This window comes from Anolis carolinensis, chromosome 2, assembly GCF_035594765.1.
Source record: "Anolis carolinensis isolate JA03-04 chromosome 2, rAnoCar3.1.pri, whole genome shotgun sequence".
Lineage (NCBI taxonomy): Eukaryota > Metazoa > Chordata > Lepidosauria > Squamata > Dactyloidae > Anolis > Anolis carolinensis.
In genome coordinates this window covers 146,251,928-146,396,106 of record NC_085842.1, presented here as the reverse complement: position 1 = coordinate 146,396,106, position 144,179 = coordinate 146,251,928, and the positions used below count along the sequence as shown (strand labels likewise).

The 144,179-nt window shown below is 41.0% G+C and overlaps 6 protein-coding genes across 8 annotated transcripts; 3 read left to right on the top strand and 3 right to left on the bottom strand.

Moving 5' to 3' along the window:
• The first annotated feature begins 11,405 nt into the window (after window positions 1-11,405).
• tecr (trans-2,3-enoyl-CoA reductase) lies at window positions 11,406-54,231 on the top strand. Of its 3 annotated transcripts, none has more exons than XM_003217138.4 (13): window positions 11,406-11,536; window positions 31,021-31,071; window positions 44,343-44,394; window positions 46,111-46,155; window positions 46,558-46,661; window positions 46,755-46,870; window positions 47,652-47,757; window positions 47,973-48,045; window positions 48,359-48,402; window positions 49,976-50,033; window positions 51,275-51,363; window positions 51,667-51,712; window positions 52,474-54,231. In XM_003217138.4, the coding sequence occupies exons 1-13, from the start codon at window positions 11,522-11,524 to the stop codon at window positions 52,599-52,601; spliced, it is 927 nt and encodes a 308-aa protein (XP_003217186.2). In that variant the 5' UTR covers window positions 11,406-11,521; the 3' UTR covers window positions 52,602-54,231. The 3 variants fall into 3 exon arrangements, with proteins under 3 accessions (XP_003217186.2, XP_062826820.1, XP_062826819.1); XM_062970750.1 differs by lacking the exon at window positions 11,406-11,536 and adding an exon at window positions 19,566-19,649; XM_062970749.1 differs by lacking the exon at window positions 11,406-11,536 and having other exon boundaries at window positions 30,709-31,071.
• Window positions 54,232-56,339: 2,108 nt separating this feature from the next.
• Window positions 56,340-61,574, bottom strand: ndufb7 (NADH:ubiquinone oxidoreductase subunit B7). Its single transcript, XM_003217139.4, has 3 exons — window positions 61,361-61,574; window positions 57,302-57,470; window positions 56,340-56,513 (listed from the first exon to the last, which is right to left on the bottom strand). Exons 1-3 carry the CDS (start codon window positions 61,470-61,472, stop codon window positions 56,414-56,416), a joined length of 381 nt encoding a protein of 126 aa, XP_003217187.1. The 5' UTR covers window positions 61,473-61,574; the 3' UTR covers window positions 56,340-56,413.
• Window positions 61,575-71,199: 9,625 nt separating this feature from the next.
• LOC103277800 (uncharacterized) lies at window positions 71,200-79,993 on the bottom strand. The gene is made up of 4 exons (XM_016991276.2): window positions 79,783-79,993; window positions 73,589-73,705; window positions 73,010-73,126; window positions 71,200-71,432 (listed from the first exon to the last, which is right to left on the bottom strand). Exons 1-4 carry the CDS (start codon window positions 79,883-79,885, stop codon window positions 71,200-71,202), a joined length of 570 nt encoding a protein of 189 aa, XP_016846765.2. The 5' UTR covers window positions 79,886-79,993.
• Window positions 73,122-107,607, top strand: LOC103277799 (low affinity immunoglobulin epsilon Fc receptor). Its single transcript, XM_008104217.3, has 10 exons — window positions 73,122-73,727; window positions 86,331-86,471; window positions 92,033-92,155; window positions 95,191-95,253; window positions 100,386-100,439; window positions 101,916-101,978; window positions 102,146-102,235; window positions 103,442-103,593; window positions 105,182-105,288; window positions 106,498-107,607. The coding sequence occupies exons 1-10, from the start codon at window positions 73,658-73,660 to the stop codon at window positions 106,634-106,636; spliced, it is 1,002 nt and encodes a 333-aa protein (XP_008102424.2). The 5' UTR covers window positions 73,122-73,657; the 3' UTR covers window positions 106,637-107,607.
• A 2,835-nt stretch (window positions 107,608-110,442) lies between these two features.
• LOC107983887 (CD209 antigen-like protein C) lies at window positions 110,443-120,420 on the top strand. Its single transcript, XM_062969379.1, has 5 exons — window positions 110,443-111,544; window positions 112,671-112,796; window positions 114,341-114,486; window positions 118,789-118,892; window positions 120,255-120,420. The coding sequence occupies exons 1-5, from the start codon at window positions 111,499-111,501 to the stop codon at window positions 120,418-120,420; spliced, it is 588 nt and encodes a 195-aa protein (XP_062825449.1). The 5' UTR covers window positions 110,443-111,498.
• Window positions 120,421-139,334: 18,914 nt separating this feature from the next.
• Window positions 139,335-142,300, bottom strand: LOC107982404 (uncharacterized). Its single transcript, XM_062970748.1, has 3 exons — window positions 141,932-142,300; window positions 140,434-140,550; window positions 139,335-139,700 (listed from the first exon to the last, which is right to left on the bottom strand). Exons 1-3 carry the CDS (start codon window positions 142,092-142,094, stop codon window positions 139,567-139,569), a joined length of 414 nt encoding a protein of 137 aa, XP_062826818.1. The 5' UTR covers window positions 142,095-142,300; the 3' UTR covers window positions 139,335-139,566.
• Between the last annotated feature and the right edge of the window lie 1,879 nt (window positions 142,301-144,179).

The following is a 144,179-nucleotide window of genomic DNA, read 5'->3' as shown; positions in this document are numbered from 1 at the left end:
TCCCCAGACATCTCCGGTGGCTGTGCCCATTCAGTGCCCGCTTCCCCAGCCACCACCTGTTCCTCAGCATCCATCTCCCCATCTGAATCTTCCTCAGAAGATCCCCCATATAGCTCTCTAAGTCGCTTCCTGCGCAACTCCTCCAGTGAACCCTCATCACGAGGGTTTTTTCTTCCTCTTCGAATTCCATCACCATCAACCATAATCCCCGAAGGCGCAGTCACAACAGATACAGCCCACCCAGGCCATTTATCCAGTCCTCGCTGCCATTCCCGTGCCATCACTATCCGCTTTGCACCCCCTTTGTTCCACCCCATCCTTGCTTCCGTTTCACATATTGTTATTTTTATGTTCCATTTGTTTAAATTGGGGTCAAGGAATGATTGACTACACAAGCATGCACAATAAAAATGAGAAAAAAAATGATTTTTGTTGTTTGTTTGAAGGGAAGAACAGAAAGGAAAGGAGTATTTTTGGAGCTGTATAGCCAGCTTCAGCTGACAGTTCCTTTTGGATCAGAGAAATACAGGGGGAACTGTGTTGTCAAACTGTCATTGTTTTCTCCAGTCATATCCTCATCTCAGATGCTTACTAGGTCAGGAATTAGCGTAGGAGTAACATAAAAGTGCCACTGGCTGATTTCCAGCTTTGGGTATGCATGAATCCCTAGTAATCCCCAGCAGAGTTTCTGTGCCTGTTCTTTCTTGCCCCTGACACTATGGGTTTCCCTCCCCAAATCTATCGCTGTGTGACTTAAGGATGTTACACGCAATCCTAGGAGAGGTCAAGCTATGAATTCAGATAAAAAATACTTTGTGTCTTTAGGTCAAAAAGATTGAAGAATAACTTATGCAAGGTTCCACTTTCTCTGTAATCTTGCCTATTTTTCTGCTATCTTTTGAAGACCCTTTCCATGCCAGTTATTTGGCCTAATTAGATTGTTTTTTGTGGAAAGGGCTCATCTACATTTTCATATAATGCAATTTGAAGCTGAATTATATGGTCAGTATAGATTTATATGGAGCCTCCGCTGGCTCAGTGTGTTAAAGCGCTGAGCTGCTGAACTTGCAGACTGAAAGGTCCCAGGTTCAAATCCGGGGAGCGGAGTGAGCGCCCGCTGTTAGCTCCAGCTTCTGCCAACCTAGCAGTTCGAAAACATGTAAATGTGAGTAGATCAATAGGTACCGCTTCAGCAGGAAGATAACGGCGTTCCACGCAGTCATGCTGGCCACATGACCTTGGAGGTGTCTACGGACAACGCCGGCTCTTCGACTTAGAAATGGAGATGAGCACCAACCCCCAGAGTCAGACACGACTGGACTTAACGTCAGGGGAAAACCTTTACCTATAGATTTATATAATGCAGTTCAGTGCAGTTAAACTGCATTATATGAGTCTACACTGGTAAAATGTATTGTAAATGGGGCCTAAGTTTTATCTGTTGCACCCATTTTTTGGTATTTATTATTTTGAATTAGGTGTTCTGTTTTGATGATTAATGATTTTATCAGTACAGATAACCTCTCCCCAAATTTAGGTCACAATTATTTCACATCATCATTGCTGTTATGGCCGATATGTTCCCACTGGTGGCTAGCATCTCTATATTTATCTAGATTGGTCTACAGACAGCAGGCATGCCATCCATCTGTGAAACTACTGTATATTCCGTTTTGAATATGGATTCATATTGGAAAGATATCATGCTGAACTTTGATGCCATCCACATTAGATATACATCAGCTTTGTCCTCCTCTTCCTCCTCAGCACCTTGTTTTCAGTGTTATCCTTCTAATGTCTGGTTGTTGTTATTCAGCGTCAAGTCAGGTCTGGCAAACTCGGGCCTATGGTTTCCTTGATTGTCAAGGACAGAACGCCACAAGATTCAAAGTAACAGAGTTTATTAGATTACAGAACTCAAAAATGCCCGTAAAACACAAGGGCCAGGCAATTTTTGCCTTTAGGAGCAAAAAGGGGCAAAAGTAAATGTTCAAAAGATAAACCGGATTAAACCGGAGTTTAATCCGGGTAAAAACAAACTGCTTTCTTCAGCCTGGGTATAAACAAAACGAAAGCCAAGGAACAAAAGATACAAAGAATGCAACTAATTGGCAGCAGATTCCTCTCTGCTGCCAACACTGTGTTTAGAGTAACTTGCGTCGCTCCCACACACACAGCAGACAGGATTCCAACACGAACAAATCAGCCAGGGATTTTAGCAGTAGAGTAGACCAGTTCCGTTCCGTAGATCAAAGCCAGAAGCAGACGTTTGTAGTTTTTCCAAGTCCAAGAAGGGGGGAAGACAAGCCGTGGTCAGTTCAGTCCGAGTTCTCAAAGCAGGAGATGGCGTCCGTCAAGAAGACGACGGAAGGTCAAGCTAATAAGAGTAAGCACAGGTTTGCACAAACAAATGCCCACACAATCCCTCCCGCCGTCTGACCCTGGATTCCAATCAACTTACGTCTCAGCACAGGAAAGCACACAAGTCTTCAGGGAAGCGTCCCACACACACACACGAATCCCAAGCGTTTGCCCAGATTACCTTGCCCGACGCAATTTGCAATTGCTCCCAAGCCCCATTTTATGCCAGTTACAAATCCTCATCACTGTCAGCTGTCCTCCTTAACCCGGGCGTTTCCTCATCACTTTCCTCGTCAGAGCTGGAACACCTCTGACTACGCCCAACAGCATCTCCAGCTGTGGATCCCGTCCCATCCCTCCAGCTAAGCCATGGGTCTAATCCTGAAGGTCCCCATTCATCTTCTGTCCCATCATGGCCAGTGGCACCCAATTCCTCCCTTACCCGAGTCCAATCCATCTCATCCTCCTCTGAGCTAACCAGCCCCTCCTCCATTCTTTCCGTAAACCCTTCGAAAGATTCTTCGTCAGATGGTGCTGCAAATATGTCTCGCAGTCTTTTTCTCTCTCGCTCCTCGAGAGTATCTGACTCTCGAGGAGTCTTACGCCCACGTCTGTCAGAAACAGAGCCATGAGGCTCAATCATAACACTATCCCCTCTCACAAAGGCCTCCTCCCCCGATGGCGGAGAAGTGGCAGTGATACCCTCCGCTATAGCACCACGACGACTAGAGGTATCAAGTTTCAACAGCGAACGATGAAAGACTGGATGGACCTTTAAACTAGACGGTAAACGCAAACGAAACGCAACAGAAGAAATCTTTTTAACGATAGGAAAGGGACCCAAATACCGAGGCGCAAACTTTCCCCCAGCCTGTTTAATATGTTTGGAAGATAACCACACCAAATCCCCTTCTTCCAACTCCTCCCCTGCCTGCCTGTGGCGGTCAGCCTGAGTCTTCTGCGTTGCCTTAGCTTCCAACAGTAAGCGACGGGCAACATCATGCAATGCAGCCATTTCCGTAGAGCGATACACAGGGTCCGAAGAGACCACATTGGTCGACGGCGCCACACCTCCCCGTGGGTGAAAGCCATAAGTTAGCTCAAACGGCGTATGCTGACTAGACGTGTGCACCGCATTGTTGTAAGCAAACTCCGCCACCGGTAGCCACTTCACCCAAGCCGTGGGTTGATCTAAACAAAAACAACGCAGATACTGCTCTAAGAGCCCATTAACCCGTTCCGACTGTCCATCCGTTTGCGGATGAAAGGCTGAAGAAACGTTTAACTTAGTCCCCAAGCACTCATGGAAATGTTTCCAAAAGCGTGACACAAATTGCGGAGCCCTATCTGAAATAATCACCTCGGGTGCTCCGTGCAAACGATAGATGTGCTTAGTAAATAGTAAGGCCAACGTAGGGGCCGCCGGAATGGTTGAACAAGGAATAAAATGAGCCAGTTTACTAAATAAATCCACCACCACCCAAATACAAGTATAACCCCCAGACTTAGGCAAATCTGAAATAAAATCCATGGAAATGATTTGCCATGGCCTCTCCGGAACAGGTAGAGACGACAACAACCCTCTAGGGCGCCCAACAGGCGTCTTACTCTGCTGGCAAACGGCGCAGCTGTCACAAAAGCGCAGAATGTCTTGCCGCATCTTTGGCCACCAGTAGCTCCTGGTGATAAGCTGTACGGTCTTGAACCTGCCAAAGTGCCCAGCCATGGGTTCGTCATGGTGGGCTCTAATCACCTCCAACCTGAGGGCCCCCACTGGTACGTAAACCTGCCCCCTACGCACCAATACCCCGTCTTGATCTTGGAGATGCGGCAGTATGGTACGGTTACCTGCTGAGAGCAGCATCAGTTGCTCCTGTGTCCACACATCATCTTTCTGAGCCTCAAGGATCTGGTCATGTAACCCGAGCTCATTATCTACAACACACAGCGAGGCAGTAGGCAAGATGGTCTGACATACTACCTGCTCATTGGTCTTAAATTCTGGCTTGCGGGATAAAGCATCGGCCCGCAAGTTTGCCTTCCCCTCCACGAACTGCACCTTGAAGTTAAACCTGGAGAAAAACAAAGCCCAGCGGATTTGACGCTGGTTTAACTTCTTTGCTGTTTGCAAATGCTCTAAGTTCTTATGATCAGACCTGACCACGATCTGGTGCCGTGCCCCTTCAAGCCAGTGCCGCCACACCTCAAACGCCACCTTAATCGCCAACAACTCCTTCTCCCATATGGTATAGTTCTGCTCGAAGGGTGTTAGTTGCCGCGAGTAAAATCCACAGGGACGCAAGGTCCCTGAGGAATCCTTCTGAGACAATACAGCCCCCAACGCGTAGCTAGAAGCGTCCGCTTCTACCACAAACGGTTTGTCAACATCAGGATGGGTTAGTATGTTGTCCGATTGAAAACTAGACTTAAGTTGTAGAAACGCCTCGTGAGCTTCCCGCCCCCACACAAATGGCTGTTTCTTGCGCAGAAGCTGCGTCAAAGGTACCGTGAGCTTTGCAAAATTCGGAATAAACTCCCGGTAGTAATTAGCGAAACCTAAGAACCTTTGTACATCCTTCTTAGTCCTCAGCTCCTGCCATGAGTTAACGGCGTCAACCTTATGTGGGTCCATTTTAAGTTCCCTACCTGACACTACATGACCTAGGAACTCCACTTCAGGCACATGAAAGACGCACTTGGAAGCCTTGGCGAAAAGCCCATTAGCCCGCAGTCGGTGCAGAACCTGCTTGACATGTTGACGATGTTCTTTCTCGTCCTTAGAAAAAATCAAGATATCATCCAAATAAATCACTAAAAATTGGTCAATTAGGTCCCTGAACACATCGTTCATGAACCTCTGGAAGACCGCAGGAGCATTACAAAGCCCAAAAGGCATGACTCGGAACTCGTGGCATCCGAAACACGTGTTAAATGCCGTCTTCCATTCATCCCCTTCCCGTATACGGATTAAGTTATAGGCCCCCCGCAGGTCAAGCTTGGTAAAGACCTTAGCCCCTTGCACCCTTGATAACAGTTCCGAGATTAAAGGGAGCGGGTACCTATCCCGAATGGTGTATTTGTTTAGGATCCGATAGTCGCAGACCAGCCTAAGTTCCCCAGTCTTTTTGGCTACAAAGAATACTGGTGCCGCAGTTGGAGAACTAGAGGGGCGAATAAACCCCTTGGCTAAATTTTCATCTAGAAACTCCCGCAAAGCTTGCCTTTCCGGTACAGTCAAGGCATACAACCTCCCTGCTGGCAGTTTCGCACCTTCTGCCAACTTGATGGCGCAATCATATGGCCTGTGCGGTGGTAATTTGTCCGCTTCTCTTTTACAAAATACATCAGAGAACTCCCCATACTCAGCAGGCACTCCCTCCATATCAGAATGAGTAACATTTAAAGTGCAACAATCCTGCCTCTTTAAGATCACTTTACGTGTTGCCCAATCTACTTGTGGGTTTACTACAGCTAGCCAATCCATCCCCAGGATCACATCATATCTAGGCAAGCTCGTAATATCCCACACAAACGTTCCCGTTACTCCCTGCACCTCCCACGTTACTGCTGAGGTTTCCTGGTTAACCACCCCAGTCTCCAGCAGTCTCCCATCTGCTCCTTCCACCCACACGTCGCATGCCTTGCGCACTCTAGGAATGCCATGCTTCTTAGCAAACTCAATATCTATATAGGAGACCGTGGCTCCTGAGTCCAGCAGTGCCAAAGTAGAAACAAGTTCCTTTCCCCCAACAGATAATGTAATGGGTACGAAAACATGCTTCCTCCCCTCAGTTGACTGCTTGAGGAGCCCTAGTGCGTTGGACTCACGTCGCACTAGGGCTGGCCTTTTCCCGAAAGCTGGGAAGGTTTCACATTACAATTTTTAGCAAAATGCCCAGCATTCCCACAGTACAAACACAAGCCCAGCTGCCTCCTACGGCTCTTTTCCTCTGTAGACAGCTTTTTAAAGACCCCAAGCTCCATGGGCTCTTCCCCCATCACCACAGGTGCCCTGGTTACATGCATGGGTGGCGCACACATTGCTTTTGAATGTTTACGAGCCTCGAACCTTGCGTCTAAACGCAGCACCTTAGCTACTAAGGCGTCCCAGCTTTCAGCCGGCTCCAAGCGTGCTAATTCATCCTGGAGCATATCACTTAACCCGGCAGTAAATAAAAGCATGAATGCATTTTCCCCCCAATCCAGCTGGTGGCGATACAGGTTAAACTTATTTAAGTAATCCAAAACAGTCCCCTTTCCCTGTTTCAACCGATACAGAGCCCACCCAGCGTTCTCCGTGCGGAGAGGATCCCCAAAAGTATCAGTTAACAACTTTTTGAAATTATTCAAATTGTCCTTGACTGGGTCATTTCCCAAAATTAAATTAGTGGCCCATTGTCCTGCGGGACCGGTCAACAAACTCAAAATAAAGGCCACCTTGCTAGTGTCTGTAGGATAAGCATGAGCACTGAGCTGAGAAAAATAAAGCTCCACTTGTGCCAAAAAGGTTGGCAACTTGCACCTGGTTCCGTCAAAGCGTTCAGGAGTCAAAACATGTCCTTTCACGGCATGAGCTGTTTGGCTAACGGTCACAGCCGTTTGCAATTGGTCTAATTTGGCCCTTAACTCATCCATCGTCTTCCTGACGGGTTTATTGCTGCAATAAACCTTTTATGGGCGTCGGGCAATCTGTCAAGGACAGAACGCCACAAGATTCAAAGTAACAGAGTTTATTAGATTACAGAACTCAAAAATGCCCGTAAAACACAAGGGCCAGGCAATTTTTGCCTTTAGGAGCAAAAAGGGGCAAAAGTAAATGTTCAAAAGATAAACCGGATTAAACCGGAGTTTAATCCGGGTAAAAACAAACTGCTTTCTTCAGCCTGGGTATAAACAAAACGAAAGCCAAGGAACAAAAGATACAAAGAATGCAACTAATTGGCAGCAGATTCCTCTCTGCTGCCAACACTGTGTTTAGAGTAACTTGCGTCGCTCCCACACACACAGCAGACAGGATTCCAACACGAACAAATCAGCCAGGGATTTTAGCAGTAGAGTAGACCAGTTCCGTTCCGTAGATCAAAGCCAGAAGCAGACGTTTGTAGTTTTTCCAAGTCCAAGAAGGGGGGAAGACAAGCCGTGGTCAGTTCAGTCCGAGTTCTCAAAGCAGGAGATGGCGTCCGTCAAGAAGACGACGGAAGGTCAAGCTAATAAGAGTAAGCACAGGTTTGCACAAACAAATGCCCACACAATCCCTCCCGCCGTCTGACCCTGGATTCCAATCAACTTACGTCTCAGCACAGGAAAGCACACAAGTCTTCAGGGAAGCGTCCCACACACACACACGAATCCCAAGCGTTTGCCCAGATTACCTTGCCCGACGCAATTTGCAATTGCTCCCAAGCCCCATTTTATGCCAGTTACAAATCCTCATCACTGTCAGCTGTCCTCCTTAACCCGGGCGTTTCCTCATCACTTTCCTCGTCAGAGCTGGAACACCTCTGACTACGCCCAACAGCATCTCCAGCTGTGGATCCCGTCCCATCCCTCCAGCTAAGCCATGGGTCTAATCCTGAAGGTCCCCATTCATCTTCTGTCCCATCATGGCCAGTGGCACCCAATTCCTCCCTTACCCGAGTCCAATCCATCTCATCCTCCTCTGAGCTAACCAGCCCCTCCTCCATTCTTTCCGTAAACCCTTCGAAAGATTCTTCGTCAGATGGTGCTGCAAATATGTCTCGCAGTCTTTTTCTCTCTCGCTCCTCGAGAGTATCTGACTCTCGAGGAGTCTTACGCCCACGTCTGTCAGAAACAGAGCCATGAGGCTCAATCATAACATTGATTGAGTCTATTAACCTGTAATGTGATCTTTTTTTCCTACAGCCTTCCACTTTCCCCAGCATTATTTTCCCACGTGTTTCTTACATCATGCCCAAAGTATTACCTCACCTTAGTCTTGTTCTCTAATATGAAGTTTGGACTTGATTTCTAATAGAGCCCATTTATTTGTCCTTTTGGCAATCTACTGTACTTAATCCCTTCCTCTTCTTGCATCAATTATTACATTTTTAAACAGAGGGCAAGTTTTTTCTGATTGGATTATTATGATAATTCTATTCTAATGAGTCATGTAGCCTCATTGATATGGCCAGATTATTTTGATTTCTGTTCCATTTGGCCCTGCTTTTTAGGAAGGGGTTGGACTGGATGGCCCACGAGATCTCTTCTATGATTCTATGTACAGACGAAAGAAACTGTTAAAGAGAACTGATAGCACCTGGTTAAAATAAATTTTAATAGTTCTTGCTCCCAAACAAAGATGTATCTTTTGCTTGACTGAGTTGCTTAATGTGATTGCATAGAACTGAGCCATGGATGTTATACTGGTATCAAACTGCTTTAATTCTAGTGCAGATGTACCCTGATTTGAGTCTGTAGTTGAAGTTCAAAACCCTGGGAACACTTGAGTTTGAAAATTATTGTCTTAGAATAAAATTATTGTGATTCATCCAGATCTTGAGGGTGCATCTACACTGTCGAATTAATGTGGTCGGATACCACTTTAACTGTCATAATGCTATAGAATCATGGGAGTTTAGGTTCTACAGGAACTTAAACCTTCTTCTCGCCTCTCCAAACTAGACCTCTCAAGGTTCCACAACATTGAGCCATGGCAATTAAACTTCTAAATGGTCTAAGACTCAAAAAAGACATGCACAAGAAGTGGAAAAAGGGAGAAATCACCAAAAAAGAATTCAAATGAATAGCCATTTCCTGTAGAGAAAAGGTTCACAAGGCTAAAGCTCAAAATGAGCTCAAGCTTGCCAGACATTAAAAACAATAAAAAGGGCTGGGTTTTTGTATGTCTTTCGGGCTGTGTGGCCATGTTCCAGAAGTATTCTCTCCTGATGTTTCGCCCACATCTATGGCAGACATCCTCAGAGGTTGTGAGGTATGGGCTTCTTTGCGTACGTCAATAGGAAAAGGAAGAACAAGGAGGTGACAGGGCCTCTGCGAGGAGAAGATGGGGAAATTCAGACAGGGGATAGGGAAAAGGCAGAACTACTTTAGGCCTTCTTTGCCTCAGTCTTCTCACAAAAAGAAAGCCAGCCTCAACCTCACCAGCATGGAGTGGATCAAGGATTGGGGGAAATCCAACCCCAAATAGGAAAACAAGTTGTCGGGGAACACTTGGCTGCTCTAAATGAATTCAGATCCCCAGGGCTGGATCAACTACACGCAAGAGTATAGAAGGAACTAGCGGAAGTTATTTCATAACCACTAGCAATAATTCTTGGAGAATGGGAGAAATCCCAGCAGATTGGAAGAGGGTGAATGCGGTCCCTATCTTTAAGAAGGGAAAAAAGGACAACCCAAACAATTACTGTCCGGTTAGCCTCACGTTGATACCAGGCAAGATTCTGGAAAAGATCGTTAAGGAAGTGGTCTGCAAACACTTAGAAACAAATGTGGTAATTGCTAATAGTCAAGACGGATTTACCAAAAACAAGTCATGTCAGACTAATTTGATCTCTTTTTTTGATAGAGTTACGGCTTGGGTCGATACAGGGAACGCCATGGATGTAGCGTATCTGGATTTCAGTAAGGCCTTCGACAAAGTCCCCCAAGGCCTTCTGGCAAACAAACGAGTAAAATGTGGGTTAGACAATACTACAGTTAGGTGGATCTGTAATTGGCTAAGCAAACGAACCCAAAGGGTGCTCACCAATGCATCATCTTCATCTTGGAAAGAAGTGACGAGTGGAGTGCCACAGGGTTCTGTCCTGGGCCCGGTTCTGTTCAACATCTTTATTAACGACTTAGACGAAGGTTAGAAGGCAAGATCATCAAGTTTGCAGATGACACCAAACTGGGAGGGATAGCTAACACTCCAGAAGACAGGAGCAGAATTCAAAACGATCTTGACAGATTAGAGAGCTGGGCCGAAACTAACAATATGAAGTTCAACAGAGACAAATGCAAGATACTCCACTTCGTCAGAAAAAATGAAATGCAAAGATACAGAATGGGGGACGATGCCTGGCTCGACAGCAATATGTGTGAAAAAGACCTTGGAGTCCTTGTGGACAACAAGTTAAACATGAGCTAACAATGCGATGCGGCGGCAAAAAAAGCCAATGGGATTTTGGGCTGCATAAATAGGAGTATAGTGTCTAGATCCAGGGAAGTCATGCTACCCCTCTATTCTGTCTTGGTCAGACCACACCTGGAATCACACTGGGTCCAATTCTGGGCACCACAGTTGAAGGGAGATGTTGACAAGCTGGAAAGCGTCCAGAGGAGGGCGACTGAAATGTTTAAGGCTCTGGAGAACAAACCGTATGTGGAGCGGCTTAGAGCTGGGCATGTTTAGCCGGCAGAAGAGAAGGCTGAGAGGAGACATGATAGCCATGTATAAATATGTGAGGGGAAGTAATAGGGAGGAGGGAGCAAGCTTGTTTTCTGCTGCCCTGCAGACTAGGACATGGAACGACGGCTTCAAACTACAGGAAAGGAGATTCCACCTGAACATCAGGAAGAACTTCCTCACTGTGAGGGCTGTTCGGCTGTGGAACTCTCTCCCCCCGGGCTGTGGTGGAGGCTCCTTCTTTGGAGGTCTTTTAAGCAAAGGCTGGATGGCCATCTGTCGGGGGTGCTTTGAATGTGATTTTCCTGCTTCTTGCAGGGGATAGGACTGGATGGCCCGTGAGGTCTCTTCCAGCTTTACGATTCTATGAAAGTGGTATCAAACTGTATTGATTCGACAGTGTATACGCACCCGGAGTTCAACTGCGTTTAATCCGGAGAAATTAGCACGCACAAAAGCTCTTTCACACTCTTCACGGTTATGTAAAAATATAGTGTTTGGCTCTCCCCTCAGACGTTATGATTCGTTCACCAGCCTGCTACTCCAAGGCCTTTGCCTGTTGATTGGATCGGGTGCTGTCAGGCGGCGGAGGTTTCCATAGGGACGCTTGGGGCGGGCATGTAGGGTCACGGGGCGGTCCTACTCCTCTGATTGGCTATCCCTTAAGAACTGCCTCATTGCGATTGGCCGTCGTGTCCCAAGGGCCGCGCCCACTTTCAAAGAGGTTGGGTGTCACGTGAGGAGGAAAAGTGCTTGGCTGTGCAAGTGGTAGGCGGCGAGGAGTGCGGAGCCATGAAGTACTATGAGGTGAGGAAGCGGGAAGGGGCGGGGATGCCCGGATTCCTGGAACAGCGGGAGGCTAACGGGGGTCGCGCGGACACCTGTGCTTTCTTGTGGCGCGAGCCGCCCCATTCTTCGAGCCCTCACAGGAGTTACTGGAGGTGGAGGGGCAGCGCATGCGTGGGAGTGTGGCTCGTGTGGGGGGCGCATGCGCGCGAGGGTTGTGCTCGGGACAGAATGGGGCGTGTGTGTGTGTTTGTGAGCATGCGCCGGGGGCCTGAAGTGGGAGGCGAAGGTTTCTAGGATGAGGTCCCTTCAAGTTGCCTTTTGACCTATGGCAACTTCAAGTAACACTCAAGAGATGGTTTTGCTAGTTCCTTCCTCTGAAATACAGCTTACAGCACTTGGTATTCCTTGATAGTCTCCCATCCAAGTACTATCCAAGCCAACATCAGATGTGAGATAGTTCCTTCACTATACTTAGGCCTCAACCAAGAATTACAGTCCAGTAATCCCAGGAATGTTCTAAGCCTTTTCTCAACCTGTGGGTCCCCAGATGTTTTGGCCTTCAACTCTCAGAAATCCTAACAGCAGGTAAACTGCCTGAGATTTCTGGGAGTTGTAGACCAAAACACCTGGGGACCCACAGGTTGAGAACCACTGCTTTAGGTAGTGCTGGTTTGGGTAACTGGTTAAATCTGCATTTTAGGATGATTGCAGTTTGGCATCACTTTAACTGTCATGGCTGATTGCTAACGAATCCTGGGAGTAGTAGTTTGGTGAGGCATCAGCAGAAAGAGTAAAGGCCTTGTCAAACCATAAAGGGCAGGATTCCATGGAATTGAGCCATGGCAGTTAAAGTGGTCTCATACTGTACTGATTCTTCAGTGTAGGTGTACTCTGTTGTCTGACAATTGTTCTGTAGTTAAATTCTGATATTTCTCAAGTACCATGCAATAAGAAGCAGAAGAAGAGTTTTAACATTCAGTAGCCCTTTTTATAAATCGTATCCATTATTGAAATTATAGTACTGCATGCTTTTTGTTGACATGAGCATCCAAGAATTTGTGTACATGGATATATTTTCAAATAAAAATGCTTTCTGTCTCTCTCTCTCTCCCCGCCCCCCCCCCCCCCCCCCGGTTTCTCTTGCTATTGCCAGAACATGTGTTATTGCTGTTCTTTTGTTCATGTACCTTTGATTGCTTAATAGAGCTGGTGTCACTTCAGATCTTATCACTCTCATTGAGCAATCTTTTTTCTTGTGTTAATTTTCTGGTTTGCATGTCAGTTAAAAGATCCAAAATGGTGCAACACACATTCACCTCTGTACAGACTTTCTCAGATGAGGCAGATTGAAATGAACATAGGATTATGCATACAGAGTAGCAAGTGCTGAAAGTATGAGCATGGGACAGGTGGCTGGGTTTCCTAAGTGAAAAATGAATGTGGAAGAGTTCATTCTTACTAGTAACACAAATGGGATGGCTATGGCCATGAGGTTGTCAAGAATAGGAGACTTGCTATTTACTCGTGTTCTTAAAAGATTGATATTTTGTAGGCTCTGCAACAGACCTCTCTGTTTTCTGTTACAACCATCTAATAACCATTGATAGAAAAGAAGCATGGAATGTGTATGGTGTGCAGCTTTGATTTCCCTTTTGTTGTGTGGCCACACTTACAACTTTCTCAAAAGCTGCAGCTAATAAAAATGCAGCAGCCTTAATTCCTAAATAGGCTACCTTAGGGTGTATCTACACTATATAATCAATGCAGTATGATATAGCCTGTCGAATTAGCTCCCTGGTTTAATTATACAGAATCAGGGGATTTGTGGTGAGGCATCATCACGCTTTGGCAGAGAAGGCTAAATACATTGTAAAACTACAACTCCCGGGATTCCATAGCATTAAGTTAAAGTGTGCTAAAACTTCATTTATTCCACAGTGTAGAAGATGTACCCTTAATACCCTGTTTCCTCGAAAATAAGACAGTTTCTTATATTAATTTTTGCTCCCAAAGATGTGTTAGGTCTTATTTTCAGGGGATTTTTGAACTATAACTTTCACCATTAAGCAATAGCAAGAGTTTACAGAGATATAGTGCAAAAAATCTGAAATTTGTTTGCCTGTATTAAAATATTTATATTCCACCATATATAGTATTATGCAATCTTGACAGGTTAAAAAATCAGAATGTAAGACAACTAAATAATAGAGTAGAAACATACAATTCAACACATTGAAGCCCCTTAAAAGATTAAAAATCTTAACTGTAGCCAAACCTTTAGCATGAGCTGATGACATGGATCCCTTTAAACCAGGCATGGGCAAACTTCAGTCCTCCAGGTGTTTTGGACTTCAACTCCCACAATTGCTAACAACCTACCAGGTTGTTAGGAATTGTGGGAGATTCAGATTTTGTCGCAATAAGTTCAAAGTATAGCATTTCTATTTTTTTTATCCCACTATCTTATTATTCTGAGATCACAATCATCATAGTGATTCCTACACTATGAGCATTAAAAAAACCCAAAATGTTACATTAATAAATGGCAATTATTTTCTTTGTTATCTTAAAGGCAAAATGCCACTGAGTGAAATTTGCCAGGCGAGTATCCCCTTCTTCTGCTGCGTACTGGAGACCTGAGGAGCTAAGTCTGTCCCTTCAGCCATGAGGTCAGAGGGGCCTTTGCACCTGTTCTGTAAATAGATATATGGCCAGCAGTGCAATACGACTAAGATTGGCTGTATGTTCTGCCTGCCCAACCAGCTCAGCAGGTTTTCAGATATTCTGTGCAGTGAAATTACCTTATCTGAATACTGAGCAGCAGAGGTTTAATATCAGTCTGCAGCATCATGATGTGAAATGCTACACATTCCCTAGAAAAATTGCAATTTTGGAAGATGACTAACAAATGGACTGCATCTTCTATTTCTATAGAGCAGTACAAATACCTTTAGTAACATCAGGCAGGCAGATGAGTTAAAACACTTTCTGATGTATTCGCTTATTGTTCCTGATGCAAATGCAAGTTCAGCCTTTAATAAACTAGTCTCTTTTTGCCTATTCAATTTGCATCTCTTTATCCATATTGAAAATTTGTCTAGATCAGCCTTCCCTATCATGGTGCTTGCCAGTTGTTTCAAACTACAACTAACATTTGCTGCCAGTATATCTGTATTCCAAAATCTAAAATACTCCAAAATTGTCTAAATGGGCAATTGAGATAGTGGTACCTTTGCTTTCTTATGGTTCAAAGTATTCAACGTTTGTTTCATGCACAAAACATATTAAAATTTCCTTTATGCCACATAAATGAATTTTTTATTTAGACTTGGGTTCCATCTCCATTACATATATCCAAATACAGACCTTTCAGAATCCAAAATCCCAAACAACTCTGGTCCCAAGCATTTTGGATTAGGGATATGCAAGGTATATTTATTTTTTATAAAAATACTTTTAAAATGGAATTCAGAGAATGAAAAAGGATTTTATATGCAGGGAAGTCTCCAACAATTGCAGTGAACTTGGCTATGTTCTCAGTAGCTCTGGCGATAAGCAAATGTAGCTCACATACCATTAGCTGTTTCAACGTGTTCTCTTTATTTTTACGTCAGTGTAAGTGAATTGTAGCAGTTCATATCTGCAGAGGAAGCAAAGTTACTGTTGTAATGATACTTTTAGTAATAACCTTGTAATGAGGGGAAAAAACTCATTATCTGTGTCAATAAAGGTCATAGATATAGATAGATATGGGGTCAGGTGGCTTATAGAACAGGTATGTGTAGGCTGCTGTTTGCATCATTGACTTCAAATCCCAGCAGCCTTATGAATAAAAGACATCAAAGGAGAAAGAAATGTTGCTGGAAGCATGCCACCTTATTAAAGGGAATATGCAGCAGTTATCTGTCATGTTGATTACATTTTTCTGATACTCATTACGTATAGTACTATGGACATATTGTACACTCCTACCCAGATTTATTCAGGTCTTCCTAAATCAGGTTTGTCATTTTCTAGTCTAGAATAAACCAGTCCATCTGTAATGCAGTCTTCCTGTTTTTCTGTTGCCTTCCACTTTGCTGGCCGTTGTTGTCTTTTCTAGTAAGTCTGAAGTCTGGCAGTCTGATTTAGCCATTTTGGCTTCTAGAGAGAGTTCAAACTTTTATTTGCTCTTGACCCATTTATTTATCTTTTTTGGCACTCAAAGATATGTTGATTATCTTTCTGTAAGATTTCTTCACTTTGAAATTTTCACAACCATACATACCTGTTTAAAATTCTTGGAATTAGTTGGTTGATTTACCCTTCCCTTCCCAATATACAATAGAGAGGAAATGGTTGGGAGAGGGTCTCCAAAATATATAAAACACAACAGGTGGATAGATACAAAGAGTCAGTGTGGTTTTACTGGTTTAAGTGTTGGATTAGGACTCTGGAGACCAGGATTTGAATTCTTTCTCAGCCATGGAAATGTACTTGGTGAGCACATCACTTTTTCTTAGCCTCTGATGAAGACAATGCCAAACATCTTCTCAACAAATCTTGCCAAGGAAGCCCCATGATGAGTATGCCTATGGCTGCCATAAGTCAGAAATGATTTGAAGGCACCCAGCAAACAAACAACAAAAGCATAGGTGCATCATGAACTCCAAAGGTTATCTGGTTTAAGAAATAAAATGCAGTTTAGAAATGGAGAAGAGGGATCTAATTTGGAATATTATCTCAGACCTGCTGAACAGAAGAAAAGCATGATCTGGCCTTTGTGTCTCTGTCCACTGTGGGACCTACAGATACTGGGAGACTGCGCCTTCTGTCAGCCGTGAAAAACATCAGAGTGAGTGAAAGATCAGCCTGGACCTATCCATTGGCTGGACAATGGCCAATTGCTAGGAAAATGGCACCATCGTAAAGGGAATTGATTTGTCATATTGATTGCATTACTCTAATACACATTGCATATAGCACTGTGGATCTATTGCACAATTCCAACCCAGATTTATCCTCACAAAGACTTAGGATGAATGCAAGAAGTTTTTTCAGATTAGTTTGACTTTGATATCTACAGATCTTCCAAACATGATGATAAACAAGTTTGTCAAGGTCTGACATATGAAGACAAGTTGTTTACCTACATATAATGTAACTGCTTTTGAGTCAAACAGTAGAGTTAATATGCTGGTAAGAATGAGATGAAGACAGTTCTGAACCTCCCATTAAAAATTCCTTATTTTTTTGTAGAACACTACAGGTTCTTCCATCTCCAAGGAAAAGTGGCTCTGGCATGTGTTTTGAGTGTGAATGATATGGAAAAGAGTTGTAATGTATCATACTCCTTAGAGACAATGATCCATCTGGGTCAGGATAGAAAACTTCAGAAAATCTGAGGGATTTATCCTCAATTGCCTGCTAATTGAACCTAAATGATGCATCAGCCTCCTCTATGCCATCAGCATTCCTTTATGAGAAAGCATCAAGGAGTGCCTGTTTCTACCAGTGTTATGGCAGAGAGGGGGTAGGCGCTTCTTTTAGGTCCTCCCGAATGGACTCTCTGTCCTTTTGCCACTTAGAGAAGAGAGTATTTTTTTAAATAAAAAAGTTGAAATAGAGTATTTACATTGACCCATAAATAAGTTGACTCAAGGTTTTTGGGTTGATTTTATTACTAAAATTTCTAGACATATACACAAGTTTATAAGTGCATAAGGTCTTTCAAAAGTCCCTTTATTGTGTGATAAAAATAAATTCTCCCACATTTCTAATTATTTCTAGATTACTTTTATGTGAGTAAGTGCCATAGCATCTCATATGTTTTCATTTTGTTCTTTTTGATTTCATTTTTAAAATATTAGCTTTTAACTAAATAGAAGACATCAAAAACAGCAAACACACACAATTGCATAAAGAGCACAAATATGATTTTCAACTTTTTTTTCAGTAGCAATAACATTTGTATTTAATTGTCTTTCCCTTAGTACACTTCTTCTACAGTTCAAATTGTACTAACAATAACACATATAATTATTATCAAATCATATTCCTTGATTTAATTTCTTTCTTAATTTGTTTTGCAAAGATTTAACGGTTAAAAATTGTATTTTAAGAAGATGAACATTTTGTCTGGGATCCTTTGTATACTTGGAAGAACACAGTGGGACTTGTGTCTGCATTCAGTATGCTGTTATTAAGCCTTGCAGTCCCAAATGTTACCTTGGGAATACTGCACTTTGTATACATTTTCAATTTTTTTAGAGGGGATATAATGATGTTATAGAACTGTTTTTAAAAATCCAAGTTTAACATCTCTGACGCAACAGGTATATCAAGGATATTTTATTTGTCAGATCAGGACTGCCTGTTATTGTAAGCTTACTAGGAACAAGGAATGCATTTTCATGACAGTTGTTGTGATAGTTAACTAGAAAGCCCATGTGCATTCTGCTCTTCCAATTCCTTTACCATTCTTCACCCCTTGTACTCTGTTTTATTCTGTCTGAATAATTGAAGCAGAAATTAGGTCTTTTTTTATGAAATGCTCTTTCTAATCAAAATATACCCTTCATTTATATGGTAATAATGTAAACCCAACACAAGGCTGCTTTGTAAACCAGCAAGGAATTCCTTCCTCATCCCTTTTCAGTTGTTGAGGTGTGTTTGTACGCCAGAGGGTGCTGTCAGCTCAACCTCTGAATGTGTGCACTCTAATTTGTATCTATTTCTAGACTTCTCCTTTTTCTTCAATGGTTTAGTATGGCATTTAGCAGAAAGAATAATCTCATTAGAGACGGGGACAGCCTTTAAGTAAACTCAAGAGGGTAGAGTTGTTACACTGAAGTCATTGTGTATTTCAACAGTTAACTTCGCTTTTGCACTCTGTAGTTTGGACCTTCACATCCCCTGAGCACCAGCCCAGATTTCTTCTTGTTTGTCAGTGAAGTGGTGCAATTTCTTTGGGCAGACTTTTCTTGTTTATTTGCTGATTGGTATGAGTACAGATGTGCTTTTTGTGTTATCAGAAGTAAAATTGTGTCCTTTGCAATGAGTACATTTGACTATATCTAGGTATTAAAGAAATACAGATTTTTTACTTGCTCCTTGGTTAGTAAAATATCTGCAGCCAGCTGTAAATTATAAAGAGGCTATGTACATTCGGTTCTACTACCTCCTTGTACCATAATTTTTAAGCAGAATAAGGCATATCATTGGCAAATTGGACTACTTCTCTGTCAATGTCTTCAGCTCAAATGGCGTGGGTATGTCTGGCTGCTTCAGCACGATGTTGTAGTTCAAGATACTCAGGTTAAGACACTGCATTTGGGAGTAGGCGGGGTTAGCCACACTTCACTTTTATGGAAATACGTAAATAAAATTGAAGTGTACTTAACTTTCTCTGGATCTATTCCATGGGATAAATTGCACTTCCATTCAGATGTTGAATTCAGAAGGTATATTCTGTCCAACCTTGCCTAAAGTGAAGCAAAGCCCCCTAGCCTCAGATCCACAATTTTCTATCTGATTACTGGTTCAGCCTGATTTTGTGCATACATAGACACCAGAGAAAATCACTTGTTGCTGCTGCTGTTCAAGTCATTTTTATTTATGGCAATTCTAAAGTGACTATCACAGATTTTTATTGGCAAGATTTGTTCAGAGGGCTTTGTCTTTCCCTTCCTTAGAGGCTGAGAGAATGTGACTCATACTCTGCTCTGTTTTAGTATAAACATGTTGTTTAAATATAAGCTATGTTATTGATCCCATTAAAAATAACTTGGTTTAAATAGCTGAATCTAATATAAACGTACACTCTCGTTCGTAAATCTCACAATCTATTAAACTTATTAAGAACACAGATCTGTTGTATACAGTATAGTCATGTATCAGTCGACTTCATCTATATGTTAAGGGCAGGATTTGGAACCACAATAATAGATTTTAATATAATCCCTGATTAAGTCAAGGGTCATTCTACTGAGAGGGGAAAGCACAATGCCACCTGAGGGGGCCAGCCACCCAGTCACCGCTACCATTTCCCCACTCAAGCATTTAAAAGGCTAGACATGGCACCATGGCAGAGGAAGTGCTTCTTTTGGATTCTCACAGCATGGAAAAAGATCTCACCATCTACTCAGTGAAGGTAATGGTTTCTTTTTTCTTTTTTTGTAAAAGTTAAGGTACAATACTTAATTGACCCATGGATAAGACAGCCTAGTTTTTTTGGCTGAAAATTCTAGACAGATACATGAGGATATGTCTTGACTTCTCTGGTGTTTTATGATAATCATTAAGTATATATAGGAAAACTGTGATTTTCCTACTTTTACATAGAAAAGGGTACAGTACATATAAGTAATTTCAGGCCAAACATTTTGACATTCATGTTTGGCATAGTGAGATGCAAAGTAAATAAACCTTTTCCTCAGTTTTGAACTTAGTAGCTTTCCTGTGATGGTATGACAGAGTAGTGGCCATATTGTTCTTCTGTGGGATGTGAACTATTTCACATATCATCCAAGGAGGTGTAGGGTCGGAAGACTTACTAGGGCAGCAAGTTTAAAAAAAAAAAGAAAATGAGGGGGAAAGGAATCTTGTGGCTTTTAAAATACTAACTGTTCTGTTTTACCATGCAGTTTTTGTAGATACTATTCACATCCTTAGATTTTATTTAAATCGATTTTAATACATGCTGAAAATAATTCAGTTTTTTTTTTAAAAAAACCACACAGCTTATTCCCTCACCTTTTCATATTATAAAGACTAAAACAGATGTCTCTTAAGAAGATCTTTATACCGGTGTCTAAAGCTCATTTTTGGCTGTTTTATTGCAAACTGATCGAAAAAGAAATGGTATAGCAGAGAGATAGTTCCCCAAACTAATGTATTGTTCCAGCTGTGTAAGAGAATACCCGCTTCTAATTCCTATACAAAAGAGGTTTGGAGATTTGAATTTCATGCATAAATCATTATAAGAACATTTAGGGACACTATTCTAATACCATGCTAGAAAGCAAATGTCATGAAAGATAAAATGTGCAAAATTCTGAAGTATACAGTTACCTGCGAATTATGGCCCAAGATTTGTTATTGGTTTGGAGGAATAAGGTGACTGGCTGGAAACACTGACAATGATCCACATATTGAGTATTTAGTTTTCTGCTAGAGCCTCCAGTTGGTTTGTATCTCAAATATTGATAGCTTTGTAATTTTGTGAATTTAGTAGGAAGCTTACTAAAGAAGGAACTATCTTTTTTTTTTTTTTAGTACAGAGTATGTGAAATCTATTATACAGTCAGTATGATGAATTAAGTAGAAATACAAAGTACAATTCCAGGGTTCAGAGAATTGACTAGTGATTGACTGCCTTTAAACAAAACTATTCTATATAACATTTTATTGTGCAAATTTCATGAGGGTTAGGAGCAGAGGACCCCCATGATAGTGGGAAAAGTTCAAATTTAAAAGAGGTATATTTTAAACTGAGAGAATAGCTCTCTGGGAATCCTTAGCTCCTCCAGGCTTACTTTACCCTGCAGGACCTAAATGTCTGCCAGAAGCTAACCACAGACTAACCCGGAAGGCCCTAGAGATTCCTAGGTAGAACATGTTAATCAAATCTGCAGAAGTTAATCCAGCAATGGTGGAGGGTCAACTGAATTTTTGTAATTGCCCTGTCATAGGTAAAAGTAAAGGTTTCCCCTTGACATTAAATCTAATTGTATCCTACTCTGTGGGTTGGTGCTCATCTCCATTTCTAAGCCAAAGAGCTGGTGTTGTCTGTAGACGCATCCAAGGTCATGGCTGCATGGAGTGCCATTACCTTTCCACCAGAGTGATACCTATTGATCTAGTCACATTTTCATGTTTTCGAACTGCTAGCTTGGTAGAAGCTGGGGCTAACTCTACTCCCTGGATTCGAACCGCCGACCTTTCGGTCAGCAAGTTCAGCAGCTCACTGGTTTAACCTGCTGTGCCATCAGGGGCTCCTGTCATACGCACTTCTATTTCTTGCCATAAAATGTCATGTGTTTGGAATTTTATTATATCCTTTCACATAGATTGTTATAAGAGCATTAGTTCTGTACTTAATTTCTTTATGCTTGTAATTATAGTGTCTGAAGCGAGCAACTATGTTACAAAAGTCCTGAAGGTTCATTTTGATCCTGAAAGACCACCTTTCGACCTCCTTCAAGTTACACTGTTTCCTAAGTCTCCAGCAATGGCTTTTGAGTCTGGATCATTTTCACAGTCCCACATCCCATTCTCCCTCTGCATGTTTGACTTCGTCCTTGGTGTCACTATGGTACCTAAACAAATGGTAGCCATGTGTCACTACATCTCAGAGATATTTTGTTGCTCCAGTATCAAAAGTGTCACATATTTCTTAGGAATACCTTTGGCATCCTACTCTGCTGCTTCTCTATCTTTTAAGTCAGAAGGTCATTCTCAACATATTTTCCACAATTCCATCCCGGTGAATCTTGTATATTGAATGCTGTGTTAAGACTTTTTAGGCTTAGGCTGGCCTTCATTTTCTAACAGGTCACTGAACGGCTGTCACTGAGCCACTAAGCAGTTGGAAATGTTTTAGCCAAAAAGCTGCCAAGACTTTAAGATACTGAAATGCATGCAAAACTTGCATCTACTGAATATGGCTTGATACTTTTGTAACTTTGAGACATTGATGGAATTAGAAAATACGAATGCCATTCAGATGTGAAATATGAATTTATTACTGTTTAAAACAGAATTTTCCAAATATTTCATGTCGGTGACTCACTTTTAAGACATGCATCATTTTGTGACACATTAATTCAGTTTTACTAGCAAACCAGAGGTTAGACCAGGCATGGGCAAATTTCGGCCCTCCAGGTGTTTTGGACTTCAACTCCTACAATTCCTAACAACTGGTAAGCCTGGGTTAAACCAACCTCTTAGAAGTGATGCGTGAATTCTAATAATGAAATGTATGGGAACACGTGTCTCATGAAAACTTTCCATTTATATATTTTAAAATATATGATCCATTGCTTATTTCACAGACTTAGAGGGGCCTCATTACAGTCATGTGACACATTTATACATTGCAGGTGACACACTAATGCATAGTGACACACAATTTGGAAGACTTTAGGGCAGATTTGCTCTAAACTCAACACTTAATTAGTGTATATTTTATGTCTTGGGGAACTGAACTAGATCACAGAGAAAAACATACAACCCAAAAATGTCCATTAAAGTACTCTTTTTAGTAGGAACATGTCTCCTTATATCCTTTGAGTGATTAATGCCTCACAGGGACAGAAACAGCAGGGAACCTGTCTGATGCAGGTTGGAGTTGTTAATATTCTCAATCAGTGGGGATTAAAGGATACGATTACCACATTCTTGCACTGTCTTCAGTTGCATCTTGAGAGTGAGAAGGGGGAGTGGGGAGTAAGGCAATGATTTCCTATTTCTCTTCTCTTCTTGCTCAACTTGAGCAGCTTCATATGTGTGTGAGAGAGAAATTCCCTTATATATAAAATTTGGATGACTGCCTGACTAAAGCCTACTATTTTCCTTGAAACATCAAAGCAAAAGGGGTCCAGTGGGACTCCAAATATGGTAAAAATGTCATCCACATACCCGAAAGATCAATTTTGGGCATTTCAAAGAAAACATTTTTGACCCTCTGAGGCCTGTACTTTTCCTATCTTTGCCGTAGACATTTTACTCACAGTAGTTTTGTAAACTAGTAACCTACCCAAGGAGATTTAAAAAGCTGTTAGGATTGGTTTAAACATGTAAGGATTATTATAATAAAATTGGTCAGAAAGGGTTTTTTTGTGCAAATTGTTTCTCAGATTTATTAAATAATTTCACCTGGCAGATACAGACCTTTTTATTTGAACAGACATTTGGTTGGCTTATTGGTTTATGTGGTGAGATATTATAATATAACTTTATTTTATTGTCAATTATTTAAATGATTTTGCATTAGTATATTTTTAAATACTGGTGTTTTTATTTGGTAGTTTACTGTTTTTTTTATTGTTTACCATTAAGGCATACCTTGTTGTTCATGATATGAGCCCCATTGGGGGTCCCTTGTTGGGAGAAAGGTGGGATACTTATTAATTTGAAATGCTCACTAAGGCACTCAGGTTTCCCGTGCTGTTGAACCTATGAAGCAACTAGTAACAACCTGAACATGTGTGTGTGGATTTTGAACTTCTTCACATTGGCTCTATCAGGGTGAAGATTGCTTGATAGACTGAATTAAATTAATGAGAAGTGCTCTGAATGGTCCCTCGAGGAAGATGGGCAAAGTACAAACTGAGCATCCCTTATCTAGAATTCTGAAACCTAAAATACTTCAGAAATCCAAAATTGTCCACATTGGTGACTGAGGTAGTGACTCCTTTGCTTTCTGATCATTCAGTGGGCACAAACTTTGTGTCATGCACAAAAATATTAAAAATAATATGTATTCATTACCTTATGGCTATGTGTGCAACTTATGTATATGAATCTTAAATAGAGTCCATGTCCAGAATTTAATTCCATCTTTAGGATATCTCATAATGTATGTATATAAGCATTCCAAAAAACCCCAAAATTCAAAATTCAGGGCACTTCTGGTTTCTAACATTTCGGATAAGGGATACTCAACCTATATCCACTGCGCCTGGCCAAAATTCTACCTCCTTGCATGCCAGTTGCCTGTGTGTACATATTTTGCTTTTCACAACAATTTTATCTGATTCAGTTATCAAGAATGTCAGAAGAAATTTCAACAAGCTGCACCCCTCCCCCTTTAAAAAATCAAAGTGCTTTGCAAAGTAGTGAGTGTGAAACAGTTTATAGTATCTACCAGCCTGGTTAGTATCTGCTGAATTCACACTGAGTTAATCCCTTGTATATAGATGATCCTCTGATACCGATCTCGTTGCTTCACCATGGGTGCAAATTCAGAAATTATTGTATGTATTTTTCTTTTTCCACTACACAATCAATAGTCAATCCATTACTTACCAGAGCTCGGTGGTTATGCCATGCCAGTGGAGCTCTCTCTTCTTGGATCATATCTGTCCTGGCAGCCTGGGCTTTTTCTCCACTTGGTGTGTCTTGTGGATATCTGCATTGCTGCTGTGCTTGGAAATTGTAGCCATTTTTTCTGAAAGTTTCTACCAGGTCACTGACATCTTGTTTTTTAAAATTAGGTAACTTCTCCCTTTAATAGCCTACTGTGATGCCTTCCAGTCTTGCTGCACAACTGTTGTTGCTCATGACAACTTAAGATTGTCTGGGTGTTTGTGCTGTTTCACCATGGAATAATTTGTTTGTTCAAGAAGCTCCAAGGCATGAGAGTGACCATTCCAGTCTGCGGCTCGGTTCTATTAATACCACTGTTTGGAACTGGCCTTTCCTATCTGTTGAAAGTGCTGAACAGGCTCCAAATTCTTGCTGACCCACTCAGGGCAGCACCTCCCTTCATACTGGCCACATACTCATGAATAAGCAGTAGGTTGGTGGCAGGGTTTCTCTGCCTCTCTCCTTGGAAAAGAGTGAGCAGCACCATTTATGGATGATCATGTTAGGGTATATTTTGGTCCTTGGTTATTCCCACTGTCTTTGGATGAGAAACAAGATGGGCAATATTGTGAAGGCCTTGGTCTTCCACATTCACAGGAATGCAAGAACCCCCCCCCCCCCCACAAAACTTTTAAAAAAGAAAATAACTCTATTATCTCACCCAGTCATATGCAACATATTCCTTTTATGCTAACAAGCCCAGATGATCACTCCCTTTCCTAGATGTATCAGTTTGAATGTAAAACTCTTCTCTCTTGTCTGCCTTTCCCCCACTGGCTTCTAATCCTCCCTATCCCTCATCATCGCCTCTTCTGACTACAAAGACATCCCGGTCTCTGTTGCCCTTCATCCCACCACAAGCCTCAATGTGAACTTAAGATAGGAGTCAAAGGAGCAGGGAAGGGGGTTTAAATTCAGGCTGGGTATTGTGGTGGGATAGTGGGCAAAGGAGTTATGGAAAGGGAGGAGAGGACGTGACCGGCCCTTACAACCCAGGGAGACGCATACGAGAGTACTTGTGACCCTGAGAAGAGACAAGCCGGATAACCTTCATGATAGCCCCCCTGGACTCAGAGTTCTGCTGTTAAACGCCAGATCCGTAAATGGCAAAACAACTGCCATCCAGGATTTAATCTTGGAGAAAAAAGCGAATCTGGCTTGCATTACCAAAACCTGGTTGGACGAGCTTGGGAGGGGGGGGGTCAGCCTTACCCAGCTGTGCCCTCCAGGTTTTGGAGTGCATCATCAGGCCAGGGCTGGGGAGCGGGGAGGTGGAGTTGTGGTGGTCTATCGAGATTCCATCTACCTGACCAGGTACCCCGTTCCAAATTGTCTGGGTTTGACTGTGTCCACCTGAGGGTAGGGTACTGGGACAGGCTGGGGATTCTGCTTGTGTACCGTCCACCCCGCGACACAGCAGTTTCGCTGCCTGAGCTTACCGAGGTGGTCTCTAGCCTAGTATTGGAGTCCCAGCACCTCTTAATGCTGGGGCACTTCAACATCCATGCAGAGTCCATGGTTTCTGGTGCAGTACAGGACTTCATGGTTGCCATGATGGCCATGGGCCTGTCTTAAATGATTTCTGAACCAACTCATCAGGCTGGATACATGTTAGACCTAGTCTTCGTTGGGGATGGAGGAAAAGTCAGTGTGGAAGAGCAAAATATTCTTCCATTGTCATGGACTCTGCAATTAACAGACCAGCTGAGTTGTTTCGGGTGGTGGGGGAGCTTCTCCACCCTTGTGATGAGGAGGCTTTCGCCAACCACCTTACAATTCGATGTGGCAAGTTCTCCTGTCATTTTGCAGATAAAGTCGCTTGGATTCGCTCTGACTTAGACACCAGCCTTGAAGCAGTACCACAGGAGGTAACTGAGGCATCTGCTTGTCCAGTTTTAATGGATTTGTTTCAGACTGTTCAGCCTAATGATGTCGAGGGGATCCTTGGAGCTGTGAGGGTGACCACATGTGCCACGGACCCTTGCCCTTCTTGGCTATTAAAACTTGCCAGTGGGGGTTGGTAAACTGGTTTGTGAGGATTGTAAACACCTCACTGGATCAGAGGCATTTTCCATCTGCCTTAAAACAGGCATTGGTTAAACCAATCCTCAAGAAGGCGTCCTTTGATCCATTGGTATTAAACAACTACCCGCCAATATCCAACCTCTTCTTTTTGGGCAAGGTTCTGGAGCGGGTGGTCGCTTTGCAGCTCCAGGGATTCCTGTTAGAAACCGATTATCTAGATCCATCACAGTCTGGTTTCATGCCTGGTCATGGTACGGAGTTGGCTTTGCTCACCTTGGTGGATGACCTCCGCAGAGAACTTGACAGGGGGAGTGTGTCCCTGTTAGTTCTCTTGGACATCTCAGCGACTTTCGATAGCATCGGCCATGGTATCCTTCTGGGTTGGCTCTCTGGAATGGGTATTGGGGGTGTTGCTCTGCAGTGGCTCTGTTCCTTCCTGGAGGGTCGTTCCCAGTTGGTGAAGCTGGGAGACTCCTGGTCAGATCCCTGGCTTGTGGGACCTGTGGGGTCCCGCAAGGTTCCATTCTGTTTCCCATTCTTTTTAACGTATATAATGTAGTGTATATTATCTTTTATTGTATTGTTTAATGTGTTATGATTTGTTGTTTTATTTATATTCTGTGATATTGTATTGTTCTGGGCATGGCCCCATGTAAGCCGCCCCGAGTCCCCGTTGGGGAGATGGTGGCGGGGTATAAATAAAGATTATTATTATTCTTATTAACATCTACATGAAACCACTGGGTGAGATCATCCAGAGTTTTGGAGTTCGGTGCCATCTCTACGCAGATGACACTCAATTCTACTATTTTCCACCAAAATCCAAGGAAGCCCCTCGGATCCTGGACCAATGTCTGGCCACTGTAATTAACTGGATGAGGGCTAACAAACTGAAGCTTGATCCTGACAAGACAGAGGTCCTCCAGGTCAGTCGTACGACTGATCAGTGTGGCAACCTATGCTCGATGGGGTTGCACTCCCCTTAAGGACACAGATCCACAGTCTGGGGGTCCTCCTGGACTCAGCGCTGACGCTTGATGCTCAGGTGTCGGCGGTGGCCGGGAGGGCTTTTGCACAGTTAAAGCTTGTGCGCCAGCTGTGACCGTACCTCGTGAAGTCTAAGTTGTTATTATTATATTATTATAAAGGCTAAGGAAGGGATTTAAAATCTGGATGAGAATTCGATGGGAAGCTGAGGAAGAGAGTCGGTGCTGTTGGAAGAACAGTGATGGAGACATGGAGGAGCAGCAGAAGGAGTAGGGCGAGTTGGTTGAGCTAGTTAAGAAGCAGTGACAAACTTGTGAATAACACTATGTAACAAAATTTGAAAAAAAATCTTTTCCTGGTTTGAAAGTGTTATTCTTGTTTAATTGTGCGGTACTTACTTTGAAAGTAGCTGTTATACTCCAGAATATTCGTTTTTGTGGCTGCCACAAACTATAGTGAATTGATTGAAACTCCATGTGATACTCATTGAAAAACTGTAGCAAAATGTGCTGCAGGATATCTTGCAAAAACAAAGTTTTTGCAGTTTAAGAAACCTTTTCCATGTTTTTTTATGATAGAACCGATTAGGAAATTACATTCATAACCCAGGAACAAATATCTTGTTTCATAGTATAATCAAATCCACAAAAGAGAATCCTCCGAATGTGGAGGGTTGACTGTATCTTTCATCCGACCCCCTCCCACCCCAAATGAATACCTTCTCTTTTGCCTGCCTTATCAGTCCTGTTGTCATAGTAGCTCTTTTGTCACAGAGACTGATTTTTCCTTGATCCAGGTACACTGGTCAAAATGCCACTATGTTCCCAAAAGTTCAAGAACATGCCACTTAAAATTTAACAGCCTTCACTTGTCTTTTGCACAATGAGCCAAAATACAGCTAATGGCTGTTGATAAACATGTTGTCCTTGTCTAAGCCGTTTTTATAGTATCCACTATCACATCCTCTGACAACGAATTCTATAAGTCAGCTGTTCGGGTTGTCAAGAGTACTTCCTTTTGTTCAATTTTATGGACAATTAATTCCATTAGTTGAGTTTGAATCTTTATATTATGGGAGGACAAAATCTTTTTGAGCAAATTTCCTTGAGTATAATTTTAGAGTTCTCAATTATGTTACTACTTAACTTTTTTTTTGTAAAATACTCCAAACAGAACCATTTTTCATTATGGGCAAGTTTGGGAGCATTGTATTGGCAAGAGAGCTGAAAAGGTTGGGCAATGTTATAAACGAGTACATTTTTGCAGAGCTCTTAGAGGTGGAGTCAGTTGGGTGCAGGTAAATGCTTGGGAGCTGAAATCCTAGCTTCTCCCCAGAATGAAGGACCTTACAATGTATACCAGGATTTCACAACCGGGATTTGCAAGAGGTTGCCAGGGGTTCTGTAAATAATTGTGATTGAAAACAGACTCTTTTTCTCTTTTATTTTTTGAACTTCTAGATATTATAATCTTTATATAAGGGTTCCCTGAGACCTGAAATCTGTTCCACCAGAATAAAAAGGTGACAAAGGCATAGTTAGATTGTGCATACTGACAGCGTTGTATAAATAATGCAATGGGTATTGTTATTTGAAGGCCTTTCTAGTTTATTTATTTACCTGAAGATTTTAGGGGGTGAAGTCTCAACAGGCTATAAAAATAATGATGGTAGCAATAAGGCTAAGGTATTTAGAAACAGCACAAGTTGAAATGAAAGAAACAAGCCATCAGAAATGAATCGGAAGTCATACAGTAATGTATTCTGGAATTTCTTTAAAATATTGTTTTGAAAGGATATAGCACAAGGATTTGACCAATTTCTATATAGATGGAGTTGCACAGTCTTGGATTGTGTGTGTGTGTGTGTGTGTGTTTGTAAACTTTCAAATCACTTGCTGATTTACAATGATCCCATGAATTTTCATCGAGTTTTCTTGGGCAAGGAATATCAGAGATGGTTTTGGCAGTTCTTTCTTCTGAAAAATGGCCTATAGCACCTGGTGTTCATTGGTGGTCTCCTGTCTAGTATATATCTAATACTATACAGGCCTGACCCTGCTTAGTTTCCAAGATCAGTGCCTTTAATATTGTCTCTGGTTTTATTATTAGCCAAGTCTGATTTTAAAGTGAGATTAGAATTCAATACAACAACATTAAAAGCAGAGTTGGATCATAGCTCAAGAATATGCAACTGTAGCGGGAACACAGGAAATTCACCACTGTTTTCTTCTGGTAGGCTACACACATCATTATACTTCAGTTGGCCATATCATCCCTCTTAGTTTGATTTTCTCAGGGGTTTTGAAGGGATTCTGGGAGTGCAGGAAACAAACCAATACACTTGAAACTAGCTTAGGTGTTTTTACCAGTTTTGGGTTAAAATTAAACTGAGAACTGGCCCCAAATGGGGACTGAGAGGACTTGGAGCGATTTTCAGTGGCTTTAGGGGCCAAAACTTTGGTCTCTGAAAGATTACACGTGGTATGTGGACTTAATATATAGTCTGTTAGTAATGAGATCATCTAAGACTTTAAAGTCCCTTATAAGTGCTAAAATTGAACCTGGAAACGAAGGTGAGGTGACTGTCCTGTTATCACCAGCAGCCATCTTTTTGCACCAATTGAAGTATCCAAAATGTCTTTAGGGGTAATCACAGAAAGAGAAAGACAGTTGGATCAGGCCCACTTGTTTTCTTTGGGAATTTTTGTTTCTGTGTTGCAAAAATGCAAGAAGCCCTTAGCCCTCTGGACACGCAAGACTGCTGAAATTCTAAGCCTCTAACATCTGACTGAAGCTGGATCAGCTCCTAAGTCAGGCTGTAGAGGAGAATCTTATAGTACAACCCCAGCCATTAAAAGATGTCTTACGAAATGTCCATAAGAACTGGATGGCTTTTGGGGGGTGGGGTCAGGAAGAGGGAGATGTCTTTAGAAGCTCCCTGGTATGACTGGCTGGGCCAGGAGGCTTCTTGCAAGTAGGTCTCTGCTGGGCTCAGTTTTATATTTAGCTGAAAATTGTAGCAGCTCAACTCCCTACGCTATCAACTTACACCTTTGGAACACAACCTGCCGAACAGACCAGAAAAGAACCCCTTCGGCATGTTGATCTGGGTTGGCTTGGAGGGCTGATCCTGGAGCTCCAGTCCCTTGGGAAGCTACTTTCTCAACGATCGATGACTTGCTCCTCTTGAGGACTATTCCGACTAAGAGTGTCCCATCCACATGTAGAACTTGCACACTGGGGAGCAAGCTGTGACCCCAGTTGTTCTTTTGTGCCTCAATTTGGGGAAAAAGTTGGCAGCTGTGTGGCAAGGCATGGATGGGAGCCTGGTGCCTGTAGAGGGGCGTGTGCCCCATCAAAGAAATGATATGGGATCCAAATCTTCTCCTAAGAAATCTAAAAGGGGTGTTCTCTTTTTCGAGGTGGAGATCCTGGATGGCAAGACGCGGGAAAAGCTGTGCTTTCTGGATAAGGTAAGAGCTCAAAGTTGGGAGGGCAGGGCATGAGGATGGGGCTGGCCTTTTGCCACCACAGTGTTTGCTGAATAACTTTTTAAAGGGGAAGCCATTTTAAAGGGGAAGCCCCTGGTATTTTCTTATGTTGTGGTAAGCTAAATGTTCATGCTTTGCTTTGTGGTCAGCATCGAGACAAAAAAAAAGTTATCAACCCTGACTTTTGGGCAAGGTGGGTAACTTCTGTCTCAGAAGCAACTATTGTTTGTTAGTTATTATAGAGGATAGTCAGTTGTAATTTATAGATCTTCCTTAATATAGTACCCAATTATTAAATTATTTGCTCCCCACATTCAATTTTTCTGATAGAGATAAAAACTTAATTTTTAAGCATAATTTCATTCACCTTCATTCTCAGTACATTAAAATTAGAAATGGTCTCTTCTGTCAGGAAAAACTATGTATGTATGTATGTATGTATGTTTCTTCATTTATGATGGCTAAATTGGAAATAAAAGTTCATAATACACTTAATTCAATGATAAGAAAGTGGGAAATCAGTTTTATATATTTATGTATATATGTTTTGTCTTCATATATATATCTTTATTATTAGGATATATAGTGTATTTTGAGAGTTAAATGTCAAATGTGTTACATTGTTTAATTTTTAATAATATTTATAAAATCTTTTTTGAAAGAAAGAGCAACCAAGAAGTCCATGTTATTAACTCTGAATTTCAACAAAAAGTCTTAATTATATCTCAAAAACCAGAAGTTTTCTTTGGTATAAGCTTTCATGGACTTCAGCTTACTGACACATGGGATAGAGTTACGAGTTGGGTCGATAAAGGGAATGCCATGGATGTAGCCTACCTGGATTTCAGTAAGGCCTTCGACAAAGTCCCTCATGCCCTTCTGGCAAACAAACTAGTAAAATGTGGGCTAGACAAAACTACGGTTAGGTGGATCTGTAATTGGCTAAGCAAACGGGCCCAAAGGGTGCTAACCAATGCGTTGTCTTCATCTTGGAAAGAAGTCACGAGTGGAGTGCCGCAGGGTTCTATCCTGGGCCCGGTTCTGTTCAACATCTTTATTAATGACTTAGACGAAGGGTTAGAAGGCACGATCATCAAGTTTGCAGATGACACCAAACTCGGAGGGATAGCCAACACTCCAGAAGAAAGGAGCAGAATTCAAAACTATCACAGACTAGAGAGCTGGGCCGAAACTAACAAAATGAAGTTCAACAGGGATAAATGCAAGGTACTTCACTTCGGCAGAAAAAATGGAATACAAAGATACAGAATGGGGGACGCCTGGCTAGACAGCAGTACATGTGAGAAAGATCTTGGAGTCCGTGTGGACAACAAGTTAAACAGGAGCCAGCAATGTGATGCGGCTGCTAAGAAAGCAAATGGGATTTTGGCCTGTATCAATAGGGGTATAGCGTCTAGATCCAGGGAAGTCATGCTACCCCTCTATTCTGCCTTGGTCAGACCACACCTGGAATACTGTGTCCAATTCTGGGCACCACAGTTGAAGGGAGATGTTGACAAGCTGGAATGTGTCCAGAGGAGGGCAACTAAAATGACCAAAGGTCTGGAGAACAAGCCCTATGAGGAGTGGCTTAAAGAACTGGGCATGTTTAGCCTGCAGAAGAGAAGGCTAAGAGGAGACATGATAGCCATGTACAAATATGTGAGGGGAAGTCATAGGGAGGAGGGAGCAAGCTTGTTTTCTGCTGCCCTGCAGACTAGGACGCGGAGCAATGGCTTCGAACTACAGGAAAGGAAGTTCCACTTGAACATCAGGAAGAACTTCCTCACTGTGAGGGCTGTCCAGCAGTGGAACTCTCTGCCCCGGACTGTGGTGGAGGCTCCTTTTTTGGAGGCTTTGAAGCAGAGGCTGGATGGCCATCTGTCGGGGGTGCTTTGAATGCGATTTCCTGCTTCTTGGCAGGGGGTTGGACTGGATGGCCCATGAGGTCTCTTCCAACTCTACTATTCTATGATTCTATGATTTGGTGTTAGGTATTATATTAAATGTGTGATATTTCTATTTGCCTTGTCATATATATGCACAGTTCTGTTTTGTTTTTCTGGATCTGCATTCTAGCTTATATGTTTCTGTAGAGCAGCCCTATTGGTAAGAGTTTGAGTTTTTTAAAACCAGCAGGTGTTACATTTCTGAGTGTAAATGCTCACACCTTTAAATCCTCACTGACAGCAGCAGGAAGATGGATTTCCATTGCAACTTGGGAGGCCAGGGTCCTTTACCTCAGGACAATTTGTTTCAAGAAATGTTGTTTCCTTTCTTACTGAGATGATTGCTCTGTCCCAGGCTTGATGGTGAATGTCACAAGAGAAAGAACTTGGCTAACTGCTTTCACTGCTGCTAAATACTCCCTTACAAGAAAGCAGAGTGAATCAGGAAGCGTCCTGCTGTTTATGAAATTACATGATCAAGAACTATTTACATAAGCAAGACCTGTTGACCTTCAGACAAATTCCAGCATCCATATTATGGCAATGTTGTGACTTTATAGGCCAACCAAAAACAAAAAAGCATATATATGAATCTACCCTAAACTGTGTCTCTAGAAGCAGCTAATTCATAGCGAGGCCCTGGCAGAGCACAGTAGGTGTTATGATGGACAACCACAATAGTGTCCAAGGACCAGAAAAATTGTGACATTATTCCTTGGGAGCACTCAGTCTCCCACACTTTATCTCCCCCGAAGGGATGCTGTACAACACGGTACTACCCAGAAATGCTTCCCAGATACTACCCAGAAATGCTTCCAAATCCAATGAAGGGGAGGATAAAAGAACCTTCATGGAAACTATGAATCTATATACCAGCCCTTTTATATTCTTGTCAGTGTTTTTTGTATTTGAAAAGTGGATATCTTAGGGAGGAAGGAAAAGTGAAGAGTAGGAAAGACAGTGATGGAGCAAATTTCTGAAGAATTCTTAGACCATGTACAGTTTACTGGTTGTTTTGTTTGGTTGAATACATTAATTATTATGTCAAGACAATTTTTGGTCACTGAAATCTTTACAACTTTGTACCAGATTCTAAAATATGTAAACAAAGAAGAAAATTCAATACAATAAAGGTTTATATATATATATAAAAGAATATATAGGTTTGATAAGGAAACATGCTGTAAGATCTATAGAGCAGGGGTTCTCAAATGGTGCTCTGTGGAGCCCTTTGGGCTCTGTGGGTGGTAGTGAGGGGCCCCATGGTAGATGGCCATCTGTTGGGGGTGCTTTGATTGTGTTTTCCCTGCATGGCAGAAGGGGATTGGATTGGATGACCCCGGGGGTCTTCCAATTAAATGCTGTTGGTTAAAATTGTTTATTTTAAATATTGTACTGTTCTTTCCTTTTTTCTTTTGTTCTTTTTTACACTGTGTGAATTAGTTCACACAAACACTCTCCATTCATCTGCCGCTGGCCCGGTCCATGCCTGATATACATGATATATGATATGATACATAATGATACATAAACATTTCTTGGGATTCCACGAAAAACTTGCTTCAAAAAGGGCTCTGCAACTAAGTTTGAGAACCCTTGCTATAGAGGATGTGTTTCTGATGAGATTTCAGTTACCCAAAACTGTGGAAACCACAGAACATCATTAAATTAGCTTACATACAATCCCAGCATATCATAGAGTTGTGTTGAAGGATCTAGAGTAGTGGTTTTCAACCTGTGGCTCCCCAGGTGTTTTGGCCAACAACTCCTAGAAATCCTAGTCACTTTACCAGCTGTTAGGATTTCTGAGAGTTGGAAGACCAAAACATCTGGGGATCCACAGGTTGAGAAGCACTGATCTAGAGATTACTGGAGAGGTATTCTCTCAGGAAATTTGCTAAGTCCTCCCAACACAATTTTGTGGTAATCTCCAGGGGAAGCATGTGATAGAATCACCCGGAGGATCTAGCAAATTCCTAGAGAGCCCATTTTCCCTCAAACATGGGGGAAGTAAAACCATGGTTCAGGGCAGCGGTTCTCAATCTCGGGTTCCCAGATGTTTTTGGCCTTCAGCTCCCAGAAATCCTAACAGCTGGTAAACTGCTGGGATTCCTGGGAGGTGGAGGCCAAAAACATTTGGGGACCCCAGGTTGAGAACCATTGGTTTAGGATGTCATTATTATTATTATTATTATTATTATTATTATTATTATTATTATTATTATTACCTGCATTTCTATACCGCTTTTCTCACCCCTGGGGGAACTCAAAGCGGTTTACAACACAATAAATGGCAAAATTCAATGCCTTACAAATATATAAAACTATATAACATATCTAAATAAAATACATACAACTGTAGATTAAATCCATTAAAACTATAAAAATGTCAAACAAAGACATATGCATAAAAACATGCTATTACAGCAATTAACATAGATCCCTTCTCTTCCCCCACCACCAATAAGTAATAATGTACTTATTTTTCCCATCTATCCCACTAAATGTGGAAATTTAGCTTTGTGCAAGAACAGGTCAGTCGTTGGCACCATGCTTACCTGTATTTCAATTGGTTTGGGCATTGTTAATCTTTTCAGACAAATGAGGATGCTGTACTGACCACAGAGGAAGGAGAAAAACTAAATATTGAGAAATGATCTTAATAACATTCAAACAACATATCTGTAAAGGAAGAATCATAGCTTCCTCCTGTTGCACTCCTAGACTGCTTAGGCACCTCAGAACCACACTGGAGCCCCAGAATATAAGCAAACAAGCTGTTTATTGAAGGTTATAATTAAGCACAAGTAAATAAAATGCAGAGTCAATAAACTGGGTTTAAATCCACAAGAGCAATGTACAGTAGAGTCTCACTTATCCAACATAAACGGGCTGGCAGAATGTTGTATAAGTGAATATGTTGGATAATAAGGAGGGATTAAGGAAAACCTTATTAAACATCAAATTAGGTTATGATTTTACAAATTAAGCACCAAAACATGTTATACAACAAATTTGACAGAAAAAGTAGTTCAATACGCAGTAATGCTATGTAGTAATTACTGTATTTACGAATTTAGCACCAAAATACCACAATGTATTGAAAGCATTGACTACAAAAATGCGTTGGATAATCCAGAACATTGGATAAGCGAGTGTTGAATAAGTGAGACTCTACTGTATTTGAAAATCTTAAAGCAAGAGTCTAAGTAAGTCACTCAAAAACCATAGTCCAAGCCAGATATCGAACTCAGTCCCACGAAAGGCATCAAGAATAGTCCAAACAAGAATCAATTCCAAGGTATAAGACAAACTGGAACCACAGGAAAATAAGACTAAATTGCAGGATCAAACTCCAAAGTAACCCAAGGTAATAGAAGTCCAAACAGCAAAGTTACTGGAACAATCAACTGGATTCAAAGGCAACACAAGGCTGGGACTTGAAGCAAAATTCACGGCTGCAAGAATATACAGGAACACGGAGCAAAGATCTTTCTCTATTGAATTACAATGTTGCCACCTCTGCTATGGCAGAGGAGAATCGGGCATTTAAGGAAAATCCAAGGTCTTTATTCCATGAGAAAACTCTTTCTCTCATGAGAAAATTATTCATTAGAACACTTCAAAAGCAGTTGTTTACTTCTCTGCAAACATTCTCGTTCCCTCATTTGATTTGTTATTGCTCCTCTCCTGTCAAACTCATTATCCTCCTCTAAACTAGAATGCCCATCTGGCACCTGGAGATCTGGCCTTGACTGCTGAGAGGAATGTGATTCACAATGCCTGCTTGCAACCATTCAGTGTCTGGTCCCAGAATCCACTGGGACAAACTCTGGCTGCATATCAGGCCCAAACCCAGAGTCCTCTGGCAAAGCAGGTGCAGGAACAATTACTGGCTGAATGGGTCCAATCCCAGGCTCAGGCTGAGCTACAACACCTCCCGTGTCTTGAATGTCATCAATTTCTTCAAAGCACATTCTGACTTTAAACCTAGTAGCAACGGAGCCTATACTCAGCATTCACCTAAGGAATGCAGCCCAAGAACATGTAGTTCTTCTTGATGACACCAACCACTTGGGCTATCCTTTGCTTACTGTACTTAATTCATAATCCTTCCATTCAGTCAGGTATAGCATTCAAGAATGGTAGTAACTCTGAAATACTAGGAGAACAACACTAATTTGTATGGCCTTTTTAGTGAGTTTCAGAACAGGACAATATTCTTTAATAATTATATACTGAGCATACATTAAAATAAATCCAACCATTGCATATAAATATAACTTCCTTTATATTCCAGTACTTTGTATCTCTTTTACACAAAGAGTTCTAGGGCCTGGAAGCAAATGCTAAGGTCTTCCATGCTCTATGACTAATTCCTAGCTGCACAGCCTCTGTCCATTAGAGTTTCCTTGTCATTCTGTAAAGTTTGGCAGGAGATCTATGCTGTGTGGCCCAGAGGCCTATAAAATGACCACCAAGGTGCTAACTGTCTGTCATGTGAGAAGGATCTTACGTGCAATTGAGTCATTTTGCTGAGTTGTAAATTTCATTAGCTTGGCTCCTCTTAATCTCACCCAAACCTTTGGGTTTTCTAGTTTGTCAACAATATTGTTGAGAACTGTCTACCCTGCTGTGCTGCAGTCTCCCCTGCACTGCCCAAACAGTGTCATGCTGTTAATCCCAGTGCTGCTTTGGCAGGTCAGTCTTTTTTCAGTTTGTTTTGGGTTGGATACCCTGCCTTGTAAGGAGAAGACAACCGTACCTCCCCCGAGGGAGCTGGCGGTCAGTTGCTTTGGAAACTCAACACCTCCATCTGCTTGAGTTGGCTGTGGTATCAGTGGTGGGCACACTCTCCTAAAATGCCAGCATCCCCTCCTTCACCTCTGTCAGTTCCTTGAATGCCAGAGGCATTCTTCACAGGGAGGGGAAGGAAACACAGTGTTTGTTGTGAGTTGATTATGAACTTCTTCCTAGAATAGGAAGGAAGAAACTACACTCATCTGGAGAATGCAGAGGACTCATTTCTGCTTTTAATAAACTTGCATTTTAATCTCCAAAGGACCCAAAATTCTGGGTTTAGAGTCATACAATAAAAGAGTTGGAAGAGGTCTCATGGGTAGTTGAATCCAACCCCCTGCTCAATGTAGGATCTCCCGCTAAAACCTGTCCAGCAGGTAGCTCTTGAGACATTTTTTTCAAGATACCAAGAGACTGAAACCTCACCATCTCTCTAGACAACTGGTTCAATTGCAAAACCTCTCTCACTGTCAAGATGTTCCTTCTAATATTCAACTAAGATTTACATGTAACTTGAAACCATTAAACTTGGTTCTACTTTCTGGGACAGTAGGGAACAGGCCTGTCCCCTCCTCTTTGTGACAGCCTTTGAGGTATTTAAAGGCTACAGCCATGACATCTCTTCACCATGCTGAAAATGGCCAACGCCATCAATGTTTTCTGATATGTGTTATTCTCCATACCTATTATCATCCTCATGGCCCCCCTCTGAATCTGTGCCAACTTGTGTATATCCTTCTTAAAGTACCAGAATTGAACATAGTGCTACAGTTGAGGCCTGATGAGTATAGAATATAGCAGGGCTATTACTTCCCTTTACCTGGAAACTATGCTTCTATTGACCAGGCTAAAATAGCATTTGCCTTCTTTGCTGCAGCATCACACTACCAACTGGCTTATGTTCGATTTATGATCAACAATAAGCTCAAGATCTTTTTCACATGTAGTATTGCTGAGTAATGTATCTTTCAACCTATACCTATATATTTGGTTTTTGTGACCTAATTGTAGAATTTTGCATTTCTGTCCAAATTTTCTTTTTTCATCCAGATGCTCCTTGTTGCCCAGTTTTGTGTCATCTGCGTATTAGATAAGGATCTCCTCCACTCCGTCATTTACATTGTTGATAAAAGTGTTAAAGAGTAAAGGCCCTAGGACAGAACCCAGAAGTACTCAACCCCTGCCAATTAGAAACAGAGGCCAATGATAAATTACTTTTTAAAGAATTGTTTTCTTTGTCGAAATCCAGCAAAATAAATGATATCCACAAGTTTCTCACTATCTTCTAAACTGGTTACCCAGTTTTAAAAAAAAGATAAGATTTATTTGGCAGGGTTTGTTTTTGATAAATCCAAGCAGGATACTCTTGAATCCTGCATTATCACCAAGATATTTGCAGAATCCATTCAAATATTTTTGGGTCATTGTGATCAGTATGGCTGGTCTTTTTTGTGCCTTTTAAAGAAAAGGACAATGTTAGCCTTTATCTAGTCCTTTGATGCCTCATCTGATCACCAAGTTTTCTCAGAAATGATGGCAAGGGGTTCAGAGAGAATATCAGCAAGTTATTTCAGTATTCTGAGATGCAGTTTGTCTGCCCCTGCAGATTTGAACTTGTTTAGGTTAGATGGGGATCCCTGCTGCAGTATGAAAGCACATATATATTACTCATGTATAAGTTGTGGACAGGTTTTTGGATTAAATTAAGGATTTTGATATGACCGTGGATAAGTCAAGAGTAATTCTGCAGAAAAGGGAAAATGGCAATGCTGTCTCAGGCTGAGTTCGCCTGGCTGTTGTAGTCATTTTTCTGCTTAGGAATTGAAAAAGGCTAGAAGTTGCCCCATGGCAGAGAGAGAAGAGGGGCTCAGTGCTTCTTTTAGGTTCTTCCAGGATGGACAAAGCTCTTGCTTTTTGTCACTCTACTCAGAAAAGGGAATGGTTCCTTTAAAAAAATTAAGAGTCAAGATGCTCACATTGACTCATAGATAAATTGATCCAGGTTATTGAGGTTGATTTTTTAATGAAACAATTAAGGAAAAAGCTGAAGCAAAACTGAGCAGTTCTGCCTTTTCATTGTGATCTGTTAGCATTGAACCATCGAACAGCAGCCCCACTGTCTCCTTGATCATTCTCTTACACAAATGTATCTGAAAACTCCTTTTTGTTTTCTCCTTTCTTGCCTAACTAATTTCAGCTCTGAGTTTAAGCTTTATGAAAGAGTACAAAACAACTGTATCTCAGAGGGAGGTATTTTCTTTCATACACTTTTTATTAGACAGGAGTGGTTCAACTTGTTGCTGATCTGTTTTTGTGAGTCAATTTTGTAACAGTACCATCTCGTACTGTTCTTCCATTTCTGATCCATTCTGACAAAGCAAACAACGGACTGTCCCAAACCTTGGTAGATAGTTTTGAGTAAATTGATGGAATTGGGCCAAAAGAGAAAGGCTTGAATGAGAGCAAATAATATCTGAGAGACCTTGGGCCATTGGAGCCGCAGACCAGCCTGCTTGTTTAGCTGTAACTCAAGACCTGAGTTGTGCTTCCCAGGTTGTGTTGCTTTTTCAGGCTATTAGAGGTGCTGATCCATGCTTGGCACTTGTCTGGGAATCTTCATACATTCCTGTTACTTTGATTTGAAGACTAAGTTGTGCTCCCTCAAGCTCATAACTCAGCTGTCTGCAGGAAAGTTCCAACAGATTCCTCTTCCAACAACTTTATTGCTGATAGGGTGGTTGTGTAGTGCAAGGATTGCCTTCTTCTGTTTCCAGAGTTGCGCTGCCTAGCATGTGAATCAAGGGCTGCTGGGACTAGAAATGACATTTTAGAAAGGAGTCGTTTAGTACCTTTGAGACTAAGTATAATAAGTTTGTAGTATAAGTTTTAGTCTCCTTCATAAGATACAGTGTGTTGATTTTGTGTAGAAGTAGACAGAGTTTACTGAGTCTACAAATACTTAGTTTGCAACCACTTTCACACAATTTGTTTCAAAGATGCTAGAAGACTAACATGGCTTCATCTTTGAATTTTACAAAATGGATATGATAATAATGTCTTAGTCTTTTAACAGAGTTTCTAGAGTTTTATAAATTGTGGTATAATGATCACATTGCTACTGCTTTTGTAAATAGTTTAGAGATGTTGTTAGGCTTGATTTTGAATATTAATGATCCAGTGCCATATATACCCCGGGGGGGGGGGGGGGGGGGGAGAAATAGCATCTTCTATTTGTCCAGAGCTGCCCGCTTTCTTACTGTTGGCTTTATATAAGCTTAATATTGTATGTTTTATGTTGATTTTAACGATTGTTTTTACTGTAATTGATGTTTTTATTGGATAACTGTTTTATTGCTGTGTTTTGATATTTGATTGTTTTATCGGGCAAGGCCCCATGTAAGCCGCCCCGAGTCCCTTCGGGGAAATGGGGCGGGGTATAAAAATAAAGTTATTATTATTATTATTATTATTATTATTATTATTATTATTATTATTAAGAGAGTCTAAATTTTGTATCATTTAAAAAAATCATGTTTCTGATCTGATAATTTTTAAAATGGAATTAGAACAAATTGTGAGAACTGGACATATAGTTATACACTTTCTTGCCCCTTTGTCACTGGAGGTTAATAATAATACTTTATTTTTCTATCCCGTCACCATCTCAGGGCGGCTAACATGGGCCAAGCCCAAAACAGAAACAAAATGTGACAAGTTAAAAACAATATAAATAACTAAAAAACAGTATCAACACAACATTCAGATATAATAAACAATTAAAACATAAAATACAATATAATACCATAGTGACCAGATAAGGAACAGGTCATAAAACAAACAACACCATCAATTGATAAAATGGGGGTGGTCAAGTCTAAAAGTTTCAAGACCCTTAATAAAGTACCTGGACAAGGGTTGGAGCGTTGCCTGAGATAGTTTGGGGTACGGTAGGTAGGAGGGAAAATAAAGTGCGAGGAAGCAGTGTATCAAAGAGAGGGGTCTATCATGTCATTGGTTGTTTGAAAGCACACTTGAAAAACCATGTTTTTAGTTGTTTAATAAAGGCAGACAGAGTTGGGGCCAGTCTAATCTCCCTAGGGATTCCAAAGCCAAGGGGCCACCACAGAGAAGGCCCTCTCCCTCGTTCCAATCCGAGCCTGTGATAGTGGTGGGAACGAGAGGAGAGCCTCCCCAGAAGATCGAAGAGATCGTGCAGGCTCATAGGGGGAAAGGCGGTCATGAAGGTAGAAGGGTGCCGAACCATTCAGGGCTTTGTAGGTGATTACCTTCACCTTGAAGTGGGACTGGAAAGTGAACGGCAGCCAATGGAGCTCCTTAAATGAGGGGGGGGGTTTTAACCGCTCCCTGTAAGTTGCTCCAGTTAGCAGTCTGGCTGCTGATCATTGAACTAGTTGTAGTCTCCGGGCTGTCTTCAAGGGCAGCCCCACGTAGAGTGCATTGCAATATTCCATCCTGGAGGTAACTAAAGCATGGACCACCGTGGCCAAGTCCGACATCATGAGGTATGGTCACAGTTGGCGCACTAGTTTTAATTGTGCAAAGGCCCTCCCAGCCACTGCCGACACCTGATCATCAAGCGTCAGCATTGAATCCAGGAGGACCCCCAAACTGCGGACCTGTGTCTTCAGGGGGAATGCGACCCCGTCGAGCACAGGTTGCCACCCAGTACCCCGATCCGAGGAGTGACTGACCTGGAGGACCTCTGTCTTGTCAGGATTGAGCTTCAGCTTGTTCGACCTCATCCAGCCCATCACAGCGGCCAGACACTGGTTCAGAATCTGAGGGGCTTCCTTGGATTTCGGTGGAAAGGAGTAGTAGAGTTGAGTGTCATCTGCGTAGAGATGGCACCAAACTCAAAAATTCTGGATGACCTCTTCCAGCGGTTTCATGTAGATGTTGAAAAGCATGGGGGACAAAATAGAATTTTGCGGGACCCCACAGGTCAATGGCCAGGGGTCCGAGTAGGAGTCCCCCAGCTTCACCAACTGGGAACGGCTCTCCAGGAAGGACTGGAGCCACTGCAAAGCAGTGCCCCCAAGGCCCATCCCAGAGAGCCGACCCAGAAGGATACCATGGTCGATGGTATTGAAAGCCACCTAGTTGTCCAAGAGAACCAGCAGGGTCACACTCCCCCAGTCTAGTTCCCTGTGGAGTTCATCCACCAAGGTGACCAAAGCCATCTTGGTACTGTGCCCAGATCTGAAACCAGACTGTGATTGGTCTAGGAAGTCAGTGTCCTCTAGGAATCCTTGAAGCTGGGAGGCTCCATGAGTCTCCCTTCTGGCTTTTTTGTGACAAGTAGTAGTACCTCTGGTGGTTTCACTAGTTTCACTGTGAATCTAGATAGGCTTCTCCAGCCTTGCAAGCTCCATCATGGATATGTGAGGGACTCCTCCCTTGCACGTGATTGTTAAGCTACTTTACTGTGCCCCCCCAACCCCTGCCACTGTGCTCTTGGAAGAAATGATTGGGATTTTAGGGACATACACTTCATGATGACTGCCACTGCTACCATGCCCAGGTGATTAGGACAAACTGTCTGGGTTTACTGTCTGGGTTCCTTTCTCAGAAACGTTTACTTTTCTTCTCAAGGCAGGGAAAAGGTCAGTGCAGCCATGTTATTCATTTCCCTTGGTGGGATATGAACTTTTGTCTCCCACTACATTCCACATGGGGTGAACCAATGGAGGAGGTGACATCACTTTGGGTCTGTCATCTTTTAGCTACTTGTAAGGACCTCTTTCCATTTCTTAGTGGGTCTTGAGTGTTTGTCCCAAAGAAAGTTGTGTGTGCTTCTTGTCCTTTTCAGTGATCTCTATGAACATTAGGTTGTGTGTTTTTGCCCCCTCCCCCATACTACTGTTTTCATATGTGTGTTGTATTCTGTTAAAAATGGTAACATAAAAAGGTCCATTACTTTATTGGAGAGATACCTAGGGAATGGATGTAAGAAGGCTGCTGCTGCTGGGGTCACTGGGGCAGAAAGAGCGTATTCATTCATGAGCAGTCCCCAGTTGATTGCCACTGGAAGCTTTCCCAAGGAGGCTAGGAGCATGTCTCTTGTGTCCCACCATTTTATCTTATCTAATTAGATGTGTTTTGCACACTGTTCTGTTCTTAATGGTCGGATCTCTCCAGTCTTAGCATAGTGTGACTATGGGATGCTTCAACTTGGGGCCACTTCAAGCATATTCATTTGAATTAGAAGCTGATTGGCTTGAGAACACTTCCCAAGTGTCTAAGACTGTGTGACTAACAACAACAACAACAACTTTATTTTTATACCCCGCCTCCGTCTCCCCGCGGGGACCCGAGGCAGCTAACATGAGGCCAAGCCCAAATTTCCACAATAAACAAATTAAAAATACATTCACAATAAAACATCATTTCCATTTACCATTATATTAAATGGTCCAGATTTCACAAGCATGTATGTATAATATGGTGTTTGGTTCTCTGATCTCATTTATGTTTGCTTTTCAGGTAGAGCCAAATGCCACTGTAGCAGAGATCAAGAACCTCTTCCATAAAAATCGTATGTATGAAATAAGTATAAACAAGTTCTTTGTGGGTTTTTGTTGGATTAGAGGTAGATTTCCAGGGTATTAGCCCCTTCTTTTGGAAATATGAAGCCTGGTTCAATTAAGAATCAAGTCTGCTTCAACAGAATATGCAAGTGAACGTGTTGAATCTTTGGTGGATTTTCTAATATTGTCTTCAGCAAAATAAAGCGGATAGGTAGCATACAAATGACCCAACTTAAAAAAATTCAGTTATTGTTTACATTTATACTGGCTACCTCGAGGAAAGTTTCAAGAGCTGGCATCCATCATTTGAGGGGAGGAAAAAGAGAAGGAGAACCAATAAAATATTGGTCCCAGACACATCTGAAAAGCTCTCTGGTTACAGCAGTGGTTCTCAACCTGTGGGTCCCCAGATGTTTTGGCCTTCATCTCTCAGAAACATTAACAGCTGGTAAATGGCTGGAATTTCTGGGAGTTGTAGGCCAAAACACCTGGGGTTGAGAACTACTAGGTTACAGGGTGTGGTTTTTCAGATATGTGGATGACCATACATTACAACTGAGGAAAGATTTAGAGACAGTACAGATAGAGTAAAGGCATGTAGGACACACTTAAAGTCTAAACTAAAGTCTCATAGCTCTCATAAAGAGAATGCTTAGTTGGGTAATATTTTCCGGCAATTTTGTTTTTTATCCTATTGTACTGTGCCTGGCCTCTGATGACAAAATAGAAGTCTGAAAGAGCAGGGAAGCTGACTTTATGAATGCAGTTCATCTTTGGAAACCTTTATCGCTGTTATTTAAAACAACATATCCTTTAAAAATATTGCCATCACAATTTTTCATTAATTGGAACAGATTTCTGAAGAGTCGTTTGCTTCTCATTCTTTTTTCTCTTTGATTTGAGAAAATGAAAAGCTTGTATGAGTTATTAGCCTTCTTTCCTCTTCCACATATTCACTTCTTTCTTAATTTGGGATATGTGTTTCCAGACCTAGATCAGTTTCTTCCCTATTTTGTAGGATATGGAGAAATCTGAAGCAGGTTATATAATCAAAGTGTTGTATGGGTCTGTACTATACAGGCATTGGTATTACCTGATGCTGTAGGAGGGGTTTTCTTGCATAGTTACTACAAAGTGTTTACCAGTAGTAAGCCTGACTGGACACATACTGATATATAGACGTATACAGGTTGAGTATTTCTTGGCACAAAAAGTGTTTTGGATTAGGGAATTTCTAATCTAAGTGATGCAAAATGAAAATTGTCTCTTGTTACTCCTTCTCTTGTCAGATCTTACTTTATAGAAATAAAACAAAGCCAATTGAGACTAGAAAAGGGTAGGTGAATAGAGGGAACACTTAAAAACTCAAGCCTGGCCATATAGCAAGTTCATACATTCCTAACCATATTATATATTGCTCCTAGTTGCATATTGTAGAAACCTGCTGGCATAGGTTTCAAGGAATGGGGGATGCTGCTGGCAACAGCTACCCTAGAATTTTATTTCATAGAATAAAGGAGTAATGTGTTCCCTAGATCCGGCCTCACTCAGGGTTTGGCCTGAGTGAGGTTTGGACCCACTGAAATTCCCAAGTACCCAAACGGTGTATTATAGGAGGACTCTTATATCGCATGGGCCTAAGAAAGTGCTGCCTTGGGTCCTAGGGAAATCTTGATGGCAGAGAGACTGGATGATACAAGACAGCTTCTTTCTTTTTGCCCCAGATCCTCAGTGGTATCCAGCACGGCAGTCTCTACGACTAGATCCCAGTAAGTTGATGTATCATAAAGTACTCTACCACCCCTTTTTCCAGGTAACGTTTTTGTTAATACATTGAAAAAGCAGGCTGGTAGTAGATCACGTGAATATGATTGTTGAGTCTTGGAATGGATGATGTAGCTGTAACCTGGAAATCTCTGCATGTGGGCATTCACATGAGAGTCCTTATGAAGGGCTTTGCAATCCTACAAGGAATAGGTATTTCTGGAAGACCAGATTGCATGGATTAGTGAAAGCTTAGTTGATTTTTCTTGATGTCTCCCACCACTATCATTCCATACCCAGTCTGAATGCTAAGTTTTTCTCCTTTGTAACCAAAGAGGTAGCTGTCCTTCCCAACCACAGTGCCTGAGATGACTGCAGCTTCATTGTGACTTCTCATTTTTTTCCAGAGGGGAAGTCTCTCAAGGATGAAGACATCCTTCAGAACTTGCCTGTGGGCACCACCGCAACCATATATTTCCGAGACTTGGGAGCACAAATCAGCTGGGTGACAGTGAGTGTACTCCTTTGTTTCCTGAGAGAATCCCCTCTCCACTTAAGTCCTTGATTTTCTCAGTTGTCCTCATCCTGCTTCTCTTCCTTTCAGGTCTTCCTCACAGAGTATGCTGGGCCACTGCTGATCTATTTGCTCTTTTACTTTCGGGTGCCCTTCATCTATGGCCGGAAATACGACTTCACTTCCAGCAAGTACTCTGTTGTGCAGTAAGTATCTACAGGCTACACTCTTTTTCTTTTCTTTTTCTTTCTTTCTTTTTTTTTTTTTTTTGCTCTTGGTCTTTTTCTTGAAGTGGAATATTGTCCACTTGCTTAGCTGGGAACTGGGGTCATATAAAGAAAAGGCAGTCGATAAAACATTTCATTTTTCTTCTTCCCTGGATGGATTGGCTTCTGCTCTTAGTATGAGAGCACTCCTTGTACCACAGTTAGGCACTTCCAAAAGCACTGTGGAAAAGGAGTGACAGTGTTGAACAGCATAACTGTAAGCAGAGAGGCAGTGTAATGCTGTGGTGAGAGCAGGCTTGGGCAAACTTTGGCCTTCCAGGTGTTTTGGACTTCAACTCCTAGAAATTCCAGTCAGCTTACTGGCTGTTAGGAATTGTGGGATTTAAAGTCCAAAACACCTGGAGGGCCAAGGTTTGCCCATGCCTGGTCTAGAGTACTGGATTTGAATTTGAGGATCACATTTTCAGTTCTCCATTGAACCATGAGGCCCACAGGATGATCTTCGGCCAATAGGTTTTGTATTTCCTGTTTAGAATCTTTAATTTAGGTTAATACCTTGGGCAATTTCATGCACTTTATTATAACAGTGCTAGTTCAGTGTCTTATAGCTGCTTAAGGAAGACTTCCACAAAGATATGAAATATCTTCTGGGTTGTAACCTTCCTTCCAAATGCTGCAGCTCAAATATGGCAGGAGGATATTTGTGTTTCTCTGGTAGGTTGTGCTGCTGTTCTGCCAACCTTCTCTATTTTCTTCCCAGCTTGGCCTGCATCTGCCATTCTTTCCACTACATCAAGCGTCTCCTGGAGACTCTCTTTGTTCATAGATTCTCTCATGGGACAATGCCCTTGCGTAATATCTTCAAGGTTAGTAGGGTTGGAGCTGAGCCCAAGAAAGGAGGGGGTGGGGAAGGGCAAGTCTAGGCGTTTAAAGGAGCGTTCTAATATCACTTGCTGTCTTCAAGTAGTAAATGGTACTGTCCTTCTTTGTAGGACTACGGGGAAGGACTGTTTGAGGCCTTCCAAGGGCTGACAGTAGTTTAATTTGAAGCTATTTTTAAAGTAATTTTTTTTTTTTGCAGAATTGCACTTACTACTGGGGGTTTGCTGCCTGGATGGCATATTATATCAACCACCCTTTGTATACTCCACCTGGTGAGTTGAGAAAAGAAGCCAAAGCCCAGGGTCTTCATGGGCAGTGCTGACTAGAGGGTCCAAGCCAGAGAAGCCAAATATGTTGTTTGCATGTTTATGCAAATTATTTACAAATCACTTTTCTTTTCACCAAGAGCCTCCAGGGCAGTGTACAATGAAATCAGAATATATAAACAACACAGAAACAAAATAGCTCTGTTCTCACTGTGGGAGCTATTGTTTGTAGAGAGATATTAATTTGTTCCTAGTGTTAATGTTTCTAAATATTTCTTTTTTCTCCCATCTCTCCTTGCCTTTCTTTTCCCCTGGACAGCATATGGACATGAACAAGTGAAACTGGCACTTATTTTATTCCTGGTATGAATTTATTACGTTTTTGAGATTTAGCATATAGGATTGAAGGGGCTGGTGGAGGCTGCAAAGGGAAATGAGGAAGGAGATTGTGAGGATATAGTAGGCTCTGGCAAGTGGCATTTGAAACTGAGGCTATGTCACGCAGCTATGAAAACATTCTTTGTTTTGAATTGCAACTGTGACAAGAGCTTGGACTGTTTGTGCCACCCTGTGCAGGTCTCTAGGAGGCGAATGCAAGATCTTGCACGAAGTACAAGGATTCCCCATAGGAAAAAAGCGTGAGGTTGCTTTGGGGGCAAGGAGGTCCAAGTTGGATTGGGATTTTATAGGGGATCATGGGCAAAAGTCGAGCTAGGTCAGAACTCAATACTGGGACTGAAAGTTGTATGGTGACTGAAAAAAACTGGGTGTGGCAACGGGTGCTCAAGTAGCTAAAGAGATAAATTACCTTTCTACCTTTCATATGTGGTGCAGCTGTGAGAGGCTGGGGTAGTGGCACTTTTGAGTGTTTACTAAGAACATGGCATATTAAAATACTATAATGAATGAGAAGAATAGCGTGAAGAGAAAAGCTGGGCAGGCCTGGCAGAGGCAGTCAAACTTAGAGGATGGTGTGAATTGGGGTTTCAGGGCAAAACATAACAAAACAAGAGGCTTGTCTCTGTGAGAGCCAGATAGAGTTTGGATTTGATGGAGATAAGGTTTTGACTTGAGGAAGAGAAAAGGAACAGGTGGCATAGAGACAGAACAATCAGAGAAATGGAAAAATTGTCTGTACATTTGGGAACTGTGAATGAGAGTTCAGGGGCTAATATATTTATTTAGAAGTGTTTCCTTGGACTTTAACTTGTTTGTTTTTATCACTGCCTCTTGTCTGTTCATATGTTTGGTAGAGGCTGGTTATTCCAACCACAGTGAAATCATCATAACAACACACCCAAGGGTCCACATGCAAGGGATCACCCTGAGGCTCACATACCAAATCTGGGAAGGTATTAAGTGGGGAACAAGGACAGAGTGAGTGACAGGATTCCAAAGGTTGGAACTGCAGGGACAGCCTGGAAAGGGGATCTGTCACAACAGGTTCCCACCACAAGGGACTTACAATTTAAACCATCACAGAAGCAACAGGGCAAAGAAAGAGGAGTGGAGGTGAAGTGAATACATAATAATTTCAGTTTTGTGCGCCTCAACTTATTTACAAGAGAATATTGGGTTCAAGAAGTGGTGGCTACTCTTAATCCCTGCTTCTTTGCTTTGAACCAAGGCTTCCCTGTTCAGAGGTGTAGAACTCTTTTCCTTGCCAAGGCCCAGCTGTGGAAGTGTTGACATGGCAGTTGTAGAAAGGACGGTCAGAATTTAGCAGTGAGAGAACTGGATTCCTCTTTGCACTGGGTTGTTCAAATCACTCTTTCTCCTTCCAGAGTAGTTCCAATGTGAAAAAGAGCTTTACATCCTTGATCAAAATCATCTACAGGTTTTGGGTAGACTCAGTTGGAAAAATCTAGTTTGGGGTGCTAGTTTGGAGATGCTTGGCCCCTGTTATGTTGGACTCACTGGCTGTTTCTTCTTGCAGTTTTGTCAGGTGGGAAATTTCTCAATCCATATTGCTTTACGAAACCTGCGACCCGCTGGTGAGTAAAGAAGAGAAGGGTTATGGGAAGTTGGCTTCTAGCCTACAGAAGAAGCCAAGTAACAGGAAAAAGCCTCCAGGTCTGTCTTATACTTAGCAATTAAAAATATACATGGTAAAAGACACAAGGCTGGACAGGTACTCCACAGCCATCAGTTTGAAAAAAAATCAGCATTTGTTCAATTCATTATTGTTGTACTATTGGGATTTGCAGTGTCTAGATTGTGTATTTTACAAAGTTTTGGAGCAAAAATATGGGAACAACAGGAGGGAGGTGTGACAAGTCAAGTAAGCATTCATGATGGGTTTGACGAACAACCAAGAGGAACGTGGGAACATATAGGCTGGAAGTAGCATTCAAATGTTCTTTTATTCATCTATCTTTATTAGAGGTACTCTTCCTGCCTGTCCCCATAACATTTGTTGAGGTTATGAAGGCTGTAGATGATACAATCACAAATGAAATACAGGCACATGCTATACAGATCTTTCTATCATGCTGATGTATTTTCAGCTTTCTAAATTTCATGTGTAAGTGCATATTGCATATATGTATGTATGTTTATGGGCACTTGAACGGCTGCTGGAAGTCGTATAGTCTAATTACATATTGGGTGGGACAGAAATTATACCCCAAACATCTAAAAGAGTCCTTTTTCTGACCATCTCTTGTGCTGTGACCAAATTACTCACAATTTAGGTATAGTAGCCCACTGTTTATGGGTCATGTTTGTTTCAAAGGAAATGTATATCTGAACTATGGGAGGTGTGTCTAAAGATAATATGTTTCTCTTGGAGTACCCTGTGAAAAAGAAATATAGCAACCTCTTTGCTGAACAGGCTAGTTGACCCAGTAGATCCCTAGTTTACTAGAAATGCTGTGCCTTCAACACTACAGAGTACATGCAAAGACTGTATGAAAGACGTGTGTGTGACTAGATTGGCAATGCTAAACTGTGAGTTAGTGCTTTGCGCTAAAGCTCTGGAATGAGATCAGGTGAAGTTTTGGCTTCCACACTCCCTCTCTTCTCATCTTGCCTGGCTGGGAGTGACATTTACAGCTGTCCCCTTTTACAGAATTGCTAATAAAACCGTGTTCAGGTTTAGAAAACAAACCCTGCATAGTTCTTGGGGGAAAAAATCAGATTTTGATTGAGCTTGATAACTAAGAAGAGTGGCTTAATGTAATTTGTAATTTGCCTGCTGTCTTCGTGAAATCTAATTTTTCCTAATGCCTTGCAGGTTCAAAGACCAGAAAGATCCCATATCCTACCAAGAACCCTTTTACATGGCTTTTCTTGTTCATCTCCTGCCCTAATTATACATATGAGGTGAGAATCAGAGCATTGTCAAAAATGGGAAAAGTTGGGATGTTGGGATGTGGTTGCCATGGTATCTGTCTCTTGTTATGTGCTCTTTTCCATATGAAGTAAGCCACTAAAGTGTAATTACAGGTGGATTTCTGAGCATGCTGGGATTCTCTTTTCCCTTTATAACTGTGAAGAAGTAGCCAAGGAGTCTTGCATAGTGGATTCTTACTGACCCACAGCTCAGAAACATACAGCTTCATTGTAGAAGTGTCTTATTTTTCTTGCCTGCTGCAATGCTTAGCTGGAGATTGCCTTCTTTTTCAGGTGGGATCCTGGATTGGCTTTGCCATCATGACCCAGTGCCTTCCAGGTGAGTCTGTATACAGGGGGCATCTTTCCTATTTTATTTTATATCATGAGCTGCTGCCTTGTGAAATTGTACATGCTAGGCAAGAGAGAACTCCCTGAAATAGGCTTTCTAAAGGTTTTGGGTGCTCACCAGATGCGTATGGGGAATCTCTTGCTTATTTCTGGTTACTGCATGATCAGAAATAAGCAGAGCCTCTGTTGGGCGGGACTAAATTCAGCAGTAGAAGCATAATCCATCTCATCCCCTTCTGTTACTTGTTTTCTCTTTCTCCTTGCCCAGCAAATTGTTAGGAAAAGATCTTACAGCTCTTGTTTGAGATCTAAACCAGAGGCTGTTGTGGGATAGCAAACTCACTATTTATATTATTGTCGCTCCTCATGTAGTTGTTCAGATTGGAGTGGCCGCAAAGGGTGTGACAGTATTGCACCACTGGTCCGACTCAAAACCAGTGCTAAAAGAGTTGTGGTAAAATGATCTGTATTCTGCTTCTGTGGCAAGAGATTTCACTAGTCATTTGCAGAGGGCTTTTGAAATGCAGCCAAGGACCCTAAGTTGCCCATTCCACTCTAATCTAAATGAATCTGCTGTCTAAAAAGTACAGAACTTGTTGGGTGGCTTGACTGAAAGACCTGCAGAATTTTATCTGGTGTTCCCTATAATCTTATATAGAGTTCATATTTCTGTAACCCCACCATTGTGGCTGGGAAAGAAAGTAGAAAGAAAGCACATCTAATGCCACATATTACTCTTTTCTTTAACAGTGGCTCTGTTCTCCCTGGTTGGATTTATCCAAATGACCATCTGGGCAAAGGGAAAACACCGAAGTTATCTGAAGGAGTTCCGGGATTATCCACCACTGCGTTCACCCATTATTCCTTTCCTGCTCTAAGCTGGAGGCTGCCACCTCTAAGTCTGGGCTGGCAGGCTTTTTAAAATCTTGTGAGCAGCTGTTTTTGGAGTCTAAAAGTAGGGTTGTCTCTTGCTATCTGCACTACGATCTGAGGGAAACTGGAGGGATTCCTTGCTTCTGTAGGTTACTTGCCCCGCTTCCCAATCCTATCCCCAGTATTTTCCTCCATATCCCATTCCAGAGCATCTCCGAGTTTGGAAACCCGTTTTTCCTACAAAATGGCATGGAGCCAAATGCTGCAGCAGAGAAGAAATAACAACCCAATTGTACCAAGAGGGGTGCCACTGAAACAGCTGCCAGGTATTATATTTGCAAGAGCAGGTGCCAAAAACAGATTCTAGGGAGTTTAGAACCCACCCAAAAGCAAAAGTTGTTCTCCTTCTCTGTTTCAGAAAACAAGGGCTAGCTCTACTGCTCAATGAAATTTTGGAAACTTTTTGCCACCTAGCCCTCCTTGGTGTGCCCTCTAATGCCAGGTACTGGTATGGCATAAACCTGATGTATCATTTCCCTTTCTGCAATGATTCCCCATAGTAAAAAAAATCTGTTAAGATACTTTCTGAAATGTGTAGGAGCTGATAAGGTCTTCTAATCTTATACAGCATGGCCTTGAGTACTCTTTGGCCCCTTCTCAACAAATAGAAACTTGTGTTTGAGGCCTACATTTTTTAAACCTATGGAATAAGCAATGCCAGTGTTCTTCCAAGGCCAACAGTGTAGTTGTGGCTACCTATTGTGGTCAGTAGTGTTTAAACTTGTGTTAAGTTTATGCATGAGTACAACACTGCTGTAGAAGTAAAGAAGATAAAACTGGCATGATGCAAGAGCAACTGGGTTCTTCTATAGGTGCCACCACATAGTCTTAAGCACAAATGCCCCCCCCCCCCCATTCCACTAGTGATTTGTGTCTTAGTTGCACTGAGCAGCCCTGATTCTGATTCCTGTGCTCAAGCGCAGCAGGAAGTTCTCCCAAGTTTTCTCTGCTATGGGAGATGGTAAAATAGGTTATCTTTATCTAGAAAGAGATGTCATTGAAAGGGGTCTTTGAAAAGCCTAGCTTTCCTGCAAAGCTTGCTGTCTATTCCACTGTCAGTCACTTCAAGCATTTAGGCCTGGCTTACTTCAGTATTTGCTGCAGTATGATAGGACTATTGTCAAAAGCTCTATCTACTGCTGCACTGAGAAACTGGAAAAAGGACTGCTTTGAAATAAGCCTTGTAGCCATTTCTTGTTCATGGAGAAGAAAAGAAAGACCTACATTCTCACAATAGGGAAAATTAAGTGTTATGGAAATGAAGCATGTGTCTGACAGTCTCCCTGTCAGGACTATCTTTTTCCTGTTTGTCTTAATGTTGTTAAGGTTATGATCTTGCACACATGTAGTTGGGAATCAGCACCATTTACCTCAGTAGGACTTATTTCTAAGCAAATATGCTTAGGATCAAGTTGAAAGTTTGCAATAGTCTTAGCGAATGCTGCATGTGAGCAGTAAGATACTGGAAACCCGCTAGGCTCCATGGCAGCTGTTTAAGATGAGCCACTTGACTAGCTATATGTTTCATGTGGAAATGTCTTCTTGAAACTATACCAATAAAAATAATCCAGCCGCTGGGCAGTGTCAAACTTTACTACTGTTTAGCATGACAGAACTACATGCAGAAGAACTTGCATGCAATGAACCACAGAACTTCTGTTAATATTGGAATTATCTCCTCTAGGAGAAAAACAAATGCTAAAAAGAAGAACCCAGAAAGAACAACTACACAGTCTTGATAACACTTCACTGCTCACAATTAATTACATAAATGGGGTGGATTTAGGGGTGGGAGAGCTATAAAGCAGGGAGATTCATGCTTTTTTTTAATAATGTGGGAAGCTTACACAAGTTCCCTGTATGAGAAATGATTAAACAAAGTATGGAGAGTGACTAGGCATTCCCTAATCACTCCCTCACATTATCTGTAAATACAAGTCTTTTAGTACAGTTCAATGGATTCAGAAAGTTGTAAAATCATGGGAACGGCTAGGCCGTGTCAGACAAACATATACTAGCAGTAGTGAATTATAATTGCCTTGCTAAGTTGCATCAACTTGAGTTGCCATAGTGGTTAACAAGAAACTGAAAGGAAACTCAAGTTATAAACAGGGATGCTTAAAGAATACCATCAATACAGGTTATCTGCTTATTTACTTCCATAGGACAGGCCTACAGAAGACATAAGTGGGTTTCAAAAAACCACCGAAGATGAAAATTTATCACATTATCATCCCAATCTATGGATTATTTATGTACTGGTGGAGAGGCCTTTATTGAAAACTGGATACTACTGAAGACTAAGATTCAAACATTAATCATTTCCACAAAATGAAAGCACATGCAAAAGCACTGGAGGCATGGGATCTTACAGTCTCAACATGTTCCAAAAGCTTTCATCTGAGAATAGCTTCATCAAAAGGCTGAATTTTGGTTGACAATTCTGTGTTCTAAAATTGTAAGATATCAAACGGTAATGGCTCTTACTACACAGGAGACTTTCACAAAGTTGTTTCACTCTTCTACCTCTCCCAGCCAGAAAAGGCAGCTCTGGTTTCAGTTAGGTGGTGGGTGGGCCTCTTATTGTTCCCAGGGCACTGATGTCAACCCACCCCTGCTTTTCTCCTTGACAAGGGAACAGCATAGCATGATGGAGGGAAGGAATAGTTTCTCTGTCCTTTCCATTCCAAAATTAATTCTGACCAGCCAGAATTAAATGATGGTTGGCAAGATAAAGGAAGCACCCAATTTTTCCTCCTCTAGAAAACTGTTCATACTGTTAGCCCATGAAACAAGAGTGAGCATGATTCTACTGGGAGGAACTCAATAGAGAAGGATTAGAAATATGGCAACCTGAGCATCTAAACAAATCACTCTGAAGTCCTGCAAAGATCAAATATGGAGCTGTCTTCTTGAAACTATTCCCACAGGTTCTGCACTTAGGAGCCATTTGACTCATGGGCAGACGTCAAAGCAAAGGATTGAACCAAGACCTGGCAGCAAAGATTTGTTCAGTACAGGTGCCACAAAGTCTGACTATTTTAGGCTGGGCCTGGGAAGCTGCCCCCACTTCACTGGTATAAAAGGCTTTACACCCTGTCCTAAGGGTACTCTCTGCCTTTGATCCCGCTTATGTAACACCAGTCTAACCACATGGGGTGGAGCAACAGTTTGTTACTTTGTAGGACAACACACAACTTCAAACTGAAAAGCAGTTGCCATCAGCAATTACAATAAGACTGAATGCTTATTCAGATAAATTGTAGAGACTACCAACAGCATTCAAGGAAAGAGCAACTAACTTAAGCAGTGCATTCACTGTTTCCTATTTTAAACTAGCCAATGCTTCCAACAACTCACAAAAAGAACAATCATTTCCCCATTACAGGAGTGGGAAATATGTGGCACTCCAGCTATTGAACTACAGCTCCTATCATTTCTGACCATTGGCTATCCTGGCTGGAATTGATGGGAATCCAATCTATAGAGTCTATTTTCCTATTAGACAGATGGTTATATGATGGCACTCTCATTTGAACACAGAATTGGACTCATTTCCTTCCAAGAGCTAGAAATAAAACTTGGGGCTTTTGAGAACACAGACGCATCTACTTAGTTCTACTGACCAAGTCCTAGCCTTGTCTCTTCATTTCCTAAACGTCAGTGATTGCTTCAAGCTCAGCCATAAGACAATGTCTTTATTATGATCAGCATAACAAACCACACAGGATTCCACAAATGGGGCCTGGAGACCCACTTAGGTGGCTGCCGCTTCTGCTCTTCTCTTCTCTTCAATTCGCTTCTTCCTAGTTAACAAACGCCTCTCGCGTTCAAATTCCTTCATGCGCATAACATAGCTGTGGGAAAGGACACAAATGTGCATCAGTTCAGAGCAACCAACCCCATTTTCTTATGACACGCCATGACCCCCAGGCCAGAAGAGTCCAGCTGATTTATATTTACCCTCATACTTTCTTTTGTCTGGAATTGACGCACAATTTTAGCACTTGTGTGGAGATCCACCTTATGCTCTTATTTTCAAGCCTTCTGCTGATTTGAGGCCCACTTATTTTTTCCCTTTTCCCATAAAAATGAGGAAAGAGAGCCATTTCAAATATGTCTGTTTAGGATTCATTTGTATGTTCAAAGATTTATTTATAGGCTATTTATGTCCTTTCTCTAATGGAACAGAGATGTTCTAAAGCCAACCCAAAGTTCACAAGGCATTGGGAATCAGAACCCACAGAACACTATATCACATTTCGTCCCTATCCATATCGTGGAGGTTGTGACAATCACCTTCACTCCACACATGCTACTTCTTCAGTTTTCTATAATGTTATTGATAGAAGATGGAATTTTGTTTGCTGACTATTACACAAATGTATGTTTCAAGAATCTATATATCAGCCTTCCAAAACAATCCACCCAAGGCATGCAGGGCCAGCTGTTGAAAAAATGAGTAATAGCCATGCTGACCAGGACTGAAATCCAAAAAATCTGGAGCTCACTCAGGTTGGGTGTACACCATTCCAGACCATCTCCAAGTCTGACGTGGGAGATTTTCTGAGCTACAGCTAACAGAGAGAGTAAAGAAAAAAAATGCAAAGATAGGACTACAGAAGGCAACCTTGCTCTAACTTACTCTTGATGTTCACAATAGTCCCAATCATGACGTTCATGTGCACATGCAAAGATATTAGGGAAGTTGTCACGTTTGCACTTCATCAGTGTAATAAGATAATGGGCACAATAATCACGCTGCTCCAGAGGAAGCTGAGCATCGTTCATCTGCTCCTGTGTTGCTATCATCACTATATGGGAAAACAGAAGGGAAGGAATGGAGAGAAGAAAGGTTAACATCAAAGTAAAGTTCTTCAAAACCAGTCAATTTGAAAACTACTATACTACTTGCTAGGAATATCTTAGTGAGTTATGACTTCTGCACTGATTTAGCTGACCTGTTCTGAAAAACAGCTGAAGTGGAAACCAAAGGTGTTGAGGATCAATCCATGCCCTTCCAAGATATGAATGCAGGTTACAAGTTACAATTATAAGTAATAGCACACCACTTGAAGTCATTTCCCTGTGAGAACAATATGTTTCAGGATATGTGTTTTTAATGTTTTTGTGTTCGTGGATCTGCTGGTTAGGATATGTATTACAGCTATGGTGTTTGATTCCATGTTCAGCTAGAAAAAAAATGGTTGAAGGGGACAGAGATCCAACAGCAAGTTCCAAGGGTGTGCTCCTTTTAACAGAAAAACAGCTGAAGTGTTTGTGTAAAGGTTTTAAAGCCTTTTATATTATAGATTGATTTAGTATATTTTGTGCCAATCTATGCTGTAAGCTGCCTTGGGGAAAAGGTAGAATTTAAATAAGAAATACTAATTCTAACAAACTATGCTGGTTTAAAAGGCAAGTATTCCAGTCACAGCGTATCAGTAATTATCAGTATTGGTCAATACTGGCTTTATTAGAAAACATTTTTAACTATAGTCCCCACTCCAGTATTCATTGACACTATGATTTTATTATACATTGTGCAGCGTACAAAAACTGGAAGAGCAGCCTTTCTTTTAATATAAAAGAATACTACAAACACTGTGCTGGGCCTTTGGGTTATGTGACATAAATCTTTTCGAAGTCATTTCAGGGAAATGTATCACTACCTTTTATCTAGACACAGTACAGTACACTCACATTTAAGAAATATTCCTAAGGTAAATCTTTAAAAGTTCTCTCCTCCCCTTGTTAGTAACACTGTGAATTTTATAAGGCATCAACACCCTGGTAGATGTGATTAATAAGCGGTGTGTGTTTTATAATTTGCGTATATCTACTACAGATCTAACATAACAAATTTTAACAATTTGGTATATTTACGTAAATTCCATTATCTGAATGTAACTTGTTATTAAGGCAAAAACATTCTAAGAACAACAATAACAGACACAATACAAACTACAGTAGAGTCTTACTTATCCAACATAAATGGGCCAGCAGAATGCTGGATAAGCAAAAGTTGGATAATAAGAGATTAAGGAATAGTCTGTGTTTTTTTCTAGTCAGTAATGCACAGCAGGACTTTTCGCATGCTAGAAGCTCCTGAGATTTGTGTTACAGAATAGATTTTTACAGTCAGTTTTCTGTATCCATTTTTTAAAAAGGAAAACCGTGATTTTGCCATTTGCTATAGGTAAAGGTAAAGGCTTCCCCTGACGTTAAGTCCAGTCGTGACCGACTCTGGGGGTTGGTGCTCATCTCAATTTCTAAGCCGAAGTGCCGGCGTTGTCCATAGATACCTCCAAGGTCATGTGGCCGGCATGACTGCATGGAGCGCCGTTACCATGGAGCGGTACCTATTGATCTACTCACATTTGCATGTTTTTGAACTTTTAGGTTGGCAGGACCTGGGGCTAACAGCGGGCACTCATTCCACTCCCAGGATTTGAACCTGGGACCTTTTGGTCCGCAAGTTCAGCAGCTCAGCGCTTTAACACACTGTGCCACCAGGCCCCCCCGCCATTTGCTATAAGGGACACCATTTTCCAATTTCACTATACAATGGGATATGAGCATCCAGAGTCATGCAGCCAAACTCCAGTGGATATCAAGGGCCCACTGTACATTGCATCCAAGACGCAGGCTTTAAAATTTTTCCTTTAGTACTTATTCCACATGTCTAAGGAGGTTAAAGATGCATAGGCCCACCACACTACCCTTATTTTGGGATAACAAGCATCTCCTCCAAGAGAAATTTACTAATCCTGTACATCCTTAGGCTTAAGGAATGGATGGAGATTTGAAACTAGTCTACCCCCATCTCTAATCCAGTGACTCCCAAACTCCATATATTTTGGACTTCCTAGCAGCCCAACTTTGGCCAATGGTCAGGGACTCTGGGAGCTGAAGTCCAAACACCTGAACAAGTAGAGTTTGAGAATCCCCACCCGTCCAAAGGATGGAAACTTGGCCCTCCAGATTTTGCAAAAGGAAAGGATGCATCTACACCAAGCACAGGCAGTTTGCCCATGCCTGAACTACACTGTAGATTAGAACAAATGCAGAGGGTTGATGTGAGTTTTCCAGGCTTTATGGCCATGTTCCAGAAGCATTCTCTCCTGATGTTTTGCCCACATCTATGGCAGGTATCCTCAGAGGTTGTGCAGTTTGTTGGAAACTAAGCAAGTGAGGTTTATATATCTGTGGAACGTCCAAGAACTCTTGTCAGAGGCAAGTGTTGCAATTAATCACCTTAAGGAGCCCCCGGTGGCCCAGTGGGTTAAACCTTTGAGCTGGCAGGACTGATGACTTGAAGGTTAGGTTGCTGACCTGAAGGTTGCTAGTTCGAATCCAACTTGGGGAGAGTGCGGATGAGCTCCTATCAGCTCCGGGAACATGACAGAAGCCTCCCACAACGATGGTAAAAACATCAAAACATCCGGGCGTCCCCTGGGCAACCTCCTTGCAAATAGCTAAATCTCTCACACCAGAAGCAACTTGCAGTTTCTCAAGTTGCTCCTGACATGAAAAAAATTAATCACCTTGATTAGCATTGAAAAGCCTTGCAGTTTCAAAGCCTGGCTGATTCCTTCCTGAAGGAATCCTTTGATGGGAGGTGTTAGCTGCCTTTGATTGTTTTATGTCGGGAATTCTGAAATCCAACAAATGCTACATTCAGCAAAGGATAAGAGGGATTCTCTCACCTCTGCAGGAGTCTACCGTATACCATGCAGCTGTGGGCAAGTCTACATAGGGATCACCAAACACACCACTCAAACATGAATCAGGGAACATGAAAGACACTGCAGACTAATTCAACCATAGAAGACAGCCATAGCAGAGCACTTGATGAACTAGCCTGGAAACAGCATATTATTTGAGAACACAGAAATGCTGGACCACTCTAACCACCACCATGTCAGGCTACACAGAGAAGCCACTGAAATCTACAAGCAAGTGGACAATTTCAACAGAAAGGAGGAAGCCAAGAAAATGAACAAAATCTTGCTACCAGTATTTAAAAACTACAATCAGGCCAGTAGATAAAGAACAACACTGAAAACTGGGGAATTCCAGACATGAAACAATCAGGGCCAGCTAACACATCCCAACAAAGGGTTCCTCCAGGCAGGAATCAACCAGGCCTTGAAGCTGCACGGCTTTTCAATGCTAATCGGGGTGATTAATTGCAACATTCACATCTCCAACAGAGAAGAGTTCTTTCCCCCATCCTGGACCTTCCACAGATATATAAACCCCACTTGCCTAGTTTCCAACAGACCTCACAACCTCTGAGAATGCCTGCCATAGATATGGGAGAAACGTTAGGAGAGAATGCTTCTGGAACATGGCCATACTGCCCGGAAAACTCACAGCAACCCAGTGATTCCGGCCATGAAAGCCTTGGACAACACATAGAACGAATGAAGTTTGGCACTTCTTCTAGGATTCCATCGCAGTGTCGTTTCAGAAGATCTCTGGCCGACTCTGCCAAACCAGACATTGAGGCAGGGCAGAGAAAACGGTGTCCAACTGAATTGGTTCTACAGAGTAGATGCACCGAAGACGGCTTTCGCCAGCCTGGGATTTCGAGGAGGGAGGCCCGAAGTGGCAGCTCGGCACCGGAGCCGAAGGAGGCCTGGCGCGGAGGCGCGGCCCAAGGGCTGAGTGACCTTCCCCTCCTCCGCTTCCTCCTCACCGCGTTCCTTGCGCTCGGGGAAGCCGAAGGTGGGCTCGAAGGTGGGCATCCGGAGCGGGTCGGGCTCCACCTCCGCATCCCACAGGTAGCGCCGGGCCAAGTGGGCCCCCATCGCCGCCGCCGCCGCCGCTTCTTCCCGCTCGGCCCCGGCCCTTGAGCACCGAGACCCACTTCCGCCCTTGGCGCCTCCCCTCCACTTCCCTCCATCCCGGAAGCGGAAGGAGCCTCTTGGAACGAGGGACCACCTTGTCCCAGCTCTATGGTAGAGATGTCATAGAGTGGTGCGTCTGGAGAGTGCTTGATGTCTGTGCAGATTGATTGCACTGCTTTCACCGCCATGGAATCATCAACACGATGGAATCATGGGAGCGATAGTTTCATGAAGCACCAGCACACTTTGTAAGAGAACTCTAAAGACTGATTTAAACTGGAACTCAAAGGACTCCATGGCATTCAGCCATAGCAGTTAAAGTGGGCCCAAACCGCATCAGTTGTGCAGTGCAGATGCACCTTTTGGCTATAGAAACCTACAGGTTGGTCTTGGATCTATTGGACTATTTGATTATGACCTGTTAAGATCATAAAGTATTTGGTAGCAGAGTTTCAGGAGTGCTCCTTTATTGAATAATGGAAGATCATTGGGTATGTAAATATCTTGTTTCTATTTGATGCTTTCAGCTGAGAAAGATTCAAGTAGGTTTATATAAAATAACATGTTTGTATTACTTGCAACTTCATGTATTTAAATATACAGGTGCATTTCTTGTCAGGTTAAGCTTTAAAACATTTCAGTTTGTATCTTTAACTTATGGTCTTTAACAGTCTCTTTAAAACTATATTGCTCTCTTTCATAACAGTCTCCTTCCAAGGAACTCAAGCCTCAACTGACTTCTAACACTGGCTTCTGCACTCAAACAGACTCAGGCCTCAACTGACTTCCAACTTCTAAATTGAACGTTCTAAACAGTTACAGAACCAGTCACGTCAGTGGTTCTCAACCTGTGGGTCCCCAGATGTTTTGGCCTTCAACTCCCAGAAATCCTAACAGCAGGTAAACTGGCTGGGATTTCTGGGAGTTGTAGGCCAAAACATCTGGGGACCCACAGGTTGAGAACCACTGAGTCACATGGTCTGCAGCCCCTCCCACTGCCTCAAGTACATAGAGCTAAGAAAACAGCGAACCAAAGAAGACATACACTTCAGGAAATAAACCGACACATTACAAACAGGCAAAACATTGGATTGAGGAGGCTTGAGAAGGTTTCTATCTCCAACAGGGTGAGTCACATTCTCAGGAAGCAGCTACACTATCGAATGAATGCAGCTTGACACCACTTTACTAATGCTGTGCTCAGTACTAGGGAGACCTGGGAGTTATAGAGGCACAAGCACACTTTGGCTGGGAATGCTAAAAGCCTTGTAAAACCACAAGTCCCAAGATTCCAAAGCATTGAGTCACAACAGTTCAAGTGGTGTCAAGCTGCATTCTTTCTTCAGTGTAGATGCAGCCTCAGAAGATGGCAAAAGCAACCCGCACCAAACAAATCTTGTAAAAAAGGTTTGCCTTGTAATGGACATGGGTTGAAAATGACTTGAATGCACACAAGACGTATAATGAGCAGAGACAGCCTGGCTTGAGTGTTGGATTAGGCCTGGATTCAAATTTCTACTCAGCCATGGAAACTCACCGGGAGACTTAGGGAAGGTTACACTCTCTTAGCCTCAGAGGAAGGCAATGACCCCCCCCCCCCCAAGTGAACCAGGCTTGTCAAGGAACCATTAAGTTGGAAATGGCTTGAAAGCTCACAATAATCCGATGTAAGAGTTAAAACTGGAAAGGACCCGTGCTTTTACAGGCTGCATAAATGAGGGGTTTGCAGCAGGTGTTGCTCATTAGTCTAACCACCAATAAAAAGCAACGACCAATGTGTGTTTCAGTCTCACTTTCTAATTCTATGACCACTATGTTTCTATGGTATAAGTAGAGAAGAGTGATGCTTGTCTCTTTTGTGTCTGTGGCAAAAGCTCTCTTTCCTTTAATTCTTTGAGTTCAGCTGCTGAAGAATGTTGGCCTTCACTGATGAGCTTTGATGATAGCATGTAGTCAGAATGACAGGGAGAAAAGGGCCAAAGGAACGTCCTTGGGCATAACATATTTCACATTGTATACATAATGCTACAAGGTATAAATTGGGTATCTGTAGTTTCTTTGAAAACTAGTTTTTAGGAACATCTCCTAAACATCAAATCTGCATCTTCTCTTATCATCAATATATTTTTTTCAAACAATGCCTACAAATTTGCTTTTCAATGGCAGGGATTTTCACAATGGTAAATGCTTAAAGTTTTCCCCACTACCAAATGCAGATCCTCTAACCGTACCAGTTTGACAGGGATGACTTGGATTAATAATTCCCTGTCATACTTTCTCAGATGCTTTTACTTCAGTCACTGCAAACTGAGTTCAAAGTGCAGACATAAGGGAGAGCAGAGGAGGGTGAAATCTTGTCCTTCCTAAACCCGATAAATTCTGGGGCTTCACTGCTTAAAATGGTAGCTTTGTGTGTTGTTCCCTATTAACTTTTCTCTTCTTGTTACATGGCCACACTATTTCTGATGCAACTCGGCTACACAGGTCACAGTTTTCTAATGTTGGAGAGTATGCAAATGTTGCAGATGTAGAAGACAAACAGCCATGGATGTGCTGCATTTGGGATAAGAAGAAAGAGTAAAATGTACCACATATGTAGTAATATGTGTGTGTGTGTGCAAGTTCGTGCTTTCAGGCGATCATGACATGGCGATCCCATGAATTTCATAGGGTTTTCTTAATCCTATATCATAGTGGGCAGTATTCACAATGACACAGACACATATATTAGCTAGTTTGATTCTTGCTTCAACATTAATATGTGAATATTTTAAAGGAGCAGTGAGATGCTCTCTAGTGCATAGAGAATACAGGTAAATAATGACAAACGTTTAAAGACAACAATATTTTGGTATTTGAAAATAACCAGATTCATAAGTACAGTGACTGCCTGTCAGTACTGTAGGCTTGTTTGAAGGTGAAGAAGTGGATCCATGGCACTGCCCTGCACATGGTTGCTATTACAGTGATATCTTGATAACTTCCTAGACGTATTGGTACACCAGGATGAAAGGGGCTTATATGTGACTAATTACATCAACCCTACAGACAAAAACTCAATCTTACACTTTAAGAGTTTTCATCATCATTCACTGAAATTTAACCTACCGTACTCCCAATTACTAAGACTCAAACGGAACAATAGCAGACAAGATGATTATCATTCAGCAGCTCACACCCTCAGCAATAAACTTAAAGCAAGAAGATACCTGGAAAATATACTTAACTTGGCTTTTCAGAAATCACAGCAAACCGACAGAAGTACTTTACTGAAATATCAACCCAATAAACAAAACAATAGAATTATTTGTCCCCTCACATTGACAACACAGACCTCCAACATATGTAAAATAATTATCAGACATTGGCATCTCATACAAGATATTCCAGGATGTCGGGAGATACCCATTATATCCCATAGAAGATCCAAAAATTTAAGAGATATTCTAATTCACTCCGATCTTAGAACACCTAACACAGATCTGAGGAGTTCCATCATAGGTAATTTTAAATGTGGACATTGTGACTGTTGCACTCAAGCTACCAATATAAAACAATTCTTACATCCAACATTAAATATTAGAGTCAACTTAAAGAATTACACTACATAACATAATATATGTGATCCAATGTCCCTGTAATCTATTATATATCGGCATGACCACCAGGTCTTTAAGAACCAGAATACAAGAACATCGTTCGAGGATTAGAAGGGGAAGTATTGATTCGACATTATATATACACTTTAATGAGAAATCTCACTCTTGTAACAGTTTAAAATTCTTCGCTTTAGAAAAATTGCATGTTACAAGCAACACTGACATCAAGAGATTGCTCCTCCGGAGGGAGGTATATTGGATTTTCAGATTAAGAACTCTTACACCGTAGGGTCAAAATGATAAACTAGATCTCACCTGTTTTCTTTAACAAGATTAAGGCATTTAAGTCCTCCCAAGACCACAAACACATGCTCGCGACACAAGATTCGAAGCAGCATATGGAAACTTACTACAGACATGTGAGTTTATATTATATTGTGTTATAAATGGCTGTTAGAATGGGATTACATGTGTTCCAGATTATATAAGAGATATGATATATCCAAAATAGTGAAAAGTTTGGGGTGTTTCGACATGTCTATTTTATGTTTGGTTTATATCATTAAGGCTCCAGGTGTAATTGCAGTACTAGAAAGTTTTCCTTTTTATTTTTATATGAAGAGAACCTGAAGCAGAGCCTTCCAACAAATATCTACAACCTTTTCCAACCAAATAAAAGGAATTAAGAAGCACATCATTGATTACCTGAGGAAGGGTAACCGAAACTGGAAAGGTATCCGGGAAACCAGTCGTAATTGACTACATAGTCTCCAGAACCTACGATGGAACCTGTTCTGCTATAGACTAAATCCATTATCTTTCTATATGCACGATATTTACACTGCATTGAATTTATCTTAGAGTTGGTGTATTTTGGACAATACCACTATAGAATTTGGGACACTATAAAAGACGTTCATAGGACTGAGTACTTCAATTAGATACCATTTAAGTTTAAATCCGATGTGGATCTTATATGAATTCAGAGACTTTTGTGTTTATTTGTATGGTGTGATATATAAAGGTTGGTGTAATATACACATTGTGTAACACAGATGTGACTTACTATTAGATTGCACCAGAGACCACACTTGCTTTGTATATTTTTGTATATTGCTTGTAATAGACATCTGTGCTTTTTGCATGTTTTCAATGGTGAGCAGTAGATAAGGATTCAACATATCAATATCATGCATCGTGGTTGTAGCAGCCCAGAGATGTTTAACACTAATCATTGTCTTTAACCACCCAAATTTGCAGCTATTTAAAAAACATCATGAGAAGACAGGAAAGCTTAGAGAAGATCATGATGCTGGGGAAAATGGAAGAAAAAAGGAAGAGAGGCCGACCAAGGGCGAGATGGATGGACGGTATCCTTGAAGTGCTCAACCTTGAAGGAACTGGGTGCGGTGACGGCTGACAGGGAGCTCTGGCGTGGAATGGTCCATGAGGTCATGAAGAGTCGAAAACGACTGAACGAGTGAGATGACGACGAAAATATATCAAACTAAACCTAGAGAAAGGAACTACATGGAACAGACATCAAATATAGAGAAACATACTGCTTAGTTTCTTAACTGAGGGCACTTTTCTCACACACAAACTGGACATTTTTATCACATGGAATGTCATTCCAGTTTTTCTCTTTGTACAGGACAGCACAGTCTTCCGCTCCATGAGCATCATTGGGTTCACCACTCTTCCAATATCTGAAAAGGAGCATAAAACAGAGCATTGAAATCCCACCATGAAGAGCCTTCCTGAATTCAGTTACGACTTTCTACATTGATGGACTGCCTGTGATCAAACCATTTTTCATAACCCAAACTATAGCATGCCCCAGAGAGACACGCATGGGACTGCATTAATCAAACAACTTGAGGAAAAGTATGAATTAAACAAGAAAAGACTCACACTGGTAACTCAAAATATAGTGATATACTATATTTTCAATAACACATTACAGAATTGTTGACATCTCCCTTGAAAAAAGTGCAAAAATGGTGGCTGTAGGGAGCCACTTAGGAAGCAGATCAGATCCTAGGTCCTTACAGGCCACAGCCACAATAAGCACCCCAAAGTAACCATTGCCGGTATCTTCATTCTCCTCACTCATAGTCATGGGATTAACCTGTAGTGGCAATGACTCCTCACTGGGTCATAAGCAAAGCAGACATCATCTCCATAAGTGTATCCAATACCCTTTGAAAGTTATCTTCAATCAGTCAATACATTGGGTTGCTGTGAGCTTTTTAGGCTGTATGGTCATATTCCAGACGCATTGTTTCCTGATATTTCACCCACATCTATGACAAGCATCCTTACAATCTCCGAGGATACCTGCCATAGATGTGGGCGAAATGTCAGGAAACAATGCTTCTGGAATATGGCCATACAGCCTGGAATGCTCACAGCAAGCCAGCGGTTCCAGCCATGAAAGCCTTTGACATAGTCACTACATTGTTTGCCATCTACTATATCCTGTTTGAAGAATTATTGTTTTGGTCTGTCGCAATCTCCCACCATTCAGCTTCAGTTGATGATTCTGGGGTCCACTATTGTAAAAGTGGAAGGAGGAAAACACTCTGTCCATCTTATCCATACTAAGCAAAGTTCATGTGTCTCTGTCATATTCTCTTTTAAATGTATTTGTTCCAAACAAAGACCCAGAGTTTGTGAAGACCCAGATCCTCCAAAGATGCCAGCCACAAAAGCAGGCAAACAGTTAGGAAAAAATGCTGCTAGAGCTCGGCCATACAGCCCGGAAACCAGACAACACCCCAGTGATTCTGGCCATGAAAGCCTTCAACAATACTTTGTGACCTTTCCTCATAGGAGAACTGACCGTATAGATGACACCTCCAGTGGTAACTGGAGCTGTACACCCAGTATAATTGCTTTTAGATTTTTTTTCCTTGGAAATACTTATTTGGTTCAGTAGAAATTTGGCCAGAGTTGTATTTGCTGCTACATGGTTTTGGAAGATATTTTTAGTAGGTTTATTTTAATCTGATTCAAGTTATTAATTGCTTATTTTAGACATTCTTTGATTTCAGGGTTGTTGCATGTCTTTCGGGCTGTGTGGCCATGTTCCAGAAGTATTCTCTCCTGACGTTTCGCCCACATCTATGGCAGGCATCCTCAGAGGATCCCGGCCATGAAAGCCTTCGACAACACATTCTTTGATTTGATAAGTACAACACTATAACTTGTATTTTTGTTTTAAGTGCTTCTGTGCTTCAAAAAGGCTGAGACTTGCGGTTAGGCAGTTCCAAGTATCCCTCTATGCCAGTGGTTCCCCAGGTGTTTTGGCCTACAACTCCCAGAAATCCCAGCGACTTTACCAGCTGCTAGGATTTTTGGGAGTTAAAGGCCAAAACATCTGGGGACCCACAGGTTGAGAACCGCTGCTCTAGGCAATGTTCTTCTAGCCACTAACCCAGGCCGGTAGGCTGTTAGGAATGGTGGGGATTGAAGTCCAAAACACCCGGAAGACCAAGGTTTGCCCATGCCTGCACTAACCCAACATTGTCATGGCCCCTCTTCTGCTTTGCCTTTGTCTTCATAAAGGACCCTAGGATGAAAACAAAGGAATGGTTCACATACCCATTTCGTTCAAGTAGTGATCCATCTACCCAGCGCCAAGTTCCTTCTACCTCTGTATCATGTAGACCAAGCCAGACTGATGTTTGCTTTATTTTTTGAACCACAAAATTCTAGGAGGAAAACAACAACATTGTGCATTCTGAGATGCTAAGCATGTGAAAACAGAAGCCCCCCTAATCTAGCATCTTACTGTATGAATTGCTTTTTATAGCTGTAGGCTATATATGATGTGGGTGCATCTATACTGTAAAATTAATGCAGTTTGACATCACTTTAGCTGCCATCGCTCAGTGCTGTGGGAGCATGGGAGTTTTTCAAGTTTTTTACCTTTCCCTGCTATAAAGTGCTTGTGACTTGCCAAACTACACATCCCAGAGTTCTGTAGCATTGAGCCAAGATAGTTAAAGCAGTGTCAAACTTCATTAATTCTACAATATAGATGCACCCTCTGACCGATTTCATGTGCAGTCCAGGCTTAGCTGCAAAAGCTGTCTGATGCCAATCAATTGTGATCTCAAGCAAGATCAATCTATCCTGTTCCTAGCAGGCTACCTGGTTGAAAGTAGAGGATGAAATATAGACAGGAGGGTAAAGATGGTGGCTAGCATGCAAACCTGGCAGATACACTTCCTCCCGTTTCCTTTAGAAGTAAAAGAAGGTAAGAATATAGGGATAAAATATTAACTGTTGGTTTTGGTAATAGGATTATCTAAGTACTGTAGTAGAAATGCCAATATGTAGGGATTGCATAGGACGTTGCCAAGACATTTCAAGTGGAATCATAGAACCATAACTGTGTGTTTTTTAAGGATGCCATTGTGTACTTTCCACTTCAGTGCTGTGCAGCTTTGGAAAAAGCGCAATTGCTAGCAGGGTCCCAGCCTTAAAATTTTAACAGAATTGTATCTCATTTTCTATTTGATAAATAGATGATAATTAGATAGATAGACAGACAGACAGACAGACACAGATAGATAGATAGGCAGGCAGGCAGGCAGAAGAGAGGTGAAAATATTGTAATGAATAAAATAAATATAAATGTAACATAACTACAATGTCAACCCATGCATGTCTACTCAGAAAGTGGGAATGCATTCCAAGGCTGGATATGATTTCAGCCGAATGGAACTAAGGTATGAACAAATTAAGTGTAATACTTGGGTGTCTTTTCTTGGGTGTCTGTGCACAGGTAGGCAGGCAAGTGGTGGAATAGGGAGCGGGAATTCTTTCAAAAACTTATAGAACTAGAAACAAAAGATGACTACATGAGACACCATTTACCTGCTCTGTATTGCTGTTAATAATGATCAGATGGGAGTTAACTGCTGCACATATTTTTTTGGCATTTTCCCACTGTTCTGTAGTATCTGAGAAATAGTAGCAACTGTCTCCAAATTCTTCCCATTGCAGAGGTTCTGGCGTGGGGCAAACAACTGAAAGAGGATAAAGTAACATAGGGAGTCTCAGTCATCTTTATCAGTGCTTCCTGGTGGCGCAGTGGGTTAAACCCTTGTGCCAACAGGACTGCTGATTTGAAGGTTGTGTTGCTGACCTGAACCTGGGGAGAGCACGGATGAGTTCCCTCTATCAGCTCCAGCTCCATGCGGGTACATGAGAGAAACCTCCCACAAGGATGATAAAAACAGCAAAACATCTGGACGATGTCCTTGCAGACAACCAATTCTCTCACCAGAAGCGACTTGCAGTTTCTCAAGTTGCTCCTGACATGAAAAAGGCTGTCTGATGATGGGGACGAGCACTGTTTGGTCTGACTGGGTACAGTTGTTTCTTTCTTCCCTGGAAACTTCAGGGAGCAGCTGCCAATGGTTCAGGGGTCACCACTTTGTATGGTTCCGATGTTATATCTTGCATTCTTTTACTTGGTCAAAGAACGGGTTCCCCACAATAGCAGAAACATTTCCCCCCCTGAAAATGGCATTTATATGTTCCACGCACTCTGTTATTATCCAGGTATGCCTCAGTTAAGGTATGCCAAGACATAATACTATAGGCAGAAACAGTATGGAAAGAATAGGTCTAATTTCCCCCAAAAGAAGACCAGTTCCAATATTTCAGCAAACTTTTAATTCAAAATGAATGATATGCGCATGTGAAATGGGGGGGGGGGGAGAAGCAAGTTAGGTTATGCCTTGAATAAGCAGGAGAAAATATTTTTAACTTTCTACAGACTATTTGAAGTTTTCTACTAAAATGCATTTAGGGACAACACTTTGAAATTCCATGAAATTCACATTTAAAAATTCAAAAACACATGTACACACAAATATGTTGGTTCTGGGGAATAATACACTTTCTTGTTTGCTTTAATCTAATCTAAAAACACTATCTTCCCCAAAAGTTGACTTTTTTTTACAAAATCTAAATAACTTGAAAGGGGAAATGATTTGTTTGTTTTTTTTAAATTGCGCTCTTAAAAATGTTGCTTTCATTTCTGTCTATGGGCAGCTTGTTCTTTCTCATACTTAACCTTGTCTGTTTTCCATTGCACTCAGTTTTTCTTCCAGCCTGGATATTTCCTTTTCCATTTTTCTATCACTTGCTTTATACTTCTCATCAACATGATTTTCCAAAGTTCTGAACTCTGCTATTAATGTGCTCTTTAATTCTTCAATATATAGAGGGGCTGTTGAAGGTTCACAGATGTCAGTTGTGGGGGTGAAATTCAGCTTCCTGAGCTCTGAAAACATGGCAGCATCTGGAAAGGAAAGGGACAGATGTTACCACCCTCTTGATCCTATTACTCCTTTGAGAACATTTTCATTACCAGAAATGCTGAGAGCTATCATTACAACACAAACTGAATTGAAACAGAGAAGCCCCAATTCAGTTTGCTCTTCATATCCATGAATTCTGTATCCTCAAAGTCAACAATCCATTGCCTGAAAATATTATTTTTAAAATTCCAAAAAGCAAACCATGATTTTGCCATTATATACAAGGATGACGATTTTACTAAGCCATTGCAAACCATTGGATTTGAGCACTCATGAATATTTGCATCCATGAGGGGGGTGGGGAGATCCTAAAACCAAGCCTCAGTGTATACCTATGCCATGGTTAAACCCTTGTGCTGACTTGACTGTTGACGTAAAGGTTGAATGGCTGACCTGAGGGTTGCCTGTTTAAATCTGTGAGATGGGGTGAGCTCCTGTCTGTCAGCTCTAGCTTGCAAGGACATAAGAGAAGCCTCCCAGCAGGATGGTATCACATCCAGGAGTCCCCTGGGCAACAACTCTGTAGACGGCCAATTCTCTCACACCAGAAGTGACTTGTAGTATGTTCTCAAGTTACTTCTGACATGATAAAAAAGTGTATACCTAGAGTCCAATTTAATAAAATATTAAAACAGTTTAAAATATGGGGTGATGTTTCCCAGTTCTCCCATTTATTCAGTCAGTTACCTGAAGCAAACACCTTTGATTGACCTGTTGTTTACCAGAAGCATTGTAGTGGAGCCAATTCACAAGATAAGATCCCCAAGATTTTTTGAACAGCAGTGAGCCCCTCAAGCTTGTTCTTCCCCTCTCACTTTAATTATAATTCTTACAATATCTGGAGAGGAAATGGATTGGCCCAGTAAGAATGTAATGTTACAAGTTATCCCAGTTGTAGTACAAAGTAGTTTGGAATGGTTTTGTTGTACATGAGAGAGACCATTAGAGAAAAATAAAAGACTGATGGAGATGAGCATTTCTAGAATTTTTTAAAGGACACTTGCATTTTTGGAATGTTGGTGTAGTTATTCGAGTGTTGGACTATGGTTTTGGAGAACAGGTTTTGAATCCTTGTGCAGCTACAGAAACCCACTGGGTCCTTGGGCAAGTCACCTTCTTTCAGCCTCAGAGGAATGCAAAGGCAAACCTCATCTGAACCAATCTTGCAAAAAAACAAAACCCACCACCAACAACAACAACAACCGTGATAGGGTCTGCCTTTGAACTGACATAAGTTGGAAATGACTCAAGGGCACACAACAAAAACACAGTGGCTAATGGAATTGTCACAAGGAGGGTTTGAACATCAAAATATACCCTTACTGTCAAAGGGATCAGACCCCTTTCTAGTATGATTTCTGACACCTAGAGATGAGCAAACTGGCAAAGGCGAGAAGACAGTTAAATACTGAGCTCATTTGTTCTTACTCATCTTATTCTGGTTTGCTTAATTGTTCTGTTGCTGTTAACTCACTCTTTCCTTTCTTAAAATTAAAATTTTCACATTATACGTATTATAAGTACCATCAGATTGCTTAACCCTGTTGCTTATACTCACATTGTGAGAGAAGAATCATGTCAATTACGAGACAGCCAACAAGGACAGGCAAGACCACAAGCATGCCATTTCTCTTCCAAAAGCCTTTCCAGAAGGCAGGAGTGAAAGCTGGCTCAGCTGCAAGGGGAAGAAAGAATATTTGAATTAGTTGTGGTCTAAACGTTAAAGGCATGCAATTCCCTCTGAGCTGGGAAACTTAGCAGGGTCAAGCCATAATAGTACTTGAATGGGAAAATGCCAACAAATACCAGGCATTGTAGGCTAATTTCAAAGGAAGGAATTGACAAAATCACCTTGATAAGAAATTCATGGGACTGACATAATGGATGGGTGACTAGTTGGATGACAACTCCATGGAAAAAGTCTGTATGGGGTTAATCTATATGTGATGGGGATGTAGGCTGTGTGACCCTCCAGATGCTGATTTGCAACTTCTATGACATCCAGACATTGGTTAAGGATGTTGGGAGTTGCCATCCAACAAGATTTGGAGGGCTATACACTGTAGCCTTTCTGTATGCAGAACAGGCAGTAGGGGGCAGCAGTGCTCAAGCAACAAAGTGTCTGATCTCTTCATACCTGTAAAAGAGTTAATACTAGGGCTTGGTTGTTTTGCTTGTGTATTTGGCTTCTTCCTTTCAGAAGGAAATGGGATCCTGCCATAGCTGCTTTCTTCACCAAAGCTTTCATATTCATCTGAATAAGGAAAAGGGAAGAGGTTAGTGTGGTCTTGGACTTTATCACATTAGGAAATACTCGTTTCTGAGACAGTTTGAGAATGATTTCTTATGGGTCCCATCATGTGATGTTTGCCCCATCTTGTCAGTATTCCAGTGGAATCCATCTGCAAAGTGTCACAGAAATGGATTATTTGCAGATGCAAATCTAATAATAACTTTATTCTTTAATCCTGCCCCATCTCCCCAAAGGGACTCAGGGCGGCTTACACGAGGACCAAGCCCAGTAATGCAACAATAAAATACAACAACATAAGATACATTCAATTACAATGAATTAATACATAAAATATAGGAAAATCATAAAAGCATTAACTCAACAACAACCAGTCATGTTTTTGAAATACCACTGAATCCCCTCAGGGAAATAGGGCGAAATAGAAATAACATTTATTATGATTTAGTAAAGTTTATTATTCTTCCGTTGTTGAAGCACTGTTTTTGTGTGCGATAAGAAAATCTGTTTGCATCCCATCAACAATGATACTTTTTAAAAGGTCACAGTGATGTAGGGGGTGTTTTGAATGGATTGGGAGGAGCCAGCCTTCCATGGTGTGATGAGTCAAAGTGCAGTATTTTCAAATAATAAGAATCATAATAATCAGATGTGATGAGGAGAGTATGCATCCCATCTCAATACAGTATGCATCCAGTCCTAAAAAATATGGGATGTATACTGATATAAACGGATGGTATCCCAATGTGATAAGGTCCCTTGACTAGTGATGTCTTCCATTGCACCCCAGTCATCCAACCGAATTGAAGGATAAACTTTCACACACCTTTCAGTTAACTTAATTTTGAAAGGACAGTCATAATCAATGTCCTACAATTCAAGCTGCTTTGAAATGTTCCTGTTTCCTCTCTCTTTCTGTCTCTGTCCTCATCTTATTTCAGTCCACATTGCCCTTTATCTCAGAATCTGATCCCAGATTAAACTAGAATATATGAGTTCCCACTGCCAGATAACCTAGGATAAACGAATAATCTGGGATCAGATCCTGGGATAAATGGGCAGTGTGGAAGGGCCCTGAGTTCAAAGAGGAAAAGTAGTTCGCACTGGATTAATTCAGGGCCCTTCCACACAGCCATATAACCCAGAATATCAAGGCAGAAAATCCCACAATATATGCTTTGAACTGGGATATCTGAGTCCATTCTGTCATATATTCCAGTTCAAAGCAGATAATCTGGGATTTTATTCAGCTGTGTGGAAGGGGTCTCAGCAAAGGGAAAGAAGAGGGAGCTGAATCTTGACCTCCTCGACAGCTAAGGCAAATGCAAATTGCTTCAGCCTCTATTAGCTTCTATATCCTTCCTTATTCATAATTTCTGTCCTCATGATCATGTTTTGATGTTGCTTAGCCACATGTGTCCAGCTTCATCTATGAACTACTACAGGGCGTGCTTTCAGCTTCCCCACACCATTGCTGCTTGAACAATATTCATGCAAAGACTCTGAGCTCACCACAGCTAGAAAGTGCTCTGTTTTCTCCTGGACATGGATCTTGGAAGGAAGACGGTGATCCTTAATCACACCACACTGAAACGCTGGGCTATACTGATCAAAAAGTACTTCAATTGTACTTGCAATGATAGCTGATTGCTGATGTGTATCGCATCCTTGTCACATTTATGCTATAATAGCATGATTTGTACTGTTTTGTTATCTGCACTAATACCAGTATCACCACTCCATTTACCCAGCCATGCACTTTGTAATTTGGTTGCTTATATACACATAACATCATAGCTTTATTATAGTATTATCTTGAAAAAATAAAAATAGTTTTAAAAGAGTAATCTTGTGGTGGCATAGGAAAACATGGCATGATTTTTTTGAAAACATTCATATGCAGTCAAGGCATCTGAATAACAACTTTGAAAGGTAACAAATCAGCATTATTGTATTACTAGCTGTGCCCGGCCACGCATTGCTGTGGCTGATGGGAATCATTTGTTGACCAGGTGGAATAGCAGTGAATAGCCTTGCAGCCTTAGAGTCTGGGTGTTTTCTCCTTAAGTGAATCCTTGGTTGGTGAGCTGGAATACAATGGAATAGGTTTGCTGCTTGGAAGGCTGGGTACTTGCATTGTAGGGAAATGGTTGTTTTAGCCAATTTGAATTGTACTGAATAGCCTCACTGTTTCAAAGACTGACTGCTTTCTACATAGGGGCATCCTTTCTTGGGCAGGCTGAATGAGACGGAGTAGCCTCATGGCTTGAAACCCTGAGGGTGTACTATGAAGGGGAAATCTTGCTTGGTTAGGTTGAACAGCACTGAATAGCCTTGCTGTTTGGAAGCCTGGTTGCTTCCTGGCTGGGGGAATCCTTTGTTGGGAGGTGTTAGCTGGCCCTGGTTGTTTCCTTTCTGTAATTCCCATTTTCAGAGTGTTGTTCTGTATTTAATGTCCTGATTTTAGAGATTATATTGTTCTGTATTATTACACCACAGTAATTGTAGATATGATATTTGTTGCCTGAGAGTACAGGCAGGTGGCCCCTCTTTCCAATCCCTGGAAGAGAGACAGAGGCCCAGGCAGCTGAGGCTGGGAAGGGAGGGCCCTCCTTTGAAGAGGGGGAAAGGGAAGGGTGGGTTTAGGACCCTTTTGGACACAGCGGGGGGGGGGGGGGCTCTTTCCGGCCTTGAGGCCACCCCTTGAGGCTTCTATGTCCAAAAGAAATAGTTAAAAGAAAAGAAACCTTGGGCCTTGCGGCCTCCCTCTGGCCTGGTGGGAGGCGGAGGTGGCTCTTCGGGGGGGAAGGTTCGGGCTCCGGCTCTCTCATGGCCGGGGCCGGCCTGAGGCCTGCGGGGCACGGAGGAGGCTGCGGTGGTCTTCTCTTGGTTGGGGGGGGCGCCTTTCTGGAAGCCCCCCCCCCGCCTTTGGCTCTGCAGGCCTCAACATCCAAAAAACAGAAAAAGAAACCTTGGGGCCTCGCGGCCTCCCTCTGGCTGGCAGGAGGCTGAGGTGGCTCTTGGGGGGGGGGGAGGTTGTTCCATGCCAGCTTGGGCCCCTGACAATTTTTACTCCGCAGCCCCACCGCGTGGAGAGCCCTCCTCCAACCACCATGGGGCCTTCCAGCCAGGCTGACGGCTGGGGTTTTAAGGCCCCGTGGAGGTTTTTGACGGGATTTTTTGTTGTATCAACCTAGAGGCGTGGATGATGGGTTGTGTGGTCGAGTTTCGAGGTTGGGGGGCCTGTAGTTTAGTTGTTTTGCTCGGTGCCGCGATTCCATCTCTCTTTTATATATATAGGTAACAGCAAACAATTTATATACTGTACAAATATTTTAAAAATGGAAAAGGATTACAAAAGCCTAGATCAGAGGAAACACAATCATTCTTTTAGGAAGTTTTGTCATCTCCAAATAGCAGAAGTAGTCTGAAGAATATTGAGTTTTGCTATTAACTGCTGTCAGATTGACTTTGATTCATGGTGATCCCATGAATGAGAGACTTCCAAGTCACCTTGTCATTAATAGACCTGCTGCTCAGGTCTTGCAGATTCAGGGTTGTGGCTTCCTTAATGGAGTCTATCCACATGTAATGCAGCGTTCCTCTTTTCCTACAGCTTTTTACCTTACCAAGCATTCTTGTCCATTCTTATTATATGGCATATTGTCATGTTGTCTCATGATATACCGTATATACTTGAGTATAAGCCGACCAAAATATAAACCAAGGCACCTAATTTTACCACAAAAAGCTGGAAAAACGTATTGACTCGAGTATAAGCCAAGGGAGGGAAATGCAGCAGCTAGTGGTAAATTTCAAAATAAAATACCAATACAATTACATTAATTGAGGCATGTTTTTAATATTATTTACTGTTTTTCAAAGAAACACAGTAAACTAGCTCTGTAAGTGGAAATGGAAGGTCAACAAAAATATGGTATCAACAAAATAATAATAATAATAATAATAATAATAATAATAATAATACTTCACTTGTATCTTGCTCTATCTCCCCATGGGGACACAAGCATGCTTCCAACATAGTAACAGGCAAACATTCAATGCCTTTATAAACAATACAGAGCTAGATATAGATCTACAAGTATATATACTAATTTTACATATGCATTTCCCCCTGAAATATTTGCAAATCATCTCTCTATATATGTGCATTTCCCTCTCGCAATATTTGGAAGCCCTATATATCTGTTTATATCTATCTAGACATCTGTCTAATATAGGGGTGTGTGCATTTCCACTGCAATATTTGCAAGTCCTGTATATCTATATTCATATCTATCTAGACATGTCTGTGTATATTTGTGTGTGCATTTCCACACTGTCATATTTGCAAACCCTATATATCTATATTCATATATATCTATCTAGACATCTCTCTCTACATATAGATAATTATATCTATATAGGATTTGCAAAATCTTGCAAACATGGGAGAGAAAATTCATATATAAAAATAATGTATACATATGGATACAGATATACAGGTACATGAAAATCTCTAGATATATATACATGTGTATAGGTTTTGCAAAGACCTGCAAACATATGAGGGAAAAAATCATATATAAAATTGATGTATTTCTGGGGGGAAATCTATATCATATTTACAAGCTTTGGGGCATGCATTTGCCCAAGGAAGAAATGCAAGCAAAGCCCCCCCTCCCAAAATGTGGGCCTCTGTTCAGCTCCCCTTTCCCACCTATTTTAATTCTCTCTTTTTCAAACTCTAAAAGTAGCCAGAAAAGGCTTTTTAAAACCTCCGTCCTCCCCTCCAAAAACCCACCCCATTTTTGTTTCCTTAGAAATAAAAAATAGCTTCTGTTGCTAACTTTTGAAAAAAGTAGGCTATATTTTCTTTTGTAAACATGTGGGAGGAGAGGAATAGATATTGCTTCTTCCCCACTAAAAAGAAAACCCACTCAAGTTGACCAGGCAGTTGAAGGAGGGAAAGGAATATCCCTAGTTTAGATTTTCTTTCCTCTGCAAGTTCAGGAAATTGTGTGGGTTTGAAAGAGAGCCATACAAACAAAGAGGAAATGAAATATATCTCCTTTCTCCCCTCCCCTCCCCTTTGACTCAAACAGTTTGTGCAGTAATAATAATAATAATAATAATAATAATAATAATAATAATAATAATAAATCCTGCAAATTTGCAAGCATCTGTCTATTTCTTCCCCTTCCACCCATGCAATCTTTTTCTTCTTCCTGGCTTGCAAGGGCTTCTCTCACCCTCCTTTCCCTTTTCAAAACATTCCCTCCCCCTCTTAAAAAATAAGATAACTCCAGCCTGGGAGGAGAGCAGAAGAGGGAGGTTTTGGAAAACACACTGTAGCCCCCAGGCTCCGCAACCCGGCTTAACCTTGACCCTATTATAAGCCGAGGGAGGCCTTTTCGACCTAAAAAAGAGATAATAAACTCCGCTTATCTTCGAGTATATACCGTAGTCAAAGTATGACAGTTTAAGTTAAGCCATCTTGGCCTCTAGGGAGAGTTCATGCTTAATTTGCTCTAGGACCCATACAATATACAAAAAAAAATCCAAAAATCTTTTATCTATAAAATATCAGTTCACAAACATCTATTGGAATAGAAAAGACAACAGCAGTTCGAAAATCTTGGAGCAGCTGTGGAGAAGGCTCTCTCCCATATTTGCTTCTGTGAAGGAGGCAGTTGGTAGATGCCCATGAAAGTAGTGTCCTGCCAGCTAGACCTGCTGCAATTCTCTTTTCAACACAGCAGTTAAGATAAAGGACCCGTGTTATCTCTTGCATCTGAACATTCATACAATCTTTATTCTCCTTATAAAAACAGGAAAACAAACCTAGATCCACCCTGCTTTCCTTCCTGTCACTTGCAATATTCCCGTTGGATCTGACAATCAACGCCACATCCATAGCTTGAAATTCTTCAGTAGGTACGCCTTCCCTGTAGATAGCACTATATAAACCTACTAGACCACACTATATTCATCATAGTCTTAGCATATCATGCTTGAATCATTCTGTCATATGTCAAAGCCCACCCTTTCAATCTTGTTTTAGGTTTTTAAAAAATTACCTTCCACATGTTCTGTCTTCTCTGTGGGCTCAGCAGGGAGGGGGCGGCAACTCCATTGTGGGAGACCCTCTTCTCCACTTGGTGCTTCTGTGTCATCATACATGGGTCTACACTTAAGAAAGTGAGCTGCTTTGGACTGATTAATATAGGGGCCCGCCTTCCCATTATGGTATTTGGGTTTCTTTCATTTCTTTAGTGGTTTTTGATTTATTTTGTTTCCTTATGTTTCTCTTCCTTTTTTGAGAGGGACAGATTCCATTCCATACTACAACACCTGCATATTGGTTGTCACCTGTACATTTTATGGTTGCGTGGAACAGGGAATTTCAGCAGCAGTTGCTTGTTACCTGGTTGTGTGACGAACAAAAGCTGCTGAAAATTCCCTCTTCGACTCAGTCTTGAAAAGTATAGTAGTACTTTCTAGTTTTCAGTCTTGCAAACTTTTATGTAAGTAACCTGTTTAGGCAATGTTGACCTCCCCATGCTATACACCAGTGGTTCTCAACCTGTGGGTCCTCAGGTGTTTTGGCCTACAACTCTCAGAAATCCCAGCCATTTTACCAGCCATTAGGATTTCTGGGAGTTGAAGGCCAAAATATCTGGGTTGAGAACCACTACTACACACAATCTAAATAACCAAGCCAGGAAACAATGGCCAACTGTAGCTACCCACAGAGACCTCAAAATAGCTGAGTGTCTTGGGCAGGTGTGTCCTTAGTGAAATCTTCTACTTCCTCATATAGTGAAAAGTTCAAGCACTATTTTGGGTTGCTTGAAAGGAGAGACCACTGGGGAATCCGGCACTTGCAGATGGATGGGCTGTAGCAAGATTGAATTGTGCAGCTCCACCATCTTTTCCTTCATATCATATTTTTCCTGAAAAGGAAAAAAAGAGGATGAAATGACAGAAAAAGATAGGTGGATTGGAAAATGAGATTTTCTGCCTCCTTGTATAAAATTTCATATTGGAGATAATGAATACAACTGCACAATAAAACCTTATCTAATAATTTCTGTGTTCACAAATAGATAAGCCAAAGTTAAGCGGAAGCAAGGGTTTTTTTTTTCTCGTACAAGACCCCATCACATCAGATAAAATCCTCAAAGTGATGAAGATTCAACAGATTCTTTCTCAAGCTATTTCACAACTTTCTGGCTCTAACTCTCTGTGCTTCCAGATAAAAAAAGTCAATAGTATTGCAGAAAACTTCTGTTACAACCTTTAAGCCCACTTGCATGACTCCACCCTGCACAGTACAGGGAGTGGTGCTTTTTCTTACTATCTCATAGGCCAGTGATGGCAAACCTTTTAGAGATCAAGTACACAAACTGGGGGAAAGGGGTGGCAAGCAGGGGGTGGCAAATGGGGGGGGGGCAGGCGATGGCGCATGTGCCAGGAGAGGGGCTGCTGCATGCCTCTTCTGGCACGCATGCCATAGGTTCGCCACCACTAGTCATAGGCCCTATCCACACCAAGGCTATATCCTAGCTCCAGTGAGCATTTTCCTGCCTTAGTTTAACCCTACTAACATTACACTCACCTGTTTAAATTTGCACTCAAGCCTGTCTTCAAAGCCACTGCCGCCATCACCTTTGATTATGTTAGGTCGCATTACCATAACACCTTCAGAGTTTTTTTTTTTCCTTCCCAGCATGCATAAATCTTTCAACCAATAGTCTTGCTTATTCCCCTGGCAGTCTTACCACCCACCTTGCACTCCTGTTGAGTGCCCCCCACTCCCTGCCCAATTCTCTGGTTGATACTTAGATAGGAGACTGATGGCAAGAGACTGGCAAAAGCACTTTCGTGTAGTTCTTGTTATAGAAAACCCCATGTAATTCATGAGATCGTCAGAAGTCAACAGATTACCTGAAGACACATATACACCTCTCACACCTTTCCTCAAGTCTCAACCCACTCTTTCCCCAAAAATAGAAATCTTAAAGGGCCTTATGCCTTTTTACCTTTTACACTTATGTCTCTTCAAGAATTAATGCACAACAGGGTTGGTGCACTGGCTTGTGGGGAAAAAGTAGACAGTGTTCTCTTGCAGTGCTAGAGGTAAATTTAGAGGTTGCCAATGATGGCCGAGGCTTGAGCGTTTCAGTGTTTTAAGGGCATGGGCATCTCAGTAGCTTGGGTACTGGAATTTTAGACTTTTTTGACACCACTGGTTTCTTGGAAATCTGAGTCAATGTCCAGAAATATAGTGAGCTAATATAGCTTCTGGGCTGCATGTGATCCCATTATTTTCACAGCTCCTGGGTCTCTTCAAGACTTTCATGCTATCTGTTCATCCATCTATCCATTCGTCACATACATACATCCCCAGGAAACCTCCAGTAGCAGCACCTAAGCTGAATTTATCACAGGGTTTTCTTGGCAAGGTTTTTTCAGAGAAGGGGGGTTGCCTTTGCCTTCCTCTGAAGATTAGAGAGTCTGATGGAGTGGGTTTCCATAGTTGAGTGGGAACTGGAACACTAATCTGTAGAGTTGTAATCTGTCACTCAGGCCACTACACCATGTCTACTCTAGCTAAGGCACTTTCTAAGGATTCCCTCTTCCCACCCAGTGTAGCCAGTTTTTATTCCTTCTCTTTAATCATCTATCTAAAAACACAATTGAAAATCATCCCAAACAATGTTGGAGATGGACCTACTTTGTTATTCAGGCAGCCAAAATATTAATTGTCTCCATCCCAAGAAGCAAAATTCTGAGGCAAAGAACAGAGCAAATGGAAATAGTGGTTTCTTCATTAAGATGCCACCCCGAGATACTGCTCAGTGCACAAATTTTAAGGAAAGTAGCATTTGGACAGGAAAATTGGTCCCCTTACTATTGGGAGGCAAAACATTTATTTCTTCTCAGGTTATCTTTCTTTTTGGGCTTCTACGTCTATCTTCATGGCCAAGCACCTCCCCAGTAGGGCTCACTGGTGAAGCTGCAAATTCTGAGATCAAGTAGCCAGAACAAGATGCTCCGCTAGGGTTCAGTTATGAGGTGGTAGCTGGATTGAAACTCTGTTTATCTCATGGCTGGGCTTCTTGGAAAGGGGGTGGATGCCCTGAAGAGAAGGAATAAAGCAGTGCCAATTTTAATTTCACTCCGGTATATTACTGCAGGTGTGGCAGTTATCGGGTGGATCTGGGGCAACTCCGGAGCAGAATATTGTGTACTGGTGCTGATTTTGCTGGTGCTGATTCTGTATGGGAAAACCTTCTCTTCACTTGCCTAACTTCAGAAGGCAGGTACAGCTAAAGAGGACACTGGTGAGGTCAGAAAGGAAATTTAAATGAAAAATCCTGGGCATACCCATGCGTGCTTACCATTTTCCTCACCAGCCATTGACTAAGCCATTTCTTGATTTTGCGATTAATGGCTTTCATTTTGTATCAGTTCTAGATGCAATGCACCTACTGGAAGCTTCCAGTAGATTAAAGCCATTGATGAAAAAAATAGTTTAGGGTTTGTTTTACAAACAGTTTGCATGTCACTTCTGCTTGACATTTTACAGTTGTTGCGACCTGTGAGTTCTTTTGTTTGGGAATCAGATAAAGCAGCTAGAATTCATGTGTCCATTATTTCATTCTCAGGAATTAAAATTTCTTTTGTTGAGATGTAAGAGTCATGCATTACCAGAGAATAAACTGGACGTATTGCTTTCACAACCTCATTTTCCAGAAATGTTCCCTCAACCACCAAAATGAGTCATGTACATCAAGTCTTGATGGCACATATCTGCACATCCAAGATGGTCAAGCTTTAAAAGAACATGAAATAAAGGAGAGAAGCATTGGAAAGTGTAAAAGGGAATCAGTTGATGAGCTAGGCTTTGAAAGTCTGCTCATTTTCCACTGATAAGAAGTGCATCTACACTGTAAAATTAATGCAATCGGACACTTTAATTACTTTGGCTCAATGTTATGGACTCCTTTAGCTTTCTCTTCCAAATACTGCTAGTGTTGCACCAAACTGCACTTCTGTGATTCAATGGCATTGAGCCATGGCAGTTAAAGCGATTGAATTTTTGAGATGAAAGTACCAGATAAATCGCTCTGAAATGGACCTTCAGTCAAGGAACATCACTAATTAAAACAACCCTGTTTCCAGCTATAACCCACTTTATTTATTTATTTATTTATTTATTTACATTGAATCAATGTTTCCGAATAACGTAACCTCTTGGGGGAATTTTGCAAGAAACCACAATTCTCCGGAGAAAGGAAGTACATGACTCTTCAAGAGAACAGATTTTTAACGAACCCTTTCACACAGTCAGAGGACAATGTCAGCTACCACAGTTGGGTCCCTACCATCTTGGAGGTGAAAGTGACTATGACAGAGGTCCTGTGCAGGAGACATCAGTGGTTGTTGAGGGCTCCCATGTCAGTGGTAAAACGTGACAGTTTTACCTTTGGGTGAAACTTGAAATAAACTTTTCTGGTTGCCAAACTTGTTTGGGATGTGATCAGCCCATTTCGCATAGTCATATTATAGTTCATAACTCGTGGCTGAGTATGATATTTCACAATGCTGAACACACCAACTCACACAAACACATACACATCCTCTAGGCAAAGGGAAAATCCTTGATCAATCATTGGTATATATTCAAGATTCCTTCTTTTGCTAACACATAGAAGCAATAAAAGACAGAGGTGATTCTGCCACCAATCACTGCACACAAGGAGTGTGTAATACTTGTTACTGCAAGTGCTTGGAGTGACTGTAACTCCTGCGTACTGAGATTCTACATCAGGTTCACATAAGCATAAATCTTCCCACGTAGAGTCACATATTGGTTGAATTTGCAACTTTTGCACTGAATTTCAATCTTACAAAATCAAACGCATTCTTATGAGCATCTGGATGTGTGATGGTAATAATAATAATAATAACAATAACAATAACAACAACAACTTTATTTTTATATCCTGTCACCGTCTTCCCAAAGGGACTCGGGTCAGCTTACAAGCGGGACCAAGCCCAATAAAAACAGAGTTAACCAAATAAAAACACATTTTAAAACACAAATAAACATATAACAAGCTAATTAAACAATTAAAACAATGAAGTATAAAAACATCATTAATATAAAACAAAACCAATCTCAATGATCAGAACCAGCTCTATAGTGGGCATATCAAGATTAGAGAGAGGGGAAATGTGATCATGCACATTCTTATGAGCATCTAGATGTTTGATGTATAATTCTACTTTCACAAATCTTGGACTAAAGACAGATGTTCGTAATCAGACAATAAAGTTCAACTTATGTACATGTAAGACACCAGTAGGCATCTAGTTGGCACCAAGCCTCTACAGTGAATGGCCAAAAGTTGTTGTTTTTTTTTTGCATGAGAACTTCCAAAACCTCCCACTCCTCATGGCTGCTGTTTATGCAATCTTGGGGATTGATTTTATTCTATAGATGATTTAATTGCTTTGAAAATAAGTTTCATATAAGTGTCATATGTTGTTGCTGATGTCTTTGTAGTCATTTAAAACTGCTTTTGCTTTAATTAAGACTTGACTGAAAACCTATCTCTTCTGGCAAGCCTATCCAGTCAATTTTAACTTGTGAATTTTAATCTGTAATTATTATTATTATTATTATTATTATTATTATTATTATTATTATTATTATTACTATTATTTTGTAAGCTGCCTTGAGTCCCACTAATGGTGTGATATGAATCATTATGATCGTTTCTGCTTTCCTGGGAAGGAAGTTCCAAAGCCTATGAGCAGACATTCAAACTAATGTATTTTCTTTGGAATAAGTTTTCTTGGGCTTCAGACCATTGCAATAATTGCCCCAGAAATTAAAATAATACAGGTTATGCATTCTTTATCTGAATTCATGAAATCCAAGATTCTACAAAATATAAAATTGTCCACATGGTGACACCCTTTCATTCTGATAGTTCAATGTACACAAACTTTCTCTATTGCATAATTTAAAAAAATATTATTCATACAATTATGGTTATTAAGTGTTTGTTCTATTATTTCAGGTGCCATTTTTTGCCTCTTAAAAGAGACTCCAAGTGGCTAACAATACAAAAAAAATACAATATACAAATCTTAGAATCCTAGAAATAAAAAGAAGAAAATCTTTCAAGCTGTGTGTAAAATATGTATATGTTTAGATCTGAGTCCCATTTCCAAGATATCTTTGTATATGGAAATATTCCAACATTGAAACAATCCAAAAAACTTCTGGTAACAAGCATTTCCAATAAGGAATACTCAACCTGTACAATACGACAAAGAGCATTATCAAAACAAACTCAACATAATCAAGAAAAATATACACAGACACTTATAAAAACAAAATATGTCAGGGACCATTCAAAAGAACGCGGAACTTCACTTACAAGTGGGTTTACCACTCAGCAAATTTATTTGTAAGGATACCCTGTGAATCAGTTTGTTCACTTCACACAAAGATTTCCAAGAACTTTAATATGGAAGTGACAGCCATGTGCTCTGAATATAAAAGAGGAAGTTTGGATGTGTGTGTACATTTCCTTCTGGTTAAAAGGTCCCTGGAGCTGGAGGAGGTATCAAAGCAATTGTGAGGAGCAACTCGCTGAGACTGCAAGAATGGCACCGGGAGGCATCTACAGGAAGTGTGAGGAGCCTGACCATGCTGAGATCGAATCTACAATCCCAGGAAAGGCAGGTAAATACCCATGCCAGCCAGGATCCCAAAAATGGCACCTCTTGCCCTCAATGAAAAAAAAGCCACGAAGTCCACTGGAGGGCTGGTTATGAGGTTAAGGGTTCTAGATTAGGTTATTTTTTTCTCAGGAGATTCAGTTCTTTCAGAAAAGAGAGAAACAGAGAGGGAAGTGGGGAGAGTGATAATTTTGCTAAGGGGTAATGTCTGACATAATTCTGGACATAGTGTTGTTAAGGGTAATTGAACTTTTGACTGCCAGACGATTGGTATGGTACATAACAAAAGTGACTACTTGCAACTTCTAGAGTTGGATGAAACGCGAGGAGGCATCCAAAGAGAAATGAGAAATTTTAAGCTAATTATATGAAATACTTTACAACTCTTATTCTATCCTTGTGTCATCTTAGTTTGTGTGCGTCTCCAAGCTGCAGCTGAGCCGCACATAACCAAATTCTCTATTACAAAAAAAAAAAAAAAACAGAATGAGAGCCCTTCCACACAGCCATATAACCCCAAATATCAAGGCCAATAATCCACAATATCTGATTTGAACTGGATTATTTGAGTCCTCACTGTCATATAACCCAATTCAATGTGGATTTTATACAGCTGTATGGAAGGGGCCCAAAATGGCATGCCTGCATAGAGCTAAAGGTCAAGAGGATAGGGTTATAGCATCCTGCCAGGCACACTGGCTCCTAAAAATAAGAACAGAGAATTTTCTATCCGTTCCTTGTGCCCCTCAACTCAGAAGAACAGCACGTGGCCCCAGGTTTGTTTTGGGTAGAAATGGGGAAGTCCTGTTTGGACTCCTGGAGAGAGTAACATTATATTACTGCCCAAACCTGTCACCATTACTATGAATGATAGCACTATAGCGCTGTATAATTTTTTAGTTTTACAAATAGCCTCAGTGGCTGAAGGTTATGGATACTTTTAAATGGTGCCTGTTGTAAGTTTTAACTGTTTTATATGATCTGTTTAAACTGGGTTATTTTTATATTTGTGTATGTTGATTATGTATTGTATGCCAATGTATTTTAACTTTGTACGTCGCTTTGAGTCCCACCCATGGGAGAAAAGCGGGATAGAAATGAATGAATGAATGAATGATAATAGATCAAAATATATAAAGGGAACCAGAATAGGAAGGAGTATTGTAGACATTTTCATGCTTAATGAACTCATTGTTTGATCTGGCAGCTTCCTGTGTTCCTTGTCTGCAGTTGAGTTGGTAAAACCCAGACATATATTTTCTAGTTCTGTATGAACTAAGACCCTAGCTCTGTTTGATGGGCTAAGGACAGGGTCTTTCAAACATCCAGAAAGTGGGTGGTGGAGCTGTATAGAGGTTTCGACTTGGGTTATAACTTTATCAATACATTACCCTTTTACTAGTATTTAAACTTTTTATTTATTTTATATAGTTTTAATGTTAATCATTTACAACAACCTAGAAAGCCATCTTGAGTTCCATTATTGAGAAATAGGAGAGATTATCACGATATTGCTATAATGAACATCATTATATGCTCTGCTAATTATTATTTGGGTATTCACTACATCTACTCTGTGCCTTATGACACTCTCCTCTCTCTTCATCATTGTTTATTTTGTGATATTTGGAAGTTGGTTTGAAGATATGTGTACTCATCTCACAGAGGACTCATTGATTCATTAGAGCTAAATTTCTGAATTGTTTACATTGAAAAGTGTTGCAACAGAGGAAACAGGAAATTGCAGCTGCTCTTTTTGATTAGGGGCAGAATTTGGACAAGTCACTGTTTGGAAGACAACTCCATGCATCCCACTTGTTGAGGAATTTTAGGGGTGTCATTCGAAAAGCATTTGTCCATTTACAACTCTAATAATGACCTTATCTTAAAGTCCACATCACACGGGGAAAGCATTGACATTGCAGGGAGGCCCATGCCTGCTCCATTGGTGCCAGCACAGCACAGGAACCCTCCTGTGTTGGGGTAAAAGCATCCAGGGACACTTTCACTCCAGTTGGGGGTGGGCTTCCACAGGAAATTCCCTTGCATCATCTGATGGACAGCAAGCTCATCAGTCCTCTAGATGGGGTGGAAGTGTCCTAGGATGCTAAAGTCACCCTGTCTGATGAGGTGTGTCAGCCAAGTTGGTGTGTGTCTTGTGCCTCTCCAAATTTCAGTTGAGTCACATGTAACTAAAGCCTCTTGGCTCACGTGTAGGGGAAATTTCAACCTTCTCTCTTCAGATTAGGTAATAAGTCCTCCACACTTGCAAATCAAGACAGAACCACCAACTGATAGCCATGCTGGTGTGAACAAGGTCAAAGTTCTGTATGATCAGCAGGACTCAATATGTAGTAGTGAGGTAAGCATCCCAGTCTCTGCTATGCCACTCCTGTTATGGAATACCTTCCTCTCGGAAGCCTGAGTGGTACCACTGGTGGCGTTGTAACAACATCAATTTACACACATGTTATGATTGACATTGTTTCAAATTGCATTAACTAGTTTTCAGTTGTCTAATTTTAAGGGATAAATAATTTACTGGCCAGAATCTTGTCAGGAATTTTGGAATATGCAGTGACTCCCAGCCCCCCCCCCCCCCCCCCCCCCCCACAAATCCCACTTTCTAGGCAGCAGCCACTGAGACTGACAGGAGTTTCTTTCCCTGTCCATCGGGAAGCAATTATTTGATGCTCCCACCCTCTCCTGTGAGTGATTTTTGGTGTGACAGCCAGAAACAGGGACCTTGTCAAAATTCCTCCCTGTGCCGTAGATTGCTGGTATGAGAGGTGGTGGTGGAAACATCCATAATCTGTATACTGAAAAACAGGGCAATAGATTCCTGTCAATTGCAGATGCTGCTGCATGGCAAATGGGGACTGAGGGAGCTTATTGTTCCCTAAATTTGTTCAATTGTTCCTCCATATCAATGGATTTTGCATCCACAGATTCCACCATCCACATCTTGAAAATATCCCCACCTCCACTCACAGTGCAAGAGGTATTATAAAAAGTGAAGTAATCAACCATTTGGTGTCCTTGAATAATATCTGTCTGAATGGTTTACATGAGACAGGCTGCTTCCCTGGGCACAGGAAATGGGAAAGGGCTACACAAAAAGTACTTACGTTTCTTGCTCATAAGTTCCTCCTCCCATCTGTTCTTTCTAACTTGGTTCTCTTTGACTGGAAAAGTTTTACATGAGGTGGTACCACATTATTACATTTTTTCCAAAAAAAAAACCACATGAATGCCCCTGATTTGAATTGGGTCGGCAGTTTGTGGGGAAGAAAACATTCCTTTACCCATTTATCCCTTAATTTTAATTCCTTCTCAAGTAGCAGCTGGATTTCCACCTCAGCTAGATGGGTGGACAAATGTAAGAACAATAAACTTTTGCAGAGGGAAGGTTGAAGCTTCCCCTACCCATGAGCCAAGAATCTTCTGACAGTCTGGGTCTTTTCTCAGTTACTTTGGAATAAAAAAATGAGGCTGAGCTATGCACTGTATAGAAAAACCCTGGGCCTCTTTCACATTGCACAGTTATAATGCTGTGATTCCATTCTAGCTGCCATGGTAAAATTCTATGGAATACTCCAGAGCCTCAAATTAAATATCCTAGGATTCCAAAGGTTGCAACCATGGCAATTAAATTAGAATCAAAAGGTTTAATTGTACAGTGTTATGAGATTGCTAATCTTATCTTTCTGATCACTACAGTCACGAGATCCATGTTGGAGCTCTCCAGAAGTTTTCTACTTAGGAAAATTGGAGAAAGCATGATTGACCTCAATTGGTAAACATTTGGATAGTTCCAAGGCGGACAGCTACTAACATTACTAGCCAAAAAGCAGTCATATATCTGCCAGTTTCACATTGCACAATTGCAGTGCCTATGATCCCACTTTAACTGCTATGACTGCATCTTATGGAATGCTGGGGTCTGTGGTTTAATCAGAGTCACCAGGGAAATCCCTGCTAGCAAACGTGAAACTGCCCATGCCAGGATACCTTAAGCTGTTGCCACAGCAGCTAAGGTGGAATCATAGCACTATAACTATGTGGTGTAAAAGAGTTCCTTAATGAACTGTCTGTGGTAAGAAGCGATGGAATCGGCAGTGGGTCCACCACCAACATGTGGGCCATTAATCCATTCTTGATTTTGCTATTGTTCTTCCTACAGTTGTTCTGAGCTTGAAAGGAGTTCTGTGGATGCTGAACCTGTCAAGGGATAAGATTAATCTAGCTTCTGTTCAACTCATGTTGAGAAAAGTAATAGTAAACATAGCAATGGGACAACATGGAAGAACTACTAAAGGCAATGACATCTGAATTGTCTGTACAAATGTGAATGGAGAAAGGTGAATGCATAGCAAAAGCCTTCTTTTGAAGAAGTAGCCATAATATAATTCTAGTCTGTGTTCTTGTGTCTACTGCAGCATCTTGGGAGTGATGTCAGAAGCCCTAGTTATTACTCAATGAGTTAGAGAACAGCAAGTTCCCTTCCTTAGTACAAGCTTTTGCTGGATGAACAGCTGACTTTGTAGTCTCTCCTTCCCTTTGAAGAGAGGGTCATCTCAAGGGCACAGTTCCTGATCCTGGCTTTCATCAACCTGAGGCTCAAGTGCCAGATGACAGCAAGCTCTTTTCTTGGGCTCAGCAAGAGTCAAAGCCCCTAGTGCTGAACACTGGGAGGGAGAAAAGGCTACTAATGGGCAATTTAGACCAGCATGGACAAATTCTTCAAATGAATCTTGGAAAAAGCTTGTTATGGAGGGGCAGGGCTGTAGGAAGATGCTAAGAATAACTCATTGATCTCACTTGCCTTGATGAACTCACTGAAAAACATGCCCTGATAATTCTTACCTGGGAGCAACTGGAACTTTTTCTTTCGATTGTATCGATTGTCTGGGCAGGAAGAGAACCAGTGTTAGAGATATCCAAGGGCAGAGAGTGAAATACCCACACCACCAATATCAGTATAGCATGGATAGGTGGTTAGGCACATAGGAATAATGGAATTTCAATCACAACACATCAGGTATCTCCAATTAAAGTAAATAGTTAAGGCATGGAGAGGTTACAAAATAAGATGTCATTATAAAAGAAAATACACCATTAAATTAGATGAAGTAGCACTTCTTATCAGAAAACTGGATGCAGTCATGGCTACAAGATCCAGTGAACTTTGGATTGATGTCCCTCTTACCATGCAGATGCTCAGAATCATCTGCTTTCAGGATGTCATGGGTTTTATTTTCCAATATCTTCAACTGAGAAAAAGCGGGTTTGAAAAGCCAGGCTACAGAAAAGCATCTGGTCTCTCTTGTGCTGGAGCATTATTTGTTGCTATAGATCACCTCTTTTAGACAAAGCCTTCTAGAATTAAAGACGTGCTTGTTAATGTAAAGTATTACATGGCTAATGTGTCATCTCTTGATTTCTATAATGTTTCTGTTGTTATGAATTTGCATTCTGAAGAGTTCTGCATCTCTACCTAGCTCCTTGACTGCTCACTTCCCTCTGTGCCAGGTATTCCATGTGATGTGTTTTTGTTGTCCACAGATAGTTTCCTCCTGAAGTACCGCACATGTGTTTCAGGGAGAAGGTCCTTGCCCATCCTCTATGCTGTGAATGCTGTCTTAGTTCTGCTATGGATCATAATTTTTGCAGTTACAATTTCAAAATGTAAGGATTCTGGAGTCTGTTATTTATGTCTATTCTAAGAGGTAAGATATAGGAGGTGGGGTGGAGGGAAGAGCAGTGAAGAAAGGGAGTGGGGAAACATACTGAAATAAATTGAAACTTGATATGTTTTTAGTATTATTTAATTGTTTCCTCTTGTGTTCATAAAATTTTCTTGACGTTTTTATGTGTTAGAAACCAAATCAGATTTGTAATATATTTTTCATCAGATTACCAACATTTTAAAAGTTTTCAAATATTTAGACTGAAAACTTTCAGTTAGTTTCAGGTTGGCTAAAGTCCTTCTTCCCTGATATATTGTTATGTCTTAAGGCCTTTTATCATATTTATTTTTTATTTATTTATTTACAGCATTTATATTCTGCCCTTCTCACCCCGAAGGGGACTCAGGGCGGATAACATTACACATATAGGCAAACATTCAATGACAAAGACAAGACAAACATAGGCTCCGAGCGGGCCTCGAACTCATGACCTCCTGGTCAGAGTGATTCATTGCAGTGATTCATTGCAGCTGCTCTCCAGCCTGCGTCACAGCCCGAGCTTATACTATATACACCTTATACTATAATAATATAGGAATGAAATGTTGTTTGATTCCCATTCTTGATAGAAGCTCATGCTATGTGGGGCAAACAGTAAATGGAATCTGGTAACATCTGAGACTAATGACCTCATCACATGAGGAGGTGGGAGGTGGGATGAATCATCTGAAATTGTATTGTTCCATCCTAAAACAGATAATTATGAATATATCATGGATATGTTCCCCAGCCTTGCCCCCATTTTGTCCTGCATTTGTACCCATCATATGGGCAAGTTCTGTCCCTGCCCACTCTGTATTCCTTTTTTAAAAAATTTAGGAAGTTGTCAGAATCACGGAACTCCAAAACTCCATGGTACTTCAAAAAGGGATTTCCAAACTCTACAACCATCTGTTTACTGCAAGTCTGCAAGCCCTTCATTTCGCCTTCATAGAATCATAGAATCATAGTGTTGGAAGAGACCTCACGGACCATCCAGTCCAACCCCCTGCCAAGAAGCAGGAAAATCGCATTCAAAGCATCCCCAATAGATGCCCATCCAGCCTCTGCTTAAAAGTCTCCAAAGAAGGAGCCCCACCACATTCCAGGGCAGAGAGTTCCACTGCTGAATAGCTCTCACAGTGAGGAAGGTCTTCCTGATGTTCAGGTGGAATCTCCTTTCCTGTAATTTGAAGCCATTGTTCTGCATCCTAGTCTCCAGGGCAGCAGAAAAGAAGCTTACTCCCTCCTCCCTATGACTTTCCCTCACATATTTATACATAGCTATCATATCTCCTCTCAGCCTTCTCTTCTGCAGGCTAAACATGCCCAGTTCTTTAAGCCACTCCTCATAGGGCTTGTTCTCCAGACCCTTGATCATTTTAGTCACCCTCCTCTGGACACATTCCAGCTTGTCAACATCTCCCTTTAATTGTGGTTCTCAGAATTGGACACAGGATTCCAGGTGTTTCTTCTTTAGTTAATATTTAAATTTCCAGTAATGGAAAAAAAATTTTAATGATCATGGCCACAGAGATTCTCTGTCTCCTCTTCAGAGTTGAAATTGAAAGACTGAAAAGGAGAAATTATATCCTTCTAATAAATCCTTCTAACAATCTTTACCATTCAAACAAGGTGATTATTATTAACATAAAACATCAATGCTTGCCAATATAAAGAATGTATACATTAAATTTCTAATACATGAAAAAATGCATTTATGTATTTTCAAATACTAGTTTAAAGCACCTAGAAAAAAAGAACACTCCTAAGTACTATGACTAATGTAGGGAAGAGTAATGGCTGCTGAACTCTGAAGTAGCAGCAATAGTTTTTTAAAAAAATAACAGGTTTAAAATAGTGGTATTGTGAAAGCACAGCATACTGCAGAGCAGTGATAGCTTTCCGTTGTGCAATTTCTGTCAGTGACATTAAAAAGAAAAAGGAACCAGGCTCAAACTGAAGAATTTGGGATAAGAGTTGGATCATCCATGCTCACCAGAAGACCAGACATAGCAACACCCATTGCTCCATGACACTACAATGAAACAACATGGGCAAATCTGACAGATCCCATCCCATGTGTTTTTGAGTGCTTTCTCCCATTTTCGATTGCTTCAGTGGCGTAGACCATTATTTCTCCCTGTCTCCTCTTCTATCCCATTTCTACACACATCAACCACATTTTGAGGATGAAATGCTACAGATGATGCCAGCAAGTCAAGAAACGTCATATGATGTGCTCCATGGCACGTAGTCCTCAATGGATGAGAAGTGTATAGAAATGTGGAGAGGACTGTGTTTGATGAGGTCCTAATACTGTTTCCTACCAATGATATGATGTAGCCAGTTGAGATGAGTCTGTAGCCATATCTACATTACTTAGGTCAGTGTAAAGCCAGATTAAGCTGTGTCAGCTAAATGTCTCACAGATCTGATCCAGGGTAATGCAGAGCAAGGGCGTCTTAACATCGCCTTGGCCTATATTAACCACAGTTGGGGGAGATCCAAATCTGGCATAAAATTCAGACTATCCCCTGACTTTGGGCCCCATGGAACAGTTAGGCTAGTTTTGGAACAGAACTCTCCTTGGTGCCATCCTGTGTTTCTGTAGTCTCTCCTTCCCTTTGAAAAGAGGGTCATTTCGGGGACACAGTTCCTAATCCTGGCTTTCATCAGCCTGAGTCTTAAGTGCCAGGAGCCAGCAAGCTTTTTTTGTTGGGCTCAGCAAGAGTCAGAACCCCTGGTGCTGACTTTAAAATGGCATCTCTCATATATATATATAGATATAGATATAGATATATACTGTAGATATATATGTTGTATAGTAACATTTCAGTATGTGTTTTCAAGAACCTCTTCTCCTTGTGATTCTTAGGAAGCATTCAACTCACATTGCCAAGTGGTAAAAAGGTTGCTAAAATGTCAAAATCAAGACTGTCCTTTTTGTGAACTAACCAAGCTCAGTGGTGATCAGATTTTGTGTTGTTTCAGATTCTGAAATGGCCAGGAAATTAGAACAGCTGAATGACCATCAGGCTGTATTGACAGCAAATGGTAAGAACTGAGCTTTGCCATCTCCTACTTCTGTGTTATTTCTGTCGCTGGGCATGAATCTGTTTTTATAGGTTGAGTAATTTCACATAAGGAGACCAATGTTAAACACAGGGTTAACTCACTAGCTTTTTTTTAAAATAAAATCAATGCATGATGGTAATGGCTACATGGGGAGAAGGGATAGATAAAAAAAATGAATACATATATATAATTATTTCAGTTTATCTGTTGTCTCTGTCTCACTACAGAGTTACAGGACTTGGGTACTACTATAATTTCTATATCTTGTATGAAAGAGTATTTATTTATTTATTTATTTATTTATTAGACTTGTATACCGCTACTCCCAGTTTGGCTCGGAGCGGTTTACAGAAATAGATTAAAACAATACACTTAGCTTTAAAATAACAATAAAAACAATAAAAACAACAATAAAAACAGACATAGCCCCGAGTTTTTCATCCATCGAAAGCTTGTCGGAAGAGCAAGGTTTTGCAGGCTTTCCGAAAGGCAAGTAGGTCTCAGATAGTTTGAGTTTCAACTGGCAAGGCATTCCATAAATGAGGGGCTTGTATTTTCTAGGGAAAATCCAAGAAGCAGAGCTTTAGACTCACTGTATTAGTTCATTTCACTTTGTTGAAGCATCACAATTAGCAAGCTGGCAGCTTTAAACTTAACATTATTTGGCATCAGAAATGTAGGTCAATTCCAGAAAGAGATTAATAGTTACGTAGTATATTCAATTGTATCAAATCATTGAATGAGGGTACATGAATGTGTGCACCAGACAGAACGTCTAAGGATTAAAACCAATGGTTAGAACTTCCAATCTGATTTTGGTTCTTTTAATGCAGTAGTGCCCTACCCTAAATATGAACATGCTTGAATTTGTGTCAAAATTTACAGATTGCTGTCCATATGGACTTATTTTAGTACCTGAACACGGACTGAAGTAAATGTTGCACTCAAATGTAAATAAGGCCCTTTCAAGCACTGGGAAGGAACATGAACAAATCAAGAAATGTTAGTGGCTGAGGTAACAGACAAGACAGCATTCTCCCTTACTTATGAATCCATGTGCAAGAGCTGAATGGACCCATATCTAAGCTGCTTTGAGTCTCCTTTGTGGAGAGAAAAAATGGGGTATAAATAAACAAAAACAACAACAACAACAACTATTATTATTATTATTATTATTATTATTATTATTATTATTATTTTATTATGACACAGCAAACAAGATAGATATGCTGGATTTCATATCACAAAATCACAAGTCAAACACTTCCCAAGTGTCGAGGACTGTGTGATGTATTTTCGGATGATACGCGCAGATCCCAGCAGGGTGGTCTTTTGCAGTTGGCAGATCGTAATTTTGTTAATGTCTATTGTTTCCAAATGCCGGCTGAGATCTTTTGGCACGGCACCCAATGTGCCCATCACCACCGGGACCACCTGCACTGGTTTCTGCCAGAGTCTTTGAAGTTCAATCTTGAGGTCCTGATAGCGGCTGAGTTTTTCCTGTTGTTTTTCGTCAATGCGACTGTCACCTGGGATGGCGACATCAATGATCCAAACCTTTTTCTTTTCCACAACTGTGATGTCTTGTGTGTTGTGTTTCAGAACTTTGTCAGTCTGGATTTGGAAGTCCCACAGTATCTTTGCGTGCTCATTTTCCAATACTTTTGCAGGTTTGTGATCCCACCAGTTCTTTACTGCTGGGAGGTGGTACTTGAGGCATAAGTTCCAATGAATCATTTGGGCCACATAGTTGTGCCTCTGTTTGTAGTCTGTCTGTGCAATTTTCTTACAGCAGCTGAGGATATGATCAATGGTTTCGTCGGTTTCCTTGCACAGTCTGCATTTTGGGTCATTAGCTGATTTTTCAATCTTGGCCTTAATTGCATTTGTTCTGATGGCTTGCTCCTGGGCTACAAGGATCAGGCCTTCTGTCTCCTTCTTCAGGGTCCCGTTCGTGAGCCATAGCCAGGTCTTCTCCTTATCAGCTTTTCCTTCAATTTTGTCAAGGAACTTTCCATGCAATGTTTTGTTGTGCCAGCTGTCAGCTCTAGTTTGTAGTGTGGCTTTCTTGTACTGGTTTTTTGTCTGCTGTGCTTTGAGGAGTTTCTGATTTTTGACTTCAATCAAAGCAGGTTCTTCACTTTGCTTTACATATTCTGCCAGGGCATGTTCTTCTTCTTTGACTGCTTGTTTTACTTGTAAGAGTCCTCTGCCCCCGATCTTCTAGGCAGATATAGCTGGTCAACATCACTGCGAGGGTGCAGTGAATGATGAATGGTCATGAGTTTTCTTGTTTTTCTTGTCCAGTTCCATCTGTGTCCAGTTTATGATATTATTATTATTATTATTATTATTATTATTATTATTATTAGGCAAAACGCTGTTCACTACCCCCAAATGATGGAATAGGCCAGACAAGGGAAATTTAGGATATTCTGTGTGGCACACACAGCTTTGTCCTCATAACATTGTGCTATCTCATCCTCTGCTTAATGGTTTGATCAATCCAGAGATGCTAAACCCTTCCCCTGCTTGTTGTTTTTTGTTCCTTTCCAAGCCACTTTTTTAGTCCAACAGGGTTCTGAGCATAACATGTGTTTTCTTGGACACAACATAATCCACTCCCATAGTAGCTTCTTGGGATGGGGCTTGGAAGGATAAGAGCAGCTGCTGAAATATATACTTTTGTGTGTAACACCATTATTGGACCTTGGATTCAGTTGATTTTTTTACATTTGGAGTAATGCAGAAGGACTGTGACTCCTAGCAGAAAGATCATGCTGTTTGTAGCTCCTGTGGATATTTCACAATCTCCCTATATGCAGAAGTATACTTATATGAATGCCTCCCCATTTTGCAATACTTATTTCAGGAAGAGATTTTGAAAAATTAAGCAATTATTAACATAGACCTGAATTATATGCTATTTGGCATGTGGTGTCCATTTGAACTTATTACTATGGAATGTGCTGACTTCTGCCCAACCAATGTTACATTTGAAAGAGTTTTTTTTTCAAATGCATGTTTGACCATGATGATATTGTTTTAATAATCCCAAACTGTACTTCATATCAAGTGATAAGAGACTATATTGCAATATACACAATTACTAATTTCACTGTTGACCATACAGAGCAGAGAAAGACTAAAGAGTATGCATTTGGGCCAGTCATCCTGCTAGATCGCTTCTGGTGTGAGAGAACTGGCCGCCTGCAAGGACGTTGCCCAGGGGACGGACCCCTGGATGTTTTGAAGTTTTTACCATCCTTGTGGAAGGCTTCTCTCATGTCCCCTCATGAAGCTGGAGCTGATAGAGGGAGCTCATCCATGTTGTTCTCAGGTTGGATTCAAACCAGCAACCTTCAGGTCAGCAACCCAACCTTCAAGTCAGCAGTCCTGCCATCACAAAGGTTTAATCCACTGCGCCACCGGGGGCTCCTTGCAGTTTCTCAAGTTGCCCTTGACACGAAAATAACAACAACAACAACAACAACAACAACACTTTATTTGTATTCCGCCCTATCTCCTCAAGGGGACTCAGGGTGGATTCCAACATAAAACCCCCCGCTTGATTTAATATTAATAATGGATAAAGCAAGGACTCCCCAGTTCCTCACATTTATTCTATAATTGGGCCATCTTTGGTATACTGCATTCATTCCAGACATCATTTTACACACCACTACTGCAAAAGCCAGAATGGCAACAGTGTTGACCTTGTATTCAGGAAGTGTCATGTTTTAATTTCCATCAAGCCATAACATTTCCTGGGCCCATTATTCTTTTCCTGGACTAATTTATAGAATTACTGTGAAGTTAAAGTTACCAGAAACTGAGAGAAGGTATACATCTTTTCAGCCCACTAAAGGAACAGTGGGAGACATAACTATTTATTTTTTTTAAAGAAAAGCAAGGATGCAAATTTGTAAAGGAGACAAGCTGTTCAGCCTATCCTTCACAGTGAAGTTCAGAACCACATTTCGGTCCAAGTCATGTTAGATAGATTTGAATGTATTTGGACATTGCTGCACTTCTAAGTCAAATCATGGAATCCCTTGCAAAGGCTATGTATACGATTTTTAAGTGCCTCCACTTACATAGTTGTTTTCTGAATACATCTTTATACACTTTGATGCACTGTATTGTGACATTGCCTATTGGCTACTGTTATTTTCTATTTCTTTACTTTTTTTGTTCTCTGTATACAGTTTCATTAATGCTTTCTTGATACATTTGTGTGGCGTAAACACTGCCCAGGGCTGCCCCAGGATTCAGGCTTCTCCCAATTCAGGGCAATCAGAACAGTTGAATTAGTTCTCAAATGAAACTGGCTGCAATTGTCCTGGCTGCCACCCTGTGTTTCCTGGCTCGGGCAGCCCAGGACATGGGATGTCAGTCCCCTGCCCCACTGTCCTTTCACTTTCCTCCCCTGGCATGCTTTCGCTCTGGCTGACATCAGAGCAAGCAATGGGAACAAGATGTGTGGTATGTCACAGCTGTGGACTGCTGTGACACAGGGAGAGGGGTTCATCCAGGGTGCCTGCCCTGGGGCACTAAACTGCATTTGGCCCAATCCGCCTCCAACGCAGCCGAGGAAGTCCCAATCAGGTGTCAGATTGGGATGCCAAATTGGGTCCATATTTTAGATCAGTTGAAAAGGGCCCTATATCACAAGGAAACATTTCAGAAACATTTACTGCCATTCAGTCAACTTTGACTAATGATTATTCTATGAATGAGAGATCTTCAGGTCACCCTGTCATCAACCGTCTTGCAGAAGTCTTGCAGACTCAGTGCTATGGCTTCCCTGATTAAGTGATTGAATCTACCCATCTGTAATATAACTATTACAGCATAATTGTTCATTCTAGTGAGTCATATCTTCTCATGACATGTCCATAGTTCAATAGTTTCAGTTTAGTCATTTTGGATTCTAGAGAGAGTTCAGGCTTAATTTGCCCTAGTGATCATTTATTCCAATGATGGGGCAAATCCATTTCTTTAAGAGTGTGCCACATTATTTGATTATGCAAACATTTACCGTCTTATTCTTTTCAATCAATGGACTTTGAAGCACATAAGCCTTGCTAACGGGAATCTGTCATTTCTAGGCTCCAGGATGGAGAAGCAATTGGAGGGACTCCGTTCCAACCACTCCATTTTGGGTATGTGATGACTTTGCCATGATTCTCAACTTCTGTTCATTTTCTACCTCCAAGTCTCCATTAAGTACTGCCATAGTTGCCAGATGACCATCTTGGTTAGACTGGTTATGTGTTATAAATATCTGGTATGATTTGTGGAAAAGGGAACCTGATTAAAGGGAGGACATATGTTCCTAGAATTAGCACAGTAACGAGGCACTGAGTATTGGTTTTGGGGAAAGACTATTTATAAACAAGTCAGCAATGAATAAACAAGTGAAAAAAACATTTACTCAGAGAGAGTGACTATAATACGACTCCGATATCCATAAGACCTATCCACATCTGACAAAATACGTCCTTTATAGGAATTGCCTAGGTCCTACACACCATTCTATGCTGTGCTTCTGCCAGAAGTTACCATAGAGTCACACTAGCAAATTCTGAGAGAGGATACCTCTCTAGCAATTTTTTCGGTCCTGCAGTGAGATTCTATGATACATTCTAGCAGAAGACATACATTGCAATAGGGTTTGCTATTATCCTCGCTTTTCTGCTTCTATTGTAGGTTTAAGAACGTATCCCCCATGTATTATCTGTACTGTATTATCTCAGCATGCTTTTGTAGAGTGGAAAATGAAATTGTATTTTGGGAGAGAGTGGATGTGAGACCAGTGCTCTGCATTCAGTAAAGAGTAGACTGCTGGCAGTTTTGAACTTGGGATGAAAGTATCAGTGCTGTTGCTTTGGGAAGCCTGAAGCTGCTTGCCTATTTATTTCCATTATTTTCTGCTTTTTATGATTGCAAGTAATAACAATGAGTTGGATAACTAGGGGAGACTCATTAACATCAATGGGAGGGTCAGTAAACATGATTGTGGGCCTACTCTTGATATTACTAAGAAATATGACCTTGTCATATGGCCACCGGAGGTGTTCTGCTTTGTGGAGGGGCATGGGGAATCTTGTGCCTCACATTGCCCAGTTCCAGCTGAGGGCAGTCAGATGGAGGACATGTGGAGCGCATGTGGAGCATGCTTTCCCCCATGGATTCCCGTGGCAACACAGGAGCCCATGGAGCCATGCTGTCAGGCTCCGTGGGTGACCTGGAATGAACCGGCGAATGCAGCTGATTTTAGCCTTGTGTAGCAGTTTGACACCACGTTGACTGCCATGGTTCAATGATATAAAATTCTGGGATTTGTAGTTTTGTGACATTTTTACCTTTCTTTATCAAAGAACACTCCCAAACAAAATACAATTCCAGGATTCCAGAGGATGGAGCCATGGCAGGTAATGTGCTGTCAAACTACTATAATTCTGCAGTATGGATAGTTTGTAGGTCAGCATCTAGGATTATTAGAAAATCTTTGTAATTTCTTAGTGCTTCTTCACTGCAAGGATGCTAATCCAATAGTGGCCTTTGGGCCACTTCTTGATCAGGAAAGTATAGTGGATTCACCCATATCTTTGCTGTGATCTGTAATTTTCTTCCAGGATCAAGGCTAACTGAAGAGCTGAAGAAGCTGGAGAGTCAGCAAGAAACAAGGGGAAAGGAGGGTACGTTGTTTTGAAATTTAAAAATATTTTTGGTAGGCAGTTGCAGGATTGGTTATCCCTGGAGATAGAGCTGTTTGTAGCGGGTCACAAGGTCATTACTGATTCAACTCTGTATAAGGTCAAGTTCATATTCCATTAAACTATTTCCCTTAATGTTTTATTACTAGTGAGCAAACATCTGGCTAATTTAGATGCTGCAGAAGAAAGGATCCAGGAAGATACTTTTAAGCTGCTGGAAGCGCTACATAAGATGAATGGTAAGATGTGAGATTTTATTGGCAGCAATCCTACTTTTCCTTTGTTCTTTAACCCATAGCATGCCATTACAGAGTTCTCATGCCTATGATATTTAGAACTGCACTTTAGAAACTCAATAGGAGGTGACTAAAAAGCAGTTATGGGAAACCTGACCTTGTGAGTCAGAACCAGACAGCTGATTTTCAAGTCTAGTAATATGAATTCTTTCAGGTGGTCATCTATAATTTTGCTATATGCATGTCACCAAAATGCACATTGGAAGCATAATGTAGTTCATGAAATATTTTTTCCTCACGATTTTGTGTCACACTAATATATGTCAATACAGGCAGTCCTTGAATTACAAATATCCGACTTACAAACTCCTAGTTACAAATGGGCAGTGAGACAACAGGAACAGAGAGGAAATCATCTCATAGGAAGAGAAATTCACTCCTGAAAGAGTTATTATGTGGAAAAGTTTCTCCAGTAAAGCTTTATCACCAATCTTTGTTTCCACGAGAACCCAACATTTTCAAAATCCAATTGTTACAGGGACAGAAAGTGAGGTGAAATCTTCTGAACGGGACACAGGCAGCAAAACAAACAATATAAGGGTGTTAACCCTTCCCTGTGTCATACAAAACTAAAATAAAATTAGCTGGGGTTACACTTTAAAAATAGTTCCAACTTACAGAGAACTTAAGAATAAACCCTCAGACCCTATCTTGTTATTAACCTGGGGACCGCCTGTATAGAGCTTTCTCTGACTGGTCACTATCCAAATTAATGGGGTGGGTACAAATTCACCAGTGTGGTGTAGTGAGCCAGCAGGGTGTTGTGGTTTGAGCATTGCACTATGAGGCTGGTGGAATACTCTCGGCAACAGTTAAAGTAAAATCATTCTGAGTGTTTGCCTCTAAGAGATGTTTTCAGCTTCTTGAGTAACTAAAAACTTAAAATCAGAAGCTCTGACCATGCAAAGAGGCCAGTCAGTGCCAATGAGATAAACAGTACATATGCTTTTAAAAAGTACTGTAACATATATGAAATCTTGGATTTAGCTGCCTTTTCAGTGAATCAAGTCAGGGCTTGTTACAGATATTAGAAATGCAAACACAAAGGTAGGTTATGGACGGAATCATTTCTCATTTGATCTGCATTCCTGCTAATGAATTGCTCTGGAATTTGTCTGTGACTTTAACATCGCTGCAATTCCTTTGTAGACTCAGCCTGCCGAGTTTGTCCAGAGGGCTGGCTGCTTAACAGAGGACACTGCTACCATTTCCAAGAAAAGCAGAACCACTGGTCTCTTGCCAAAACATTATGTGAGGAGCAAGAGAGCTCTTTGGTTATCATTGATGATTATGAAGAGCAGGTAAGGCATGACTCCCTCGTGATGATCTGCTATTTATCAAGTCCACAATATCTTCCCATAAGGTGCCACTTGCATGGCAAAACATTATAATTCTTGGGTACTCAGAACTACATCCAGCATTTGAAGAATACTGATTTTTTGTTGAGGTGGTTGTGTACAAAACTATCAGGTAAGTGGTGAATATTGTTGGTAATGTCAACCATCTTTTTCAGCCATCTTTTCTTGTATTTGAAGAAACAACCAGTTGTTGATTAAACTCTTCAAACTCACATTGGGTCACTGATGGTCATAAAAGGACAATGCCAGCTACAACGCAGGCCCCATCTACACTGTCCATATAATACAATTTCATAATGCAGTGTAACTGCATTGAACTGCATTTTATGAGTCTATACTATCAGATAATCTGGAATAAACAGACAATATGAGATGAGATCCTGGGATATAGGGCAGTGTAGATCCGGCCTTAGTTCATAAACTGAGCTCCACCTGCTGCTGCTGCTGTGGCCTCTGAGGAGGACAAGAGTAACCAGGCACTGCTCCATTGACAAGAAGCTTTCCTTCCATGTTGCAATTGCCATTGCTTTACTTTCTGAGGGCGCATCCGGACATCACATATAATGCACACCCTCCTGCATTTTCCCTTGGGGCGTCCAAATGATGCTTCAGGGAAAAACAAATGTTTTCGACACAAATCAGAAAAACCCTGCTTTGTGCTGAATTAATTTGTCTGCTGGAAATACGTCGATCTTTCAGTAGACTTAGGACTTTGCAGCTGCAGGCGCTGTGTAGATGGGACCGAGGATTGTGCCATGTAACTTCCAGTGCTCATCTACATATCTGTCTTGGGTTTCTGGGGCTGCTTGAGCCCAACAAATCTGAGATAGCCCCCAGCTCCTCCCAAAACCCCTTTTAAAATCTTTTTAAAAAATAAAATAATTGACCTGGCTGCCATTAGACTGCTGCTAGAGCTCTCCTGGCATGTAGGAGAAGTGGGGGTGGACTGTGACTCGGGGGCATTCACATTTAACAAACCCTGTTGCTCCCAGGTTAAAGGGCTGCCTTGAACTGCCCTGATTTGAAAGAAAAGCAATCAGCAATTGCTGGTCTTAATCCCTTCCTGCACTGCCACCCTATTTTCCTTGTGTGTTGTGTCTCATTTACATTTTGAATTTGACAAATTTAATGATTTGTAAACTGTCCTACAAGCCTTTTTGGCTAAAGAACAGGGTATAAATACTCTAAATAAATACATTTTGAAAAATGTATCTTGCTTCTGAACATAGATAGTGTATGTTTATCTAATAACTTTTGATGAATTCATCCCCCACAATTTTGTCTATCACATGGACTAGAACTGTTCTATTCAAAGTCATGTCTTAGGTTCACCAAGTCCTTATAACTGACATTTGAATACTTTCAGTGAGAGCTGCCAGGGATTGTAAACATGCCTCTTACCTGGATGAATAGAACTTGTGAGTATGCAATTGTGTGCCTGGCACTGAGTCTAAGATGACACGGTGCTAGTCATAAAAGGTTATTTAGTTATCTGTCCAGCTCAAATAATTAAATATGGTTTCTGTTTCAGCGCTTTCTCACATCTCACTCAAAAAATAATGTCTTGTGGATTGGTCTCAGTGATATAAATACAGAGAATACATTTGTATGGGTGGACCGCAGTCCAGCATCATATACGTAAGTCTAGTTACATGCAGTCTGTTCTTCTATCCTTTTAAAAGTAAAAACCCTTTCAAATTGAAAACAAAACCCTCAGGCAGAGAACCCATATTGTTGAAGAATTATGAAGAATACTTAGGTTTCAAAAAGAAGATATAACTAAGAGATAAAATAAACAATATATCACTTTCAGCTGGTCTGTAGATTTATCCCAGGTTAAAGTGCAGCAAGATTAACCATTTATGTTTTGTAGCTTCTATTTTTCTGAAGCTCAGATGAAATGATAGAGGTTAGTGATCTGGCAGGCTGATAAATGCTCCTCATTTATTCTCTCCCCCCCCCCCCTCTCTCTCTGGTTCTCTTAATATGATAGAGCTGTACTCTAAATGTACTTCAACCTCTTGAGAGATCTTAGCTGCAGTGTAAAATTGAGGTGCAAGAGGTGCACCCATGTATATGTTTTTCATTTTCACATTTTAAATGCAATGTGCTTCAAGAAAAAAAGAGAAAAATTTGCCCTCTTCTGACAAAAAGATCTCTCCTCATTTTTATCAGGAGGTACATGAATATTAGTCTAATCATGCACATGAGGGAGTCTTGCTTATTTTCATATCACTATGACATAAATTCCATTTAGAGTTATACTCATTTGGAATTCTTTATTTTAAAAATGGTTTGCATTCATTTTTGTAACATCTTAAATATTCCACTTTTTAAAGTCCCCATTGCTAATTTATTTATTTATTTATTTATTTACAACATTTATATCCCACCCTTCTCACCCGAAGGGAATCATTGATTTATTCACTGATTTTGAAACACACATAGATTAGGTCAAAACACAGGTTGAGAACCACTGTTTTACATGGTATCTCCCATCATCTTGGTGGACATTTCTAGGGTGAATTTGTTACCTTAAAAAAAAAATCAAAACTGGACATGTCCATTTCTTCTGGTTCAGTTCCTAATTTGAAGGACTTCTCTCTTGAATTTGATAATTTGCTTCCCAAGCCCCTTCAGAGTTATGAGGTCATTTTTAGTGTTGTTCATCAAAAATATCTGGGGAGCAAGTGACAGGTAGTTTTACAACCTCAGAAATGGCCTTGAGGGCTACATACAACATAGAGGTCACATTTCTGTACTCCTATAGTCAACTGTGCAAACAAAACCTATCCTACTATGCTTCATTGACTACCGTGCATTCATTTCCTGAATTTCCATCTGCAGCTATTGGAATCCACGGCAGCCCAACAACTATGGCCATGGGCAGGATTGTGTCGTGATGACCACTTCGGGCAGGTGGGATGATCGTGAGTGTGGAAGCAATGCTGATGGCTGGATTTGTGAAAAGGCCTGGAAATGCTAATTCTGTGGCCAGCAAGAACACAACTGGAGCCAGCTTGACTCAGCTTGGGACTTTGTTGTCATAGACTGTCAGTAATGCAAACATGGGCCTTCATCTGGATGAAACATTTTAACCATAACTTTGAAATCTGTGATTAAACTGGAGCAATGGAGCATCAGTGTCTCAGAAGAAAGATACGATTTGATTACAGCTCTTTTCTATTTGATATTCCTCCATTCCTTGAGCTGGAGGTAAATTCAAAGAAGTCAGTTTAAGTCCCAGAATCTCTTTTTCCTGATTTTCCAGTGAGATTAAGCTGGTTCACAATCAACTGTGTACGCTTGTGTATTAGTCAATCCCATTTATGTTGAGGATGGGTCTTGAGCCAAAATGTTGCATATTGAGATGACCCACTCCACAGAGAGAGGAAATGACCAGTGCCACTTTAGGGTAGCCAGCTGTTCCTGGCCACGGCAACCAAAAAGGTCCAGGTATTCAAAAAGGCCCAGAACATTGCCTGAAGGCCGACAGCATTATGCTCCCACCCTCTGCATACAGTGAGTTGCACAACGCTCCCAGAGGGACACAAATCCCCCTCTTTGTTTTTCCTGGGTGACCTAGAGGGGTGAAGTCAAAGAAGATGCAAATGATCTCAAGTACTTTCTTACTACCAAAGGCAAGATAACGCTATATTGATCAACATGGTCTCCAGGCTGGATGGCACAGATCTGTGGACGTCCCTACATATCCACCAGTGATGTTTTTGATGAGTAATTGTGAACAAAAACTGTATATATATATATAACAACTGCACTAACTAAACTAAAGTAAACTAGACCATCCATACAAATAAAGATCTAAAAAGTAAAATGACAGGAACAAAATACCTGACTTCCAATTTTCAAGCATTAAAAAAATATTTAATATACTTTTCATCCATAACACATGTTATACTATGGTATGTATGTCATTAAATGTATTTTTAAAGCTTTCTTTATGTGGAGTCTACTTATTCATTCCATTTTTCATTTTAAATAGCAGGCTTTATCAGAAAATACAAGGATAGCGAACAATGGATATGCAATAAAAACAATAAAATAGAATAATAAACACTACAAACAAAAGTCAGGGCAAAATAACAAACTGAATAGTTTAAGATGCCTAAGCAAATGAAAAATTTATTATCTAGATTGCTGTTATTTTGAAATAAAAAGAGCATTCACACAGAAAGTGAACAGCTGAAGGGGACAGATACACAGATTGATTAAATATAGCCACCACAGTATTCTTGGAGAAGGTTAAGAGAGGACATGCTAACCATATTTTAAAGGATGAAAAGGAAACCAGCTTGTTTTCTGCTGTTCCAGAGGCTTGAGACATAGAGTGATATATTCAAATTTCCACCTACATTGTAGGAATAACCCCCTGATGGTAAGAGCTGTTTGACAGTGAATCTGCTGCCTTGGAGTGTGGGGGAGTCTTCTTCTCTGGAGGTTTTAAGCAGAGGCTGGATGGCCTATGATGATCGGGCTTTGTTTTTTTCCTTCAGAGCAGAATGAGGTTGGACTGGATGGCCCTTGGGGACTGTTCCAACTCAATGCTTATATGGTTCAATGACCCTCTTGGGTTACTATGCCAGTGTAAAAATAATTCAACACAACTTTGATTTTCTCAGTGGATTTGTTAATTCTGTCCCTAGAACATTTAACTGGAAACAAAAATGCATCTTTCTTTCTTTCACATCCAACTTAATGAAGAGTTTAGTGTTGTGCAATACAAGAGATAATGCAACTGCAGGATGCTGCATACACACCAGCATCTATTTTGCTAGGCCAACAAAGTACAGGGACCTGATTGGCTCAGTCCATGTCTGACCGAGTGATCAAAGGTATTAATAACCAATAACCAATAACATAGGACTGTTTTTTCAAAGATGTCTTGCAGATCATTGATCTGCCCACATGGTACAAATCTATAAGCTGCATTGTTCTAAAAATGACAGAAAGCATAGAGAGAACCAGGAGGAGACCTGCAGTTAATGACAAAGCTTTAATGTGCTTTATTACAAGAGAGATCCATCTCAAGGCCGGCCTAAACATATTTGCCATATCATTCTCTCCTATCTAGCTAATTTAAAAAATAGCCAGCAAAAGAAGGAGGAGAAACCAAATTGTAGTAGTAGCACGGAAAGAGGAAAACATTAACTTAACTTTGAAAGGGCTGCTTTCTTGTAGTTTTGACCCTATAAATAAGATGTTGCCCTTCTTCTTTCCCTTCTCCCAAGTAGCAAAGCATCTGGGCATCCCCTGGGTAACATCCTTGCAGACGGCCAGTTCTCTCACACCAGAAGGGACTTGCAGTTTCTCAAGTCACTCCTGACATGAAAAAACTAGCAAGGCATAAAGGGTAGTGCATGTGACTGACTTTCCTGTGTGGCTTGTTAGACAGAAGCTGATAATGATTTTAGAGATATCACCAGTATCCGTTTCGTAGGGAGAATCTGCCCTGAAGATTACTGTTGATGCAGCCTTTCCTCACCATGGGTGATGACTACCAGAATGAAGACTATCACAGGGGAAAAAATTTGGAAGAATTGTCCCACACCTCAGAGGCTTGCTCAGAACTCAGAAAAACAGGTAAACATAAAATAGAGGGTCACGGAGAGGGAAAGAAAGGGGATTTTCCAAAGAGTTGCTTTAGCTCTACCGAAATTCAATGTCTTGGACAGTGTAGGCATTGTACTTGGTATTAGCTTCATTTTCCTAATTGCAGTCCTATGTCTTTCCACCCCAGATTATGCTGTTGGTGTCACAAGATGAAATCACATTTTATCAGTGCTGTTGCTCGTGCTGACATGTTCACAGGGTGTGCTTCTCAAAGCATATTCTTTACTCAAATGACTTTGGAAATCTTTCTCATAGGATATCTGGCAGATTCAAGTGGTAACTTACTAGTAAAGTAGAGTAATGGAAGGCTTCAGTCTTCCCTATTTATAAGCCCAGCCTTATATTTTAAGTGGCTTCTCCAAATTTTTCTGAGAAGAGTGCATTCGTTTACCCAGTTATGCAGGCCAGTTACCCAACATAGCAGCCTCTTGACCTGGAGGGACAGACCTTTCTCAGGTTCAGTTCTAACTTGGAAAGGATGTTGTGTGCAGAGCTAAAAATATGAAGCAGGCCAAATTGAAGCAAGTGAGGCCAGATCTAAAGCTGACCAGTTTCTTCTGGAGCAATAACTGAAAAGCAGGAGTGCAAAACCTTGAAAGGTCAGAAATCACATCTCATTTTACTGTGAGACATCCACTATTTGAATAGTTTGTTAGGTATGGTAACTGACAACAGATAACAATAGAAATCTCTGTGTGGATGCACACATGGCGTGTTGGATTAGGTCCACTGGCCAGGGCTGTCACTTTTCCCCACACAAAAATAGGAATGTCCTACTATATTTTAAATTAGATGCTACATATGCTTCCTACCAGATTCCTAACTCTGTCAGCCTTTGAGAAGATGTTAAGTGATTTCTGCTATTACAGGTTTTGAAGCCTGGCATGTCCAACTATTCCAGTCCAAATTAAACAAAGATGGGTTAGAAGGCAAAAAAGAGTGCATTCTCACTGGACAGATGGGACATCAGAGGTACTGACATACTGCAATTGACTGACATGCTGCAACTGTCAATACAGGGTATTTTTATTACATTTAACCACTTTTCAAGAAACCTGTGCCAGCTCCTAATTGGTTGAAATCTTTCCAGCTAGGATCCATGTTTTGTGTGGCTCAAGATTACATCAGAGGTCTTTGCTGGTTGGCACTTTGTAGTGGCGGGAAATTCAATAAACTGATCATTTGAGGTGTCAGTCCATTGGATGGTCTGCCTCTGAAAGGGATGTGATCGAATGGTAGGTGATATGACAATATGCAAAAGAGTCATTTATGAGTTTAATGGGTTAGCTCTGGTTGGCACAATAGAGTTAGTCCAGTGTACATAATGGATATTTAGACATAATGACCATTTCAATAGATAGAACTGGCTTAAGGCATGGCAGCCAGAGATAGCCCCGATCTCATCAATGGGAGCAGGAAAGGGAACCAGGGCCCTCTGATATACATCCATTGACTAATTCCACCCCCTCCCCAATCTCTCAGTTCATTGTAAAAATGATTTTGGAAATGAAGGGCAAGGGTCTTGAGTGCAACCGGAGAACATTCCAGCAACAGTTTACACAAAAGGGTTTTGCAGAGCCACGATTACCATTTTATATAATTTTATACAATTCATCATTTGGGGGGTCCGATTTCACGATATCAAAGCTATTTGTGGTATGGAATTTATCTTGCAAGTAGCTACATGAAACGATACTCATCAAATACACACGTGAAGAGGCAGAAAGAGAGAAGAGCTGGCCAGCAGCTTCCTTGTCAGTTGAACAATACACCAATTTTAATGCCTATAACAAGTGCTTCAAGGTGCTGAATCTATTTGGAAATATCCTTTTAGTCCCGGGTGTCCCCTGAGCAATGTTGTTACAGATGGCCAATTCTCTCACACCAGAAGCAACTTGCAGTTTCTCAAGTCGCTCTTGACACGGAAAAAAAACCCTCACTGACTTGGAAGCCACCTTCCATCACTGGGGAAGAGAGAATCCTTGTGTGTCAGTACATAGCCAAAATTTGGGCATGTTTTTATTTGAGTAGCCATTATAATTGAGAAAGCAATGTTCTATAAGAATTAGAGGGATAGAATTGCATAGTAAGATCACCCAACCAAAAGGATTCAGCAGATTCCAAAGTACCTGAGCAAAGCCTCTTCTGTCTTTAGGAACATTGTCTGTCAGCGGTGAAGAGACTCAGGAGGAATATGAATACATCCCTGATCCTGACATGCTGATGAGGAAGCTACCCAAGAATGGGCTCAGAATAGAACAAGGTGAGAGGCCAGTGAGAAGCCAGTGTCAGAGAAGGGAGGTGTGATGGGGAGGAGTTCAATTCTTGGTTCCTAGCAAAGAATACTGGTTTGTGGGATAGAAACATATAGGTTCCCATCATGTGTATAGAACTGGTTGGAGGTATAACACAAGAGAAATCCTGGGATAATGATTCTAGGTGACTGGGGCCAGAAAATATGGGTTGTAATTGTTCTTGACAGGCCCACAGAGCTTAAAGTCCTGCTGTTAAACGCAAGGTCCATAAATGGTAAAGCAGCTGCCACCCAGGATTTAACCCTGGATGAATGTGCGAATCTGGCTTGCATCACTGAGACCTGGTTGGACGAACACCTCCATCTCAAGTGCGGTTGGTGGGGACGAGGGAGAGGGCCTTCTCAGTTGTGGCCCCTGGCTCTGGAATACCCTCCCGAGGGAGATCAGGATAGCCCCACCCTCCAAACCTTTCGCACACCATTAAAGACCCGGCTTTTCCGACAAGTCTTTGATCATGTTTAGACTGTCTTATAATACATATGAGGACTGTTGACTCTTTTTTTAGCACTTTACAATTCTAGGATCGAATGCTGCTCTTTTATCTACAGCAATTGCTGTATTTTATTGTTTTTACCAGGGCATACTGTGAATTTATGATGTTGTGTTGACTGTTTATTGCCTATGTTTTGTTCTGAACTTGTTGTATTTAGTATTTTGTATCACACCTTGAGTGTTTTGTGAGCTGCCCCGAGTCCCTCTGGGAGATGGTGGCGGGATATAAATAAAGTTTTTTTTTTATTATTATTATTATTATTATTATTATTATTATTATTATTATTATTGGAAATGCAGCCATTGTAGTCTTAAACTGTCATTATAGTAGGTTCAATATTTTGTAGCCAGAGCATGGGAAATTAGATCTTTTGGACTACAAGTCCCAGAATTCCTATACAAGAAACATCACATCTCTGTAATTATCTCTCCCCCACAACTCTTTCAGCTCAGAGTCCAGGGCCAGTACCTAAGTTGTTCATGTTCACACAGGAGGCCAGCCCTGGGTATAGCATTTCTGAAACAACTGAAATACTTCTCCTCTTGCTACAACTTTGTCTATGTACTTTTCTTTATTTACAGATCTGTTTGCCTATGGTATTGACAAATTGAAAGAACAGTGCAGATCTCCCATTAACTTCGCTTATGGACTGGCCTTCCTCTCTCTGATCATGGCAATTGCTGCCCTCATATTAGCCTTTAACAGATGTAAGTTGCGTTTTGTAGCATGGAACCATGAACTTTTCCCCACCAACGTTATAGAATGGAGGCTATCATCTGCCAATCGTTCGAGTTGCTCCTACAGAATTCTGTGACATGTAGTTCAGGGCAGAGCCTTTGGAATTATCAGCTAGAGAGTCCCCGGCTTCTCTAAACTACATTTTCCAGAATTCTGCAGGAGCAGGTCGGACAATTGTAGGGAAGTGACTCCAAAGGGAAACAGGGTTCAAGAGGGCAAACCTAAAGACACCAGGAGGGTGAGGAGAGATTATTATTATATCTGCATCAGTGCATTAGCACTCATAAGAATTGGCAAAATGCTTATGAGGTACAGCGCATCTCAGAGGGTCACTGAGAAAATAATTAAAAGAAAACTTCCAGAGAATGTTCTGCACCTTTTGTGGATCCCTTCAATATGCTTTAACCAAACCTTTCTGGATGCTATGAGACCATTTCCCAGGACTAATGACTCCACGTGAGGACTCTTCTTAAGGTACCAGGATTTTTAATCCTTTACTTTGGATTAAGCAGCTGCTCGGAAGGGCTCTCAAACCACTACACCATGCTGGCTTTCTGCTATATGGGATGTGTGTGCATGTGCCTTCAAGTTGACTTATAGTGACCCCATGAATTATTTCATTTTTTAAGGCAAGGAATAGTCAGTGGTGGTTTTGCTCATTCCTTCCTCTAAAACATAGCCTACAGCAGCTGGCAGTCATTGGCCATCTGCCATCCAAATACTAGCCAGGGCTAAACCTGCTTAGCTTCTAAGATCAGACAGGCTCTGGTAACTTTAGAGCAGGGGTCCCCAAACTTTTTAAACAGGGGGCCAGTTCACGATCCTTCAGACTGTTGGAGGGCCGGACTATAGTTGGCTACCAAGCAATAATTAATAATAATAATAATAATAATGAAAAAGAGGGTTGGAAGAGACCCCTTGGGCCTTTTAGTCCAACCCTCTTCTGCCTTTCTGCACCAAAAGGCACAAGCAAAGCACCCCTGAAAGATGGCCACCCAGCCTCAATGTTAATAATAATAATAATAATAATAATAATAATAATAATAATAATAATAATAAATAAAATAATAATAATAAAGAGGGTTGGAAGAGACCCCTTGGGTCATTTAGCCCAACCCCCTTCTACCCTTGTGCTGTGGGGGCCGAATAAATGGCTTCAATGGGCCGCATCCGGCCCCCGGGCCTTAGTTTGGGGACCCCTGCTTTAGAGTATTTTAGCAGGACCATATGAGATGTAAGATCCTTGGGGAAAGAGAAACCTGGCCCTCAGTGATGACCTGTAGATGTTTTTGCACTGCAGTTCTCAGAATCCACCAACCAGCACAGCCTCTGAGATTTTTATTTTGAAAAGTTCGTTTCACAGTGCCATGTGGATATGCCAGAAGATCATGTATGTTCATTTTCTGAGCAGACATCTGTGGTAGTATCTGACCAAAGTTTCTGTAAAAGTTGCAGCATTTAAGATATATCATTTGTTCTAGGCTGGATTATTTCAAGGCTTGATGTTTTGCAGGTTTTCCATCATGCCCCCATGAATGGATCATGTTTCAGGAGAAATGCTACTATTATGACCAAAACCAAGACACTTGGACAAATGCCAGGGGCACCTGCCATGACCTGGGTGCAGACTTAGTAGTGATTGGCAGTGAGGAGGAACAGGTGAGCTTTCTCTGTGTGTCTCCTGTAGTAAATGGAACAAATACCAGAGGACAACTATGTTCTCTTGAGTATGTCAGCTACTAAAATCCATTTAATAAATACATTTATTAAAGGTTATTCCATGCTTTTCAGAGAAGTAGATTAGATTCTCCTTCAAGAGTTTGCTAGCAGATATTGTCAAGGAAAACATATTTCTATTACAGTAGAGTTTCACTTATCCAACATTCACTTATCTAACGTTCTGGATTATCCAACGCATTTTTGTAGTCAGTGTTTTCAACACATTGTGATATTTTGGTGCTAAATTCGTAAATACAATAATTACTACGTAGCATTACGACATATTGAACTACTTTTTCTGTCAAATTTGTTGTATAACATGATGTTTTGGTGCTTAATTTGTAAAATCATAACCTAATTTGATGTTTAATAGGCTTCTCCTTAATCTCTCCTTATTATCCAACATATTCGCTTATCCAATGTTCTGCCAGTCCGTTTATGTTGGATAAGTGAGACTCGACTGTATTTGCTATTTCTGCTATTCTTCCTCCTGGCAACAAATAGAGCAGCAGTATTTTTGCAAGTTGTGTCATTAGTTTTGTGGAAATTTGAAGTTTTAGGTCCTTCTTTCCTTTCATTTGAGAGCATTACTTTGAAAAGGTTTGTGTTTTATGTTGTTCGTGCAGAATAAAGGACTCCTTTGTCCTACAAATGTTATTTGTGAATTTTCCACCAGACGTAGGATGAATAAACACCTGCAAAATAATTTGTCCTTACCCCAATCCCAGTTTGGTTGGGGCATACACACACACACACACACACACACACACACACAACACTTTTATGAAAAGGGAAAAAAAAACTTTTTCTTTACACATGTGCCTAGCATTCAGAGTAGGGAATCGGAGTGGAATTGGGATGGTGGTGATTGGAGGATGGGGCAGATTGGTGGGTAGTTAACTAGGTTTGGGAAGCATGGTGCTGCCATTTTTTACATTTAGTAAAATGTCAAAACTTAGGGTTTCTCAAATGGAAGTGTCCCTTTATGAGCTAGCATTCAGTGTATGTATGAATGGGAGATGGGTAAAGTCCATGGTAAGTCCCAGGGGGGTTTACCTTGGCATTCATGTCCCACAAGCATGTTAGACTTCATCCCACTAAACATGTCAAGTGTATGGAAGAGTAGATTACCATACAGCTTAGGCATACTTTGTTTTGAAATTGAATGGATGGTTTTCCTACCTCCATCACACACTAGCAAACTATCTGTTTTATTCAGGAATTCTCAATTGATTTGCCATCACGTTGTAGAGAGTTGTTCCTGCCCATTGTCCCGCCCCTGTTTTCTTTGTGAAAAGAAACACTTCCTCTCCTGGATTATGATTTTTGTTCTTCGGTTATAAATGTAATTTCCTAATTGGTTTATTAAACTGCAAAAACTTTGTCTATGAAGGAGGGACATTCTGCTATAGCACATTTTGCTCTAGTTTCTCAGTGACAGAATATCTTGTAGAGTCTCCACCAATTTAACATAGTTTGTGGGCACAAAAATGAAAGCTGTTGAACTCAACAGGGACGAAGCTATTTCGACTAGGACTGTGGATAAGACGGTCCATGCTTGGTGAGCTTCTGCTAAACCAGATCAGCCAGGACAGAGAACAAACATTCCAGGTTGAAGGCAAACTACAGAGGTTTAATAACAGTTTGGCCAAAAGGGATGCAAGTCACAGCCAACACTCAAAATATACAAGCATAGATCCATAGAAAAAGATAAGACATTTTATACATGTCTGATAGCTATTCAGACTTCCTGCACCTCCTGATTGGCTGAGAAATAGGCTAGCTAGGATCCATGCAGGGATTGGCCGTAGGTTTCTCTGACATCGCAAATACTCACATGGTGGGAGGAATAATAGTTGACTATTGGTAGGTTTAAAGGTTCGATCTGTTGCAGAGACACCCCTGTGAAGTGTGTAAAACTGAAGGAGATGATGACGTGGGTATGCAGATGATTTCTTGATTGATTTAAGTGTCTGTGAAGACAAAGGTACAAGATCCAGAGAATAAAAGATTATAATCCTGGGTGGACAGAGGCTTGGTTTCCCTTTCAAAAGACTAATGTATTTATATTTTGTTTTAGCCTTTTATTCCGTGAGATCATAAGCCTTCAGTCATAGTTAAACAGGTAAACAGTGTCAACACAATCCTGGCTATAAAGGGATTATCTGTCTCACATACACACACAAAGGAACTGATGTTATCTGATCTGGAAGACTGCTGGAGGGACCTTCTTAATTATTGAGCCATCTCGATTCTCAGGAGCTTATGTAAATAGGGGCACTGGGAGAAGCAGATGCCTTCATAATACATTCAAAACAGTTTTATACATTTAGGAATTGACACAGTATACAGTAAATACAAGTTACACAAGAAATATAATTTTATACATTTATTAAAGGGTTTAGATACAATATAGTTTGGGGTACAGTTTCAGCCTTGTCTCTCTCCTGATGTGGCTATGTTAGACAACAAACAGAAGTGTTGGATCTCTTGCATGAGAAACTCCTCTTCTGTTTCCAGAAATACCCCCCCCCCCCGCCACAAGTTTACATGGCTCTTAGGTCTTATCTACACTGCAGATTGAATTACATTATTTAGCCAGTGTAGATCCACATAATACAGTTTAATTGCATTGAACATGAATATATGAGTCTATGCTGACTATGAGCCCCTGATGGTGCAGCGTATTAAAGCGCTGAGCTGCTGAACTTGTGGACCGAAAGGTCGCAGGTTCGAATCTGGGGAGCGGAGTGAGCACTTGCTGTTAGTTCCAGCTTCTACCAACCTAGCAGTTCGAAAACATACAAATGTGAGTAGATCAATAGGTACCGCTCCGGCAGGAAGGTAACGGCGCTCCATGCAGTCATTTATTTATTATTTATTTACAGTATTTATATTCCGCCCTTCTCACCCTGAAGGGGACTCAGGGCAGATCACATTACACATATAAGGCAAACATTCAATGCCTTAACATAGAACAAAGACAAGACAAACATGGGGCTCCGAGCTGGCCTCGAACTCATGACCTCTTGGTCAGAGTGATTTGTTGCAGCTGGTTGCTCAACAGCCTGCGCCACATGACCTTGGAGATGTCTACAGACAACACCGGCTCTTCGGCTTAGAAATGGAGATGAGCACCAACCCCTAGAGTCAGACACGACTGGACTTAATGTCAGGGGAAAAACTTTACCTAATCTTACCTACGCTGGCTCTATAATGCAGTTCAATCTGTATTATAATGGCAGTGATGATGGGGCCATAGTATTCAGAACAACATAAACTCAGCAAAAGAGTAACATACAGGATTTCAGCTAAATGCAGTTGCATAGGATGATCTGATTAAAATATTATTTCAAGGGTCCCAAAATAACAACCATACAGATGTGTTTCTGGCCAAGAGCAACACACACATTTCTGTGTCTAGACTGGAAGTTATAAATCTTAATCCAATTGCTAAAGCAGACTCATACCATTAGTTGCTTAGATGTAAATTATGTTTTCTTTTGATATTGATGTATCTGTATTTATTGTCCCGAGTCCCTTTTGGGAGATGGTGGCAGGGTAGAAATAAAGTTGTTGTTGTTGTTGTTGTTGTTGTTTGCTTAAATGCTGACTTATGCAGTTAATTTATTGGGTCTCCCCTAGGCAACTACTGCAGATTGGATTTAATTCCCTGTTAGACTATACTTCTTAGTCCTTGGGCATGATGGGTATGACTGCAGGGATTTGCAGCCCAGTAACATCTGGAAGGGAACACACTTCCCATCCCTGTTCTAGAATGAAACAATGGCCGCAGTCTAATTTCTAGTGCCAGCTACAGCAATCCACTTATATTTATGTAAGTGTGAAGTTACCACACTTCTTTTAATTGGGATTAGCAATTGTGCTTAATTCTTTGTCTTCTCTATGGTGTTTTTGACTCAATTCAGCTGAATCACATATGCATGAGAAGTAGTGGACAAACTGAAAGGAATAGACAGTTTCTCAGATTTTGGGTCCTTCATCCAGGGGCCCTATTCCAGCCAAAAGCAATTGCTTAAAAGCCCTCTCAGACTCAGCAGCAGCACACTTTTTGGGGCAACCTTTTCTTGCCACCCCATCTTTCTCCAAGGGATGCCCTCAACACGACATCTGAAAAAAGTCTGTTCACATTGTGAGTTATTGAAACTTTTTAGCTTCATAGGCTATGAACATGTAGCAGCAGGCAAGGAGCCATTCTCTTTTCCTGTCTTCTTTTCTTAGGATTTTCTCATTTATAATATCCCTCAAAAAGGCACATACTGGATTGGATATAGAGACACTGAGGGCAAAAAACCCGGGATGGATGGATCTGTTTCTCCTAACAGGTGAGTAACTGTTTTGAACAGACTTCCATATAATCTGTCACAATGCAGTTCACCAAATTACTTTACAGATTTGAGTTGGTAAATAATGCAATATATTGATATAACCTTTCTTTTCCAACTTACTTTTAGGAATGGATTGCAATGGAATTTGGGAAGGGTGAAAACGGTGGGGTAGAAATGTTGTAAATAAAAATAAAATGTTGCTATTGTTTTTATATCATATCTTTTAATGTATTTTAATGTTTTTGTTTCTAAAAATTATTTAATTATCTTTAAAAATAACCTTTGTATATTATTATGACTATTTGTATATATTATTTATCTGTTCTGGTTTTGATGTTATGTAACCATCCTGGGAGGAAGAAAAAAAGGTAAAAAGGTGGGATATACATAACTATTTACACACATACACATAGAGATCATAAAATACCAAGTCAAACATCCAAATGAACTTATATATGCAGTTTATATCATGCATCTTTTTGGCCAGGGACTACTTGACCAGGGACCACTCTCCAACATCAGTACCAAAAGGGTTACAAATCAGTTTTTTGTCAACTTTAGATTCAGTTGGTTATTTGGACTGCTCCACGGACCACAGGTTGGGAACCATTGATTTCCTAGGTTAAGACATTAATCTGACACTAAGAAATCTACAAAATCTGTCCCTTTAGTACATGCATAAGGGCAGAGTTACAAATTCATAGGTGTCCCCATATTTTATTTGAAAAAAGTTGGATTTTTTGCTACTATAATTCATAAAAAATAAACTAGAATGTCATAACTTCATAACAGATAAAATATGATATGAATTCTTTTGGATTAATATTTAAGCACACAATTGTGGATTTGAAAGGTGTATTGCAATCAAAACACACAATCATTTAAAATATTTTGTAGAATACACATATCAATATTAAAACATATTTCCATAAAAATGCACATTAAAATGCACACACAAAAATTAGACATAAAGTGGAAGTTTAAAATTAATCATTAAAATTATCTGGTATTTTAAAACATAACATATGGAAGCCATGTTTATTCATTTATTATATGTATTTAATATCCTGCTTTCTCTCTCTCAAAGGAGAGAAACAATTAATGCACACACCTCCAAAAACCCAGAATATGGCTACTGTGTAGTGGTGACCTTTAGGTCCCATATGTGTAGTGTGACTTAGTCATGTGAATTTGAGTCAGAGACTGGAAGGGGCAAATGAGAAATGTTGTTTCTTCATGGAAAGAAGGACTGAGTGATATTCTCCTAGCAACAGTGATTTCTGATACTACGTGCTTCTGAGTGTTTTTTTAAATCATTTTTTTCTAAAAAATAATTATTTTTCCCATTTTTTTCTAAAGAAATGGGGTTTCCTCAAATAACCACGGTGAAGGAAACTGCTCTGCCTTCAAAGAATCCATGTACCGACGGAGCAAGGAGCCTTGCAGTTCTGACTATATGTTCATTTGTGAAAAGCGCATGCAGCTTGCTTGTGTCAGGCACCTCCTTCATAGTTCCTTCAACTGAAATTGTGAGTTTTTTTTCTCAAGGAGACTAAAAAGAACAGCAGGAAGATAAAGAATATAATAAAAATTCAAAAGGCCTGGAAGTGCATTTACAGTGTTCCCTCGCTTATTGCGGGGTTACGTTCCAGCCCGCCCACGAAAAGTGAAAAACCGTGAAATAGCGGCACAGTTTTTTTAAAAATTACTTATTTTATCAGTAACAATATACAGTACACCGGCAGAGAAGAAGAATGGAAGCAAAATGACCAATTTTTATTTCAAACCCTTCCTTCCCTACCCTCCTCCTCCCTTTCTTCCTCCCTTTCCCCCCTCTCCCCTTTCCAAAACCAAAACTAGAAATATCTTAATAAAAATATTTTTTTTTAAATTCAATTTTTTGGGGAAAAAAATACAGTATACACTGTAGATTATTTTAAGTCTTTGTAAACTCTCCTCAGGTTCCTCCGATGAAGGCGTTGGCGTCACTGATGTCTTTGTGCAAGTTATACAGTAACAGTAAACATAGTTATGCTTCTTTGCCTGGGTTAGCAATATCATTTCAAACCCTTCCCTTCTCTCCCTCCTTCCTTTCTTTCTCCCTCTCCCCCCTCCCCCCTTCCAAAACCAAAACTTTAAAAATCTTGATAAAAATATTTTTAAAATATTAAAAAATATTTCTTGAAAAAACCCAATAACAGTATACAGTACAGTACTGTAGACTATTTCAATTCTTTACAAATCCTCCCCAGGTTCCTCTGATGAAGGCGTTGGCATCACAGATGTCTTCGTGTGAATTATAAACATAGTTATAGGGAGTTGCTGGCGCTGCTTCTTTGCCTGGGTTAGCATGGTTTTGTACGCTGACATGCAGCTGTCAATGGAATTCCTGAACTGCAACGAATGAACCATATTTGTATCCCATTCTTCAGCAAGTTGCTGAAGTTCTTGAGCCTTTTTCAGCAAGGTTGCAAGACGTTCAAGCTTTAAGCCAACCTCCTCCTCTTCCTCAGCCCATTGTTCTTCTTCATCCTCCTCTTCTTCACTTGCTGACTTGACCAGCTCCTCCAGGTCTTCGTCTGTCAATGGTTGACCGTGCACATCAAGCAGATCATTCACATCTTTGGCAGTCATATCACTAAAACTCTCTCCACCCAGTATTTTTGCCAGCCTCACAGCTTTATTGACTTCAGAATGATGGATTTCATCCAGAGAGAGTCCCTTGTGATCATGCGCCACTTCCAGCCACAATTTTTTCCAGCACGCATTTAAAGTCTCAGTTTTCATCTCAGTTATGGCCTTCTGAATATTTTTCAGGCATGATGCAATCATGTGGTCATGCCAGTACATCTTTAGTGAGACGTCTTCCTGTATGTCCATAGCTTCAATGAGGTTTTGCAGGGAATTGCTTGTGTAAAGCACCTTAAAAGTGCGAATAATGCCTTGATCCATTGGTTGAATGAGGGATGTGGTGTTTGGTGGCAAGAATTCAACCTGGATCCCATCATGTGTTATGTCAATAGCATGGCCTCCTGCATTGTCTATCAACAGAAGAATTTCGAACTCAAGACCTTTCTGTGCCAGATAAACCTTAACCTGATGAAACCAGTCCTTTGTGAGGATTTTCATTATCCATGCCTTGGGGTCATGCATCCAATGCAAAGGCAACACATTATTATTTTTGTTCTTTATGGCTCTCGGGTTTTTGGACTTATAAATAAGCCCTGGCTTTATCATAAATTCTTGTAGCATTTCCATACATGATCAAAGTGACTCGATCTTTTTGAGCCTTAAAACCAGGGGCTTTGGCTTCCTCCTTCATTACAAAAGTGCGAGATGGCATCCTCTTCCAAAATAACCCCATTTCATCCATATTAAAAAAACTTGTTCTGGTAGATAGCCCCTTCTTTTATTATGTCCTTGAATGTGTTACTCACGTACTCCTCGGCAGCTGATGTATCTGCGGAGGCAGCCTCTCCATGCAGAGAAATGCTCTTAAGTCCATAGCGCTTCTGACATTTATGAAACCAGCCCTTGCTGGCAGCGAATCCTGATGTGGTGGGAAAACCAGTTGATGTGGATGGTCCTGCCTCATTCTCCCCGTTGTCGTCCTCCTTTTCTTGGGACCTTCATGTTCTCTGCCATGCGGTCGTAAAGTTGCTTTCCCTTAGTCCTTATGGTGTTTGTATCCAAAGGAATATTTTTCTTACGACAGTCATTAATCCACAAGGCTATTGCAGATTCCATCTTTACAATCAACTTATTGCGAAGAGTAATCACCCATTTCGCAGTCTTTTTGAAAGACACTGTTGCCGTAGACCGGATATTCTTCTCTTCCTTCTTAATATAACAAACCGTTGATTCATTAATCCCATAATGGCAGCCAACTGTAGCATACAGTTTACACTTAGGCTTGCTGCCACAAACCATTGCCAGACGTTTGGGTGACATCATAGGGCACACAATAGCACACACAGCACCGAAGACAGCTCACAAAGCATCGAAGATGGCTCACACAACACCAGAGACAGAAATGGAGGAGCGGAAATGGAAGAGCAGAGGGGAAGCTGCGCGCGCTCACACCGCCAAAACTCGCGAGATAGCGAAAATCCTGCGATATTTGGAAACAGTATTTTTAATGGATATTTTTGAAAAACAACAAAACAGTGAATCCGCAATACACAAACTGCAAAGTGGTGAGGGAACACTGTATCTCCATCCTGAACGTGAATAGCTTAAAGAGTTCCTCCAAAGTTTTCTCTAGATCTGTGATACCGTTATTGTTGTTAATGTGCAGTCAAGTTGACTTTGACTTATGGGGACCTTGTGAATGAGAAATCACCATGAAGTCCTTCTATCAACAGGCCTGTTCAGATCTTATAGAATTTATGAATGTAGATTCCATCTGTGTTGTGGCCTTTGTCTTTTACCATTGCCTTTTGCCATTTACTCTATCACCATCATCATCATCATCATCATCATCATCATCATCACTATCATGTTTATTTATACACTGCTTTTTGTCTCATTTCAAGGGAGTCATGTCATTTCATAATGTGGCCAAAGTATGTATCCTGTTTTAGAACTGGGTGGATTTGGAGTTTATCACACAAAGCCGGCACATTGTGATTATACCAGTACAACAGTGTCATTGCCTTGGTCTTATATGATGTTGCTCATTTCTCACTGCTTTCCTGATAGGAAACAGCCTGAAAATAATTTCTTTTATAAATACAAATAATCCATTAATGACCTCCTTTTGTAAAAGAAATGCCTTCCAATGGTCTCCTACCAGGAGCCTGGTGGGAAAGTCTAAAGTAAAGATGCTGTTGTGCTGTCATAATGGCAATTTGCCTCTTAATGTGATAAACTCCATTACTTGGTGCTGAATGTTGTCACATGTTACTGCTGTACGATAAGCTTTAATAGTGGTAAGCCCCCGGTGGTGCAGTGGGTTAACCCTTGTGCTGGCAGGATTGATGAGTTGAAGGTTGGGTTGGTGACCTGAAGGTTACTGGTTCGAATCCAACCTGGGGAGAGCGCGGATGACCTCCCTCTGTCAGCTCCAACTCCATGCGCAGACATGACAGAAACCTCCCACAAGGATGATAAAAACATCAAAACATCCGGGCGTCCCCTGGACAACGTCCTTGCAGACAGCCAATTCTCTCACACCGAAGCAATTTGCAGTTTCTCAAGTCACTCCTGACAAGAAAAAAGTGGCAAGTTATGAGCATGCCAGTCTTTTTGCTAATGGAGTCCAGCATCCACTCAAAACCAATGGTAGAAATGGGTCACAAAACAAAAATATTTACCCAGAGTATCCCATAGCCAACAAATCAGTTCTCTGTGGCTGGATAAACAGAGCCTCTGGGATTACCGGTAGGTGCAGTCACTCAAGGTAGGGCTGATGAAAGATGGATTCTCAGGGGTTACACAGTGCAGACGTGAACAAAGAAAAGTGAACCATGCACGTGTGACCCATCATCCTTAGATATGAGAATATACTAACTGAGCCAAGGTATAAAAATCTGAGCAAAAGTATAGAAAACCTTCTCTTTAAATATAGTTAAATCATTTTAATGCATATATTTCTGTATTTATTTATTTCTTTACAGCATTTATATTCCGCCCTTCTCACCCCAAAGGGGACTCAGGGCGGATCACATTACACATATAGGCAAACATTCAATGCCTTTTTAACATAGGACAAAGACAAACAACATAGCTCCGAGCGGGCCTCGAACTCATGACCTCTTGGTCAGAGTGATTGATTGCAGTTAATTGCAGCTGGTTTGCTCTCCCGTCTGCGCCACAGCCCCGGGCTTCTTTAACTTTCAATATTAGTCATCCCAAGTCTTTGATATTTTTATCAAGTAATATGCTGTCATCTGCTTATCTTAAATTGTTGATTCTTCCTCTCCCAGTTCTCACATTTCCTTCCTCTGACTGTATTCCTGCTTTCCACATTATATGTTCTGCTATAAATTAAACAGATAAAATACAGACTTGTTTTGACCTTCTTGCGAAATGAAAACTATTGTCCCTCCATTTTCTAACCCAACAATAACTTTTTATTTGATTTGTAGGTTTCTCTTCAAGAGAATTAAATGTCATGGCACCACATTTCTTTCAGAATGATCCACCATTTTTTGTGATCTACACAATCAAAAGCCTTGCTATAATAAATAAAGTATAAGTTGCTTTTTTCTGAAATTATTTGTCATGTTCCAGTAGTTTATGTTTGATATTCAAAAAATGAGACTAGATTTGAGTCTAATATTTGCTTTGGGATTATGGAGGATTCTCAAAACGTGTCAGAGAAATGCTTTATAACTTTGCATCTCCAATATTTGTAGAAAACATCTGCAAATCTGAGTGCCAGTGAATTAATTTTAGGAAGATTTGTATTGTCATTGCCCAAGCCATTTCCCTACTCCAGTGATCAACCTGGGCTTGGGCAGCATTGCATAGCAAGGTGATTGTCTGGCCACTGCAGTTTGAAGTTGGCTTTGAACGGTATTAAATCATCACTGTAGATATGTCCTGAGAAGTATTATTATATAATGGAGAGCTACCAGATTTTGTGGGATTACAATGTCTGCTACCTTTCATCACAGGCAGTATTAGCTAGGACTGATATGACTTGTAATATTTAGAAGGCCAAACATTAACTTCACGCCTATCATATATGTTTGTACGTAATTATAATTTAGTTACATGAAAACAAGTGTAACTATTGCAGTTCAAGCTCATTTGGACCATCACTGAAAATATTCTTTCCTGAACCTGTTTTCTGTTTTTCATAGATGTGTCATTTCATAGATACAGTTAATACAGTATACATTCACCACTTCACCACAATAGAGCTTTCTGCCCTTTTGAAGTACTTTGAGGACAGTCCCTGCCAAGCACCATCACATGCCCCATTTACCCTCCAAGTGCAGAGGAAGCCTTGCAAGACACTTCCTTGGTAACAATGGAGAGGTAAGTGAGCTTGGGATAGCTCCAACCAGTAGTTCCCAAACTTTGATCCTCATGGTGTTTTGGACTTTAGCTCCCAAAATTTCTAACAGCTGGTAAGCTGGCTGAGATTTCTGGGAGTTGAAGTCCAATATAACTGGAGGACCAAAGGCTGGGAACCACTGGTGCCGATGGGGCTACGTCCATTTTTGGGCTCTTTCCCCTTTGTGATGGGGAAAAGGACAAAACGGCAACACAGCAACACATGTTGCCGCCCTTTCTTTTATCTGATGGGGACAGGGTGCCATGTCCCACCCCTCACATGTGATAGGGAGAGGAGGGAGGGTGCATGTGGACCCCATGCGCCTGCTGTTTGCCTGCAACTGCTGCCAAAACGGTATGCCCCTCTCCCCCTAACATGTGAAAAGTCTTCAATGTGCAGGACCTCTTCACACTGGAGACCAATTCAAACATTCAAAGAATGTTTGAATTGGTCTGCTTGGTATAGCACAGCAAAGTATATCCAAAGAAGAATCTGACAGAGAGAGCACGTTGTTCCAATAATTCCAACATTGAGCAAGTTCATTGACTCCTACTGATTTCTAGGCCCTGCTCCAAGTGCTGGGCTTAGCATTCTGGCAGAAGAAGATTGGAATAGATTTCCTAAATTTGTTCATATAAATATCTATAAGTAAATAAATAAAGCACATCATCCCATCAGAAACTCATAGTCCATATTAAGGAATTAAATCAGGCTCAGTGTTTTTGGGAAGATGGTCTGAGCAGGTGGAGGGGCACCATGCCCAATACTTTTGAATGGAGGCATCTGCACTTGAGGTGAGGCTACCCCTCCTTCTCCATAAATGAGGTTTGACTTTTAGTTCCTTAGTAAATCTGCTTTGAGACTGCTTCAGTGAATAGGTGGTTGGGTACATTAGATAAGTCCTTAGTGTGAGTTGATGCAATTCAAAGAATCGATGATAGACTATAAATTTCTATACACTTTAGATCCAAGCTATCTGGCAGGCAGTTTTCTGGAATCCATGGACCTGGGAAATAGGCCTGAGAGATGGCAAACCTAATGTGACCATAAATAATTCAGAAGAACTCAATAGCCATAGTATACTTTGTTTATTGAACTGAGAGCGAAATAGGAATCAGGAAGTAAAACTGCAACACAGGGTAATTTTTAAAAGAACAGCCCATCACAGTTCTTGGCACCAAAACTCAACAGCAATTTTGTATTACATCCTCAGATGAAGCTAGAGGAGGCAATGGAAGAAAATCCCTCAGCCCACTCTTCCCACAAGCTGGTAAAATATAATCTGCCCCAACCTATTAACTTGTCTTGGCCGGTGGCTTGAACAGAAAACTCAGAAAATTCAGAAATTCATTATTGGAAGGAGTTAGTTATGTTATTGAACATGACAATCCCCACCCCTAACAAAAGAGTTATAGTTTAACATGAAATTGATTTTTAGTTTTCCAAGGGCAAGAGGCCGAAATGAATTGCAATGGCATCCTGCCTTTCAGATGAAGTCTCTCATCACCCTTCCTAGATCAGCAGCTAACCCCACTCTCACGAGTCTTAGAAAACTGAAATTTCCAGCTTCTGTTATTTGCTTCTAGACTATTATTATACTACAATGGCCCCTTGCTATCAAGTGGTGTTTACTTCCAGAAGCAGCTGCTCCCCCCTGTGGCCAGAATCGAACATCCCCTCAGAAGAAGGTTAACTTGCCTCTACGTGTGTCTCTCAGTCTCTGTTTGATGTGTTTATGGGCATTGAATGTTTGCCCTATGTGTGTTATAATGTGATCCGCCCTGAGTCCCCTTCGGGGTGAGAAGGGCGGAATATAAATACTGTAAATAAATAAATAAATAAATGTACAGATAGAAGTTCTGAGAAAGCTTATTCCCTCCTTTCACATTAAACAAACTATAGTTTGGGATAAAGTGAGGCATAGAACTGAATATCTAACACTTCAGGTATTTTCAGAAACAACTAGTTTCTCCAGATTGGCAATTTGTTGCAAAGTGTTCTAAACATGTTGTTTCCTGCCTTTTTTTTTTTTGCTAATTCCCCATTTTGAAAGCTTTTCCAACCCTTAATGCAGAGACTTTAAATTGCTGTGTCATGTTTTTTAAAGAAAACAGTAACTTATTCAAAAATCGAAGGGTTAGAAAACAAACTTTGCTGGTTTATGAAGACACAAAACTCACAGAAGCTCTGAACAGAATGGGTCTCTTTTTGTATAGACAGGACGTTCAAGTGAGAAATATCTTCAACATCTTTGCGTTGCTTAGTTACAAAATATTGTGTCTTCCTATCTTTAATTTGCACGCAGGGCTGTTTAAATCATTTCTGCATCATGGGTGACTGCTGATCAAAATCTACAGTGTAGTTTGTATAGACTATCTGGTTATGCAGTGAAATACATCTCATTGCCTGGCCATGCATTGTAGGAATAAAAATGTCTTCTGTCATGAGGTATGACTGGCTGTGTCCATCAACACAGATAATGCTTCCTATCTCTAAGTCATGAATATCAAACCCATTTTCATCAAGGGCAACATCAGCCTTATGATTGCTGTGATGTCTTACTTGGCTTTCCCTCTCTTGCTTATTTCCTGGTTGCTGTTCTTGGGAGGACTGTTCCATTGGCTCTCATTTTGGGGTTGGAGCTTGGGACTCCCCTGTAGGTTGGATGAGATGGTTCAGCCTGGGAGCTAATCTCTAGAGTCCTTTCCCCCTCCATTTGTGATTCCAGGGGAAAACCTCTTAGAGATAGGTCTTAGAATTTGATCTGGGTTCTTTGACCTGCAAATTCAAACAGGCAACATAAATCACGTACTTACCTTATAGCTTATCACCTTATAGTTATTTCATAGCTAGTATTTACCTATAGCTTAGATAGCATACCTCATAGTGAAGTACTTACCTTATGTACTTGCCTCATAGTTGACCTCATAGCCATTATAGATAGTGCTTATCATAGCCTTGTACTTACCTTATAGTTATTATAGCTCATAGTTTACCTCATAGCCATTATAGATAGTGCTTATCATAGCCTTGTACGTACCCTATAGTCCTTACCTTATAGTTTCCTCATAGCTTGTGTGCTTATCCTTTATAGTCCTTATAGCCTTCGTTCTCTATCAATATACAGTAGAGTCTCATTTATCCAACACTCACTTATCCAACGTTCTGGATTATCCAACACGTTTTTGTAGTCAATGTTTTCAATACATCATGATATTTTAGTGCTAAATTCGTAAATACAGTAATTACTACATAGCATTACTGCGTATTGAACTACTTTTTCTGTCAAATTTGTTTTATAACGTTATGTTTTTGGTGCATAATTTGTAAAATCATAACCTAATTTGATGTTTAATAGGCTTTTCCTTAATCCCTCCTTATTATCCAACATATTTGCTTATCCAACATTCTGCCGGCCCGTTTATGTTGGATAAGTGAGATTCTACTGTAGTTTTATTTCTGTATAATTTCAGCGATTTTACCTCATATTATTTCTAATACAGTAAAAGGACTATTTCCTGTGTTCAATAAACACATTTTTTGTTATCTGTAACCAGCTTCAAGAGTGTTTACTTTGGGGTTTGCGGTATAATTAAAGGGTAAACCGAATGCCGCTTGGGTTGCCAGACCTATAGATAGCCATTTCCCCCAGCGTGCCCCCACAGTTGCCTTCAAAGAGTGGTTGAATCCATGGATGGAGAATCCGTGGATACTGAGGACCAACTATAATTTTTTTTATGAAGTTGTTGGTGCTCTTTAGTTTTTACCCAGTTTGGGTCTCCAGATGTTATTGAATGATGACTCCCATCACTTTTGATTATGCACCATGCAAACTGGAGATAATGGGAATTACATCCTAATGGCACTTGTGGCTTTGAGGTTGGGGAAAGGTTAAAATCAGACATCATATTCAAAAGCTCTGTATCTTAGCTCAAACCCTATTATCCTGACTGAACAAACGGCAGCCTTTCTGATGTTACTATCACAACTCCCATCAGCTTCTGTCATAAAGCTGTAGTCCAGCATCTAGATCAGGTATGGGCAAACTTCTGCCCTCCAGATGCTTTGGACTTCAACTCCCACAATTTCTAACAGCCTGAAAACTGACTGGCGTTCCTGGGAGATGAAATCCAAAACACTGGAGGGCCAAAGGTTGCCTATGCCTGATCTAGAGGATCACATAAAATGACATGGTGGGCTTGATACAGTCTTGAGTTTGACACATGTTCTCTCAGCCATGTGCACTGTGGCAAATTCCCTTCGTTTCTCTCAGATTAGAATTAATTCCAATCAGGTGTTGTTGTTGTTGTTACATTAGGGTGGCCAAGTTGCTCTGTAACTACTGGAGGGCAACAGGTTGATGATGGCTGTCTATGGATTTCCCCCATGAAATGCTACTTTATGAGAGAATAGGAATTTGCTAACACAGCCATATTTCTATGCAAAACAGCCAAACCTGTGCAAATACCTTTCATGTTAAAACTATCTGAAGGAAAACATGAAAACAGACTTTACAGAAAGTTAAGAGCTTGTGCTAACATTTTACAACTGGGTGAACGTTGTACACAGGATGCACTGATGTGGAGATTTTTTTACATGTTGAGAAATGTAGCAAAGAGGCAGATATGTGGGATGTTATGCTGCTATTGCACCTCAGCAGGGTTTCACTTTGTTCACAGCACCCAGTAAGACACCAAATGTAAAAGTCAAAACAGTTTATTAAAAGAACACATATAAAAAGGGTAAAACACCAAGGAGTGAATAAAGGATAAAAATTTAAGAGTCAATAATGCAAGCAAAAGCCAGAGGTAACACCAGGCCAAACTGTGTACAAAAGATAATCCACAGGCAGCATGCATCCCAGTGTAAAACTGTAGCAAAAAGACAGAATAATCCCAAAGGTTTTTGAACTGGAGCAGGAAGACAGTAGAAGTCTAAACCAGTAGTATAACAAGGAACAGAAATGGCAAAACATTCATGGAACAAGGAACAAAACATGAGCATAAAACATGAATCCCAAACTTGAATAGAAAACCAAGCTAAACCCTCCTAGGTATAGAGACGTTGGCAGATCTGAAAGCCTCTCACAGAAATCTACTTTAAAGGGCTGCAAAACATGAACACATTCTTCTGCACTCTTTGCTTGCCCCTCTCTCTCCCACAAAGTCTCTCACTTCGTTTCAACCTGATTCCCTCTTCCCTAAGAGCCAGCCTAGAATGTTTATCTAAATCCACTGTTCCCTCAGATGAGTTCATGGCATTTTGACTGCAGTTCCTAGGTGAGAGTTCATGGCCCTGACTGGAGTCCAAAATATCAGCACTTTCACACGATTGCTCTAATAACACCTCCTGTGCAGCTGTATCTGCATCCATCATTCCCCTTGGCTCTGAAACTGCATCTCCCAGTCTCCCTGACACAAATCCCTCATCGTCATCAGGCTGAACCACAACAGCTGCCCCCTCTCCTGCCTGTTCCAATAGAAACTGTACAGAGCATTTCTGAGATCAACAGCATAATGAAAATGTGCTTACTAGTTGTTACTTAAGCATGAAATCCATGAGCTGAATATCTAATTGCAGGTGAGTAAATATACACCAACGTTTCCAGTACCAGACCAATTCAATATCAGAAGTGATTCCCTGGGAAGCAATAATGATGTGATACTGCACTGACTGGCCCCTTGAGATCACTCGTGAAAGCCTGGAGATATCTGTAAGGCAGGAATTAAGTGTGTCTTATCACATAGGTATGTGGAAGGGAGCATGTGATTTGCCGCTGCTCCATGGCACAAGGGTACAAATACATCCACTGTTCTTATAGTCTGGGACCAACCCATGAAGTATTGTGTAAAACATTTCTTCCAAGTAAACATGCTTATTATTGTAGCCAGACCCTACTGAATTCATCAGACATTTCAAAAGATATAGGACTGAAGTAGTGAATTCAGTAAATGGATTTCTCCCTGTGAAATGGACTGATGGCAGATTGAGGACAGACAAAAAGAAGCAAGGTTGCAAACCTTACCTTACTGGGAAAATTCTCAAAGGGATCAAATGAATCCCTTCATAATTTTGAACAGAAGAATTCTAAGGAAGATATGAGGCGGAGAGGAAGGGGTATTTTTTAACAGTTTATAAAATGTAATGAGGTTTCTTCTTTCAGCTGGGAGCAGATGTAGAAATTGATCAGATGATGCTGGAAATTTGGAGTTTTTCTAAGTCCAATGGATGGCTTAGGGATGCCTGGCAAGCTTCGCTAACCGTGGATGTCATGAATCAGGAACCAGGAATCTCACCAAGTTGGAGGCAAATGATAGAGACTTTATCTGATTTATGTAAAAGGGGCACTTGTACAGCACGGACGCTTGAAGGGTACAAGTATGAAAGCATAATCATAAGCAGACATTTTTATACACAAGACATTTCATGCATTATCATTGCTACATTTTGAAACTCCCTCCCTTTCCCTTGATTGGCCAGCGCCGAGAAGCCGGCCGGCACCCCGCAGGCCTCTAACTGGTCAGGAGGTGAGTCTTAGCCAATGAAAGCTATAATCGGAGGATGAGGCAATGACATAGCCAGAGATCTCCTCTCAGCTGGGCAGAGAGGCCCGGGGGATTCTAATTTATTTATTTGCGGCTCTTTTATCCCGCCTTTCTCAACCCTGGAGGGGATTCAAGGCGGCTTCACAACATAGGCAATGCCTTGAAAAACATAGTACAATAAAACAAGTGCACCATTAAAACAATTAAAAACATTTGAATCCATACAAGTTAAATCATGTAATCCATAGGCGTAGTCTGGGGCCATTCCATAAGTCAATTACACATCTTTCGTATCTAATTATTGCACTAGATTTTCGAAGGCTTGGTCCACCACCGAGAAGGCTCTGTCTCTCGTATCCGCCAATCGTGCCTGGGAAGAAGGCAGAGCTGAGAGCAGGGCCTCTCCAGATGATCTTAAACTCCAAGAAGGTTCATAAAGGAAGATATATTTGGACAAGTAAGCTAGGCCAGAACTGTTTAGGGCTTTATAGGCTAACACCAGCACTTTGAGTTGTGGTCAGTAGCAAATTGGCAGCTAGTGGAACTGGTCAACAGGGCTAATGGGCTGGCGGAGGTGGTCTTGGGGGCAGTGAGGTCATTAGGGGTCAAGCCAACCCTTAGGTGTGTAGCAATGGAATGCTGGAGACAAAGAAAAGTCCATAAAATGATTTGACAGGATTGTACAGATACAAGACCCACAGTCCCACAGATTATGTCCCATCTCTGGTTCTCACACAGGGCGTGGAACAGGTATCTGGAATTTCTCAAGAGAGGTTACTGGAATTCATGGGTTCATGTATATTTGCCTTCATTTTATAAAGTTCAATAATAAAAATATAAAAGAGAGTTCATGTGTAGTTTGGTACAGGTTTATACAGAAGGAAGAGGAGATCAAGAGAGAGATCTCGCCATTGCTGAGCACAAGTTGGAAAAGGTCATTTGCCTTATTTGTTTATAGTTTATCCTCTCCACTCAAGCGCACATCCACATGTCCACATAAGAAAAAAAGATTAAAAAAATAAAAGATATATAGAGAGATACATAGCAGCAGGGGTTTGGAAATGGAGGTGCTTTGGATACATTTTAGCCATTTGTCTTGTATCTTGGCTGAGAGAAGAGAGAGGATAAGCTGGGCGATCTCCATAAAAGCCTGGTGTGAACCAGCTCAGTCTGTACAGATGAGCTAGGTGTGTGTGTGCTATGGAGGGCTATGGAGTGCGGGCTGCTGCTGATCTTATGGAGGTTCGAGGGAGGTCATGGGGATGGAGACTGCTTCCAGTTCATCTGTCCTTCTGTCCTTGGGAAACTACAATTCCCACAGAGGTCAAACTATGTCTCCTTTTTATTGGGGGTGGGTTGGGGGTCCTCGATAACACAGATACTGCAAGCTTTTCTGCTCTTTGTTCGTCAGTCGTAATCATCATGCTTTAAGATGCACAAAAGTTCACTGTGGCCAAAATGGGGATTGTAGTACACAGACTACATGTCTGCTCTTTTCACAAATGGGTGAGGCATAGATATTTACACAGGGATATTTGGCCCACACATTATTTTTTTGACCTGTAGTGAAGCAGTCATTTTCATTTTCTGGGGGTTCTGTTCGCCACTTTCTAAAAAGAAAGAGAATGATCTGTCAGTGGCAAACTAATAGGGAATTTAGCATGTTGGATTTCTGTTGAGGAAGGAGCAGCTGCTTGTTTGGGTTTGGATGCAGCTTCAAAATAACAGACCTTATGTTAAGTGAAGCCGAAAACATTTAAAAAGAACCAGTGATGTCACTAGGTTGCATACTACCCCATGGTCCTCCTCCCACACCAGACGAGACCAGACCACAATATTAAAAAACAGCAGCAATGACAACAAGAGTGTGTGCTTATAGAGCATGCAGGTGAAAACATGTAATTCAAAGTGTCATTGAAATTGGACAATAATGACAGCTGTAACCAGAGGTCATATGCATTAGAAGAGTCAAAAAGTCAAAAAGAAAATTAGGAAAATGTTTTAAACTTGCAGGTATACTGAAACGATCAATGTAAATACGGTTTGAGGGAGTTCTTCCAAATGAACCTTTCCTGGTGTGTTTTCAAGCTAATGTTGTTTCCAATTCCCTGCTCTTATTCAGCTTCAGATGACCAAGTACCACCCGGGGCACTGAGTTAAATTTTACTCCTTGCCCCCCTTCCTGTCCTGGTACATCATTTCTACATGCGAGGAGGACTGTCAAAGCAGCTTAATGGTGACCTGGTAAACTTTTTTTCATTTTAAGGACTTGGAGGGGGGGGGGCTTTGGGAGAGAGGTGGGTGTCATCTTGCACCTTTGGGATCCAGAAGCCCAAAAGATACAAGATGGCTGTGGGGACTGAAGCCTGGGAGTACTCGGGGTGAGTCCCCACAGGTGCAATACCCCACTAGACCCGGTCCTTTCAGGAAGGCCTGGATCTAATGGGGTATCAAATTAATCTGGGACAAAGCAGGGTTTACCAGGGTTTCTCCCAAATTAAGTTGCCTTTACTGGAGACGTCGTTTGGACACCTCCAGTAAAAGCCCAACAGGCCCTGCATTTTGGTGCCTGTCTGGAAGTGCCCCCATTGGCCAGTTTTGCAGCAACAAATCAAAGCACAGAAAAAAGGGAATGGCAGCACTGACTTGTGTAGACAGACTGATTATTTTGAATTAGAATCAGTCCAGTTCATCACACCAATCCCAAAGTTATGGCTAATGCAGGGATAAAACTAGTTAACACAGTGTACCCTGTGTTATGGGCAGAGCCGGTCCAACAATGAGGTGAATTAAGCGGTTGCTTCGGGCGCAAAACATACGGGGGTGCAGTCGAGACTGCTTTTTCTATTGGTTTATTGTAAAACATGATGTTTTGGTGCTTAATTTGTAAAATCTTAATGTAATTTGATGTTTAATAGGCTTTTGCTTAATCCCTCCTTATTATCCAACATTTTCGCTTATCCAACGCTTTTATTTTTCAGTGATTGGTTTGGGGGGGGGGGCACCAAAATTCTGTTTGCCTACACTTGAAAAATACCTAGGGCCAGCTCTGGTTATGGGCAAACATTGTCTGGACACCCAGAAGCAACTTCTGCCCTGATTTGCAGTTTTTTACCAATGTAGAAAGAGCCAAAGTTTTATTTTCAGCTTCACTGTCATAGAGCTTATGTGTGTCCTGATTTTTATTTCAATGTTTTATACAGCTTGTAAGATCAGGTGTATCTATATCGATTAAAAGGGCCAGGAAGTCACAGTTTTTATCCTTTTTTTCTTTATAATCGTATTACAGCCCTAGCTGTGAAAAGATATTGAAGATACTCACAGATTGGAAAGAGGTTTCCCATCTACCCACTTCCACACTTTTTCACCTACTTGGTACTTTAAGCCAATCCAAATGTTTTTTTTGTTTTTATTTTTATTTTCCAGAAAGGCCTAAAACAAAATAAAAACAACATGGCTTAGCCCAAAAGTCCCCAAGGAGAACAAGGCAGCTGTGCATCACACTAGGTTGCATCATAAAGAGAATAACAGTAAGAAGCATAAAGGGAGTAACAGCAAGAAGCTGTTCGCTTTTGATTGCATGCAGAAAAAGCTCTTTAATAACATCTATTGATATCAATATATTTCTTTTTTTTGTCATATTGGCTAAATGTTGTTGCCCTTGTAACTTTTTAAAATTGTTCCACTCCATATGACAGGCAGAAAGGTGGCGCTAGTTCCAGGGACCAGTACCATGATTGTGCTTGTTGGCTATAACTGTTGCCTACAACTGTTTCCTGCATTCTGCAAACTCTCCAAGGACTTGCAGTGAATAGCTTACAGACTAGCAGAATATGCTGGGGGTATTTGTGGGCCAAAATGGTGGCTTTGGGAGATTACACAATAGACCTGTGGGGTTGCCCACAACAATATTTTTCTCACTTCTATTTAAGAATACAAAATTGCACTTTACACCATGTCCTATGTTGGTATTAAAAGATTACAATTTCTATGCATGTATGTATAATGTTTATATTCTACCCTTCATTATGATACTTGTTTAGGTGTCCAGTGATGCCCGAGTTAGGTCTTTTGTAATGCTATTTATTAGAAATAGTCATTGTTTATTTTTGGATTTTATGAATGGTTCAATTAGAATATGCATCAGGATATGGGTAAACTACAATTACCATCATCATCTGTCATTGCTCCTAACTCTGCCAGTACTGGTCGTGATATGTATGTGGGCCACATTTGGTCCAGATCCATGGTTGGTGGGCTTCACAGTGTTCTCTGGATGTGGGTGAATTACAACTTTTATTGTCCTCTGCCACTGCCCACCAAACCCTGCCAGTCCTTAAAGTTAGTCATAGTGGGTATGTGTGACAATTTTGGTCCAGATGCATTTTTGGTGGGGTTCACTGTGCACTTCATATATAAATGAACTATAACTCCTATCCCCCTCTGTCTTTGCCCCACAAACCTCACCAGCACTTAAAACTGGCCATGGTGGGTATGTGTGTCAAGTTTGGTCCAGATCCATTGTCGGCGGGGTTCAAGTACACTTTGTGTATGGATTAACTATAACTCACATCATCCTCTATCATTGCCCTCCCCCCAAACCCTATCAGTACTTAAAGTTGGGCATGAGTTGTATGGGTGCTACGTTTGATCCAGTTCCATCATCGGTTAGGTACACAGAGCTCTCTGGATGTGGAAGATCTGCAGCTCCCATCATGATTTTTCATTGCTCCCCAGACTCTCCAAGTACTTAAAATTGATAGGGGTGGGGGTACGGGTGCCAAGTTTGACCCGAATTCATCGTTGGTGGGCTTCACTGTGGTCTCAGGGTGTGAGTGAACTGCAACTCCGGTTATCCTCCAAAATCTCTCCAGTATTTTTAGTGGGTCATGGAGGTGTCAAGTTTAATCTAGATCTGTTGTTGGTGGGAGTCACAGGGCTCTCTGGATGTAGTAGCCATCTTGGAAATTACATACACATGTACATATTTTCACTTTTAACAGAGAGATAGATGATAGATAGCTAGATTGATCAATCAATGATAGATCGATAGATAAATATCTCAGAGTGATATATGAATAAAGTAGTACAAGTAATTTCAAACAAATCAATGGATAGGTGGGGATGGGGAGAACTAAATTCTGGCAGATACCAAGGGCCCACTGTATTTTATTCTTGAAAACAGTGTTTCGGCCTGGAAATTTTATGGCCGTATTCAGGAACTATTAAAAGAAAAAGATACAATAGACAATAGAAATTATTACAAAACAGAAGTTGTAATTTGCAAGATCAATTACATGTGTATTGATGAAATGCCCTCCCCAAGGAGCTTAGACTCCCCCCCCCCCCCACTCAAAGAACCTTTATGGCTAATTGTAAACAAAGAGATTGCAGTATTTAATGGGAATAATTTTAATTTATTGATATTTACTAACAAAAGCATGTGTTGTGATGTTTTTAGTGGTACTATATGTCTTAATTGTTGTAAAGTTTTTATATTTATATGGTAATGTTTATGAGTTATAATTAATATGTTTATTGGGATTTATTTTTCTTCTATGTTTGTATTGTTGTTTGTCTTTCTTGATTTGTTTGTTTTGATTTGACCTTTTTTTGGATTGTGTGACTGATATTATGTACATTGTTTCCTCTTGTTTTAAGCTGTCCCTTGGGGAGAGGGGGCGGGATATAAACAAAGTGTTGTTGTTGTTGTTGTTGTTGTTGTTATTATTATTATTATTATTATTATTATTATTGATCTTTTCTGAATACTCAGAGCTGATGGTATCTGTAAGAATAATGGTCCACCAGTGAATCATAGAATAATAGAGTTGGAGGAGGCCACATGGGCCATCTAATGCAACCCTGTGCCATGCAGGAAAAGCACAAAGCATCCCTAACAGATGGCAATCCAGCCTCTGTTTAAACGTTTCCAAGGAAGGAGCTCCCACCACACTCCGAGGCAGAGAGTTCCACAGTTGAATAGCTCGTATGGTCAGGAAGCTCTTCCTAATATTCAGGTGGAATCTCCTTTTCTGTAATTTGAACCCATTGCTCCTACTTTCCAAGGCAGCAGAAAACAAGCCTGATTCCTCTTCCTTATGACATCATTTCACATATTTATACATGCCTATCATGTCTCCTCTGAACCTTCTCTTCTGCATGCTAAACATGTCCAGATCTTTAAGACACTCCTCATAGGGCATGGTCTCTAAACTTTTGATAATTTTAGTCGCCCTCCTCTGGACACCTTCCAGCTTGTCAATATCTCTTTTGAATGGTGGTGCCCAGAATTGTATTCCAGGTGAGGTCTAACCAAAACTGAACAGAGAGGCACCGTGACTTTCTTTGACCTAGATACTATACTCCTTTTGATGCAAAATGAGTGAACATATTGAATATTTTGCTTTTCTCCCAGTATGGAAAGAGGTGTCCCATTCTGCTACATTCTCAACTTTTCCTATTTTCTATATAAGAAGAAATAGGAAACACCCACCTGTTTCTCTTTATGATCAATCACTATGAGATCAGCACCTTTGCTTTGGCACATTTCTCTGCTTTTCTGCCATGGATTCTGTTCTTCTGTGAAATAGTAGCATTTCTCTTGGAATTTGTCCCAGCCATCTGAACAAACTGGCTTGCCTGGAAATCAGGGAGACTTGAAAAAGTGCTACTCTGCACGAACAGAACACATCCTAAGGGGTTTACTGATGGTTATGCACCTGGAGTCAGATAACAGCATCACAGTTAGACATCCATCCCAAGGACACACAATACCCAGAGATTGTGTTGACTTACCCAAAGTTTGTGCAGTATTGTCACCTAAGAATCATTAACACAGGAGACAGACCAAGATCATTCCTCGACCAACACTGTGGCCCTACATTTTTTATCACTCACAACCTTAATTCACTAACAGTTTTGTTTAAAAATTCATTTCAATGATAATGTTTCAAGGGAAGCCTACAAGCCAAATAATAAAATATGTAATTTATTGAGCAATGTATTGTGTTTATACCCTACCATTGTATGCAATCAATAAGGCCAAACTATAAATTGGAAAGAGGAAGATAAATGGAATAGAAGTGGTGTCCAGAAAAAAGGATTGTGCTTCAGATGTTCACTTACATCTAAAGCATGTCATCACAAGAGCGACTGTTGTCATTACTAGAGAAGAGAGCAGCACAATGCAGAAGACGATGAAGAGTTTCCTTGGGATGGAATTCAATTTGTCATTCTCAAATATATACAGCCCTTCAAGAAAAAGAAAGAAAAACAACTTCCATGAGTTTGGAATAGTCATGTTGGGACTCTATCTAAATATCCATATCTCCCTATGAAGATTCATTTGAAAGGATGGCAGATGACAGACTTTGTTTAAAAGTCTGTGCAGTCTGAGTCCAGTCATTATAAGACATAAAGCCATGGGAGGGAGTACAAGCTGAGTGCCAACAGTTGACTCTTGCACAGCAACCTAAGTAGGCAACCTATTCATTTTTTTTTTTTGAGGTGGGGAGTAAAGTACAAATGAAATAATCACTTGGGAAAGGGTATTCTTAAGTCTGACTAGACTTCTACAAGGCAAGTGTCAAGTGCTTTTCTCCATTTCTGCTTATACTTTCTCCTTTGAACCATACACATTTTGGATGTATACACACCATAGAACTTTAGGAAGAGTGACAATGCTGATAACAATTACATAGACAATTACATATTTTCTTCCATACACATTTGAAACTGGAATATCAACCAGGTTACAACTGGAGCAACCTGCTTCACATGTCAATATGTAAGATAGAAGGCATAAAAGACATTAAAAAGGGTGTACCAATTCTACATCAAAACTTTAAATAGAGTTGAACCTCCTTAGCAGAGGATAATCGGTGCTATTTATTTTCTGCCTCAGGCAACATATTGGGTTGCTCTAGAAAGATCCAACACAAATATATCCCTGACACCATTTGTGGAATTGTACCGAATCTTTCACCTGGATCAGCATTTAATTCCTCTTCTGGCAGTGACCTCGTCCACATGCCTGACAATGGGATATATTCATATTCCTGTTCTGAAGCATTCTTCCAGCCCTGTTCTGAAGTCACAGATTCTAGAGACGAAAAGAAAAAAAGCATTCCTGAGGGATTGTCTATTTAATTAGGATGCCAGCTCCGGAGCCTCAAGGTTGAGTGGTCCTTCTGAACACTGGAAAACTGCATGCCCAGCAATATTACTGTCTTAAAATGTATATATATAATAAATACCTTCAAGCTGCCTGTTGACCTATGATGATCCCATGAATATAATGTGGTTTCTGTAGGTCCCTTCTACACTGCCATATAATCCAGATTATCAAATCAGATAATCCACATTATCTGTGTTGAACTGGATTATATGAGTCTACACTGCCATATAATCCAGTTGAAAGCAGATAATCTGGATTTTATATGGCAGTGTAGAAGGGGCCTTAGGCAAAGAAGACTCAGGGCCCTTCCATACAGCCATATAATCCAGAATATGGAGGCAGAAAATCCTACAATATCTGCTTTGAACTAGGTTATCTGATTCCACACTGCCGTATATTCCAATTCAAAGCAGATAATGTGGGATTTTATTCAGCTGTGTGGAAGGGGCCTCAGGGCCTTTCTATACAGGCCCTATATGCCAGGATCTGATCCCAGGTTTTCTGTTTATCCCAGATTATCTTCCAGACAGGCTCTATATCCCAGGATCTGATCCCAGGTTTTCTGTGTATCCCAAATTATCTGGCAGTGAGGACTCATATAATCTAGTTTAAAGCAAAAAAATAAAACCTGGGATCAGATTCTGGGATATAGGGCCTGTCTGGAAGGGCCCTCGGATGTGGTTTTACCAATTCCTTCCTCTGAATTATAGCACCTGGAAGCCACTGAAGGTTTCCTATTCAAGTACTAACTAGGGCTAACCCCTTTTAGCTTCCAAAATCAGATATGGTGTCTAGGGCCTCTTCTACACTGCCCTATATTTCAGAATCAGATCCCAGATTATATGCTTTAAACTGGATTATATGAGTCTACACTGCCAAATAAACGGGAATAAGATAATCTGGGATCAGATCCTGGAATATAGGGGGAGTGTGGAAGGGGCCTCTGAGAGGCTAAATTAAAATAGAATTTCTTATTCAAAGAGCTAAACAAATAAAGAAAGTGGACAAACAGCTTGACAGTATTTGTGCCAATAACTCCTATTTTAGAAATAAGAATTATACCTTAATGTGACCATGCTGACACTACTGCATACATCTTCTAATTTTTCAGGAAATCTACAAAATTACCTTAAAGCATTTCTTATCTTGTTGAAAAATTGAGTCTATGTGACTTAGTGGGTGCCGTGGCCAACCTCAGTTTAGAAAGTATGTTTCTTTCCTCTGATGTGAACCTAATGTGCAGCACCTGGACTAAAGCAGCTCTCTCAGGGTTTCTTCTCATTCCCCTTCCCCCTCCTCCTATTACCTTTTTTCACATTTTCTGATGCAGAATGTACTTCGCAGGCGTGAGAGGATTTCTCTGGTGCAGTGTCATTCTGGTATTCCTCACTGCGGTAGCCTTCATTCTGGTAGTCCTTATTCTGATCATTGTCATCCATAGCTGTTGGAGGCTGTGTGGAAAAAATCATACTTCGGGCAGATATTACCCACTGGGACCGGATGCTTAGGCTCTCTCTATCATGATCAGTTTCCTTTCTATCTACCCAGCCACGGGACACACACACACATCATATCTGATATGATGGCCTGCATAAATAGGAGTATAGTGTCTAGATCCAGGGAAGTAATGCTACCCCTCTATTCTGCCTTGGTCAGACCACACCTGGAATTATACTGTGTCCAATTCTGGGCATCACAATTTAAGGGAGATGTCGACAAGCTGAAATGTGTCCAGAGAAGAGCAACTAAAATGATCAATGGTCTGGAGAACAAGCCGTATGACGAGTGGCTTAAAGAGCTGGTCATATTTAGCCTGCAGAAGAAAAGGCTGAGGGGAGACATTATGAGGGCCATGTATCAAGATGTGAGGGGAAGTCATCGGGAGGAGGGAGCAAGCTTGTTTTCTGCTGCCCTGGAGACTAGGATGCAAAACAATGGATTCAAAATACAAGAAAGGAGATTCCACCTGAACATTAGGAGGAACTTGAGAGCTGTTCGGCAGTGGAACTGTCTGCCCCAGAGTGTGGTGGAGGCTCCTTTTTGGGGGGCTTTTAAGTAGAGGCTGGATGGCCATCTGTCGGGGGTGCTTTGAATGCGATGTTCCTGCTTCTTGACAGGGGGTTGGACTGGATGGCCCTTGAGATCTGTTCCAACTCTAGGATTCTAGGATTCTATGATATGTAGCTGTTCAGCAGAAAAGGTTCTTCTGGGTACGCTTCTGGGTTCAAAATCATTGGAAAGGTTTGCTCCCAATGGAACTGTCCTGGGTGGGTGTTCCTCTGAATTTCTTCTGAGGAGGAGGGGTTTTCATCAAGAGCAAGAAATAACCACATCTGTTTTCTTCCTGCTGTGATTGCAGTACTTACGAAAATACCTCTCAGCTGATGATTGAATTAAAAAAACACTGTGATAAATGCAAAGCTTTCTGGGATCTGGGAGGTTAATAGCAAACACACCCAAACTACCAAGAGATAGATCCTAACATCTGCCTCAGGAATTCAATGTGATAATCATGATCACAACAACAACACCAAAAGTCCCTCATTCTTTAGAACATGGAGTTTCATTTTAAAGCAAGGTCTATATGAAATACATCACCTATTTTGAAGCCAGTTAAAGACTTCTGGATTTGCTAGATTAAAACAAAGCACACATCTTATTTTAAAGAAGAACCTTTGAATATGGTTTTGCCTCTGTAGTGGTGCATTGCAAATTTTAAATGAAAGCAGTTTTTTCTCTGACTGTGCTGCCATATGACCAGTGCCACAAAAATAGCCAAGGGGCACTCCTTGGGCACTGGAAGCAGAAATGAAAATGTGGAAGCAGAAATGAAAACATTGATGATAGAATGAGATTATCTCACAGTCCTTATCCACAAAGTCTTAGTCCTGAGGAAATATACCTTCAGAAGAGCATAGGAGAGATCTGTCAGACCCTGGGTGCATCAACATCAGTGGTTCTCAACCTGGGAGTCTCCAGATGTTGTGGCCTTGTTAGAAATCCTAACAACTGGTAAACTGGCTGGAATTTCTGGGAACTGTAGGCCAAAAACATCTGGGGATCCCTGGCTGAGAACCACTGTTGCAGTGGAGTAATGCAGCTTGACATCACTTTAACTGCCATGGTCAATGGTATGTAATCCTGGCAGTTATAATTTGGTGTAGTATATTTCAGCACTCTTTGGCAGAGAAGGCTAAAGATCTTGTAAACTACAACTCTCATGATTCCACTGCATTAAGCTGTGGTAGTTAAAGTGGTTTTCAACTTGCGTTAATTCAATAGTATAGATCAGTGGTTCTTAACGTGTGGGCCCCCAGGTGTTTAGGCCTTCAACTTCCAGAAATCCTAACAGCTGGTAAACTGGCTGGGATTTCTGGGAGTTGAAGGCCAAAATATCTGGGGACCCACAGGCTGAGAACCACTGGTATAGATGCATCCCTAGTCTCTCTGTGTGTGTCTTTTATTGACTTGATACCCAAGTAATTCTCAGAACAGAGGTCCTGGAAGACAGATGGCCTTACTAGCTCACATTCCCTTGTAACCAGCCTGACAAA

Bases quoted from the DNA above. Each gene is read 5' to 3' on its own strand.
- ndufb7 (XM_003217139.4), bottom strand. From the start codon at position 61,472: ATGGGGGCCCACTTGGCCCGGCGCTACCTGTGGGATGCGGAGGTGGAG. The intron at 57,471-61,360 runs GTGAGGAGGAAG...TTTCCCATATAG, and splicing joins CCCCGAGCGCAAGGAACGCG to TGATGATAGCAACACAGGAG. The intron at 56,514-57,301 runs GTAAGTTAGAGC...CCTTTCCCACAG, and splicing joins GACTATTGTGAACATCAAGA to CTATGTTATGCGCATGAAGG.
- LOC107982404 (XM_062970748.1), bottom strand. From the start codon at position 142,094: ATGATTTTTTCCACACAGCCTCCAACAGCTATGGATGACAATGATCAG. The intron at 140,551-141,931 runs GTAATAGGAGGA...TTTCGTCTCTAG, and splicing joins ATCAGAAAATGTGAAAAAAG to AATCTGTGACTTCAGAACAG. The intron at 139,701-140,433 runs GTGAAAGATTCG...TTTTTCTTGAAG, and splicing joins GGAATTAAATGCTGATCCAG to GGCTGTATATATTTGAGAAT.
- LOC107983887 (XM_062969379.1), top strand. From the start codon at position 111,499: ATGCTGATGAGGAAGCTACCCAAGAATGGGCTCAGAATAGAACAAG. The intron at 112,797-114,340 runs GTAAGTTGCGTT...GATGTTTTGCAG, and splicing joins CATATTAGCCTTTAACAGAT to GTTTTCCATCATGCCCCCAT. The intron at 114,487-118,788 runs GTGAGCTTTCTC...TTCTTTTCTTAG, and splicing joins TTGGCAGTGAGGAGGAACAG to GATTTTCTCATTTATAATAT.
- LOC103277800 (XM_016991276.2), bottom strand. From the start codon at position 79,885: ATGTATGATGACACAGAAGCACCAAGTGGAGAAGAGGGTCTCCCACAA. The intron at 73,127-73,588 runs GTATGAAGAGAT...TTCCCCTTGCAG, and splicing joins TAGTATTAACTCTTTTACAG to CTGAGCCAGCTTTCACTCCT. The intron at 71,433-73,009 runs GTGAGTATAAGC...TTTCCTTTCCAG, and splicing joins CATGATTCTTCTCTCACAAT to ATGCTGCCATGTTTTCAGAG.
- LOC103277799 (XM_008104217.3), top strand. From the start codon at position 73,658: ATGGGATCCTGCCATAGCTGCTTTCTTCACCAAAGCTTTCATATTCAT. The intron at 92,156-95,190 runs GTAAGGATTCTG...GTGTTGTTTCAG, and splicing joins TGCAGTTACAATTTCAAAAT to ATTCTGAAATGGCCAGGAAA. The intron at 103,594-105,181 runs GTAAGGCATGAC...TTTCTGTTTCAG, and splicing joins TTGATGATTATGAAGAGCAG to CGCTTTCTCACATCTCACTC.
- tecr (XM_062970749.1), top strand. From the start codon at position 30,913: ATGGATGGGAGCCTGGTGCCTGTAGAGGGGCGTGTGCCCCATCAAAGA. The intron at 31,072-44,342 runs GTAAGAGCTCAA...TTTGCTTTTCAG, and splicing joins AGCTGTGCTTTCTGGATAAG to GTAGAGCCAAATGCCACTGT. The intron at 46,156-46,557 runs GTAAGTTGATGT...ATTTTTTTCCAG, and splicing joins GTCTCTACGACTAGATCCCA to AGGGGAAGTCTCTCAAGGAT.